Source organism: Oncorhynchus mykiss, chromosome 25 (assembly GCF_057628025.1).
Source record: "Oncorhynchus mykiss isolate SJ-2025 chromosome 25, ASM5762802v1, whole genome shotgun sequence".
Taxonomy (NCBI): domain Eukaryota; kingdom Metazoa; phylum Chordata; class Actinopteri; order Salmoniformes; family Salmonidae; genus Oncorhynchus; species Oncorhynchus mykiss.
Genome location: NC_143046.1, coordinates 28,912,724 through 29,056,902, shown reverse-complemented (window position 1 = coordinate 29,056,902; position 144,179 = coordinate 28,912,724). Strand labels below are relative to the sequence as shown.

At 45.2% G+C, this 144,179-nt stretch overlaps 2 protein-coding genes and 1 long non-coding RNA gene across 4 annotated transcripts; 2 read left to right on the top strand and 1 right to left on the bottom strand.

The window, feature by feature from the left end:
• The first annotated feature begins 1,125 nt into the window (after window positions 1-1,125).
• LOC100305219 (TAF7 RNA polymerase II, TATA box binding protein (TBP)-associated factor) lies at window positions 1,126-15,168 on the top strand. Its single transcript, NM_001165123.2, is given in 12 exon segments — window positions 1,126-1,244; window positions 1,429-1,505; window positions 1,810-1,888; window positions 2,346-2,479; window positions 2,832-2,952; window positions 3,099-3,157; window positions 3,608-3,680; window positions 4,217-4,330; window positions 7,614-7,814; window positions 13,516-13,628; window positions 14,295-14,354; window positions 14,848-15,168. Coding segments are annotated over 12 exon segments (1,116 nt in total). The 5' UTR covers window positions 1,126-1,204; the 3' UTR covers window positions 14,893-15,168.
• A 368-nt stretch (window positions 15,169-15,536) lies between these two features.
• On the top strand, window positions 15,537-17,498 carry LOC149971607 (uncharacterized). Its single transcript, XR_016491528.1, has 2 exons — window positions 15,537-15,806; window positions 16,608-17,498. It is a non-coding gene; the product is annotated as an uncharacterized LOC149971607 (long non-coding RNA).
• Window positions 17,499-40,923: 23,425 nt separating this feature from the next.
• Window positions 40,924-139,006, bottom strand: LOC110504439 (dystrophin-related protein 2). Of its 2 annotated transcripts, none has more exons than XM_090219597.1 (24): window positions 138,410-139,006; window positions 131,247-131,424; window positions 104,080-104,236; window positions 97,670-97,790; window positions 94,612-94,723; window positions 94,151-94,307; window positions 87,827-87,973; window positions 84,719-84,797; window positions 83,564-83,624; window positions 81,700-81,761; window positions 81,164-81,238; window positions 80,081-80,285; window positions 72,262-72,347; window positions 64,015-64,172; window positions 61,520-61,686; window positions 61,243-61,357; window positions 59,000-59,136; window positions 57,724-57,789; window positions 53,437-53,502; window positions 51,823-51,972; window positions 47,181-47,430; window positions 46,107-46,224; window positions 45,748-45,831; window positions 40,924-45,504 (listed from the first exon to the last, which is right to left on the bottom strand). In XM_090219597.1, the coding sequence occupies exons 2-24, from the start codon at window positions 131,291-131,293 to the stop codon at window positions 45,485-45,487; spliced, it is 2,640 nt and encodes an 879-aa protein (XP_090075723.1). In that variant the 5' UTR covers window positions 131,294-131,424; window positions 138,410-139,006; the 3' UTR covers window positions 40,924-45,484. The 2 variants fall into 2 exon arrangements, with proteins under 2 accessions (XP_090075723.1, XP_090075722.1); XM_090219596.1 differs by having other exon boundaries at window positions 43,561-45,504; window positions 45,748-45,900; window positions 138,410-138,842.
• Between the last annotated feature and the right edge of the window lie 5,173 nt (window positions 139,007-144,179).

The following is a 144,179-nucleotide window of genomic DNA, read 5'->3' as shown; positions in this document are numbered from 1 at the left end:
ACCTTATGCCTAACCCTAAACTTAAATTAAGATTAAAAAAAAGCTTATTTTTGTTGTTATGAATTTTTGTCTCACCCTCTTCACAACTGTTTTGGTATTTTTGGACCATGATAGGACCTCAGTGAAAGGTCCAGAGGAACTTGAACCTTATGACCGTCTCCACTACAGCCCCATCGATGTGAATGCGGGCGTGTTTGGCCCTCTGTTTCTTGTAGTTTCAGGTCCTTTATCTTGCTGACGTTGAAGGAGAGGTTGTTGTCCTGGCACCACACTGCCAGGTCTCTGACCTCCTCCCTGTAGGCTGTCTCATCATCGTCGGTGATCAGGCCTACCACCATCATGTCAACAGCAAACTTAATGATGGTGTTGGAGTCATGTGCTGCCACACAGTCGTGGGTCAACAGGGAGTAGAGGAGGGGGCTAAGCACGCAGCCCTGAGGGGCCCCTGTGTTGCGGGTCAGCGTGGCAGATGTGTTGTTGCCTAGCCTTACCACCCGAGAGCGGCCTGTCAAAAAGTCCAGTATCCATTTGCAGAGGGAGGTGTTTAATCCTAGGGTATGTTGAAAGCTGAGGTGTAGTCAATGAACAGCATTCTCACGTAGGCATTCCTTTTGTCCAGGTGGGAAAGGGCAGTGTGGAGTGCAATAGAGATTGTCATCTTTTTATTTTTTTATTTCACCTTTATTTAACCAGGTAGGCTAGTTGAGAACAAGTTCTGTGGATCTGTTGGGGCTGTATGTGAATTAGAACGGGTCTAGGCTAACGCAAAATGGTACACAGCATTATCTGGATATGTGTGCAACAAAAGTTCAACATTCACCTTCTGCTACCATTTCTGTCAAACCATTCACACATACAGTTTGACTCATATGTTCCATAAATCCAACGTATGCAGCACACAGAACGCACTACAACTGCCTCTGCAACCCAATGCTGAATGGAAAACGCAGCGTTCAATCGGAAATGAATGTACCTCGGTGTCCCTGTCACTGTCATTGTGATCGAGGCGTTATTCTGCACTGACTGCAATATTTTCCCGAAAGGGATATTACTACCGTCCTGCTCCCATTCTGACCAGTAGGTGGCGGAATAGTCCATTGAATTAGGTCAAACGTAATCAAAGAAGAGTCTTCCGGTTTGCTGTGTTGTTTCTAGCTGTGTGTGCATCGACAAGGCTCTTTATTTTTCATTTCAAGTAGTCACCATGCAGAACAAAAAGACCAAATCGACCTCCAAAATAAAAGGTACGTTTTGTTAACATGTGGAATAGGAGATCGTCCGTCTTCGGTGAAGCTAGCGTAACGTTAACGTGAATAGAAACTCAACCAGACAGCTAACTAGCCAGCTAGCTAACTAACCAGCTAACTAGCTAGATAATCAAACCTACAAAATATGACTATTAATATGTTATTATGCACTGATTTGCAGTGGGGAAGGTCGGTTCGAAAAACAAAGATGATGCACCCCATGAGCTGGAGAGTCAATTTGTCCTGCGGCTGCCTACGGTAAGGAAACATATGGAATACAATGGGATGAGAGCATTTTTGGTTTTGTGTATTTAAAAAAAAAAATAGCCATGTATCTCAAATTCAAAATGATGCTATTTTTTAACCAACTTAGCTACAGAATGAATGTCACCATGATTGATTAATAATTGCCAACCATAATTGAACCTGAGACTCAAACACTCGTTTGCCTGTATTGTACCTTTCTGTGCACCCATATCTTGAAATAAAGGAAATCATACTTGACATGGCATAAACTGTTTCGAGATTGATGTATATCTTGACTGCATGATCTCTGTCAAAGGAATATGCCTCAACAGTGAGATGTATTGCCCAGTCTAGCAGCATGAACCTCAAAGACAGACTCACCATTGAACTGCACGGTAGGTATTGAGCCTTCATGTCTTGTTAGTTCAAGTGTACCTTGTTGTTTTCATGGAATGGTCCTAACTGTTCACTCACAATATTACCATCTGCCGCAAAGGACGTTGGTCACACTCTGTAATGTAGAACGTTAGGCTTTGTCATTTGCATAATTCAAATCAAGGATAAGGTAAATTGGCCTCATTAATCATGCTAATGAAGCAACTTGAAATTAAAGTAGAGAGAGAACCTTGTTTAACCCTGGTGCTCATTTAACATTTTTTGGTTCAGAAGCAGTTATACCAGCATCACATTACAGAATGGCCATTCCTTCCCAAGAAAGCACCTATTGCCAACATAAGGATGAAATCATAGAAGTAGGATAATAACAACGGACATTCAAGTAAACCTGTGATAGGTGACCAGTAGTCAAATTATTTTTCTATGTGTGAAATGACATCATATGATGTTCTGCAGCTGATGGTCGTCATGGCATCGTGAGAGTGGATCGTGTACCTTTGGCGTGTAAACTGGTGGATCTGCCCTGCATCCTGGAGTCTCTGAAAACAGTGGACAAGAAGACCTTCTATAAGACTGCTGACGTCTGTCAGGTAGGACAGGAAGGATGCTCTCATACAAGCATCATATAGGAGTAGAATGGTGTATGAAGTCTCCAGACCAGTTGTCTTTGGCTGCAGTGTCTGCTCTAAGGTTTAGAATGCCCTGTTCCTGTATGACATTTCAGTCATTTAACAGACGCTCTTATCCAGAGCAACTTACAGGAGCAATAAGGGTTCAGTGCCTTGCTCAAGGGCACGCCGAGAGATTTTTCACCTAGTCGGCTCAGGGATTAGAACCAGGGATGATTGATAATGACCTCACATAATGTTGGTTTATATATTTTCAAGCATTCTATAAGGTCGATATATTCATTGCTCTTTGACCCTGTTCTGTGTGGGGTAGATGCTGGTGTGCACGTTGGATGGAGACCTCTATCCTCCCTTAGAGGAACCCACCGGTACTGTGGACCCCAAGAAGAAGAAGGACAAAGACAAGGACAAGAAGTTTGTGTGGAACCATGGCAGTAAGTAGAACTATATCCCCTCTGTATTGAAATATGCTGAGTAGCACTTTGCAGCCCGCAGAGACTTATCTTCAAGCCTCAGCCAATCTGCAAGTTTCCTTTCTGACGGTTCTGTTAACTTTAAATCATGATGTTTTGGTCTCCAGTCACCTGTCCTCTAAAGAACACAAGGAAGAGAAGATTCAGGAAGACGGCAAAAAAGAAGGTACTGACATCTTGTGTTTCCCCTAGAGCTCTCTTTCCCCCTCATCTTGTGAATATTTTCTTCAGATGATGTCGGGTTCTCGTCCCCGGCCCTTAATTCAAACAACACATTTACATTTCATAAAAGACGAACTGCAGCGGATGTAAAAACTAAGATTTACATAAAAAATAAAGGCCTTCCATCTTCATTTGCCCCAAAGGTTTGCAAGAGAGCAATCTAACTCTCTGCTTTGATCCAAGTGACAGAGAGCGAGTGAGAGGAAAGATTCCTACTTTGTCTTTTGAATAAATCTTCTTTAAGGTGCAACACCATATCGGTTTGGCTCGCTGTTCTTAATCGCTAATGTGTTTGCTGGCACATGGCCAGCCATTCGCTAGGGGTGTGTGTGGGTGTGGGGGTGGGTGGGTAGTCTGGAGGCATGAAGTAAGTCTAACCTGATTTCCTCTGCAGTACATCGAGTCTCCCGACGTGGAGAAGGAGGTGAAGAGATTACTGAGCACGGACGCAGAGGCCGTTAGTGTCCGTATCCTTTTAGCTCACTCACTGGGGCAAACGCACACACACACACACACACACACACTGTCTCTAACGCTGCACCAAACCGTCACCAGATATTGCGGTACCCTTTTATACATGCACTGTAAATGACACACAACACATCCAATAGCTGTTGACCAGCGGGGGCCCTACTCTGCTGGGCCTCACTTGAACTGACTCCTGCTAACGTGTTAATGTGAGACCTGCACACCAACACCTTCGTCAATAAGCACCGTGATGAAATGATAAAGCAGGAGGAACCATTCCCCAGGGCGTTGATGTAAATGAGAATGTGTTCTCGGTCAACTTACCTGGTGGGGGGGGGATGAGCACAGAACATGGGACAGCATTAACATCGGAGTGCATCTCCCTTAGTGTAGATTTCAATGGGCGGTGGTACATGTTAATATGTCCTTGTAGGCCCATAGGGAAGCCAGTTGTGAGTAGCTGGAACGTGACATAACTTAATGAAAGCAGTGAGGTAGTGTTTGGTGTACACCGTTTCCCTAACTTGGCGTTCAGGCTGGGAGGTGATAGCTGAGGATGAGACCAAGGAGGCAGACAACCACGGCTCTCTGGCCAACCTGGACTCATCACCTGGGACATCGGGACACAAGATGGGGCATGGTTCCTCAGGTAAGCACCATGGAAGTGGGCAAAATGTAGTAATACTATAATATGATCATTTAGCAGATGTGAAGGTTCCGTGCAGAGTGACTCTGTTAACTTAGTCCAGATATTGAATACATGTATTATGTTTGGAATGAGAGCCATAACTGATATTACAGGCTCCTACCACCTTAGGGCCATCACACCCACACAGAAGTTAGAACATACAGTATGCCACATAGCCTTTCACTGCTCCAACGCAGTACAGTAGTACAGTAGGCCCTAGTGCAGGGTTTCCCAGGGTTTCCCTGTTTTGGCCCACAACCCTATTTAGGTATCACATTTTTTTGCGACCCCCCCCCCCCCCCACACCATGTAAAAAAAAAAAGCGATGTCATCAATGGCCAATGTTAACTTTTTTAATTGGGGCTATGACAATATTACAAATCAGTCAGAGTACTTTTGACAGTAGTTTAATTTATTTTTATTTAACCTTCATTTAATCTGAAGGAAGTATGGTTTGAAGTGACTGAAATGCATCAGAAAGGTCTTGGGATGTTCAGAAGATCATCAGACAATCATTTTGTTTGATCTTGATGTTCTTTTCCCCCCAGTCTGATTTAGTGCCTGGTCTTGTCCACTCTGTTCTAATGAGGCTTGTTGGGTTTTGTAAAGAGTAACAGAAGACACATACGTGTTCCTGAGAGTCTAACCTTTCAGTGATGGGGTCATAATATGTAGTTTAAACCAATCAAAAGATGGTGTCACATTTGTAGGGAGAAAACAGAAACCGCTCTGTTTATCACAGTCACATCTAGCGGCTACCGGAGGTTACTGACATAACCACGGTTTTATGAACCAAACAAGATTATGATTAATTTTTTACGTTTCTCTCGCGACCCCTAGTTTGGGAAACGCTGCTATAGCTTGTTCTCCATCTTTTTAAATAGTGAGCCAACATGTTTTCAGCACTTATTTCCCTGACTGATTCAAACTTGTTTTACTTGCGCTCTCGTCTCTGCAACAGACATACAGTTCCCTCAGAAAGTATTCACACCCTTGACTTTTTCCATTTTTATTTTTTTGTCACAGCCTGAATTTAAAATGGATTCAATTTACAATTTTGTGTCACTGGCCTACACACAATACCCCATAATGTCAAAGTGGAATAATTATTTGACATTTTTGAAACAAATTAATAAAAAAGGGAAAGCTGAAATGTCTTGAGTCAATATTTTGTAGCTTAAAGCCGTGTCGTGTCTTTACTATCATTAAATTGAAGACATCGTTTCATCAAAGATTCTCTGTAATTACTATTACACGATTAGACTGATTAATCATGTAATCGTAATTAACTAGGAAGTCGGGGCACCAAGGAAAATATTCAGATTACAAAGTTATCATTTCCTAAAATAACTTTTCAGATATTTTACATCTGAACAAATAGTCTTCTGATTAATGAATTATTTACTTTACCTCACGTTAGTCTCATTCCAAACGTCGTAAATTGTTGGTTATCTGCACGAACCCAGTCTTCACTATGAGTCATCCATACATCAATTGTCTTAAATCATTTATTTACTAACTAAGTAATTCACAGAAATATATATAAATTAACAAACAAAGTAAAAATGGTAACAAGAAATGACAGGGGAATGTGCCCTAGTGGGCTGAACCGGAATGGCGGCTTGTTGTACAAAAGGGGAGTCAGCTGAGAAGTCACTACAGAGTGATAATTATAAAAATTGAAATGTTAATCCATGAACGCTCACTCATTCGGGAACAATTGCAATCAATATATATATTTACGCTCAGTGTGTCGTCTTGATCTCTGTTGAAAAGTTTTCTTTTGTAGAATTGTCCGTCTCTCTCTCTCTCTGTCGTGGTTAAAGTGGGTAGTTCAGAGTGACATTTATTCATGTTGTTGTAGAATGGATGTATCGGCGGTTGTCGTTCTTCACGTTCAATGATACCAAATTCCTAGCTGCAGACTAGTAATCAATATCAAAGACTTGTTCTTATTCTGTCAGTATCGATAGTCTAAGAGTTTAACCACGTGGTATAGATTCAGCAATGGTCTACAACCTTTGTACACCTGTGATTGAGAGAAACATGGTCTGGTGATAATTTCTCAAAGTTGGGTTTTATTCGGAATTGCAGAAAAGGGCTGTCCCAGGATGCCTGACCCTAACTGGGCTCAGGGGCGGTCCTCCGATTTAGTTCAATTCAAAAGGGAATTGGAGTTTCCTTCATTAAACAGTCCAAAATCACATCACACAATTTTACAAACAGTATCATACTCACTCATTCATCTTATACAACAATTAGATGTAAACCTCATATCTGAGGCTATTATATAAACAGCGTTATGGCAATGTGGCCACACCGTCTGCCATGAGCCTCATGGGAACATAAATGTTGTTCGGACCTCAAGTTCTGAGAGGTGGAAGAAATTCCTTTGTTCTCTATGAAAATTCACTCAGTCTCTTATACTGTGTGTCCATGAGGCAGGGTCTTCTCAGGAATTTATGACCTCTCTCTGACCACAGCAGCCTAGTTGAAGGAGGCAGGGAGAGGGGGATGGGTTTGCTGTACCCAAAGAGCGCAACGTCATGACAGCGGCAATCAGCAGTTGAAACGATAGTGTGCTCTGGAGTAATGAACCACTCTCAAATTCATAGACATAGGTATGGTTGCAAAGACTGGCCATCTGTGATATCAAAATGATAGCTTGATCATGTTGTGAGTGTTTGTTTACATTTACTTTGTTTACAGGCATTGGTGTTAAACAAGCTTGTATTTTGGTTTCTCATGGAGTATGACAGTTGCGCTAATGAGGCATTTATAAGTTATATTCTTCAAGAATCATTGTGTACATATCATTCATTCATTTATAGGTCTAAAATGTATGTACAGTAGCTACTGCGTATTGCTCCTTTAAACCATTTAAAAGATAGAGACATATTTGTAGGTAGAAAACAGAATACTCTGTTTATTACAGCCACATCTAGCAGCTTACCGGAGGTTACTGACGTTTTCCCGGTTTTATGAACCAAGTGCGAATTTATCTATTTTGAATTTTTTGATTTTTTTTTTTTGCCGCAGTCCCATTTTCAAATTAGGTGACCACACATGGGGTCCAGACCCCTAGTTTGGGAAAAGCTGCCTTGGTGTTTCTAAAACTGTCCTAAAGGGAGGACTGTGTTTTGTTGGTGAGGAGTGGTCACAGTAAGAAGACTGAATTATTATTATTATTATTATTTGTTTAGATATTTTATTTGACAATGTGAAAATCAATGTTTTCTTCCAGCCCAACGTGACGAGCTGAGGGAGATCTTCAACGACATCAGCAGCAGCAGCGATGATGAGGAGGACGAGGGGGACCTTCGTCATGAGGACGAGGACCTGAACATCATGGACATGGAGGAAGACCTGGTTAGACAGCTCCAAGACAAACTCAACGAGTCATCAGACGGTGCTCGGGACGAGGCAGACAGGAACAACCAGATAGGTGAGGCCGGAGGGAGAAGAGGGGTGGTGGAAAGAGAAAGAAGGGCAACGGAGAGTGGGCGAGTTTGTTTTTCATCGCCGGGGCGATTGGGGGGTTGAAGTCATAGATATTAAGAGATTGGCACACCGTCCCCATGTTGGCACAACATGTTCCTTTGCAATAACATTGTTATTTCTATTTATTATAAGTGAAGTGTGATTGTTTTGTAATTGGTATAAACATGGCGCTTGTCTACAGTATTGGAATAGCAGCCAATGTGGGGAGAGGAGGAGCGGGGAGATGTGGCTGTAATAGCAGAACAGAAGCACAGAGTACGGACAGACAATAAGAGGGCCTCAAATCACATGAAACACTCTCATTGTCCCCATGTCAAAACGGACGAAGGCGAAGTGAGCTTGAGTTGGAATGAAGCTGAGTTTTCTAGGTCAGAGAGACATCTCCCTCCCTCCCCCATATCCCTTCATCTCCAGTTATATCCCCATTCAGAAGACGGACAGGTACTCGCTCTCTCCTCCTGGGGCTGGTTCAGCCACTGTGCTTTCTCTGACAGCTCACTGGCTTACATGGAACCGTCTGTCACACAGCCAACACTGCACCCCCGTCCTGCAGCTCTCCCGACAGACTCTTGTAGGGCTGCATCTTTCAAAGTCTGGCTGTGGCCGTCGACACGTAGTGCTTGTAATGAGGACCATGGCATCTGAAAAAGGGTTTTCAATCCATACTGACTGTGTGGGATGATGTTAGCTAAGACGGTGGCTCATTGTGCATTAGGTTTTGATTGAATTGAATGGAAGCCACATGACCACTGTTCCTTAGTAATACGAGCCCCTGTGGACCAGAGAATGAGAGCAGTCTGTTCTATTCCTTCTATTTCTATCGAGCAGACAGCTAACATTCACCACAGTCACTTAGCCTGGTCTTATATTCACTTTAAATTGGCCTATTGCACACTTTAAAACCCAAAGATCAAATCAGGGTCTGTAGTGACGCCTCTAGCACTGAGATGCAGTGCCTTATACCACCTTAGACCACTGTGCCATCTCAATAGTCTCACAACGTTTCATCTTTTTTTTAATATCCTGAACAAAAATCTAAACGCAACATGTAAAGTTTTGGTCCCATATTTTATGAGCTGAAATAAAATATCCCAGAAATGTTCCACATGCACAAAAATCGTATTTCTAAAAAAATCTTCCTGTTAGTGAGAATTTCTCCTTTGCCAAGATAATCCATCCAACTGACAAGTGTGGTATATCAAGAAGCTGATTAAACAGCATGATCATTACACAAGTAACTTTGTGCTAGGAACAAAAAAAATGGCATTTCTAAAATGTGCCGTTTTGTCACACAACACAATGCCATCTGTATGTAGGCGAGCAGATTGCTGATGTCAACGTTGTGAACAGAGTGCCCCGTGGTGGTGGGGTTTTGGTATGGGCAGGCAGGCGTAAGCTACGCACAACAAACACGATTGCATTTTATTGACTACAATTTGAATGCACCGAGATACCGTGACGAGATCATGAGGCCCAAGGTATCTGTGACCAACATATATGCATATATGTCATGTGAAAATCCATAGATTAGGGCCTAATGAATTTATTTCAATTGACTGATTTCCTCATGAACTATAACAAGTATTTGGTCACCTACAAACAAGCAAGATTTCTGGCTCTCACAGACCTGTAACTTCTTCTTTAAGAGGCTCCTCTGTCCTCCACTCGTTATCTGTATTAATGACACCTGTTTGAACTTGTTATCAGTATAAAAGACAAACAGTCACACTCCAAACTCCACTATGGCCAAGACCAAAGAGCTGTCAAAGGACACCAGAAACTAAATTGTAGACCTGCACCAGGCTGGGAAGACTGAATCTGCAATAGGTAAGCAGCTTGGTTTGAAGAAATCAACTGTGGGAGCAATTATTAGGAAATGGAAGACATACAAGACCACTGATAATCTCCCTCGATCTGGGGCTCCAAACAAGATCTCACCCCGAGGGGGCAAAATGATCACAAGAACGGTGAGCAAAAATCCCAGAACCACACGGGGGGACCTAGTGAATGACCTGCAGAGAGCTGGGACCAAAGTAACAAAGCCTACCATCAGTAACACACTACGCCGCCAGGGACTCAAATCCTGCAGTGCCAGACGTGTCCCCCTGCTTAAGCCAGTACATGTCCAGGCCCGTCTGAAGTTTGCTAGAGAGCATTTGGATGATCCAGAAGAAGATTGGGAGAATGTCATATGGTCAGATGAAACCAAAATATAACTTTTTGGTAAAAACTCAACTCGTCGTGTTTGGAGGACAAAGAATGCTGAGTTGCATCCAAAGAACACCATACCTACTGTGAAGCATGGGGGTGGAAACATCATGCTTTGGGGCTGTTTTTCTGCAAAGGGACCAGGACGACTGATCCTTCTAAAGGAAAGAATGAATGGGGCCATGTATCGTGAGATTTTGAGTGAAAACCTCCTTCCATCAGCAAGGGCATTGAAGTTGAAACGTGGCTGGGTCTTTCAGCATGACAATGATCCCAAACACACCACCCGGGCAACGAAGGAGTGGCTTCGTAAGAAGCATTTCAAGGTCCAGGAGTGGCCTAGCCAGTCTCCAGATCTCAACCCCATAGAAAATCTTTGGAGGGAGTTGAAAGTCTGTGTTGCCCAGCAACAGCCCCAAAACATCACTGCTCTAGAGGAGATCTGCATGGATGAATGGGCCAAAATACCAGCAACAGTGTGTGAAAACCTTGTGAAGACTTACAGAAAACGTTTAACCTCTGTCATTGCCAACAAAGGGTATATAACAAAGTATTGAGATAAACTTTTGTTATTGACCAAATACTTATTTTCCACCATCATTTGCAAATAAATTCATTAAAAATCCTACAATGTGATTTTCTGGATTTTCTTTTCTCATTTTGTTTGTCATAGTTGAAGTGTACATATGATGAAAATTACAGGCCTCTCTCATCTTTTTAAGTGGGAGAACTTGCACAATTGGTGGATGACTAAATACTTTTTTGCCCCACTGTATATATTGTATACAAAACATCCACATACAGAGGCACGCCAACATCCACTCTATCATCCAGGCCCACAGCCCAGTCTCCAGCGCCCGTATCACTCTCCGCCACATGGCCTCAAACTGCACCATCTTGTTCCTCTCTGTTGCCCACGCACTTAACATTTAAATAATAAAGCATTTGGACGATGGAGGATTGGTTGATTTCCAATTAAGCATACGCTTTTTTCAAGATGATATGAGAAAAGTATTGTCTAAGTCAGCAGGTTTCTCACTACACCCCCATATGCCATGTCTTGAAATATGTAGACAGACGGATTAAAAGTTAATGTACATTGTAATACTACTGACAGCCAACGTTCTAACTCCGCCCATAACTTTTGGATTTTATAGTATTCCCAGAAGGCATCCATTATTTAGTCATGGTTCATTTTACACTTAAGTCATGACTCTGCCTTTGTGCTGTAGAATTGGTGATTTCTGTCTCTTGTATAATCAATTCTATACATTAGTTTGTGCTGGATTGAGCGTAGATTTTCATTACCTGGAATTTCGTTAGTTCCAACATTCCCTCCATCCTGTGCAAATATCAGTTATTATTTAAGTCTTGGTTCCAATAGTTTATATTTTTTTTTATATCTTAACTCATGAATATCATTTTCTTACTCAGATAGGGTTTCTTCAAAATTACCCTGATGTCCAACAGATTTCAAATGGACATTTCTTGATATGAAACATTTAAGTTGCATGTTTGAAAATATTTACACTATCGTTCAACAGTTTGGGGTCACTTAGAAATGTCCTTGTTTAAATAATAATAATAATAATAATAATAATAATTGTCCTTGATCAGAAATACAGTGTAGACACTGTTAATGTTGTAAATGACTATTGTAGCTGGAAATGGCTGACAAGTCCTCAACTGGCAGCTTCATTAAATAGTACCCACAAAACACCAGTTTCAACGTCAACAGTGAAGAGGTGACTCCAGGATCCTGTCCTTCTAGGCAGAGTTCCTCTGTCCAATGTCTGTTTTATCTGCATAGAAGGCCAGCATTCCGGAGTCGCCTCTTCACTGTTGACGTTGAGACTGGTGTTTTGTGGGTACTATTTAATGAAGCTGCCAGTTGAGGACTTGTGAGGCATCCATTTCTCAAACTAGACACTCTAATGTACTTGTCCTCTTGCTCAGTTGTGCACCAGGGCCTCCCACTCCTCTTTCTATTCTGGTTAGAGCCAGTTTGCTCTGTGCTGTGAAGGGAGTATTACACAGCGTTGTATGAAATCTTCAGTTTCTTGGCAATTTCTCGCATGGAATAGCCTTCGTTTCTCAGACCAAGAATAGACTGACGAGTTTCAGAAGAAAGTTCTTAGTTTCTGGCCATTTTGAGCCTGTAATCGAACCCACAAATGCTGATGCTCCAGATACTCAACTAGTCTAAAGAAGGTCAGTTTTATTGCTTCTTTAATCAGAACAACAGTTTTCAGCTGTGCTAACATAATTGCAAAAGGGTTTTCTAATGATCAATTGGCATTTTAAAGTGATAATCTTGGATTAGCTAACACAACGTGTCATTGGAACACAGGAGTGATGGTTTCTGATAATGGGCCTTTGTACACCTATGTAGATATTCCGTTCAAAAACAGCCGTTTCAACCTACAATAGTCATTTACAACATGAACAATGTCTACACTCTATTTCTGAACAATTTGATGTTATTTGAATGGGCAAAAAATGTGTTTTTTTTCCAAAAACAAGGACATTTCGAAGGGACCCCAAACTTCTGAACGGTGGTGTACATTGGTCACTCCACTTTTTTAATTCTGTAATGGAAATAAATCAATTTCCTATGACCAAGTGTTTTAGGGAGTGTTATTGGTTCTTGTGGAATAAGTAACATTTTCTTCCATATCGTTGTAGTGTTCATAACTATGAAGTTGTTCATGTGCTTAGCTTTATCCTTAGAAAATAGACACGTCAAAATATTCTGGGGATGAGCATGCTAATCTTCAATATGTTGTTTTAGTGCGTTTAACGATGACGCAAGTAAAAGCCCTGGGTGGCCGCTTCTCAATGTCTCCTTTTCCATCATTCACACTCAAATTAAGGAGTTGGAAGAAGGAAGCTTGTCTTCTGTGTATTCTGATCAGTGCAGGTCAAAGAGAGGAAGCCCTGTTTTTTTTTTTTTTTTTTTCATTTGGGCCTGTAGCAAATGGCTGGTCTTGGCTGTGTGTGGAAGAGTCAGTTGGTTGAATCTCCATACGAGTTGCCTCCTTTCAGGTTTTCCTTTCCCTGCTTCCTATGTATCTTAAATTGACGCATGTCTTGTGGTAGGCGTCCAGCGTATTGTTTTCACTCTAATGTAGGTTAAAGGAAGAGCTATCTTTCTGTGTTTTTTCTACTTCTTCATTAGTCCACTATTGATACGGTCCCGACATGTTTTGCATGTCAGCAATCAAGTTCAAGATATAGGACTTTCAAAATGCAAATTGTAACTTGAACATTTTGGGACGAATGAAGAACATTCAAAAAAGCTCTCCTTTTTAGTGTGGGTTATTCCTTTTTAAAGAGTGGCGACGAGCAGAGGAATACACTTGATACTATGGAGATATTAAGTAGACTGTGTGTTTTGTGACAGAAGATGGGAATGGTTCCTCTGTCTGTTCCTGTAGTGATGGAGTACCAGATGCAGATAGACGGTGTGAAGGCCAAGCTGAAGGAGACGCGCGCCCGCAAGAAACAACAGGAGGACCTCATCATGAAGGTGGAGAACCAGGCCCTGAAGGTGAATTATAGACACACACAACTTTTGACATTACGTTTGATTCATTCAGCAGACTGAGACGACCACAAAGGCCGATTCATAAATAAGGCCTTCAAAAACAAGTCTTAGTAGCAGGCTCATATTCACACTTTCACTCAAACACACACACACCGACACACACTCTCTCACTCTCACACACACAGACACACCGAGGCAACCTTGGAGGGAGAAGTCTTTATGTGGAATATAACCCCTCTAAGCGACTGAGTGTAAAACTTCCCAAACTCAGACCGCATAAAGAAGGCATAAATATTACATTTCCACCATCAGCCCTTTGGGGAGGGGGGGGAGCATTAAAAAATCATTGTTCCGCCAACTGCTCTTCGGGGACAGATTTACAACGTGTGGGACACGGGTGGGGACAGATTTATTTTTTTACCATGTCGTTTCAGCTCTTTGCTCGGCTGGCCGGGCCTGGCTGTGATCTATCTTTCACCGTTATTATCACAGCCACAGGAAAAGGTCACGGTTGTCTGACTGGCATTCCAAATGGCCTTTCTGTCAGATGGAAGAGACGCTCGCTAGGAAATGGCAGCACACTGAAATTTCAAACATCAAAACAAGCGAAGGGAACTGTCTAATGACTGAACCCTTATTTTGTTTTTCCTCCCCCTCTTCTTTCTGCAGAACCGCTTTCAGGCTCTGCTTAATGAAATTATCCACCAGGAGGAGAGAGAGATGGAGCAGGTAACGTTGTCTGAGGAAGACGGGAAAGGATATTTTAAAACTGCATCAGTTTATGACCTCTTGTTTGGTTATGAGTTATAAATGTAATGAATTATTGTCTTTGGTATCAAGCAGCATTTGCTGTAAAGGTGCAACTACGCTGCTTGAATAAGAGCGACAAACTAACCGAAACATGTTTGTTTGTAAGAACTGCTATTGTTTTCCTCTAGTGACTGAACATCCCTACACATCCCACTTTTAGAAGTATACGGGTGGTCTTTATAGCCAACATCCAAGCCAATTGGTTTATTCAATCTTAATTTGGATTGTCAAGAACTCCTAACACCAATCTGAGTATCTGATTCAACTTGTCTGTCTTCACATCAGCTTGGTTTGCTGTTTGTATTGACAAATTAATAATGTTGGAAGATGTGTTAATCATCCACTTAGCCTACCAATTACAGCCTGGCATTCGGCATCAACCGATCTCTGCTCCGTTTCTCTGTTCCAACAGCTGGCCTCGCTTCAGGAGCAGCTGGACTCGCTGATCGAAAAGTGACCCAAGTGACCAGCAGGGGGCAGCCAAGTGTCAAATAGGCGCAGTGAGAACCATGGGGGAAGAGCGAAGAAGCATCTGCCACCTCTGACAGCCCTCCTCAGTGACATGCTGTGTCATTACATTATACATTTTCCCTTTAGCCTCCAGACATCATGATTCATTTTTATTTTCTATTGTTCCTATTTTAATTCTGGGATGTTGTCATGTTAGTAGGATTATAGAATGAGGGTTGTCTGTCTGCTACTCTGTATGAATAAACACTTTGTTTTACCATTCAATCGTGTGTCTGTGTTTGACATTTTCTAGTGTCTTACTTCATCTGAGTGACCATACCTATTACATACTAAGTCATCAACCCTGTTGACTGGACAGTCGTCTCCTATATCCTCTCTGATTACCCTTCTAACTTCTAGAAAGATTTTCTTCCACTCCACAGTCTTCCACATCTCTCTCTACCTCACCCTCACATGTTCCTCTGGTCACCCGCCTCTGGCTTCTTACAGGGGATTATTTTGAGGATTGGGGGGGGGGGGGGGGGGGGGGATTAGCACACTCAGATTAAAATGGCCATCTCCAAAACTCTGGTAATCCAGCCATCTGTCAGAGAGCAGGAGGGATGCCCCGGGCTGCAGCAGGACGCCAACACAAACAATCCCGCCTCACTAGGCTAATTAGGGAGAGCAGGAGAGTGAGAGGAGAAAGACACACACTGGGAAGTGGCACACGCTCCACTGCCTTTCTCCCAGAGCCTGCAGTGTAGCCCCATGGTATGAAATACACCTTTATACCTTCTGACAGTTTACAGAAAAGGAGGTTTGGTCCCGAAATGGAGGAGATGTACCTACTGAACAGCCAAGAAGAACGTTCTGGCTGGAGGGACTGGCCACATGCCATGCTTAACGCCGGGGACCAAGGTAACACCCTGCATTTGTGAATGCATCGATTCCTTATAGGGCAATACTTTTGATTAGGGCCAGCATATAGTGCTCTGGTCAACAGTAGCATCGTATATACCGTACGGAATCGGTTGCCATTTCAGAAAACGCTGAACCCTAGTTATGCCTAGGGTTTAATGTGTGGAGGAAACGATGCAATGTATAATTAGCATTGTGTAGTAATTAATACTTCACAGACTGATTCATATTTTTAGAGAGCATTGTATCTCTCTGCCTACCTCAATTAGACTCTGTTGAATAATTCATGCAAGCAATTAAAATATTCTGTATCTGAGCATAACACACCACAAACATTTGGTCAACAAAATTGCTACACAGCGTATTGGCATCTGTGGGGTTTGAACAGTCGCGGACCAGTGTGTTCGTGCACGGGCTTTGTGGTACTGATCTATGGCTGATGACGTCCCTAACCACACACAGACACCTCACCACATCCAGCCATATGGCCCCGGGCCTGAAGTCCAAGGATGACAAAGATTTTCCGGGACAATGCCAACATGAATATCTGGCCCGTTCCCCAATTGTGTTCTGTGCTGCTCCCATTCTGTCGAGGAGCCTCCCACTCGGTTCCACACAGTTCAAACTCAACAGAATTGAGTTGAGGGTCAGCCAGAGTCCATAAACACACCCCAAATGACACTGTGTGTGCATGTGTGTGTGTTGACAGTGGAACGTTCTGGAACATATGACAACAGCCTCCTCTCCTCTGCTCTGTTCTACCACCTAATCCCCACTCTCTATCCCCCCCCCTCCCTCTAGACGCTGTGGGACAACTTTGAGCGCAGGGTGATTGACGACAGTCATAAAACCAAAGTGCCGGCACTAGATTTTTGTGGGGAAGATGTTCAAGATGGAGGTGTGGGAGAAGCTGCTGACCTCCATGAGGATCGGAGAGGTGGCCGAGTTCTGGTGTGATGCCGTTGTGAGTCCAGCGTCCGTTCAATCAAATACTCACACACAACGTACCTTGACTGGCACAGACACACACACAACGTACCTTGACTGGCACAGACACACACACAACGTACCTTGACTGGCACAGACACACACACAACGTACCTTGACTGGCACAGACACACACACAACGTACCTTGACTGGCACAGACACACACACAACGTACCTTGACTGGCACAGACACACACACACAACGTACCTTGACTGGCACAGACACACACACTTTCCCCGACCCGAGGTGAAACAGAGGTCAGAGTCAGAAGACTCAGGGACTTTCAATTTTCTGGTAATTAGTGTTCACTGGGATGGGGGAGGAATCTGCTCCTCTCCTCATTCTCATGCAGATGAAGCAGCCTCCGGTGGCCACCTACATGCTCTTGTTAAAAACTGAAACAAATAAATATTTTTTGTGAGCCTCAATTTCTCTATTTCTCTCTCCATCTGGAGAAACAAAGAGTAGGAAGCGTTTGCAAGTCAAATGGGGCTATTGATTGTGTTTTATTAGTTTAGGGCCGCTGCTTCAGCAACCAGCAATGGCAAGGTGTTCCAGTCTCAAGTCAACTCACATTTTATTTGCCACGCGCTTCGTAAACAACAGGTGTAGACTAACAGTGAAATGCTTAATTACGGGTCCTTTTCCAACAATGCAGAGTTAAAGACTAAGAGGAATAAATAGACAGAGAATAACAAATAAATAGTCAAAATAACATGGCTACAGTATAAACAGGAAATAGCAGTACTGAGTCTGTGGAGGGGTACGAGGTAATAACATGGCTACAGTATAAACAGGAAGTAGCAGTACTGAGTCTGTGGAGGGGTACGAGGTAATAACATGGCTACAGTATAAACAGGAAGTAGCAGTACTGAGTCTGTGGAGGGGTACGAGGTAATAACATGACTAGAGTATAAACAGGGAGTAGCAGTACTGAGTCGATGTGGAGGGGTACGAGGTAATAACATGACTAGAGTATAAACAGGGAGTAGCAGTACTGAGTCTGTGGAGGGGTACGAGGTAATAACATGGCTAGAGTATAAACAGGGAGTAGCAGTACTGAGTCTGTGGAGGGGTACGAGGTAATAACATGACTACAGTATAAACAGGGAGTAGCAGTACTGAGTCTGTGGAGGGGTACGAGGTAATAACATGACTAGAGTATAAACAGGGAGTAGCAGTACTGAGTCGATGTGGAGGGGTACGAGGTAATAACATGGCTACAGTATAAACAGGGAGTAGCAGTACTGATTCTGTGGAGGGGTACGAGGTAATAACATGGCTACAGTATAAACAGGGAGTAGCAGTACTGAGTCTGTGGAGGGGTACGAGGTAATAACATGGCTACAGTATAAACAGGGAGTAGCAGTACTGAGTCGATGTGGATGGGTACGAAGTAATAACATGTCTAGAGTATAAACAGGGAGTAGCAGTACTGAGTCTGTGGATGGGTACGAGGTAAAAACATGGCTACAGTATAAACAGGGAGTCGTAGTACTGAGTCGATGTGGAGGGGTACGAGGTAATAACATGGCTAGAGTATAAACAGGGAGTAGCAGTACGGAGTCGATGTGGAGGGGTACGAGGTAATAACATGGCTAGAGTATAAACAGGGAGTAGCAGTACGGAGTCTGTGGAGGGGTACGAGGTAATAACATGACTACAGTATAAACAGGGAGTAGCAGTACTGAGTCTGTGGAGGGGTACGAGGTAATAACATGACTAGAGTATAAACAGGGAGTAGCAGTACTGAGTCGATGTGGAGGGGTACGAGGTAATAACATGGCTACAGTATAAACAGGGAGTAGCAGTACTGATTCTGTGGAGGGGTACGAGGTAATAACATGACTAGAGTATAAACAGGGAGTAGCAGTACTGAGTCTGTGGAGGGGTACGAGGTAATAACATGACTACAGTATAAACAGGGAGTAGCAGTACTGAGTCTGTGGAGGGGTACGAGGTAATAACATGACTAGAGTATAAACAGGGAGTAGCAGTACTGAGTCGATGTGGAGGGGTACGAGGTAATAACATGGCTACAGTATAAACAGGGAGTAGCAGTACTGATTCTGTGGAGGGGTACGAGGTAATAACATGGCTACAGTATAAACAGGGAGTAGCAGTACTGAGTCTGTGGAGGGGTACGAGGTAATAACATGGCTACAGTATAAACAGGGAGTAGCAGTACTGAGTCGATGTGGATGGGTACGAGGTAATAACATGGCTAGAGTATAAACAGGGAGTAGCAGTACTGAGTCGATGTGGAGGGGTACGAGGTAATAACATGGCTACAGTATAAACAGGGAGTAGCAGTACTGAGTCTGTGGAGGGGTACGAGGTAATAACATGGCTGGAGTATAAACAGGGAGTAGCAGTACTGAGTCTGTGGAGGGGTACGAGGTAATAACATGGCTAGAGTATAAACAGGGAGTAGCAGTACTGAGTCTGTGGAGGGGTACGAGGTAATAACATGGCTAGAGTATAAACAGGGAGTAGCAGTACTGAGTTGATGTGGATGGGTACGAGGTAATAACATGGCTAGAGTATAAACAGGGAGTAGCAGTACTGAGTCGATGTGGGGTGGTACGAGGTAATAACATGGCTGGAGTATAAACAGGGAGTAGCAGTACTGAGTCTGTGGAGGGGTATGAGGTAATAACATGGCTAGAGTATAAACAGGGAGTAGCAGTACTGAGTCTGTGGAGGGGTACGAGGTAATAACATGGCTACAGTATAAACAGGGAGTAGCAGTACTGAGTCGATGTGGATGGGTACGAAGTAATAACATGTCTAGAGTATAAACAGGGAGTAGCAGTACTGAGTCTGTGGATGGGTACGAGGTAATAACATGGCTAGAGTATAAACAGGGAGTAGCAGTACTGAGTCGATGTGGAGGGGTACGAGGTAATAACATGGCTAGAGTATAAACAGGGAGTAGCAGTACTGAGTCGATGTGGAGGGGTACGAGGTAATAACATGGCTAGAGTATAAACACGGAGTAGCAGTACTGAGTCTGTGGAGGGGTACGAGGTAATAACATGGCTAGAGTATAAACAGGGAGTAGCAGTACTGAGTCTGTGGAGGGGTACGAGGTAATAACATGACTAGAGTATAAACACGGAGTAGCAGTACTGAGTCTGTGGAGGGGTACGAGGTAATAACATGACTAGAGTATAAACAGGGAGTAGCAGTACTGAGTCGATGTGGAGGGGTACGAGGTAATAACATGGCTACAGTATAAACAGGGAGTACCAGTACTGAGTCGATGTGGAGGGGTACAAGGTAATAACATGGCTAGAGTATAAACAGGGAGTAGCAGTACTGAGTCTGTGGAGGGGTACGAGGTAATAACATGGCTAGAGTATAAACAGGGAGTAGCAGTACTGAGTCGATGTGGATGGGTATGAGGTAATAACATGGCTAGAGTATAAACAGGGAGTAGCAGTACTGAGTCGATGTGGAGGGGTACGAGGTAATAACATGGCTACAGTATAAACAGGGAGTACCATTACTGAGTCGATGTGGAGGGGTACGAGGTAATAACATGGCTAGAGTATAAACAGGGAGTAGCAGTACTGAGTCTGTGGAGGGGTACGAGGTAATAGCATGGCTAGAGTATAAACAGGGAGTAGCAGTACTGAGTCGATGTGGATGGGTACGAGGTAATAACATGGCTAGAGTATAAACAGGGAGTAGCAGTACTGAGTCTGTGGAGGGGTATGAGGTAATAACATGGCTAGTGTATAAACAGGGAGTAGCAGTACTGAGTCGATGTGGAGGGGTACGAGGTAATAACATGGCTAGAGTATAAACAGGGAGTAGCAGTACTGAGTCTGTGGAGGGGTACGAGGTAATAACATGGCTAGAGTATAAACAGGGAGTAGCAGTACTGAGTTGATGTGGATGGGTACGAGGTAATAACATGGCTAGAGTATAAACAGGGAGTAGCAGTACTGAGTCGATGTGGGGTGGTACGAGGTAATAACATGGCTGGAGTATAAACAGGGAGTAGCAGTACTGAGTCTGTGGAGGGGTATGAGGTAATAACATGGCTAGAGTATAAACAGGGAGTAGCAGTACTGAGTCTGTGGAGGGGTACGAGGTAATAACATGGCTACAGTATAAACAGGGAGTAGCAGTACTGAGTCGATGTGGATGGGTACGAAGTAATAACATGTCTAGAGTATAAACAGGGAGTAGCAGTACTGAGTCTGTGGATGGGTACGAGGTAATAACATGGCTAGAGTATAAACAGGGAGTAGCAGTACTGAGTCGATGTGGAGGGGTACGAGGTAATAACATGGCTAGAGTATAAACAGGGAGTAGCAGTACTGAGTCGATGTGGAGGGGTACGAGGTAATAACATGGCTAGAGTATAAACACGGAGTAGCAGTACTGAGTCTGTGGAGGGGTACGAGGTAATAACATGGCTAGAGTATAAACAGGGAGTAGCAGTACTGAGTCTGTGGAGGGGTACGAGGTAATAACATGACTAGAGTATAAACACGGAGTAGCAGTACTGAGTCTGTGGAGGGGTACGAGGTAATAACATGACTAGAGTATAAACAGGGAGTAGCAGTACTGAGTCGATGTGGAGGGGTACGAGGTAATAACATGGCTACAGTATAAACAGGGAGTACCAGTACTGAGTCGATGTGGAGGGGTACAAGGTAATAACATGGCTAGAGTATAAACAGGGAGTAGCAGTACTGAGTCTGTGGAGGGGTACGAGGTAATAACATGGCTAGAGTATAAACAGGGAGTAGCAGTACTGAGTCGATGTGGATGGGTATGAGGTAATAACATGGCTAGAGTATAAACAGGGAGTAGCAGTACTGAGTCGATGTGGAGGGGTACGAGGTAATAACATGGCTACAGTATAAACAGGGAGTACCATTACTGAGTCGATGTGGAGGGGTACGAGGTAATAACATGGCTAGAGTATAAACAGGGAGTAGCAGTACTGAGTCTGTGGAGGGGTACGAGGTAATAGCATGGCTAGAGTATAAACAGGGAGTAGCAGTACTGAGTCGATGTGGATGGGTACGAGGTAATAACATGGCTAGAGTATAAACAGGGAGTAGCAGTACTGAGTCTGTGGAGGGGTATGAGGTAATAACATGGCTAGTGTATAAACAGGGAGTAGCAGTACTGAGTCGATGTGGAGGGGTACGAGGTAATAACATGGCTAGAGTATAAACAGGGAGTAGCAGAGCTGAGTCGATGTGGAGGGGTACGAGGTAATAACATGGCTAGAGTATAAACAGGGTGTAGCAGTACTGAGTCTGTGGAGGGGTACGAGGTAATAACATGGCTAGAGTATAAACACGGAGTAGCAGTACTGAGTCTGTGGAGGGGTACGAGGTAATAACATGGCTAGAGTATAAACAGGGAGTAGCAGAGCTGAGTCGATGTGGAGGGGTACGAGGTAATAACATGGCTAGAGTATAAACAGGGAGTAGCAGTGCTGAGTCGATGTGGAGCGGTACGAGGTAATAACATGGCTAGAGTATAAACAGGGAGTAGCAGTACTGAGTCGATGTGGAGGGGTACGAGGTAATAACATGGCTAGAGTATAAACGGAGTAGCAGTACTGAGTCAATGTGGAGGGGTACGAGGTAATAACATGGCTAGAGTATAAACAGGGAGTAGCAGTACTGAGTCGATGTGGAGGTGTACGAGGTAATAACATGACTAGAGTATAAACAGGGAGTAGCAGTACTGAGTCGATGTGGAGGGGTACGAGGTAATAACATGACTAGAGTATAAACAGGGAGTACCAGTACTGAGTCGATGTGGAGGGGTACGAGGTAATTTAGGTAGTTATGTACATATAGGTAGGGGTAAAGTGACTAGGCAACTAGATAGATAATAGACAGCAGCAGCAGCTTATGTGGTGAAAGTGTGTGGTGTCAGTATGCATCTGTGCGCGTGTTATGTGTGTGTGGGCGTATGTAGTGTGTGTGTGTATGTGTGTGTTTTAGTCTCAGTGTAAGCATGTATGAGTATGTAGGTTGAATCCAGTGTGTCAATTCAGAAACTATCAAGCGCTATGATGAAACTGGCTCTCAAGAGGACCGCTACAGGAAAGGAAGACCCAGAGTTACCTCTGCTGCAGAGGATATGTTCATTAGAGTTACCAGCTTCAGAAATTGCAACCCAAATAAATTTCACAGAGTTCAAGTAACAGACACATCTTAACATCAACAGTTCAGAGGAGACTGTGTGAATCAGGCCTTCATGGTTGAATTGCTGCAAAGAAACAACTACTAATGGACACCAATAAGAAGAAGAGACTTGCTTGCGCCAAGAAGCATGAGCTATGGACGTTAGACCGGTGGAAATCTGTCCTTTGGTCTGATGAGTCCAAATTTGCGATTTTTGGTTCCAACCGCCATGTCTTTGTGAGACGCAGAGTAGGTGAACGGATGATCTCCGCATGTGTGGTTCCCACCGTGAAGCATGGAGGAGGAGGTGTGATGGGGTGGGGGTGATTTCTGGTCACACTGTCAGTGACTTATTTAGAATTCAAGGCACACTTAACCTGCATGGCTACTTCAGCACTCTGTAGTGATACGCCATCCTATCTGGTTTGCACTTAGTGGGAATTTCAATTGTTTTTCAACAGTACAATGACCCAACACACCTCCAGGCTGTGTAAGGGCTATTTGACCAAGAAGGAAAGTGATGGAGTGCTACATCAGATGACCTGGCCTCCACAATCACCCGACCTCAACCCAATTGAGATGGTTTGAGATGAGTTGGACCGCAGAGTGAAGGAAAAGCAGCCAGCAATTGCTCAGAATATGTGGGACCTCCTTCAAGACTGTTGGAAAAGCATTCCAGGTCAAACTGGTTGAGAGAATGCCAAGAGTGTGCAAAGCTGTCATCAAGGCAAAGGTTGGCTCCTTTGAAGAATCTCAAATCTGAATATACATGTATATTTTGATTTGTTTAACACTTTTTTTGGTTACTACATAATTCCATGTGTTATTTCATAGTTTTGATGTCTTCACTATTAGTCTACAATGTAGAAAATAGTAATATGAAGAAAAACACTTGAATGAGTAGGTGTGTCCAAACTTTTGACTGGTACTGTATATATAGGGGTAAGGTGACTAGGCATCAGGATATATGATAAACAGAGAAGCTGCAGCGTAAATGATGATAGTATGTGAGTGTGTGTAGAGTCAGTATAAAGATCTGTGGGTGTTATGTATGTGTTGGAATGTCAGTGTGTGCGAGTGTGTAGAGTTCTGTGAGTGTGCATAAAGACACAAATTAAAATAAAATACAAGGGTCAACTCAGACTGGTACCGCTTGCCATGCAGAAGCATAGATAACTGTTTATGGCTTGGTGGCTGGAGTCTTTAATCATTTTCTGGGCTTTCCTTCCACACCACCTGGTATAGAGGTCCTGGATGGCAGGGAGCTCGGCCCCAGTGATGTACTGCGCTGTCCGCACCCCCCTCTGTAGCAACATGCAATTGAGGGCGGTGCTGTTGCCATACCAAGCAGTGACACAGCCAGTCAAGATGCTCTCAATGGTGCAGCTGTAGAACTTTTTGAGGATTTGAGGGCCCTTGCCAAACCTTTTCACCTTTCTAAGGTTGGAAAAGGCGTTGTTATGCCTTCTTCACGACTGTGCAAGTGTGAGTGGACCATTGTAAGTCCTGATTTGGACACAGAGGAACTCGAAGCTCTACTGCTGCCCCGTCGATGTGGATGGGAACATTCTCGCCCACCCCCCCCTCCCTTATCATTCAGGTAACATTCTGAATATACACTGAGGGTACAAAACATTAGGAACACCTTCCCAATATTGAGTTGAACCCCCCCTTTTGGGGCATGGACTCTACAAGGTGTCGAAAGCGTTCCACAGGGATGCTGCCACATGTTGAGCAGGTGTTCTTAATGTTTGTCCACTAAGTGTTCAGCTATGGTTTGGGGAAGGGTTAAAGGGAGAAGAGAAAAAAGGGCTTGAATGCATTACACACAACACACAGGTTTAACAGGTCGTACACACACACACCAGTGATAATACACACAACACATACACACACACACCAGTGATAATTGGCACATCCCATTAGCGGTACACCACCCACTGTTTACTGAAACATATCTAAACACATGCAGCAACACACCTACACACACAGACACACACACACACACACAGACAGACACACAGACAGACTCACACACACACACACACACACACACACACACCACTGCCGATCACACACATCTGTCCAAACAAACACATCTTGGCGCCCACAAATACAGTTACATTACAAGTCAACTCCAAACACAGCCTGCTCTCTCTGTCTCCAACAAACAACATCACATCCTGCCTCAACCACTCAGCTCACAAACAAAACGGGTTATGCAACCAGCCACTAACCACCAGGGGTACAGGCGGAGGCAGTAACAACAACCTGGATCCTTGGGATGTCATTACCCCGTTTAAAATGATTAAGGTAAGGGTTAAGTGTAGGGACGTCCTAAGGATCTCCAATACCACTAACCAACATTAACTCCTCAGCCAAGTGGAGCTGGGTCATGTTCATTTGGCACCAAATGAAGAAAACTAGGAGGGACAAAAAGGTATTGTCCAATAAGAAATGCTAATTTTCATTTTCAGTGGCAAAACGTTGTGCTACCGTGTGCGTTATTAAACCCTGGATGATTTTTTCATTTGCTCTGCCTGTCGCCCCTGCTCTCCCCAGATGGGAGACCCCTTCTCCTACAAGCGGGATTTGTGGATATTGGACAAGGATGAGAAGATGAAGGAATTTTCCACATTTCCAGGGATTAGCACTGTGCTGCCTTCTATGATTGTCTCCATAATCCTCAAGGAGTCTGACATACAATATATAGCTCAGTACCCTATGAATCATACTGAACCCTGAGACACTGTCCTTTCTTGGCCTCTCTCTCTCTCTCTCTCTCTCCCTCCCTCCCTCCCTCCCCGAGAGTGAGAGAGTACATCGTGGAATCCCTCCCAGCTCCAGTAGGACTCAACAGTCATATTGAGGCTTATGGGAATGGCCTGCCTGCTGGTTCCTAGTACCTTCCTTCTTCTCATCTACGAGAGCACCTTTCCTCAATCTCCTCCTTTCCCATTTGCCATCTCTCACTCTCTTCCCTCCCCTTGTCGTGTCATATTATCTTCTAGTCTCCATCACTTCCTATCTGCCATCCCCTCCTTCAATCCTTCCCTCCATCTGGGGAGACATCTTCTTTCTGAGAGGGACTCTGAGTCGGCAGAGGCTCTCCGTGGAGCTCTGTTATTGCCAGAGGCTATGAAGAAATCTATTTAAATGTTGGCAGAATGAAAGATTTAGAGGGAAGTGGGGATGAAATAGAGCGGAAAAGAGAGGAGAGCCATCAATGGGGATCTAAACCGGGCATTCCAGCCCACTCCTCAGAGAGACAGGATTAGGTGGCGTTTCTGAGACAGGGGGCCTGAGTCAGAAGGACACTCTCTGTTTCTTTCTCAGTCTCTCTCTTTTATATTTCTCTCTTTTTTCGTTCTCTCTCTCTCTCTCACTCCTCAGCTCTCTCACACGCAAACGCTCTATGTCTCTCCCTCTGTCTCTCTCTCACACACGCCATCTCATGCACACACACACACACACACACACACACACATTAAATCCCTCAGTAGGTTTGACGTGTTCTGCGCTGATAAGAAAACACAGTAATTGGCGATGTACCATATTCAAGCATGCACAGGCCTATATGAATAAAAATGACTATCACAGCTATTTCATATTGGTTAATGACACTACACTGGTGAATCCATTCTAATCAAGCCTCAATTTCAAAGATAGTAGTGAATATTGATTAATATTTCCATCGTATACCTTAATATAGTCTCTGTCTCTCTCTCTCGTTCTCTCTCTCCAGCTTCCATTAATAACATCTCTCTCTCTCCCCTTCTCTCTCCATGCTTCCATTAATAACATCTATCTCTCTCCCCCCTTCTCTCTCCATGCTTCCATCTCCCCCTCCCCCTGTCCTACTATAAGAGGCCTAAGAGGAATTGTATGGTCAATCCGCCTTCTGCATTGTGGCAATGCCGCATTTACGGTGATACGGCCTCTGCAGAAGTCAGGGCATTCATACTACTTGTGCTTTGTATAGCAGACCAGAGCTGTTGTGAAGGACGTTGTCAAGGAAGTTAGTTTGTGTTTATACAGGACCTCCCACCCCACCTACCTTCAACCACACTGTTACAAAATTTGGTAGGCGCACTGATATGCGGTTCAGAGCTCGATTTGGCCTCTGCATGCGTACGGAGACTCCGCGATTGCGTCACACCCTTCATAAGGAGCCTACGGCCACAAATTTCTGATCAAGCATTTCAATTGGCTTTAAGGCCTATCCTCAGAGCTGCCAATTGACGGCATTGGTCGTGAGACACATACATTTGACACGCTTCTCACGCCACACCTCTTATATCTCACCCATTGGAACGTACTGCTTTTATTATTTGTATTTGTCCATTGTATAGTGCGTATACAATTTTTACTTTTCAACTGTGCTCCAAATCGTTTTGAAATCGAAGCATCTGCGACCGCAATTTAATATCACGCGCGGTACCTCTATCATTGTCGCGTATTGCCATAGCGCACATTGAAGCATATGATTGGTTTAGTTATGTAAGGGATCAAACGGGATTGGATGCGAGTTGTAAAGAAACGCCCATCAAGATTAGAGTGGAGCTGAATGGAGAGAGAACGTTCTCCACTCAGACGATGAAACTGTTTAAAGAGCAGCACTGTAGCGCAGTTTTATGTACAGTGTTGTCAACACAATTCGATTTCCGTTACTCCCGTCCCTATTCAGCCTTTTGACAGCATGTACTAAAATCGATTTAATCCACACTTGCATTAGTCCCCTCGTTTGGTGATTGGTATTTAGGCTGGGACAACGAAAAAGCAGCAGACAGACAGACAGACCTACAGCACGTTTTAAAAGGGAAGTTTGGTAGTGACCTGCTGAATGGTACATATCAAAATCATTTTGTCAACCCAAAAGTGTAAGTTTTGATTCTAGAGGGGGTACAATAAATATACTAATACCTGGGGGAAGATGGATGTAATCTTCTCTTCAGGAGATTTCGTTATCAATTGACTTTATTTAGTCTGACCAGCGGAACAATTCTCATTCTTACCAATGGCCCAAACTATAGGGTAATTACTGTGCTTGTCAGCAACAACACGACTGTTTTCCCCACACTACCAGACAGTAGTTCATTACTGCACGTCTTCCCCGTTTTGCCAGTGGAATCACAGATTTGAAATCTGACAGGCCTTCCTGTCTGGTTGAAAATGATTTATATGAGGCTTTGTATTTTTACAGCCTTTCATGGACAGTTTTGAATAAGTCATGCAAATAAGCATTGGATATTAATTTCTCCAGGCCTTGAACATGCATTTTTTTACATTTTAGTATAATGCGGATTCTAGTCAGAAATGGTAGGGGGGGACTTGCAACTCATAAACACATCCTATTTTGTCTATGTAAGATGATGGCAAGGATATTCAACTCGTTGGCATAAACCCTAGGATATTGATGTTTATTAGATTTCTCTTCAAGGTTGGGTGATTTTGAGAAATGAATTGTTATAACAAGAACATCTTCAAACACCAATCATTTGGGAAGCATAGATCAGGGAAGGACAATCCTCCTGGGGAGGAAGCCGGATTTTCTTCCAGACCTATTTTAAAGAGATAGTTCACCAAAATGACAAAATATAAAAGGTTTGTATCCTTACCTTGAAAGCAGTGTATGGACAAGAAGACAGCAATCTCTGATTTGGTGACCCACTGCCATTAGCACTATAATAGTATTTGATTTGCAGAGCATTCCCACTGACCTTCCCTCTGTCTCCCCCATGTCATTTCACTACTGTCTGAATAGGGTCAAGCCACCTAAGAAAAATGTTTAAAATAATATTTAATCCCCCGAAAATCTCAAAGTAACAAAGTCATCGAATTTTGAGTGTTCATTTAATGTTAAAGGTTTGTCTGAATACCCCTGACTTCTAAAATGGTCCTCCCCCAGACCCCGTCTAGGCAAAGTCTCAATCCAAGCTTTCTTCAAAAGATGGCAGTCCTGCCCATGCTGCCCAGTGTGGAACGAGAAGGAAGCCAATAAATGCTTTCACAGGGTGTCCAACCCGGACATACACTTGCCTCTCTGGTACACAAAGAGTGGAGGGCCTTCGCTGATAGAATGAGGGGGAAATACTGGGAGGAGAAGGAGAAATACTGGAGGAGAAGGAGAAATACTGGGAGGAGAAGGAGAAATACTGGGAGGAGAAGGAGAAATACTGTGAGGAGAAGGATAAATACTGGGAGGAGAAGGAGAAATACTGGGAGGAGAAGGAGAAATACTGGGAGGAGAAGGAGAAATACTGGAGGAGAAGGAGAAATACTGGGAGGAGAAGGAGAAATACTGGGAGGAGAAGGAGAAATACTGGGAGGAGAAGGAGAAATACTGGAGGAGAAGGAGAAATACTGGAGGAGAAGGAGAAATACTGGAGGAGAAGGAGAAATACTGGAGGAGAAGGAGAAATACTGGGAGGAGAAGGAGAAATACTGGAGGAGAAGGAGAAATACTGGGAGGAGAAGGAGAAATACTGGGAGGAGAAGGAGAAATACTGGGAGGAGAAGGAGAAATACTGGGAGGAGAAGGAGAAATACTGGGAGGAGAAGGAGAAATACTGTGAGGAGAAGGAGAAATACTGGAGGAGAAGGAGAAATACTGGGAGGAGAAGGAGAAATACTGGGAGGAGAAGGAGAAATACTGGAGGAGAAGGAGAAATACTGGAGGAGAAGGAGAAATACTGGAGGAGAAGGATAAATACTGGAGGAGAAGGAGAAATACTGGAGGAGAAAGAGGGGAATAAAGGGGAGGAAGAGGAAGAAGAGAAAGAGGATGCAGCGTAGGATGAGAGCAAGGAGATCGAAGTGAAGGAGGAGGATGAATGCAAAGATGAAAAACCATGGAACATGGTTGTAACGAAGGGTGAAACCGCCATCACTGTTAGAGTGAAAGATAAGGCTACAATGAAGGATGAAACAGCCAATAAGAAGGCAGAGAGCAGTCTGGAAACCCAGACCAATCAGAGGTCTCCGTCCGTGGGAGAGAGGATGAACTGGCAGCAGAAGTTAAGACATCACGTTCCTGCAGAAGGAGGGTAACGTCCTGCTAACAGAGCAATACAGCGAGGCCACAGGGAATTCCAAGGAGGCCCTGGAGCATGTGGACTTCATTCAGAACAAGGTGTGTTAGCTCATTCAGCGGTCAGTTTAGTGGTATTTTAATTCAGTGATGTGTTCCAACGGTGTGTCCATGAAGTGGAATGTTCATTCATTCATTGGTCTGTTCATTCAGGGTAAGGTTTTCATTCAGTGTGAAACAACAATCTAGTCACAGAACTGATAATACACTTGGAAATAAGTGTTTAGAGAGAAAACAACGCTTTATTAGAGTGGCAAGCTGAAAAACAGAATAAATGTGGTTATGAAATGGTTAGGAATGATGACGACAATCCATAAAGGCAATAGGACATTTGTTGGATAATGTTTGTGTTTTTGGATATTCTTTTGAACACAAGGTGACTCCTCTAAGAGACCTGATGCGTAAGAGCCATCGGTTCATGCCATCTCACAAGCTCTAATCATGTTCCATTGTTGCCACTCCACTGACGAGAGAAGAGCAAGGCTATAGGGTTGTAGGTACACTGGCAGAACAGAACCGGAACAGACAGAGGAGAGATGGAGCTAAAAATAACAGAGACCCTTGGAGATTTAGTGACAGCGCTCGCCCAGGCATCTCTTACTCTCTGTTACCCCCCTCCTCCCACTCTTTCTGTCTCTCCCCCTCGCTCTCTCTCTCAAGCCTTCTCCATTTTCTCTCTCTGTCTCCCTCTGTCTCTCTCCCCCACCCACTTTTTCCCTCACTCTATGAATTCCTCCCCACTCTATGTATTCCTCCCCTCTCTACATCCCCCTCCCTCCCGTCATCAATATATCTGCCTCTCCCTCCCTCTTTCCATCCCTATATTTCTCTCTCTGCCCCCCCCCCCCTTCTCCCACTCTTTCTGTCTCTCCCCCTCGCTCTCTCTCTCAAGCCTTCTCCATTTTCTCTCTCTGTCTCCCTCTGTCTCTCTCCCCCACCCACTTTTTCCCTCACTCTATGTATTCCTCCCCTCTCTACATCCCCCTCCCTCCCGTCATCAATATATCTGCCTCTCCCTCCCTCTTTCCATCCCTATATTTCTCTCTCTGCCCCCCCCCCCCCCCCCCCCTTCTCCCTCCTTTCCTCCCTCCCCATCCCTCTCTCATGGAGGTGGACTATAAAGGGAGGAGGGAGGACTGGGACTCTGGAGAAGGTGCGCGTGCCGAACACTCTCAACCTCAGCCCGTGTCTGCTGGAGCTCAGGGAATATCAGGAAGTTGTGGCGCTCAACACCAAGCTGCTCAAGAAACACACATGTACTTTTCTCACACACACTACCTCTCATTCTGTATGTTTTTCTCTTCCTTTGTTTCTTACCGGTCCTCGTCTCTGTCGGGTTCCCTCTCTTCTCCCTGTACCGGTCTCCTCTTCATCTGTTTCTCCCTTCATCACCCTCTCTCTCCCTGTACCGGTCTCCTCTTCGTCTGTTTCTCCCTTCATCACCCTCTCTCTCCCTGTACCGGTCTCCTCTTTGTCTGTTTCTCCCTTCATCACCCTCTCTCTCCCTGTACCTGTCTCCTCTTCATCTGTTTCTCTCTTCATCACTCTCTCTTCTCCCTGTACCTGTCTCCTCTTCGTCTGTTTCTCCCTTCATCACCCTCTCTCTCCCTATACCTGTCTCCTCTTCGTCTGTTTCTCTCTTCTTCACCCTCTCTTCCTGCACCTGTCTCCTCTTCGTCTGTTTTTCTCTTCATCACCCTCTCTTCCTGTACCTGTCTCCTCTTCACCTGTTTCTCCCTTCATCACCCTCTCTCTTCTCCCTGTACCTGTCTCCTCTTCGTCTGTTTCTCTCTTCATCACCCTCTCTCTCCCTGTACCTGTCTCCTCTTCGTCTGTTTCTCCCTTCATCACCCTCTCTCTTCTCCCTGTACCTGTCTCCTCTTCGTCTGTTTCTCTCTTCATCACCCTCTCTCTTCCTGTACCCGTCTCCTCTTCATCTGTTTCTCTCTTCATCACCCTCTCTCTTCCTGTACCGGTCTCCTCTTCGTCTGTTTCTCTCTTCATCACTCTCACTCTTCTCTCTGTACCTGTCTCCTCTTCGTCTGTTTCTCTCTTCATCACCCTCTCTCTTCTCCCTGTACCTGTCTCCTCTTCGTCTGTTTCTCTCTTCATCACCCTCTCTCTTCTCCCTGTACCTGTCTCCTCTCTCTGTTTCATTCTCTAGGTACTGTTTTCTAAAGACAACAGTCAAGAGTGATATTAATTTTCCTTTGTATCTGAATGATTTATCACAGAGTGGATGTGATATTGATTTACTGATCATATCCTTCTCCTTCACTCTTTCTGTTCTCTCACTCCCTTTGTATTTTTCTTCTCTCTCTTCCTCTCTTACCCACTTTCTGGGTCTGTCTCCTGTTCCCTCGCTCAATCTCTAACTACACATATTTTACTCTGTCTCCATCTCTCCCTGTCTCTTCCAATATCCCTCTCTCTTATTCCCTCTCTCTCATTTCTCCCTGCCTTTTCTCCTCTTGCTATGTCCCTACTTACTTCTTTCTGACTGTTCACTCTTCCATTTCCTTCCCTCTACAAATGTCTTCCTCTACTGTATTCTCTACCCCACCCTCCTCTACACCTCCTCTATCTATTCCTCCCTCCTCTATCTATTCCTGCCTCCTCTATCCCTCTTCTACTCCTGCCTCCTCTATCCCTCCCTCCTCTACCCCTCCCTCCTCTATCCCTCCTCTACCCCTGCCTCCTCTATCCTTACCTCCTCTACCCCTCCCTCCTCTATCCCTCCACTACCCTTCCCTCCTTCCTCTATCCCGCCCTCCTCTATCCATCCTCTACCCCTCCCTCCTCTATCCCTCCTCTACCCCTGCCTCCTCTATCCTTCCCTCCTCTACCCCTCCCTCCTCTATCCCTCCTCTACCCTTCCCTCCTCTATCCTTCCTCTACCCCTGCCTCATCTATCCCTCCTCTACCCCTGCCTCCTCTATCACTCCCTCCTCTATCCCTCCTCTACCCCTCCCTCCTCTATCCTTACCTACTCTACCCCTCCCTCCTCTATCCCGCCCTCCTCTATCATCCTCTACCCCTCCCCCCTCTATCCCTACTCTACCCCTGCCTTCTCTATCCTTCCCTCCTCTATCCCCCCTCCTCTACCCTTCCCTCCTCTATCCCACCCTCCTCTATCCATCCTCTACCCCTGCCTCCTCTATCCTTCCCTCCTCTATCCTTCCCTCCTCTACCCCTCCCTTCTCTATCCCTCCTCTACCCCTGCCTCCTCTACCCCTCTATCCCTCCCTCCTCTATCCCTCTTCTACCCCTGCCTCCTCTATCCCTCCTCTACCCCTGCCTCCTCTATCCCTCCTCTACCACTCCCTTCTCTATCCCTCCTCTAACCCTCCTCTATCCCTGCCTCCTCTATCCTTGCCTCCACCCCTGCCTCCTCTACTGCTCCTTTATCCCTCCTCTATCCCTCGCTCCTCTACCCCTCCATCCCTCTTCTACCCTCCCTCCTCCACCCCTCCCTCCTCTATCTCTCTTCTACCCCTGCCTCCTCTATCCTTCTCTCCTGAATCACTCCCTCCTCTATCCCTCTTCTATCCCTCCCTCCTCTATCCCTCCTCTACCCCTCCCTCCTCTACCCTTCCTCTATCCCTCCCTCCTCTACCCTTCCTCTATCCCTCCCTCCTCTATCCCTCCTCTACCGCTTCCTCCTCTATCCCTCCTCTACCCCTTCCTCCTCTATCCTTTCCTCCTCTATCTCTCTTCTATCCTTCCCTCCTCTATCCCTCCCTCCTCTACCCCTTCCTCTATCTCTCTTCTACCCCTCCCTCTACTATCCTTCTATCCTTCCCTCCTCTACCCCTCCCTCCTCTATCCCTCCTCTATCCCTCCCTCCTCTATCCTTCCTCTATCCCTCCCTCCTCTATCCTTCCTCTATCCCTCCCTCCTCTATCTTCCCTCCTCTATCCCTCCCTCCTCGCTCTCTTCTACACCCCTCTATCCTTCCCTCCTCTACCCCTCCTTTACCCCTTCCTCCCCTATCCTTCCTTCCTCTCTCTTTTACCCCCCCTCCTATCCTTCCCTCGTCTACCCCTACCTCCTCTACTCCTTCCTCCTCCTCCTTCCCTCCTCTATCCCTCCTCTACACCTCCCCTCCTCTATCCTTCCCTCCTATATCCTTAACTCCTCTTTCTCTGTAGATATCTTCAAGGCAGTGTACCAGCGGGCTAGGGCGCACTTGGCTCTGTGCAACGAGCAGGAGGCCAGGAAGCACTTCCGGATGTTGGAGCATTCGGAGCCCAGGTTCAAGCCCATCGTCAATCAGGAAAATAAGAGGATGGTTAAGAACCTCTGGAACAAGCACGTCAGCAATAAGAAGAACTACTGGGAAACTAGAGGAAAAGTGGGGCCCTGAGGAGGAGGAAGTAAAGAAGACCGGAGGGGAGTGTTAGGAAAGAAGGGGAAGCAGACCCGACTGTAAAAGAGGGAAGTAGTGACGGAGTGAGAGAGGAGAAGAATCAAGAGGTAAAGGGGTGGGGGGAGTGCGAAGACAGCAGCCAATGCTGAGAAAGAGGGAGGTGGTGGTGGAGTGGAAAAGGAGAAGGCTAGTGGGAAGAGAACAGAGAGTGTCGAGGTAGAGAGATGGACAGGCGGGGTAGATAACAGAGCAGGAGATAAAGAGACAGATATGGCAAGGAGATAATGTACAGTTGAAGTCGGAAGTTTACAAACACTTAGGTTGGAGTCATTAAAACTCATTTTTCAACCACTCCACAAATTTATTGTTAACAAACTATAGTTTTGGCAAGTCGGTTAGGACATCTACTTTGTGCATGACAAGTAATTTTGCCAACAATTGTTTACAGAGAGATTATTTCAATTTTAACTTACTGTTTCACAATTCCAGTGGGTCAGAAGTTTACATACACTAAGTTGACCTTCACACAGCTTGGAAAAATCCAGAAAATTATGTCATGGCTTTAGAAGCTTCTGATAGGATCATTTTATATAATTTGAGTCAATTGGAGGTGTACCTGTGGATGTATTTCAAGGTCTACCTTCAAACTCTGTGCCTCTTTGCTTGACATCATTGGAAAATCAAAAGATATCAGCCAAGACTTCAGAAAATAAATTGTAGACCTCCACAAGTCTGGTTCATCCTTGGGAGCAATTTCCAAACGCCTGAAGGTACCACGTTCATCTGTACAAACAATAGTACACAAGTATAAACACCATGGGACCACGCAGCCATCATACCGCTCAGGAAGGAGACACGTTCTGTCTCCTAGAGATGAACGTACTTTGGTGCGAAACGTGCAAATCAATCCCAGAACAACAGCAAAGTACCTTGTGAAGATGCTGGAGGAAACAGGTACAAAAGTATCTATATCCACAGTAAAACGAGTCCTATATCGACGTACAGTGCCTTGCGAAAGTATTCGGCCCCCTTGAACTTTGGGACCTTTTGCCACATTTCAGGCTTCAAACATAAAGATATAAAACTGTATTTTTTTGTGAAGAATCAACAACAAGTGGGACACAATCATGAAGTGGAACGACATTTATTGGATATTTCAAACTTTTTTAACAAATCAAAAACTGAAAAATTGGGCGTGCAAAATTATTCAGCCCCTTTACTTTCAGTGCAGCAAACTCTCTCCAGAAGTTCAGTGAGGATCTCTGAATGATCCAATGTTGACCTAAATGACTAATGATGATAAATACAATCCACCTGTGTGTAATCAAGTCTCCGTATAAATGCACCTGCATTGTGATAGTCTCAGAGGTCCGTTAAAAGCGCAGAGAGCATCATGAAGAACAAGGAACACACCAGGCAGGTCCGAGATACTGTTGTGAAGAAGTTTAAAGCCGGATTTGGATACAAAAAGATTTCCCAAGATTTAAACATCCCAAGGAGCACTGTGCAAGCGATAATATTGAAATGGAAGGAGTATCAGACCACTGCAAATCTACCAAGACCTGGCCGTCCCTCTAAACTTTCAGCTCATACAAGGAGAAGACTGATCAGAGATGCAGCCAAGAGGCCCGTGATCACTCTGGATGAACTGCAGAGATCTACAGCTGAGGTGGGAGACTCTGTCCATAGGACATATTGCACAAATCTGGCCTTTATGGAAGAGTGGCAAGAAGAAAGCCATTTCTTAAAGATATCCATAAAAAGTGTATTTTAAAGTTTGCCACAAGCCACCTGGGAGACACACCAAACATGTGGAAGAAGGTGCTCTGGTCAGATGAAACCAAAATTGAACTTTTTGGCAACAATGCAAAACGTTATGTTTGGCGTAAAAGCAACACAGCTGAACACACCATCCCCACTGTCAAACATGGTGGTGGCAGCATCATGGTTTGGGCCTGCTTTTCTTCTGCAGGGACAGGGAAGATGGTTCAAATTGATGGGAAGATGGATGGAGCCAAATACAGGACCATTCTGGAAGAAAACCTGATGGAGTCTGCAAAAGACCTGAGACTGGGACGGAGATTTGTCTTCCAACAAGACAATGATCCAAAACATAAAGCAAAATCTACAATGGAATGGTTCAAAAATAAACATATCCAGGTGTTAGAATGGCCAAGTCAAAGTCCAGACCTGAATCCAATCGAGAATCTGTGGAAAGAACTGAAAACTGCTGTTCACAAATGCTCTCCATCCAACCTCACTGAGCTCGAGCTGTTTTGCAAGGAGGAATGGGAAAAAATGTATCTCGATGTGCAAAACTGATAGAGACATACCCCAAGCGACTTACAGCTGTAATCGCAGCAAAAGGTGGCGCTACAAAGTATTAACTTAAGGGGGCTGAATAATTTTGCCCGACCAATTTTTCAGTTTTTGATTTGTTAAAAAAGTTTTAAATATCCAATAAATGTTGTTCCACTTCATGATTGTGTCCCACTTGTTGTTGATTCTTCACAAAAAAATACAGTTTTATATCTTTATGTTTGAAGCCTGAAATGTGGCAAAAGGTCGCAAAGTTCAAGGGGGCCGAATACTTTCGCAAGGCACTGTAACCTGAAAGGCCGCTCAGCAAGGAAGAAGCCACTGCTACAAAATCGCTATAAAATAGTCAGACTACGGTTTGCAACTGCACATGGGGACAAAGACCATACTTTTTTGAGAAATGTCCTCTTTTCTGATGAAACAAAAATACAACTGTTTGGCCATAATGACCATCGTTATGTTTGGAGGAAAAAGGGGGAGGATTGCAAGCCGAAGAACACCTTCCCAACCGTGAGGCACGGGTGTGGCAGCATCATGTTGTGGGGGTGCTTTGCTGCAGGAGGGACTGGTGCACTTCACAAAATAGATGGCATCACGAGGGTGGAAAATTCTGTGGATATATTGAAGCAACATCTCAAGACATCAGTCAGGAAGTTAAAGCTTGGTAGCAAATGGGTCTTTCAACTGGACAATGACTAAAAGCATACTTCCAAAGTTGTGGCAAAATGGCTTAAGGACGACAAAGTCAAGGTATTGGAGTGGCCTCAATCCTACAGAAAATTTGTGGGAAGAACTGAAAAAGCGTGCGTGAGCAAGGAGGCCTACAAACCTGACTCAGTTACACCAGCTCTGTCAGCAGGAATGGGCCAAAATTCACCCAACATATTGGGGGAAGCTTGTGGAAGGCTACCCGAAAGGTTTGACCCAAGTTAAACAATTTAAAGGCAATGCTACCAAATACTAATTGAGTGTATGTAAACTTCTGACACACTGGGAATGTGATGAAAGAAAGAAAAACTGAAATAAATCATTCGCTCAACTATTATTCTGACATTTCACATTCTTAAAATAAAGTGGTGATCCTAGCTGACCTAAGACAGGGAATTATTACTCTGATTATTAAATGTCAGGAATTGTGAAAAACTGAGTTTAAATGTATTTGGCTCAGATATCAGGGAAGGCTGTTATAAAGGCTAAATGTCAATCAACTGCCCCCCAGGAAGTAAACAATGGTTGCACAAGGAACAAAGGCACCAATGAGACAATATGCAGTACCATTCAATCCGAATCAACCAATAGAAGTCCATTAGCCACCGCTGACCTTCCTAACCGGCAGGTCACAGAGGTACTTTCAGAGGTAGCTGAGGTGAGTCAGGTTAGACACATAGATGGACAGACCTAACAAAGGAGAGAGTCAGGTTAGACACATAGATGGACAGACCTAACAAAGGAGAGAGTCAGGTTAGACACAGATGGACAGACCTAACAAAGGAGAAAGTCAGGTTAGACACACAGATGGACAGTCCTAACAAAGGAGATAGTCAGGTTAGACACACAGATGGACAGACCTAACAAAGGAGAGAGTCAGGTTAGACACACAGATGGACAGACCTAACAAAGGAGAGAGTCAGGTTAGACACACAGATGGACAGACCTAACAAAGGAGAGGCAGCATGGATTAAAGGAGGAAAACAGAGGGAAAGAGTTCTGATGAACAGCCGTGTCCATCAGAGGGGGAAAGCAACACCAAGCGTGGGGTCTTAACTGGAAATATCCATCCCTCCACCAAGTCCAAAAGTAAACACAAGAAAAAAAGGTAAAACATACACAGGCATTGATATGATTCATGACATTGATGTGATCAAGACATTGATGTGATCAAGACATTAATGTGATTCATGACATTGATGTGATTCAGATGTGATTCATGACATTAATATGATTCAAGACATTGATGTGATTCATGACATTAATATGATTCAAGACATTGATGTGATTCATGGCATTGATGTGATCAAGACATTAATGTGATCAAGACAGATGTGATTCATGACATTAATGTGATTCAGATATGATTCATGACATTGATATGATTCAAGACATTGATGTGATCAAGACATTGATGTGATCCAAGACATTGATGTGATCCAAGACATTGATGTGATCCAAGACATTGATGTGAATCAAGACATTGATGTGAATCAAGACATTGATGTGAATCAAGACATTGATGTGATCCAAGACATTGATGTGATCCAAGACATTGATGTGATCCAAGACATTGATGTGAATCAAGACATTGATGTGAATCAAGACATTGATGTGATCCAAGACATTGATGTGATCCAAGACATTGATGTGATCCAAGACATTGATGTGATCCAAGACATTGATGTGATCCAAGACATTGATGTGAATCAAGACATTGATGTGAATCAAGACATTGATGTGATCAAGACATTGATGTGATCAAGACATTGATGTGATCAAGACATTGATGTGATCAAGACATTGATATGATTCAAGGCATTGATGTGATCAAGACATTGATGTGATCAAGACATTGATGTGATTAAGACATTGATGTGATTCAATACATTAATGTGATTCATGACATTGATGTGATTCTTGACATTGATGTGATTCTTGACATTGATGTGATTCTTGACATTGATGTGATTCTTGACATTGATGTGATTAAGACATTGATGTGATTAAGACATTGATGTGATTCAAGACATTGATGTGAATCAAGACATTAATGTGATTCAGATGTGATTCATGACATAATATGATTCAAGACATTGATGTGATTCATGACATTAATATGATTCAAGACATTGATGTGATCAAGACATTAATGTGATTCATAACATTGATGTGATCCAAGACATTGATGTGATCCAATACATTGATGTGAATCAAGACATTGATGTGAATCAAGACATTGATGTGATCAAGACATTGATGTGATCCAAGACATTGATGTGAATCTTGACATTGATGTGATTCTTGACATTGATGTGATTCTTGACATTGATGTGATTAAGACATTGATGTGATTAAGACATTGATGTGAATCAAGACATTAATGTGATTCAGATGTGATTCATGACATTAATATGATTCAAGACATTGATATGATTCATGACATTGATATGATTCAAGACATTGATGTGATCAAGACATTGATGTGATCCAAGACATTGATGTGATCCAAGAGATTGATGTGATCCAAGACATTGATGTGATCCAATACATTGATGTGAATCAAGACATTGATGTGAATCAAGACATTGATGTGATCCAAGACATTGATGTGATCCAAGACATTGATGTGATCCAAGACATTGATGTGAATCAAGACATTGATGTGAATCAAGACATTGATGTGAATCAAGACATTGATGTGATCCAAGACATTGATGTGATCCAAGACATTGATGTGATCCAAGACATTGATGTGAATCAAGACATTGATGTGAATCAAGACATTGATGTGAATCAAGACATTGATGTGATCCAAGACATTGATGTGCTCCAATACATTGATGTGATCCAAGACATTGATGTGAATCAAGACATTGATGTGAATCAAGACATTGATGTGAATCAAGACATTGATGTGATCAAGACATTGATGTGATCCAAGACATTGATGTGATCCAAGACATTGATGTGAATCAAGACATTGATGTGAATCAAGACATTGGTGTGATCAAGACATTGATGTGATTCAAGACATTGATGTGATCAAGACATTGATATGATTCAAGACATTGATGTGATCAAGACATTGATGTGATCAAGACATTGATGTGATCAAGACATTGATATGATTCAAGACATTGATGTGATCAAGACATTGATATGATTCAAGACATTGATGTGATTAAGACATTGATGTGATCAAGACATTGATATGATTCAAGACATTGATGTGATCAAGACATTGATGTGATCAAGACATTGATGTGATCAAGACATTGATATGATTCAAGACATTGATGTGATCAAGACATTGATATGATTCAAGACATTGATGTGATTAAGACATTGATGTGATTAAGACATTGATGTGAATCAAGACATTGATGTGATCATGACATATCATGTGGTGATTACCATAATTCAATTCAAGGTCATACTTGGTGGCATACACAAAAGACAAGCAGACGTTGTGTATAACAAATACAAATTGTATTTATTCTTTGTACACAAAGAGTAGAAAGCAGCCAGTAACCCACTCGTTATTAAAAGCCTTTCTTTTTCAATCATTTTATACAGATTAAAAACCGATGGGGAGGACAACAACAGGGAGGAATGTCAGTACAGTACACATTTAAATAAACAAATAAGTAAATGACAGACACATTAGTCATTAACAAATGGAAGTAATGAGGCGTAGTAACGTTGCTTTAAAAAAGCCAGTAGAATAGAAAAGATGAGTCTGTGTTTTGCGGAGGCGGGGCGTCGCTGTGTGGTAAAATATGTGTATGTCGTCGTAGCTCTGATTCCCATAAGAGGTTAAGTAATTCATAACCCTGCCGTGTTTGAGAACACCAACAACCCTCCCTGTGTCTCGTAACGCTGCCAAGGTGCCCAGAACTCAGCATGCACAGAAGGTCTCGCCATTAGGAACAATGAGCGGGGCTCTATAACGCGTTGACCAACTATATATAGCAGGGACACAGCCATACCCGTTGGCCATGTCCTCTAAACTGTCTCTGTCTCCGGCGGCTAGGGCTTCTCCTCAATCACGCCGAAAATGATCGGACTGGTATCCAGCGTGAGGTGGCGCTACGGGGAGCCCGGGACACTACTTGTAGAGCTCCAATATGGTTTGAGCTACACAGTGGTTTTATCTCGAACATGAGACTCCTCAGATGGATAATCACATGACTACAGAGAGACGTGATGTGGGGCAGTATAACGTAGTGTTCTTACAGAGGCTTTGATTCGATGGGCTGTAACACAATGCCTCTACAAAGACAGTATGGACTTCTGGGAGTAAAAGTAAGAGGGACACAGTGAAGAGCTACAGTGTTTTGCTCCTCTGTTCCATGTATCGTTATATCAGTCTGCCAAACTACCTGCTACAGCGGTGTAATCATTCATTCCACCTACTCTCTCCTACCTCCAGTATTGTCCAAAACACACAAAACATTTACAGAGCCTTCAGAAAGTATTCATACCCCTTGACTTATTCCACATTTTGTTGTTACAGCCTGTATAAGAAATACACACTTTCCCCCCCCTGACCCATCTACTCACAATACCTCAATGACAAAGTGACAAAGTGAACTAAATGTTTTTAGAAATGTTAGCAAATGTATTGAAAGTGAAATACTAAAATATCTCATTTAAGTATTCACACCGCTGAGTCAATGTTAGAATTGCCTTTGGCAGCGATTACAGTCTTTCTGGGTAAGTCTCTAAGAGCCTTGCACACCTGGATAGGATTTTGCCTGAACATAGCTCTATTCCGTTTCTTTTTCTAATAACAAAAAGGTCCCTGAGTCAATGCTTGCCATTGACAAGCATTCCCATAACATGATGCAGCCACCACCATGCTTGAAAATATGAAGAGTGGGAGTCAGTGATGTGTTGTGTTGGATTTGCCCCAAACATAACACTTTGTATTCAGGACATAAAGTTGATTTCTTTACCACATTTTATGCAGTTTTACTTTATTGCCTTATTACAAACAGGACACATCTTTTGGAATATTTTTTATTCTGTAAAGGCTTCCTTTCTGTACTGTCATTTAGGTTAGTATTGTGGAGTAAACATTTCCCCCCAAATAATTCCACTTTGACATTATGGGGTTTTGTGTGTATAGGCCAGTGACACAACATCTAAATGTAATGGATTTTGAATTCAGGCTGTAACTCAACAAAATGTTGAAAAGGGCAAGGGTGAACAGTTTCTGAAGGCATATAGGTCTACATGACATATGGTTTTTAGGCCTAATCACTGTAGTTCATAATTGCACACACAGAGAGCGAGAGCGAGTTGTGATGCATTCACAGCTTCGCATATTCAGAGCCAAAACTATGTTCAGGGGGCTCATCAATGTGTAATGAGACGTGTGTTTACAAAAAACAAAAACAAAAACACATTAAAAGAGGTTTCCAAAGAGTAAACATTATTTGCGTTGCGTGTTTTTTCTCTCTCACTTGAAGCAATTCTTTGTTCCTGGATCCTGTAAAGAAGGATGCCGGTGCCCTTGGCAAAGGTAGAACAGATGTCAATGATAATGACTTTCTATGCCAGTTAAACACTGAACAGTGGCAGGCATTGTTCAGCGGGGGTGGTTAAGGAGTGATCGGCGGACAAGGCGGTTAAGGTGCACCCTCTCTTCCCCATATGGTTATTATCATTTCCATTATGAACGGCGCCCCACCTTGCCGACTCTCAACCTGTACAGTGTACAGTTCCCTAGCAACAGCAGCAAAACAAACAGACAGCCACGACGGAGCTCGACGATGTCAAATGTGAACGCTGGCGCCTGGAGGGGATAAAGTCTAACGAATACTGGGATGGGATTCAAACTGTTCTTGGCAATAAGGTCAGAACGTTCTCTGAATGAATACAAAACTATTCACATCATGGCTCCCTGCGACTGTGGGTGTAAGGACTTTATGGAAGTGGTACCTCGTAAAAAACAGAGCATCTGTCCTCTTTTTTTTTCTAGCAAACCGCTCGCCTACTGTCTGCGTCCGTCTCTTGGAGATTTGCTGTGGCAAGCACATCAAAGTGGATGGCTCCTCTCCACTCAGCCCAGGAGCACTAAACAGACTATTTTCTTCCCCTTTCCTTTGGTCTCTCAGATCTCTCCTACTCCGAGTCTCCCTTCCACTTCGCTATCACATTCCCACCATCCTCCCTCCCTCCACCACGCCAAAGCCCTATTTGACCCCAGCCTTTTAATTAGTCTCTCAGGTGCTAGGCCACTCTAGCGCTGGCAATTCCCACTGTCTTCCCTGTCCTTACTCATAAAGGCTCTCTGATGCCTCTAATGCAAAATGCCACAGAACCCAGACCCCTAAACAGAACTAGCATCTGACATTGAATGACATTCACATCCACCCACTACACCCAACTGATGCAATTTCCTCCCCTGATTGTGAAAACACTGAATGGCAAAAAAGGCATATGTGAGCCAGTACTTTAACATCTGATACACAAATGGATGAGTCACAAGCATAAAAAGAGAAAAGAAGAGAGGGAGAGGGGGAGGAGAGAGAGAGACAGACAGAGAGAGAGAGCGCCAGGGCGAACTCCATTTAATAATGTTTGAGGCAGCAACATAAAACACATGTATTGGTCCATGCTGGGCTCTGTCTGGGTTTAAGGCAAATAGAGTGTGCTCTGTCTGGAGTGTCACATGATCCTGGTGTGATGGTAGCCCAACCCCCCCGCCAGCCTTGAGCGCCTACTATCCTAGGCATTTGTGTACATGGGGCACTGGGGGCACCATGCCTTCTCTGCTGTGCACACAGCAGGAGCCAGAGGAGGGCCCAGCGTTTAAAGCTAGACTCTTTCTCAGCTAAACACATATCGGCGTTGTCTCGAGACTCTCCTCCTGAACAGAGAGACGCAAAATCACAGCCCTTCTTTCGTCACTGATTTCTTTTCACAAAAGTTTGCGGCTGTGAGTGTAAGCGTATGTGCGTCTCTACGTGTTTATAGGTGTGTATTCCTACTGTGTGCGATATGAACATCCATATGAATCCGAGTATGAGCACGTGCGTTAATACAGCATGAGAGTTCATCTGAAACAACGTGTGTCTGCGCGTGTGTGATATGTGCACTCACTGTGACAGAGAGAGCGGGGAGCCATGCGAGAGAGAGACGACAGGCATCCCCGTTTGGGAAGATTAGAGGAGCTGTGTGCACAGAGGCAGCGCTGCATGCGCTGGCGGGCACTTTGGCTGTCTTAAATAAATCATAGGGTTTTACTGATGATGTGTCAGTCCCACAGAGTCAATAAGCTTGTTGTGGGTCCCGCTGGCTCCCCGGCAATCTGCTCTGCTTTGCTCTGGGTACGCCTGCCCCAGCCGCCTGATCACAGCCGCATGAAACGCAGCCAGCCTGGCCCAAATTGAGTCAACGGTGGTGCGCATGAACGCCTCGTAAAAAAAATAAGAAAAGAGACGTTTGAAACGCATTAGAAAACAGGAAAAACACAAACGCACGCAGTTACTGGATAGAACAAACATGATGGAAATCCTCACGCATTTTTGCATTGTGTAAAAGTCCTTTTTGTGGAAGGTCCTTGTGCTGTATGGATATAAAGCGTCACACATTCGGACGACTACGCGGACGCTGGTTAGCACAGTGTCATGGCTGGGATGCTAGCGTTAGCCAGTCGTGGATTAGCTAGCTAAAACTGTTTCTGCCTGGTTGGGCTGCTAACGTTAGCCGTTATCTTCCTTAGCCTTCTTAGCTGGTTAACACAGTGTCTGGCTGCACCGCTTAGCCATAGCATAACATTAGCCATAGCTTGTTAGCATAGTGCTTGGCCCGGCCTGGACGTTAGCATTAGCTGTTAGCCTTTGGCTCCCACAGGGGTGGTTAGTGCACAGAGGTCCAGGGGGAGGGAGAGGTCAGCTCTGGGTGAGCTGCTGTATGGGTCAAGGACCTGGTGCACTCTCTGTCCCTCTGACGGCAGCTATATGGGGCACGGGCCATCAGGCATCCCACCAGGCATCACTCTGCACTCCAAGCGTCGCCCTGGGTTAGATGAGGGACGTGGTTCCTGGAAGAGGAGAGAGGGGGAAAAGTGGCAATTAAGGGTCAAAATTCATTTTTAGAACACAAGCAGAATGGCCAGTACTCAATGTGGGTCTTCAGCAGGCTAATGGGTTTTTGATCGGGCTAGTAAACTTTACATACCCTGCTTCTTCTATCTGCTGGAAGAAGACTCACTACCTTGATGTGCACAAGTAAATGGTTGTATCTGTGGCGTGTCTGTCTCAGGTCTGTAGGGTCAGAGACTCACCAGGTTCTGAAGGGAAGACGTTTCTCAGCTGCTCTATGACCTCCTGCAGTTGCTGCACTGTGTCATGATCCTCATCTCCATCTCCTGTCACACACAGCATCACACGGAGAGAGATGAGGGACAACAGACTCATTCCAATGTTGTTATGGCCCACTAAATGAACAAATAAATATTTTAAAGTCAATAATCCAGCAGGAATCGCTTGGAACTTGCAACCCACCAGTGGGACCGAGCCTGATTGCTGTCTCTGTTCATTTGGCAAATTACAGGAATGGCACGGAGTGGAATGTTAGCTAAAAGGACTGGTACCCAGACTAGACAGGACCTAATATTCGGGAACATTTGCCTTAGTAGCTCACCTGCTGCCTCTGTGTCTGTGGTCTCTCTACTGGGTCCGTCCCCCTGACGGCCTCCCCCTGACACCGGAGATGACAAGGACGAAGGTTCCGACCCATTGGCCTCCGAATCGTCTTTGGGCTGGTGGAAAGTAAATAGTGTCATCAATCACCACAAAATTCCCATCGACAGCTACTTCGGAAAAACACAAACGTTATTGGAATGTGTTGGTTGGGGTTGAAGGACACAGTAAACATGTAGACGCACTAAATAAGTCAAAGTGTTCCAGGGAAACTGAAGGCTGCGTTGGCTGGGGATTCAGACCTAGTTGTACAACGAACAAAGGAAAATCTACTTTCTACGGAGATGAAAACAGAACGGTTGACACTGACAGTTGACTGCCCACACCCACTCCACCACTTCATATTGGAACAATAGACTGAAGGAAATAAAGAATCTACGCGCATGAACATTTCTTAAGAAGGGATTGAAAGGCATTATATGATATGAGAGGTTCATGGAAGTGTTGAGAAAGTTCAAATCTACAGCTTTAGAATTCTTGGTACTCAGTCCCGCTGTTCCCAATCCCATTCCCCTCTTTCCACTAAATGAACCATCTCTCCAGTCTCTCTTTCATTCTCCTCTCTCTATCCCCAATTTCCAAGTCTTTTCACCTGAGGAAAGGCCTTTCTGTCACTCTCTCTTTCTCGCTCTCCCTCTACTGCAGCAGTACAAATGATCTTTCCATTCCTTCCTCCCCCTCTCTCTATTCCCCATTCACACATTCATATTCTCCTACAGCAGTGTCCTATTTTCTCTCAGTCCAGCCATTCTCTTTGTTCCCCTTTTTTGCCTTTTATCGTCCTGCTTCTTAATCCCTCTTGAGTCTATCCCCCTCTTTCTTTCTCTCCTTACCGTAGGTATTTCCCTCAGTCTCTCATCAGCTCCCCTCCCTTTCTGTCTCTGTACCTGCAGTTTTAAGCCCTTATAGTTGTTCTCTACCTCACCCCCCTCGCCTCTTTTCTAAGCCATATTTTTTATTTCTTTCTTTCCCTTCTCTTTCTTTCCACTTTCCTTTCCCCTTCCTCCCTCCCTACCTGCAGCAGTAACTCTCGTAGCCTGTGCAGCTGGGACTCCAGTTGTTTGTTGTGGTCCTCCAGGATCTGCATGCGTGTCTCCAGGCGAGTCTTGTGCTGCCGGAGGACCCTTGCCTCAGCCAGGAGCTCCTCGTCCTGCTGGCCCTCCGTGGGAGATCCCGGAACACCCTCACCTCCCTCCGTCAGCTGGGGCGCCGCCGCCGCCTCCTCATGCCTCCACTTCAGCCGCCGCCACTCCCCCTGCAGCACCCTGGGGAATGGGAGAGAGGACAGAGACATAAGCAGACAGCATTTTAAAGAGCTGGGAGTTTTCACTGACACACACACTGTCCACAATAGGCTATGATAGTAAATGGTGTGAGCGCCGTAGTGCGTATAACTCAATGACTTTATTTCCACTGTATAGCACATTTCTAAAAGATCATTAATTTCAAAGTGGTTTACAAATATAATTATAAAAGGAACGAAAGATAACACAAAACGTTTTCTATACAAATATACATTTAAGATAGACGAGAATCTTTTTTTTGAGACAAATTCAAAAAGTAAAACAGTAAAATAACAGTGGACATGAGAATACAGCGAAAAACGTATAAATAAATGAAGATGGCACTATGGCTAAGACAAGCTAAAGCACCGTAGTTAAAAGTGCAGCTAAAAAAGTATGTTTTCACCTTTTTCTTAATATTGTCTACCATTTCTGAGGCCCTCAGATCCTCTGGCAGGCTGTTCCAAAGGCCAGCATCACAGTGACTAAAGGCAGGGCCGGTTCCTGGCATGCAGTGCATTCGGAAAGTATTCAGACCCCTTGACTTTTTTCACATTTTGTTACGTTACAGCCTTATTCAAAAATTTAGTAAGTACATTTTTTTCTCATCAATCTACACACAATACCCCATAATGGCAAAGCAAAGACAGGTTTTTAGCAATGTTTGCAAATGTATAAATGAAAAAAATACAGAAATATCACATTTACATGAGTATTCAGACCCTTTACTCAGTACTTTGTTGAAGCACCTTTGGCAGTGATTACAGCCTCGAGTCTTCTTTGGTATGGCACTACAAGCTTGGCACACCTGTATTTGGGGAGTTTCTCCCATTCTTCTCGGCAGATCCTCTAAATCTCTGTCAGGTTGGATGGGGAGTGTCCCTGCACAGCTATCGGGTTCAAGTCTTGTCTCTGGCTGGGCCACTCAAGGACTCAGAGACTTGTCCCGAAGCCACTCCTGCGTTGTCTTGGCTGTGTGCTTAGGGTTGTTGTCCTGTTGGAAGGTGAACCTTCGCCCCAGTCTGAGGTCCTGAGTGCTCTGGAGCAGGCTTTCATCAAGGATTTCTCTGTACTTTGCTCCGTTCATCTTTCCCTCAATCCTAACTTCTCTCAGTTCCTGCCGCTGAAAAACAGCAGGATGCTGCCAAAACAGCAGGATGCTGCCACCACCATGCTTCACCGTAGGGATGGTGCCAGGTTTCCTCCAGATGTGACGCTTGGCATTCAGGCCAAATAATTCAATCTTGGTTTCATCAGACCAGAGAATGTTGTGTCTCATGTCTGAGAGTCCTTTAAATGCCTTTTGGCAAACTTCAAGTGGGCTGTCATGTGCCTTTTACTGATGAGTGGCTTCCGTCTGGCCACTCTACCATAAAGGCCTGATTGGTGGAGTGCTGCAGAGCTGGTTGTCCTTCTGGAAGGTTTCCCATCTCCACAGAGGAACTCTGGAGCTCTGTCAGAGTGACCATCAGGTTCTTGGTCACATCTTTGACCAAGGCCCTTCTCCCCCCATTTCTCAGTTTGGCTGGGTAGCCAGCTCTAGGAAGAGTCTTGGTGGTTCCAAACTCAGATCATATTAACATGGCATAAGTCAATACAACATGTGTCGAACTGCAGGAAATTAGCTTTAAAACTGCAAAAATGTTTTGTTACAAACTTACAAAGTTCTTGCTGCCCCATGGCAAAATGTGTAGAATTGCAGGAAATGAACTTTAAAACAAAGCATTTTATTTCCACTGTCAAGAGGAGGCCATTAAAACATTTTGCAGCGAGGTGGCAAACTATTAAGTGCACTACTTTTGACCAGAGTACTTTTTTATTTTGATTTCGCCTTTATTTAGCCAGGTAGGCTAGTTGAGAACAAGTTCTCATTTACAACTGCGACCTGGCCAAGATAAAGCATAGCAGTGTGAACAGACAACAACACAGAGTTGCACATGGAGTAAACAATAAACAAGTCAATAACACAGTAGAAAAAAAGAAAAGAAAGAGTCTATATACATTGTGTGCAAAAGGCATGAGGAGGTAGGTGAATAATTACAATGGGTGGCAGGTAGTCTAGCGCTTAAGACTGTTGGGCTAGTAACCGAAAGGTTGCTGGTTGAAATCCCTGAGCCCCCTAAGTGAACAATCTTGAGCAAGGCTCTTAACCCTATTTGCTCCTGTATATCTGCTAAATGACTGAGGGTCCCACCAACCAAAACTAACTCAGGGCTCACTAAAGGCCTCGTCAAACACCGGTGCCAGAGGATCTAAGGGACCGACCGGGCACATATCCTAAATGCATATGATACATGTGTTCAGGTGCAAAAGACCACATAGTGCTTTAAAAAATATATAAAGCAACAGTAAAACTAACAGGCAAACAATGAAGGGACTTTAAAATAGGTGTTATGTGTGTAGTCTTAGTTAGCACAGGTGCTGCTGCATTCTCAATTAATAGGCTGTTGGCCAATGTTTTTCTTGGTAAGACCAGACATGAGACCATCGTAGTAACCAAGCCTGGTAGTAATAAAAACCTGCATTAGTCTCTCAGTGTTGGCCTGGCAGAGAAACTGACGCACTTTGGCAATATTAGGTAGATGATCAAATCTAAGTTTATTGGTCGCTTACACAATTCTGATAAGAAAACTGATTTGGTCACATTTCGGAGTCTAAAATCACACCTAGGTGTTTAGCCAGGTGGGTTTTATATCTAATGTTCACTGTCTGTGTGCTGATCATGCGAACTGACTAGTGACATAGTCAGGAAAAATGATCACTCTGAACATATGAAAACAGAAACGTAATCGAGTTGAACCGTTGATCAGGATTAACTTGTGTTTTACATAAAGACGAGTCCTGTGCATGCATCGTTTACCACAGCTCATCATTCATTTCTGTCTGTACGGAAACAGAATTCCTATGTCTCTATAACATTTGTGACGACCCTTCCACTCTGTCTGCCGAATTCTTTCTCTTTGCTCTTGTTCTCCTTATTAGGATGTCGGTGGGCGGCACGGGAGGGTCGTCAGCGAAATGGGACACACCTGGGCCCGGGTGTGTCCTGGAGATAAATTCCCCCATTCATTGGGGAGACTCTCTCCACGCAGACACACTGCTGAATTTTGGTTGTGGCATTTTTTTGTGTGGCTGTTTTGTTTGTTTGCATTATCACATCTGCGAACGCAACCACTCACTTACACTACTGACTACACACACCATTGTTACTTGTTTACAGTTTACTTTAGTTAATACATATATTTGTGTTATTCCATGATCTCCACGTTGTTTCCCTTTCTGTTGCGAGCTACGAGTCGGTTCGCGACACATTTCGCACAGACAATAAAGATCACTTTGCTGAGCACTGAAATTGTGCGCGGGAATCTTTTTTATTCTTATTTTCCTGACAATTTTCACAGAGGAAAGAAGGTTGAGGCATGGGATGACGGTACTAATTCTACCACATATTCATGAGCTACACACTCATGACTTCCACAATGAGTCTGATTTTGGTCGTCAGGCCCAGATTCTGACATATCACATGGGGTCCTATAAGCCAATCAGAATAAAGGAAGACAGCTGCAGTGCTAACTGAGGAGTACACAGGATATACCTCATCATAACAATACAGAAATAATACCAAACTAGGTTAAAGTTTCAGACATCAGCTGTGTGTATATATGTTACTAATCTAGCTTTATTAACCTATTATTCATCGGTGACAAACGGAGATTAAACAAATGTGTGTGTGTGTGTGTGTGTGTGTGTGTGTGTGTGTTGGCCCGAAGGTCAGGGGCACGTAGAAAAGACAAAATAGAATAAATCCGATGAATCATACCTTTTAAAGTTGCCTCTGGTATCAAATGAAGTGTATGGGAAAAGCATTATTCTCTCTCATTTCAACTTTTACTTCAAGGTCTTACGGGTACTGAAGTAACACAGAATCCTATTTGGCCACGAGGATCCAATTGATGTGTTCCAAAGCCATTTCTTTCCCATCACACTCATGCATCATACAGTAGTAGTATACTCTGTTCACTATACAATCACCCTAACGATGGTGTAGTTCTCACATTGGGTGTATGAAGCATGGATAATTGATTAGGATGGCCATGGTAGTGACCCTGTAGGGTTGTAAGAGCTAAAGTTTGGAAGTCCTACAGGTACTAAGACAAAACAGTTCTACACCTTAATGGTTCTAAGACCAAAAGGTTCTATGTTCTAAAAGTTAAGACAAAAATGTTCTACACATTAAAGGTTCTAAGACCAAACGGTTCTATGTTCTAAAAGTTAAGACAAAAAGGTTCTATACCTTAAAGGTTCTAAGACCAATAGTTCTAAAGGTTCTAGGATAAAATATTTCTAAAACCAAAAAGGGCTCTATTTTCTCACCGGTTCTCGTTCTCCAGGCGGGCCAGCGTTCTCTGCAGCTCGTCCTTGTCCTGACAGTCCAGGTGGGCCAGCAGCATCTGCTGTCCGCTGGGGGAGTCCTGGTCCAGGGTACCGGGGCTGGAGTGACGCAGGAGGTACTGATCTTCATCCCTGAGTCCCCCACATGACACAGCACAGGAGACACTCAGCACACTGAGCCACAACCCTGCCACCAGCAGCACAGCACAGCAAATAGCCACAGCACAGGACAGGACAGTGTACAGCCACAAACAAGACAGCACAGGACAGGACAGAGCAGCACATCAGCACAGACAGCACAGCAGAAGCAAAGTGCAACAGACACATTGGTATGGTGGAGCAGTACTGACACAAAATGACACAGACACACAGACAGCAACAGACACACGGACAGCAACAGCACCACAGGCAGGATAGACGCACATCAGCTCAAACACAGACAGTCTTAAATTCTGAGGACAAGTGGCCACATAGACAGACATGACATAGACAGACATGCAGAAATAAAGGACACTAATGACGCCAGAGCATAGCCAGATATACTGCAGCACTGGGCAGCAAGCTAACAGAGTGACATGAGAACGAGGGGACTCAGCACACACAAAGAGCAGCAGTAGAGGCAGGACACAGAGACAGAAGACAGGAGACAGAGCAGTAGCCCTACTGACAAGAACAAAGTACAGAAACACTTGGAACAAACATAGCCACAGTGTCACAGTGATAAACCAGACACACAGAGCAAATAGCTTGCAGACAAACAGCACACTGAACAACTATACAAACAGCCATGTTGACACATCAAATAGGCAGCTTCACAGACCATGTCAATGCCCTCCCTATCTCGCAAATACACACGTGCACATACAGACACACATACACAGGCATGAACGCACACACTGACACACACACACACACACACTCACACACACACACACACACACACACACAAATGCACCCACACATGTACACTGATATGAATACACACACTGACATGGACCTATGCACACACAATGCACATAAACACAAACACACCCTCGCTCTCTTTCTCTCGACACTAAAAACACACACAGTAAACCCTTTGATGGAGGCCACTACACCTTGGTGGTAAAATTCATTTTGTTATAGCAGTGCTCATAATGAAAACACCCACGCACGCACACACACACACACACACGCCTCACCCCCAAAACACTCTCTGTCTCAGCCAAAGCCTTTGATCAGGGCCAACACCTGTGTCCAGTCAGTTTATATGATTCCTTAGTGAGGGGCTCACCTTATTGACTCCACCATTCACATCAAAGCTACTCCCCCTCTCCCCTCCTTTTCGCTCTGCCAGCCTCTGGCTCTTAACATCATGTTCTGTAGTATTTCAATGGGCCTCCCTCTCTCCCGTGCAGCCGCCCTTTGTATTGGGTCTTTTATGATGAAGGGGGAGTGTGTGCACGGCCTCGGCTATGGGTCCTTTCATAAACTTGGTGATGATTTTATGTGACTGACCAGCCTTCCCTGAATGTGTGTGTGCACACTCGGGGTATACATAAACACTTGGCTGAAATGAAAGGGTTCAGTGTGTGGGGGAAGTGGGAGTGTACTCACAGACTCTCATCAGGCGACAGGCTATCTGTGAAGAAGGAACAATTCTGGTTCTCCATTTCCGCCAACCTGGACAACAGGAAAACACACACACACAGAGAGAGAGAGAGAAAATAGGTAGGTACTCTTATTTATTTATCCGTTATTTTACAAGGTAAGTTGACTGAGAACACATTCTCATTTGCAGCAACGACCTGGGGAATAGTTACAGGGGAGAGGAGGGGGATGAATGAGCCAATTGTAAACTGGGGATTATTAGGTGACCGTGATGGTTTGAGGGCCAGATTGGGAATTTAGCCAGGACACCGGGGTTAACACCCCTACTCTTACGATAAGTGCCATGGGATCTTTAATGACCTCAGAGAGTTAGGACACCTGTTTAACGTCCTATCCGAAAGACGGCACCCTACACAGGGCAATACCTCGGGGCATTGGGATATTTCTTTAGACCAGAGGAAAGAGTGCCTCCTACTGGCCCTCCAACACAACTTCCAGCAGCATCTGGTCTCCCATCCAGGAACTGACCAGGACCAACCCTGCTTAGCTTCAGAAGCAAGCCAGCAGTGGTATGCAGGGTAGTATGCTGCTGGCATACTCTAGTAAAAAGAGGTCAAGAGCAACAGATTGACAGATTGAATTTATTTTATAAAGAAGAGGGGGTTTCATTCCAAGAAGAGCTATTCAGTATAGTACTGTATTGTAGTGTTTCAGGACCAAGGACAGCGAGTCTAGGTTTTCAGCCCTGCTGCAGTGACTGTTGTTTTTCAGTGCCATGGACAGCTACCCCACTGCACTTCTCTTTCTACTGCCTTACAGTGTAGTTGAGAAGTTTGGCAGATAAGCACCATGGACAGCTACCACACTGCTACAGACTGTTATCAGAGACAGAAGAGGGAGCAAGACACCCCAATCGCTGTTTTTTTTCTTCGGGTTTAATGAAAGTCAATGAACTAAGTACACCAAACCCAGCTGCTATTCCATTTGTGTTTATGGGGGAGACACCCATTTAAGTAAACCAGAACTGACCATTTTTTTACAATGGTAAATGGCCAGAGCGAACTATCTTCATTTATCCACCATCTGTGCTGTTATACTCCTCCCCTATTACCAGAATCAGCTTAATTCACCAAATACATTTGCATGTACAGGAATTTGATCTGGCAGCTGACTAGGCAGAACTTAGCTTTTAGCGACACCTCACTCTCTCAGCAGTGGGAACGGCCTTCTGAGGGAGCTGCCAGGATACTGTGTTGGAACCACCAGCCATGTACAACCTCTGCCAGAGACACTAATGAAATGTGTCTCATGCTACTCAGGCTCCAGGCCCCCCACAACACCTGGCCCTTTATCCATCCACTCTGACCGTGGCCAGACCTGGCCCTTTATCCATCCACTCTGACCGTGGCCAGACCTGGCCCTTCATCCATCCACTCTGACCGTGGCCAGACCTGGCCCTTCATCCATCCACTCTGACCGTGGCCAGACCTGGCCCTTCATCCATCCACTCTGACCGTGGCCAGACCTGGCCCTTCATCCATCCACTCTGACCGTGGCCAGACCTGGCCCTTCATCCATCCACTCTGACCGTGGCCAGACCTGGCCCTTCATCCATCCACTCTAACCGTGGCCAGACCTGGCCCTTTATCCATCCACTCTAACCGTGGCCAGACCTGGCCCTTTATCCATCCACTCTAACCGTGTCCAGACCTGGCCCTTTATCCATCCACTCTGACCGTGGCCAGACCTGGCCCTTCATCCATCCACTCTGACCGTGGCCAGACCTGGCCCTTCATCCATCCACTCTGACTGTGGCCAGACCTGGCCCTTTATCCATCCACTCTGACCGTGGCCAGACCACGCCCTTCATCCATCCACTCTGACCGTGGCCAGACCTGGCCCTTTATCCATCCACTCTGACCGTGGCAAGACCTGGCCCTTTATCCATCCACTCTGACCGTGGCCAGACCTTGGTCCTATGGCTAACAGACATTCATTTAACCACTCTCACTGTGGCCAGATCTGTCCCCTTAATTCAATCAGTTAGGCCATTAATCAAATGGTTGTTACAGGACCGGAAGGCAGGGTAGAGAGGAGAGGGAGCCTCACCCCAGTATTCTATGTGAGAACTGTAGACTTGGCCCCAGTCCTCAAGACAGTATTGATGATGTGGGAATTTGAGAGTTAATTCCTATGAGTCCCACACTCTTAGAAAAAAAAGGTTACTTTTGGTTCCAGGTACAACCCTTTTTGGCTCCAGGTATAATCCTTTTTGGTTCTAAGTACAACCCTTTTTGGTTCCAGGTATAACCCCTTACAACAAACACACACACACAAGGGTTCTACATGGAACCCAAAAGGGTTCTACTTGGAACCAAAAGGGTTCTACTTGGAACCAAAAAGGGTTCTACTTGGAACCAAAAGGGTTCTACTTGGAACCAAAAGGGTTCTACCTGGAACCAAAAAGGGATCTTCAAAGGGTTATGTTATGAGGACAGCAGAATAACCCTTTTAGGTTCTAGATAGCACCTTGAGCTAGCTTCCTCCCTCCCTCCCTCCCTCCGAGTCTGTACTAATGACAAAAGGAGAGCTCTCCACTAGCACCTTGGTGTGTGACACACCAGCAAATCTGGATCCAACCCAAAACATCAAATACCCACAATCCTCCTCTGGGACATCATATTCTTACACTGGATTAACATGTACACCCCCTCATATGACTGAGTAGAGACAGACACTCTGTTCTTCTGCTGTGATGTCAGCCTCAGGGACCTTTTAATGTACGTAGTTGCCTGGCATGGTTCTGACAGCCAGGCGTTTGCAGTACTATGGGAATAAATATATATAGTCCCTCATTTGAAGTGTTTTTCAAGAGGGAGAGAGCGAGAGCAAGCGAGAGAGAGAGAGAGAGAGAGAGAGAGAGAGAGAGAGAGAGAGCAAGAGAGTGTGTGTACTGGAGCCAATTTTGCATGAAGCAAAGTACAGATTGAATGGCATCTGTGCAATGTACATTATTAAAATAATCAGCTTTTTCTCATTTAGCGAGCTCTCAGATCATGTTGGAATATAGTTCAAGTTAAACTGTCCTCTGTTAGGCTTTCAGAATCCAGTTCAGAGTCCTCTATGGTTGATAGAATTGTGAGGAGCTCAAGATGTTTAAGAACTGTAAAATGGCACACTACATCCAAAGTACATAAAAAGAGATAGAAACTGTAAAGCCAGCATAAAGCTACAAAGATACAACATCATCTCTGTCTTAACAGCAACTTCAGGAACACTGAGACTTCTTTGGCAAATCTGCAAGCCAACAAATTAAGACATATAGGCATATCTCACTTAAGCAAATTGCACTGCTCCCTGCCCATTTCTCAATTTCTGTTTACCTATCAGTGAAGTTTTGTGGGTCTTCAGCTTGAGCCAAGGAGTTGTGCCAACTAAATGATTCTAATTGGCAGGAGAAGACTAATAAACGTGAGGGGACTTTGGAACAGAAGCAATTAATACAAGTCTATGGAAATAATGAATTTGAACGAGTGGGAGAGAAAAGAGTGACAACAATGACTTAAATAAACAGTGAAAAAGACTGAAAGGGAACAAATTTGGAGAGAGAGAATAGAAGATATCCTGTGTGTGTCTCCTCTGTCTTGAATAGTGGCAAGGTGTGGAGCAATGCTGCCTCAGGTAAGGAGCACTCTCACATACAACACACACACACAAGAAGGTGATCTGTGTCCTGTCTCTCTCTCGCTCTCTGCAGTGATCTATGTCCTGCTCTGCTGTGGGCATGACTGCCCTGGGCGAGGGACCCCTCTGCCATGCCCTGGCTGTGCCCTCTCCGTAACCCTGTCAGACAGACTGCTGATCCGCCTCCGCATCCTCCAGGTGACCAATGGACCCAGCGGAGTGCCACACTGCCCTACCATGCCGCCGGGCATCCACAACCAGGAGACCCCTGCTCACCCCAGACCAAACACACGGCACTCATGCCCTTTTCAGTGTGTGTGAGTGAATGAGCGAGAGCTAGAGTGAGAGAAAGAAAGAAAGAAAGAAACGAAGAAAGGAAGAAAGAAAGAAGGAAAGGGAGAGAGAGGATACCCGGAAGGCACAACAGTCTCAACTCAGGTCGAAGGTCAGACCAAGATGGATATCTCAATCAACTTGTGGAGAGAGAACTGGGGAGTGCCAGGAGAAAGAAAGGAGGGAAGATCTGGAGTAAGCAGAGTTAGGTAAGGAAAGACGGGGGGGGGTCATTATTTTTGGTGTGTGTGTGTGTGTGTGTATATAACACCCTACCTGCTAGCAAAGTGCTCGATTCTGCTGTGTGTGTCTGCATGGGGTAGCTTGGGAGAGGAGCACGGCCTGGTCAAACACAGAAAAACATCATTAATACCTCTATTACTGGTACTCCCTAGTGTGTGTGTGTGTGTGACTTGCAAGCCAGATGTGGCCTTTAAACCAGGAGTTTCAAACCAATGTATTGAGGTAAAATTACTCAGCCCTCAAAATAAGGTCTTATGAAATATGTATTGTATTGTCTTAAAGAATTGAATTATTTAATCTAATTGAATGATAACATATTTGCTTAGATCGCACTTGGTGAAGACCACATGACTGAAAATGAATTAATGCAACCATGTCTGGTATGATGGTACAAGCTTGGTACACCTGTGTTTGGGGAGTTTCTCCCATTCTTCTCCGCAGATCCCCTCAAGCTCTGTCAGGTTAGATGGGGAGCGTCGCTGCACAGCTATTTTCAGGTGTCTCCAGAGATGTTCGATCGGGTTCAAGTCCACATACACACATAGACACATTCTCCACTCAAGGACATTCAGAGACTTGTCCTGAAGCCACTCCTGCGTTGTCTTGGCTGTGTGTTTAGGGTCGTTGTCCTGTTGGATGGTGAACCTTGGTCCTGAGCGCTCTGGATCAGGTTTTCATCAAGGTCCTCTCTGTACTTTGCTCCGTTCATCGTTCCCTTGATCTTGACTAGTCTCCCAGTCCCTGTCTCTGAAAAACTTTCCCACAGCATGATGCTACCACCACCATGCTTCACTGTAGGGATGGTGCCAGGTTTCCTCCAGACGTGACACTTGGAATTCAGGCCAAAGAGTTCAATCTTGGTTTTATCAGACCAGAGAATCTTGTTTCTCATGGTCTGAGAGTCCGTTATATGCCTTTTGGAAAACTCCAAGCGGGCTGTAATGTGCCCGCTTGGAGTTTTGGCTTCTGTTTGGGCACTCTGCCATAAAGGCCTGATTGGTGGAGTGCTGCAGAGATGGTTGTCCTTCTGGAAGGTTCTCCACAGATTGAACCCTTCAGTCCTGATTCAGTGTTGATTCAACACTGTGTGTGTATACTTTTTACAAACTTCTTAAATCCACATCATGTACAACCAACTACCCTCCATGTCCCAAGTCTTCTCTCCCCTCAACATCTTTTAATATAACACTTCATACACAAGCAATCTCCCTCTCAACAAATAAAGTCAATGGCTATTTTTACAAGCTATTTTCCTGTCTTCTCGGTGCCAGTCTATCTAGCCGTCTGTGTCTATAGGGGTATGACTCACGTGTCAGAGCTCTCGGCCTCCAGCACCGACTGGACAGGCAGGTAGCCCCGCTGAGGGTGCTTACTGAAGTACTGCTTCGACCGGAACTTGTTCTTCAGCGTCTTGGCAAAGTCCCGCATCTTCTCTCCTGAGGTGGTCTGACACATGGTTTACATGAAGGGACCGGGATGGAGGAGAGGAGAAGGGGATGGGGGGGGGGGGGGGGGTGGAGGAGAAGAGAGAAGAGGAGGATGGATGAGAGGAGAAGGGGATGAGGGGTAGGGGTGGAGGAGAGGAGAAGAGAGGAGAGGAGAGGAGAGGAGAGGAGAGGAGAGGAGAGGAGAGGAGAGGAGAGGAGAGGAGAGGAGAGGAGAGGAGAGGAGAGGAGAGGAGAGGAGAGGAGAGGAGAGGAGAGGGGGATGAGGGGTGGGGGTTGAGGAGAGGAGAGGGGGATGAGGGGGGGTGGAGGAGAGGGGGATGGAGGAGAGGAGAGAAGAGAAGAGGATGGAGGAGAGGAGAAGGGGATGAGGGGTAGGGGTGGAGGAGAGGGGGATGAAGGAGAGGACAGGGGGATGAGGGGGGAATGGAAGAGATGGGGATGGGGATGGGGATGGGGAGAGGGGGATGGGGGGATAGAGGAGAGGCAGATGGGGGGATGGAGGAGAGGGGGATGAGGGGATGGAGGAGAGGGGGATGAGGGGGTGAAGGAGAGGGGGATGAGGGGGTGGAGGAGAGGGGGATGGGGAGGTTAGGGGCAGTGGGAGGACAGGAAGACAAAGTGAACCACTTTAGAATTCTCCATACTGCACATGCATGCACATTCGCGTGCACGCAGGGACGCACACACACACACTTGTGCACACATGGATCCACACACACACACATGCACACACAGACACACATAGACACACACGCGCACCCGCGCACACACACGCACCTTGTGTTGAACTAAACTTTGTGATAGGTGCCCTGCGGCTAATGCAGTACTCTGTCTCCCTCGGACCTGACTACACGCATCCACTCCATCATACAACCCAGCAGTATAGGAGTCAAAACTCAGGTGAAAAGCTCCAGCTCAGCTCCACTTCAACCTTCCCCTGGTTGACATACTGCCCTGGGAGAAATTATTTGGATGTCTCTCTGCCATATCTCCCAGCCTCCATTGACTGGAGCTGAAGTAGTGTGCGAGTGTGGCCTCCTCTTTGTGTACTCTCTTAAAGGGGCAATCTACAATTGCTATATCCATTTTTGGACTGTTAAATGAATTATATATGCCCATTGAATTTTGAAGCCTTATGGGCTTAGTTCAGCTGTCTAACCCTATCAGAACCCACATTATAAACATGTCTTACTTCACTGTTCGTAAACAATGTCATTATATGCCAACGATGTATAGCCTCAAAACGTGGTTAAAGAGATAGTACACCCAAATGACTAAATGACATATGGGTTTCTTCACCCTGTAAGCAGTCAAGGTATGACAGCAATCAATGATTTGGTTCAGTCCCCTTGGAACTGTTTCCACATGCTAATGTACTAGCATTTGTGGCACAAATCCCATTCAAGACATGGGACCGATATAAACATTTTTCACGCATCATGTTCAAAACATCTATAAGTGACTTTGTTGAGGTTCACAATCAATTTGAGATACTTTCGTATGATTTGGATATGTGTGAAAAATGCTAATATCGGTCCCATGACTTGAATACTTACAGGGTAAGGAAACCAGTGTGTCGTTTTAAAACGATCATTTTGATATCACGGACGGTCAGTTCTTGCATCCATAGCTCTGTCTATGCATTTGAGAGTGGTTACATATCTCCAGCCACAACCCTCAGCTGTCGACCGAAACAGTGGAGGGGTGGCCACTTTGTTATTGTTTAAACTGCAGATTGCCTCTTTAAGAGAAAAGTGTAGGTTATAGTGCGGGTTGTGTCTGAAATGGCACCCTATTCCCTACATAGTGCACTACTTTTGACCTTTAATAGGGTGACATGCAGGAGGCAGCCTGGGTGCAGTACTCTTTCTTACTGGGGTGTAGTACTTTTTCTTACTGGGGTGTAGTACTCTTTCTTATTGGGGTGTAGTACTCTTCCTTACTGGGGTGTAGTACTCTTTCTTACTGGGGTGCAGTATTCTTTCTTACTGGGGTGTAGTACTCTTTCTTACTGGGGTGTAGTACTCTTTCTTACTGGGGTGTAGTACTCTTTCTTACTGGGGTGTAGTACTCTTTCTTACTGGGGTGTAGTACTCTTTCTTACTGGGGTGTAGTACTCCATGATGGGATATTGAAGCTGCTTCTTTCCCTTGGTGGTGCGTCCCGTGAGGAAGCACGTCTGGCAGATGTCCACGTTGAATTGTTTCAGACTGCGGTACCTGTCAGGACAGATCGGTAGAATGGACGATCATATCACAGTCAGTAACATTAGAGAAGCCACATGAATTGCTCTATCCTGTGTGTGCGTGTGTGTGTGTGTATGTGTGTGTGTGTCACACATCCACCTTTCCTCATCTCTGATAGAGGTACAATAGACCTGCCTGAATCCCTTGATGGGGCACTGTTTACAGATGTAACACTTGGCCTGGTGCTTGGCGGACTCGGCCACTGCCACACGCTGTAGAACAGCCAGCCACACTACAGACTGGGGCTCCAGGCTCATCCACTCCAGGAAATGAGATACCTCGATGGCTGGCTTCCCTGGGGCCTACGGGAGGAAGAACATAGGAAACATTTTACCTGAGTATCTTGTACTTGTTCTGTCTCCTGCTTGATTGTCTGTAAAATGCTACTATCCATTACAGTTATGCAGAACAATGTACCAAACAGTACCACTTCATCAAACTACCTGCAGTTCCATAGGGCACGTATTACTAGGTAATTACATATTCCATTAAAATTCCCCTGGAAGAACTCTGTTAAAAGCACAAATACATAAACAGGAGGTTGATAGCGGCCAGAGAGAGGGGTGACTTGCGTGAGGGCCGTGAGTACCTGTTAATTTTCTAACGTTCCAAAGCAATTCCTGTGTTAGAGAGACAGCCGATAAACGGGATAACAGGAAGTCAGGTGAATAAAGGACAGCCTCGCCAAGCGCAGAAAATCCATAATGTGCTAAATTCTCATTAAGTGTGCATCAAAGATGCATTAAAAGGTTGATTTCCCTGGAGCCTCGTCTCGGCTTTGCCAAAGCAGGGTAATTAACGTATGTGTGTGTACGTGTTATGGAGTGAGGTCTCTAGGGGAACAAGGCTCCTCGGCTCTCTGCTCTTTTCTCTGCCCTGCTCTCCTCAACTCTCCTCAACTCCCCTCAACTCCCCTCAACTCTCTCCTCTCCTCTCCTCAACCCTCTCCTCAACTCTCTCCTCTCCTCTCCTCTCCTCAACTCTCTCCTCTACTCAACTCTCTCCTCTCCTCAACTCTCTCCTCTCCTCAACCCTCTCCTCTCCTCAACCCTCTCCTCTCCTCAACCCTCTCCTCTCCTCAACCCTCTCCTCAACCCTCTCTTCAACCCTCTCTTCAACCCTCCTCTCCTCAACCCTCCTCTCCATGAGACTATTCCAGCTAGTAGAACTGGACCCACTGACTACACCAAGCAACAACAACCAAAACACACACAACGTACACTCTCCATGGCCTCAGAGTACAACAGACTGGGTTCTCTATACATACAGACCACGGAGGGCCACAGCACAGAATGTCTACTATAGTGTAACTCCCTCCCTCAGATCCTGCCATCCTCTATGTAGAGCCAAACCCATCTGCCCCTCTGTCATGAATGACTCCCCTACACCTCTACGCTACACCCTACAACCTACACCCACAGAACGTGCTAGCGCGTGTCATCCCCTCACTTTGACTTCACTGCCATGCCAACGTGATAAATTGTTTATCTGGGCACTTCTGATTGGAACTACACTGATAATAAAATCTGCTCATAAAAGACATGACATACAGCAAATAGAGTTGACAGACAGGGTGTTAATCACCTGTGGCTGATATCAGGAGCATGGACGGGAATCGAGCGACATTTAATTACGGGTCGGCTGTAAAAAAGTGATTTTTTTTTTATTTTTTAGAAAGGTTTGAAAAAGCCACCGCCCAAAAACCTACTACCTACTCGTTCCAACTCTACCATTAAAGGGACTGCTTTAAAAATGCATTTCTCTACTGAGCTAAATGCCATGAGGCGGGATTTCAAAAAAGCTGATCCCCCATGTATGAGAGTGGAAATGACAATGCCCTCAGTTCTTCCATGTCTCCATCTGCAACACTTTGAAACGATGTTATGCCCATAGATTCCATTGTTCCAACAACAGTATGTTAAACCAGATTGGTCTCACCCAAAAAGTTTAATCATTGACCACATTGGTTCACACAGGATTTCACTCAGAATAAACTATTTTTATCAGTAACACCTACGATCAATGACCCCAACATAGTGCATTGTAAGCACATTCGTGATGCTTAAAGGCCAAGTGGCGTCAAAAACTAGACTTGACTGTGTTTTATATATATTTCCATATATACTGTGGAAAGTCAGTTAAGAATACATTTTAATTTACGATGAAGGCCAACCCTACCGCGGCCAAACCCCACCCAGACGACGCTGGGCCAAATGTGCCCCTCAAAAGGGACTCCCACGACCGGTTGTGATACAGCCTGGAATCGTACCAGGGTCTGTAGTGACACATCTAGCACTGGGATACAGTGTCTTAGACCGCTGCGCCACTCAGGAGCCCAAAACACTGTGAAATTGTGAAAATTATGATAATGCCTTTTTAAGATCTGTTTGAAAAGACTGCCTGATATTTCAGCCTGTTTTGGTGGGATGGAGTTTTGGCCTGCCTGATGACATCACCATAAAAAAGATAATTTAAAACCTCTCTGCCAAAAACAGCTCACTCAGACCACTCCCAGACAGTCCTAGCAAAATTCTTGCTTGAGAAATTGCGTGCGTGCGTGTGTGTATGTGTTTGCGGCCTGCGCGCGTCTGTGTGTGTCTGTGTGTGTCTGTGTGTATGGGTGATCTCACCATACGGAAGCAGCTGCGTACACTGGGCTCCACATTGCTCCCCCCGAAGGCGGCCACCTCTCCCAGCTGTCGCGGGATCTGGATGGCTTCATAGAGCAGCATAGTGAGGTAACGCTGGTCTGTCAGACCCCCTGGACCAGACACCTGCCTGAACAGGTCTGACAAAACATACAGGGTTAATAAAATATGTGTGTGTGTATGTGTGTGTGTGAGAGAGACACTATGTTCACCCATGTGTAATGTGTAGTATCTAAGCCTGTGTGTAATGTGTAGTATCTAAGCCTGTGTGTAATGTGTAGTATCTAAGCCTGTGTGTAATGTGTAGTATCTAAGCCTGTGTGTAATGTGTAGTATCTGAGCCTGTGTGTAATGTGTAGTATCTAAGCCTGTGTGTAATGTGTAGTATCTAAGCCTGTGTGTAATGTGTAGTATCTGAGCCTGTGTGTAATGTGTAGTATCTAAGCCTGTGTGTAATGTGTAGTATCTAAGCCTGTGTGTAATGTGTAGTATCTGAGCCTGTGTGTGTATACAATATGTCTGCTTCTGTGAACGAGAGTATATTTAAGCAATAAGGCACGAGGAGGGGGTGATATATGGCCAATATACCACGACTAAGGGCTGTTCTTGTGCACAACACAACGCGGAGTGCCTGGATAAAGACCTTAGCCATGGTATATTGGCCATATACCACAAACCCCTGAGGTGCTTCATTGGCATTATAAACTAGTTACAAAATGTAATTAGTCATACCCGTGGTATATGGTCTGATATACCACGGCAGTCAGCCAATCAGCATTCAGTGCTTAAACCCCCAGTTTATAATAGTACTATTCACACCTCTACATACAGTACATTGGAAAAGTATTCATACCCCTTGACTTTTTCAATATCACTCGGACAGAGCTCCAGAGAACTTTCCAGGAGGACAACCATCTCTGCAGCACTCCACCAATCAAGCCTTTATGGTAGAGTGGCCAGACCGAAGCCACTCCTCAATAAAAGGCACGTGACAGCCTGCTCGGAGTTTGCCAAAAGGCACCTTAAGGACACTCAGACCATGAGAAACAAGATTCTCTGGTCTGATGAAACCAAGATTGAACTCTTTGGCCTGAATGTCAAGCATCACGTCTGGAGGAAACCTGGCACCATCCCTACGGTGAAGCATGGTGGTGGCAGCATCATGCTGTGGGGATGTTGTTCAGTGTCAGGGACTGGGAAACTAGTCAGATCGAGGGAAAGATGAACGAAGCAAAGTACAGAGAGTTCCTTGATGCTCTGGAGCGCTCGGGTCCTCTGACCGGGGTGAAGGTTCACCTTCCAACAGGACAACAACACTAAGCACACAGCCAAGACAACGTAGTAGTGGCTTCGGGACAAGTCTCTGAATGTCCTTGAGTGGCCCAGCCAAAGTCCGGACTTGAACCCAATCGAACATCTGTGGAAAGACCTGAAAATAGATGTGCAGAGACGCTCCCCATCCAACCTGAAAGAGCTTGAGAGGATCTGCAGAGAAGAATGGGAGAAACTCCCCAAATACAGGTGTGCCAAGCTTGCAGGGTAATACCCAAGAAGACTCGAGGATGTAATCGCTGCCAGTTTTGTTTTATGTGCAAAAATAAAAAAGTTTGGGGTATTGTGTGTAGATTGACAAAATGTTGAAAAAGTCCAGGGGTCTGAATACTTTACGAATGCACTGTATGTACCCACATCTCTGTATTTCTCTATGTGTGTGGGCGATATTTCCCTCTGCCTGTATCTAGGTATGTTGGGGGGGGAGAAAGAGAGAGAGAGAGAGAGAGAGAGAGAGAGAGAGAGAAAGAGAGAGGTACAGTAGAGGAAGAGAGAGAGACAGAGAGAGACAGTAGAGGAAGAGAAAGAGAGAGGTACAGTAGAGAGAGAGAGAGAGAGAGAGAGAGAGAGAGAGAGAGAGAAGAGGCAACCGTGCTGATCTAATTGTAGACAAAGAGCTGCATTAGCACTCGCTGCCTCGTCAGGCTCTGAAAGGGGCCTTCGTCTGCGAGTCGTGACTCTGCATGTCACTGAGGAGATGGATACTGACAGCTGTGTGAAGTGCCATTATAAATAGCACCAGCCCCTGCCTGCCTGCCTCTCCCCTGCACATGACTCAGGGGGGAGTAGAACACACTGACACCTGCATGTTAAACAGTAGTCTGATAATGTCAGCCTCTACCACACACACACACAAGTTGTCAGCCTCTCTACCCTAGTAATGTGGAGCCCTGGCACACACACTCATACACACACACACACACACACACACACACAGTATGTCTGCCATACTGCTATGCTGCCACGTTCACTCATTCACCAGATGTGCCCCTTGTTTACTAGCATAATCAGGGATCATCTCTCCTCTGAGCTGAGGAGACAAAATGTGTGATCAATCACTGGGACAAACTGGCATGGCTGACATCACTGCCCCCCTCTATCCTCACAAGCCTCCAGCGGCATGCCGTTCCTGCTTTGTCGGGCCATTAAAAAAAACACTCAAAATCTGTCATTCAATTTTTTCGAGCAGTCACAGATGGTGTGTCAGCCGACAGTGGGCCTGGCCTGACCTGCTGGGGCTGTCTAAAATCTTGTATCCCGTGACTTCCTGTTCCAGGTCTCACAATATGGATGACACCCCACATTCTCTCTCCTCTCCCCCCTTCTTCACATATTTAAAAGGCTGTGTCATAAAATGAAGCTGTAAAATGTTTTTACTTCCCCTGAGCTGGGCATAAAGAGCATAATTGAACATCAGAAAGGGAAGCCAGGGGGGCCAGAGAGAGCTGAGTGTGGTGAGAGTGTGTCTTCTCTCTGCTTAAAAGTCCTATGTACTTTGGAGAGAGACTCGTACATTTCCTCAGTGAAAACCGTGTACTGAGCAAATGTCAAATTGGCTTTTTACCAAATTGCCATATTACAGACCACGTATTCACCCTGCACACCCTAATTGACAAACAAACAAACCAAAACAAACCAAGCAAAGTCCTCTCATGCTTTGTTGATTTCAAAAAAGCTGTTGACTCAATTTGGCTTGAGGGTCTGCTATACAAATTGATGGAAAGTGGTGTTGGGGGAAAAACATAAAACATAATAAAATCCATGTACACAAACAACAAGTGCGTGGTTAAAATGGGCAAAAAACACATTTCTTTCCACAGGGCCATGGGGTGAGACAGGGATGCAGCTTAAGCCCCACCCTCTTTAACATGTATATCAACGAATTGGGGCACTAGAACAGTCTGCCGCACCGGGCCTCACCCTACTAGAATCTGAAGTCAAATATCTACTGTTTGCTGATGATCTGGTGCTTCTGTCACCAACCAAGGAGGGCCTACTTCACCACCTAGATCTTCTGCACAGATTCTGTCAGACCTGGGCCCTGACAGTACATCCCAGTAAGACACAAATAATGGTGTTCCAAAAAAGGCCTAGTTGTCAGGAACACAAATACAAATTCCATCTACACCGTTGCCCTAGAGCACACAAAAAAATATACATACCTCGGCCTAAACATTAGCGCAACAGGTAACTCCACAAAGCTGTGAACGAGCTGAGATACAAGGCTAGAAGGGCCTTCTATGCCATCAAAAGGAACATCAAATTTGACACACCAATTAGGATCTGGCTAAAAATACTTGAATGAGTTATAGAACCCATTGCCCTTTACAGATGTGCTCACCAACCAAGAATTCACAAAATGGGACAAACAAGCAAATTGAGACTGCATGCAAAATTCTGCAAAAATATTCTCAGTGTACAACATAAAACACCAAATAATGCATGCAGAAACGAATTAGGCCGATACCCGCTAATGATCAAAATCCATAAAAGAGCCGTTCAATTCTACAACCACATAAAAGAAGAGATTCCCAAACCTTCCATAACAAAGCCATCACCTACAGAGAGATGAACCTGGAAAAGAGTCCCCTAAGCAAGCTGGTCCTGGGGCTCTGTTCACAAACACAAACAGACTACACAGAGCCACAGGACAGCAAAATAACTAGACTCAACCAAATCATGACAAAACAAAAAGATAATTACTTGACACGTTGGAAAGAAAAAAGACTGAGCACGCTAGAATGCTATTTGGCACTAAAAAGAGTACATACACAGTGGCAGAATACCTGACCACCGTTACTGACCCAAACTTAAGGAAAACTTTGACTATGTACAGACTTAGTGAGCATAGCCTTGCTGTTGAGAAAGGCCGCCGTAGGCAGACCTGGCTCTCAAGAGAAGACAGGCTATGTGCACACTGCCCACAAAATGAGGAGGAAACTGAGCTGCACTTCCTAACCTCCTGGCAAATGTATGACCATACTAGAGACATATGTATATTTCCCTCAGATTACACAGATCCACAAAGAATTCGAAAACAAACCCGATTTTGATAAACTCCCATATCTACTGGGTGAAATACCAGTGTGCCATCACAGCAACAAGATCTATGACCTGTTGCCATGAGAAAAAGGGCAAACAGCGAAGAACAAACACGATTGTACATACAGCCCATAGTTATGTTTCTTTATTTTCCCTTTTGTACTTGAGCTATTTGCACATCGTTACAACACTGTTACAACACCAGGATGTGTACTCAAAGCATGTTCAGACCAACTGGCAAATGTCTTCACTGACATTTTCAACATCTCACTGACTGAGTTTGTAATACCTACAGTTGAAGTCGGAAGTTTACATACACTTAGGTTGGAGTCATTAAAACTCATTTTTCAACCACTCCACAAATTTCTTGTTAACAAACTATAGTTTTGGCAAGTTGGTTAGGACATCTACTTTGTGCATGACACAAGTAATTTTCCAACAATTGTTTACAGACAAATTATTTCACTTATAATTCACTGTTTCACAATTCCAGTGGGTCAGAAGTTTACATACACTAAGTTGACTGTGCCTTTAATCAGCTTGGAAAATTCCAGAAAATTATGTCATGGCTTTAGAAGCTTCTGATAGGCTAATTGACATCATTTGAGTCAATTGGTGTACCTGTGGATGTATTTCAAGGCCTATCTTCAAAGTCAGTGCCTCTTTGCTTGACATCATGGGAAAATCAAAAGAAATCAGCCAAGACCTCAGAAAAAACATTGTAGACCTCCACAAGTCTGGTTCATCCTTGGGAGCAATTTCCAAACGCCGGAAGGTACCACGCTCATCTGTACAAACAATAGTATGCAAGTATAAACACCATGGGACCACGCAGTCGTCATACCGCTCAGGAAGGAGACACGTTCTGTCTCCTAGAGATGAACATACTTTGGTTAGAAAAGTGCAAATCAATCCCAGAACAACAGCAAAGGACCTTGTGAAGATGCTAGAGGAAACAGGTACAAAAGTATCTATATCCACAGTAAAACGAGTCCTATATCGACTTAACCTGAAAGGCCGCTCAGCAAGGATGAAGCCACTGCTCCAAAACCGCTATAAAAAAGTCAGACTACGGTTTGCAACTGCACATGGGGACAGAGATCGTACTTTTTGGAGAAATGTCCTCTGGTCTGATGAAACAAAAATAGAACTATTTGGCAATAATGACCATTGTTATGTTTGGAGTAAAAATGGGGAGGCTAGCAAGCCGAAGCACACCATCCCAACCGTGAAGCACGGGGGTGGCAGCATCATTTTGTGGGGGTGCTTTGCTGCAGGAGGGACTTGAGCACTTCACAAAATAGATGGCATCATGAGGGAGAAAATAATGTGGATATATTGAAGCAACATCTCAAGACATCAGTCAGGAAGTTAAAGCTTGGTCGCAAATGGGTCTTCCAAATGGACAATGACCCCCAGCATACTTCCAAAGTTGTGGCAAAATGGCTTAAGGACAACAAAGTCAAGGTATTGGAGTGGCCATCACAAAGCCCTGACCTCAATTCTATAGAAAATGTGTGGGCAGAATTGAAAAAGCGTGTGAGAGCAAGGAGGCCTACAAACTTGACTCAGTTACACCAGCTCTGTCAGGAGGAATGGGACAAAATTCACCCAACTTATTGTGTGAAGCTTGTGGAAGGCTACCCGAAACGTTTGACCCAAGTTAAACAATTTAAAGGCAATGATACTAAAAACTAATTGAGTGTATGTAAACTTCTGACCCACTGGGAATGTAAAAGCTGATATAGTAAAAGCTGATATAAATCATTCTCTCTACAATTATTCTGACAATTATTCTGGTGATCCTAACTGACATAAATCAGGGAATTTTTACTAGGATTAAATGTCAGGAATTGTGAAAAACTGAGTTTAAATGTATTTGGCTAAGGTGTATGCTAACTTCCGACTTCAACTGTACATTTTTCAAGCAGACCACCATAGTCCCTGTGCCCAAGGAAGCAAAAGTTACCCGCCTAAATGATTACCGCCCCGTAGCACTCACGTCGGTAGCCATGAAGTGCTATGAAAGCTGGTCATGGCTCACATCAACAGCACTCTCCCGCACATACCCTAGACCCAATCCTATTCGCATTACACCCCAACAGATCCACAGATGACGCAATCTCAATCGCACTCCATACATGGTCTTTCCCACCTGGACAAAAATAACACCTATGTGAGAATGCTGTTCATTGACTCAGCTCAGCGTTCAACACCATAGTGCCCACGAAGCTCATCACTAAGCTAAGGACTAAACACCTCCCTCCGCAACTGGATCTTGGACTTCCTGGGGTAGGCACCAACACGTCTGCCACATTGATCCTCAACACTGGGGCCCCTCAGGGGTGTGTACTTAGTCCCCTCCTGTACTCCCTGTTCACCCACACTGGGTAGCCAAACACGACTCCAACACCATCATTAAGTTTGCCTATGACACAACAGTGCTAGGCCTGATCACTGACAACGATGAGACAGCCTATAGGGAGGAGCTCAGAGAACTGTCAGTGTGGTGCCAGGACAACAACCTCCCCCTCAATGTGAGCAAGACAAAGGAGATGATCGTGGACTACAGGAAAATGAGGTCCGAACAGCCCCCCATTAACATCAACAGGGCTGTAGTGGAGCGGGTCGAGAGTTTCAAGTTCCTTGTTGTCCACATCACCAACGATCTATCATGGTCCAAACATTCCAAGACAGTTGTGAAGAGGGCACGACAAAACCTTTTCCCCATCAGGAGACTGAAAAGATTTGGCATGGTTCCCCAGATCCTCAAAAAGTTCTACAGCTGCACCATCGAGAGCATCCTGACCAGTTGCATCACCGCCTGGTATGGCAACTGCTCGGCATCTGACCGTAAGGCGCTACAGAGGGTAGTGCGTATGGCCCAGTACATCACTGGGGCCAAGCTTCCTGCAATCCAGGACCTATATAATAGGCGGTGTCAGAGGAAAGTCCATAAAACTGTCAAGAGGCTCCAGTCACCCAGTCAGACTGTTTTCTCCGCTACCGCACGGCAAGCAGTACCGGAGCGCCATATCTAGGACCAAAAGGCTCCTTAACAGCTTCTACCCCCAAGCCATACCATAAGGCTGCTGAACAATTAATCGAATGGCCACCAGACTATTACATTGACCCCCCACCCCATTTGTTTTGTACACTGCTGCTGCTTGCTGTTTATTATCTATGCATAGTCACTTCACCCCTACCTACATGTACAAATGACCTCTAACCTGTACCCCTGCACACTGACTTGGTACTGGTACCCCCTGTATATAGCCTCGTTATTGTTATGTTATTGTGTTACTTTTTATAATTTTTTACTTTAGTTTATTTGGTAAATATTTTATTAACTCTTCTTGAACTGCACTGTTGGTTAAGGGCTTGTAAGTAAACATTTCATGGTAAGGCCTACACTTGTTGTATTCGGCACAGTGTATTCGGCGCGGTGACAAATACAGTTTGATTTAATTTGATTTGTATATAGACATCCTATGACATTTGAAATGTCTTTATTCTTTTGGAACTTCTGTGAGTGTAATGTTTACTGTTAATTGTTATTGTTTATTTCGCTTTTGTTTATTATCTACTTCATTTGCTTTGGCAATGTATGTTTCCCATGCCAATAAAGCCGTTGAATTGGATTGAATTGAGAGAGAGAGACAGAGACAGAGAGAGACAGAGAGGGACAGAGAGAGAGAGAGAGAGACAGACAGAGCGAGAGAGCGAGTAATTCCCTTCATTAGCCTAAGTGGTTGTCTTCCTATAATGCTTGCAATCAGGCTGTTTTTTTAATTTTCTTCCTTTGTCAGGGGGCTGCAGGGCTGTGGTGTCTACATGAACGGGACTCATACTTACATTTATACTTCTCCTGAACATCCGCATTGCACAGGCTCACCAGTCCTGTCTTGAAGGAGAGGACGCGCATCTTCCCATTGCGACCACTTGGGAGAAAGGAAGAGGGCAAGTCAGAGAGAGAGAGATACATTTTTGTATATATACAGTGCATTCAGAAAGTATTCAGACCCTTGACTTTTTCCACATTTTGTTAAATTACATTTTTATTCCAAAATTGATTAAATATATGTTGTTTTTTTCATCAATCTACACATAATACCCCATAACAACAAAGCGAAAATAAGTTCAGAAATGTTTGTAAATGTATTAAAGATAAAAACAGAAATACCTTATTTACATAATAGTATTCAGACCTTTTGGTATGAGGCTCGAAATTGAGCTCAGGTGCATTCTGTTTCCATTGATCATCCTTGAGATGACAACTTCATTGGACATGGACATGATTTGGAAAGGCACACGCCTGTCTATATAAAGGTCCCACAGTTGACAGTGCATGTCAGAGCAAAAACTAAACCATGAGGTCGAAGGAATTGTCCATAGAGCTTTGAGACAGGATTCTGTCGAGGTACAGATTTGGGGAAGGGTACCAAAACATCTCTGCAGCACTCCACCAATCAGGCCTTTATGATAGAGTGGCCAGCCAGAAGCCACTCCTCAGTAAAATGCACGACAGCCCGCTGAGAGTTTGCCAAAAGGCACCTAAAGGACTCTCAGACCATGATAAACAAGATTCTCTGGTCTGATGAAACCAAGATTGAACTCTTTGCATCATGCTGTGGGGATGTTGTTCAGTGTCAGGGACTGGGAGACTAGTCAGGATCGAGGGAAAGATGAACGAAGCAAAGTACAGAGAGTTCCTTGATGCTCTGGAGCGCTTAGGTCCTCTGACCGGGGTGAAGGTTCACCTTCCAACAACCCTAAACACACAGCCAAGGACAAGACTGATCCCACAGCTTAGACATTTAAAGGTTAATTAATAAAAAATATTAAGAACATTCCACCCATAAGGCCACTCGGTCATTTGACTGCAAGAAAGGTCTACTGACAGTGTGGAAGACCAGGAAAAAAGAGCTGCAGGGGGGGTCGAGACCCTAGAGCTGTGCTGCTGCGGGCTCAAGTCACACTGGAGCATGTACACTGAGAATACAAAAACATTAAGAACACCTGCTCTTTCCATGACATAGACTGACCAAGTGAATCCAGGTGAAAGATATGATCCCTTATTGATGTCACTTGTTAATTCCACTTCAATCAGTGTAGATGAAGGAGAGGAGACAGGTTAAAGAAGGATTTTTAAGCTTTGAGACAATTGAGACATGGATTGTGTATGTGAGCCATTCAGAGAGTGAATGGGCAAGACAAAAAAATGTAAGTGCCTTTGAACAGGGTATGGTAGTAAGTGCCAGGCGCACTGGTTTGCGTCAAGAACTGCAATGCTGCTGGGTTTTTCACACACAACCGTTTCCCGGGTATATCAATAAAGGACATCCAGCCAAATTTGACACAACTGTGGGAAGCATTGGCGTCAACATGGGCCAGCATCCCTGTGGAACGCTTTCGACACCTTGTAGAGTCCATGCCTCGACAAATTGAGGCTGTCCCGAAGGCTAAAGGAGCGATAACTCAACGCTCCCCATCCAACCTGAAAGAGCTTGAGAGGATCTGCAGAGAAGAAAGGACGAAACTCCCCAAACACAGGTGTGCCAAGCTTGTAGTGTCATGCCCAAGAAGACGAGGCTGTAATCACTGCCAAAGGTGCTTCAACAAAGTACTGAGTAATGGGTCTGAATACTTATGTAAATGTAATATTTCAGTTATTAATAAAACTATAAAAAATGCAATCATGTCTAAAAACCTGATTTTGCTTTGTGTTTATGGAGTATTGTGTGTAGATTGATGAGGGAAAAAAACAATTTAATCCATTTGAATAAGACCCACTCCAAAAGGCTTTCGGAGCCATCATCGACTCAGTGGGTTTTGTCCAACATGTCTCTGGACCCACTCACTGTCACAGTCATACTCTGGACCTAGTTTTGTCCCATGGAATAAATGTTGTGGATCTTAAATGTTTTTCCTCATAATCCTGGACTATCGGACCACCATTTTATTACGTTTGCAATTGCAACAAATAATCTGCTCAGACCCCAACCAAGGAACATCCAAAGTCGTGCTATAAATTCACAGACAACACAAAGATTCCTTGATGTCCTTCCAGATTCCCTCTGTCTACCCAAGGATGCCAGAGGACAAAAATCAGTTAACCACCTAACTGAGGAACTCAATTTAACCTTGTGCAATAGCCTAGATGCAGTTGCACCCCTAAAAACTAAAAACATTTCTCATAAGAAACTAGCTCCCTGGTACACAGAAAATACCCGAGCTCTGAAGCAAGCTTCCAGAAAATTGGAACGGAAATGGCGCCACACCAAACTGGAAGTCTTCCGACTAGCTTGGAAAGACAATACCGTGCAGTACCGAAGAGCCCTTACTGCTGCTCGATCATCTTATTTTTCTAACTTAATTGAGGAAAATAAGAACAATCCGAAATTCCTTTTTGATACTGTCGCAAAGCTAACTAAAAAGCAGCATTCCCCAAGAGAGGATGGCTTTCACTTTAGCAGTGATAAATTCATGAACTTCTTTGAGGAAAATATTATGATTATTAGAAAGCAAATTACGGACTCCTCTTTAAATCTGCGTATTCCTTCAAAGCTCAGTTGTCCTGAGTCTGCACAACTCTGCCAGGACCTAGGATCAAGAGAGCCGCTAAAGTGTTTTAGTACTATATCTCTTGACACAATGATGAAAATAATCATGGCCTCTAAACCTTCAAGCTGCATACTGGACCCTATTCCAACTAAACTACTGAAAGAGCTGCTTCCTGTGCTCGGCCCTCCTATGTTGAACATAATAAACGGCTCTCTATCCACCAGATGTGTACCAAACTCACTAAAAGTGGCAGTAATAAAGCCTCTCTTGAAAAAGCCAAACCTTGACGCAGAAAATATAAAAAACTATCATAGGTGAGGCAGGGGGAGACAAAGGAGAGGCAGGGGGAGACATAGTAGAGGCAGGGGAGACATAGTAGAGGCAGGGGAGACATAGTAGAGGCAGGGGAGACATAGGAGAGGCAGGGGAGACATAGGAGAGGCAGGGGAGACATAGGAGAGGCAGGGGGAGACATAGGAGAGGCAGGGGGAGACAAAGGAGAGGCAGGGGAGACATAGGAGAGGCAGGGGAGACATAGTAGAGGCAGGGGAGACATAGTAGAGGCAGGGGAGACATAGGAGAGGCAGGGGAGACATAGGAGAGGCAGGGGAGACATAGGAGAGGCAGGGGAGACATAGTAGAGGCAGGGGAGACATAGGAGAGGCAGGGGGAGACATAGTAGAGGCAGGGGAGACATAGTAGAGGCAGGGGAGACATAGGAGAGGCAGGGGAGACATAGTAGAGGCAGGGGAGACATAGTAGAGGCAGGGGAGACATAGGAGAGGCAGGGGAGACATAGGAGAGGCAGGGGAGACATAGGAGAGGCAGGGGAGACATAGGAGAGGCAGGGGGAGACATAGTAGAGGCAGGGGGAGACATAGGAGAGGCAGGGGGAGACATAGTAGAGGCAGGGAGAGACATAGTAGAGGCAGGGGGAGACATAGTAGAGGCAGGGAGAGACATAGTAGAGGCAGGGAGAGACATAGTAGAGGCAGGGAGAGACATAGGAGAGGCAGGGAGAGACATAGTAGAGGCAGGGGGAGACATAGGAGAGGCAGGGAGAGACATAGTAGAGGCAGGGGGAGACCTAGTAGAGGCAGGGAGAGACATAGTAGAGGCAGGGAGAGACCTAGTAGAGGCAGGGGGAGACATAGTAGAGGCAGGGGGAGACATAGTAGAGGCAGGGAGAGACAAAGGAGAGGCAGGGGAGACATAGTAGAGGCAGGGGGAGACATAGTAGAGGCAGGGGAGACATAGTAGAGGCAGGGGAGACATAGTAGAGGCAGGGAGAGACATAGTAGAGGCAGGGGGAGACATAGTAGAGGCAGGGGAGACATAGTAGAGGCAGGGAGAGACATAGTAGAGGCAGGGGGAGACATAGTAGAGGCAGGGAGAGACCTAGGAGAGGCAGGGAGAGACATAGTAGAGGCAGGGAGAGACAAAGGAGAGGCAGGGGAGACATAGGAGAGGCAGGGGGAGACAAAGGAGAGGCAGGGAGAGACATAGTAGAGGCAGGGGGAGACATAGTAGAGGCAGGGGAGACCTAGGAGAGGCAGGGGGAGACATAGTAGAGGCAGGGAGAGACATAGGAGAGGCAGGGGGAGACATAGGTGAGGCAGGGGGAGACCTAGGAGAGGCAGGGGGAGACAAAGGAGAGGCAGGGAGAGACATAGTAGAGGCAGGGAGAGACATAGTAGAGGCAGGGGGAGACATAGTAGAGGCAGGGGAGACCTAGGAGAGGCAGGGGGAGACATAGTAGAGGCAGGGAGAGACAAAGGAGAGGCAGGGGAGACATAGGAGAGGCAGGGGGAGACATAGTAGAGGCAGGGAGAGACAAAGGAGAGGCAGGGGAGACATAGTAGAGGCAGGGAGAGACAAAGGAGAGGCAGGGGAGACATAGGAGAGGCAGGGGGAGACATAGTAGAGGCAGGGGAGACCTAGGAGAGGCAGGGGGAGACAAAGGAGAGGCAGGGGAGACATAGGAGAGGCAGGGGGAGACATAGTAGAGGCAGGGGAGACCTAGGAGAGGCAGGGGGAGACAAAGGAGAGGCAGGGAGACATAGGAGAGGCAGGGGGAGACATAGTAGAGGCAGGGGAGACCTAGGAGAGGCAGGGGGAGACATAGGTGAGGCAGGGGGAGACATAGGAGAGGCAGGGGGAGACATAGGTGAGGCAGGGGGAGACAAAGGAGAGGCAGGGGAGACCTAGGAGAGGCAGGGGGAGACATAGGTGAGGCAGGGGGAGACATAGGAGAGGCAGGGGGAGACATATGAGAGGCAGGGAGAGACATATGAGAGCCAGGGAGAGACATAGGAGAGACAGGGAGAGACATTGGTGAGGCAGGGGGAGACAAAGGAGAGGCAGGGGAGACATAGGAGAGGCAGGGGGAGACATAGGTGAGGCAGGGGGAGACATAGGAGAGGCAGGGGGAGACATATGAGAGGCAGGGAGAGACATATGAGAGCCAGGGAGAGACATATGAGAGGCAGGGGGAGACATAGGAGAGGCAGGGGGAGACAAAGGAGAGGCAGGGGAGACATAGGAGAGGCAGGGGGAGACATAGTAGAGGCAGGGGAGACCTAGGAGAGGCAGGGGGAGACAAAGGAGAGGCAGGGGAGACATAGGAGAGGCAGGGGGAGACATAGTAGAGGCAGGGGAGACCTAGGAGAGGCAGGGGGAGACATAGGTGAGGCAGGGGGAGACGTAGGAGAGGCAGGGGGAGACATAGGTGAGGCAGGGGGAGACAAAGGAGAGGCAGGGGAGACCTAGGAGAGGCAGGGGGAGACATAGGTGAGGCAGGGGGAGACATAGGAGAGGCAGGGGGAGACATATGAGAGGCAGGGAGAGACATATGAGAGCCAGGGAGAGACATATGAGAGACAGGGAGAGACATTGGTGAGGCAGAGAAGACATAGGAGAGAGACATATGAGAGGCAGGGAGAGACATAGGGGAGGCAGGGGAGACATAGTAGAGGCAGGGAGAGACATAGGAGAGGCAGGGAGAGACATAGGAGCGGCAGGGGAGACATAGGAGAGAGACATAGGAGAGGCAGGGAGAGACATAGGAGAGAGACATAGGGGAGGCAGGGGAGACATAGTAGAGGCAGGGAGAGACATAGGAGAGGCAGGGAGAGACATAGGAGAGGCAGGGGAGACATAGGAGAGAGACATAGGAGAGGCAGGGAGAGACATAGGAGAGAGACATAGGAGAGGCAGGGGGAGACATAGGAGAGGCAGGGGGAGACATAGAAGAGAGACATAGGAGAGGCAGGGGGAGACATAGGAGAGCAGAGGGAGAAATAGGAGAAGCAGGAGGAGACATTAGAGAAGCAGGGGGAGACATAGGAGAGCAGAGGGAGAAATAGGAGAAGCAGGAGGAGACATTAGAGAAGCAGGGGGAGACATAGGAGAGCAGAGGGAGAAATAAGAGAGGCAGGAGGAGACATTAGAGAAGCAGGGGGAGACATAGGAGAGCAGAGGGAGAAATAAGAGAGGCAGGAGGAGACATTAGAGAAGCAGGGGGAGACATAGGAGAGGCAGGAGGAGACATTAGAGAAGCAGGGGGAGACATAGGAGAGGCAGGAGGAGACATTAGAGTAGCAGGGGGAGACATAGGAGAGGCAGGAGGAGACATTAGAGTAGCAGGGGGAGACATAGGAGAGGCAGGAGGAGACATTAGAGTAGCAGGGGGAGACATAGGAGAGGCAGGAGGAGACATTAGAGTAGCAGGGGGAGACATAGGAGAGGCAGGAGGAGACATTAGAGTAGCAGGGGGAGACGGGGAGGTAAGGAAGCGAGGGCATGTCAGCACATGTCTGCTGTGTGTCATCTTCAATATGCGCCCCCAGCTCCTCACCACGTGGGACGTGTTACTCCCTGCACACCCAAAGAGTGTGACATGCCCTCAGAGGAGCTCAGGACACACACGCACACACGCACACACACACACACACACACACACACACACACACACGTCTCCTGAATCAAAAGCGCTCTGACAAACCCACTCTCCAAAATAACCATAGAAAAGAGAGGGAAAAAACTGCATTGGTTGTCTCTTTAGTGAGGACACCTCATGATGAATACCGCTCACACTGCAAACACACACACACACTGCAAACACACACACACACACTGCAAACACACTGCAAACACACACACACACTGCAAACACACACACAGCATGTGACAAGTAACATTTCATTCAATTTGATTTGACGCTGCTCGCACAGCTCATTCACACCTAGACTTTATCGGAAAACAAAAAAGCAATTACAGGAAATATATGTGGAGGATAAACTAGCTGATTTCCACTCGTTATCAGCAGGTAGTTAAGGGCTGCAAAATACATTCATGGCGTTTATTTAAAAAATGGGGCTGTTTCTTTTCTCTCTCTTTTTTTCCATGTTCGCCAGGAATTGCGCCTCTCAGATTCTGTGGAGGGCTTGGCAGTTGACAGAGAGAGACAGGCAATCAGAATCAAACAGTTTATGCTTCTGCTGGGTCTCAGTTGCCCTGATTGGACGCCTGCCAGATTGATTGAGCTACAGCCTCTCTGTAATCTTACTCACGACGAAGCCTCCCAGCCACACAGCCTACTTCACCAACGAGACGCCCCGCTGAGAGGACTCTCGACCAATCAGAGCACTGGAATAGCAGAGCGTGATGGTCCTTGATTGTGGGAAAAGGTTTTTATACTTGCGAGGTGGAGACAGGGTGAATTTAGCCAAGGATATGTGAGAGGTGTATTGGCAGTAATGTCAATGGCAGAGTGTCCCAGACAAAACAGAGATGCTTATGAAACAGAACTGACAAAAACAGAGTTATTTGGTTCATTAGCTTAGAGTGGCACTTACAAGTAGCTAACAACACAACTGGCATGAACCGTCACTAATTAGGTGAAGATGAAACTTTATGTCTGAACCCAAAACCCCTCAAAGATAATACGAGGTGAGGTAATGTGTTGCTATGTGCTATCAGTGACGTTCAAGAGACATTGACACATTGAGCAGCCAGTTAAAAAACATGACCTGGTTTTGTTGAGGCCATGTAAGGTACAGGGTCAGGGGGCAAGGGGTCAAGGTGAAAGGTCAGCAGTGGTCAATTGTACCTGTCGTAGACGTTGAGCAGCCAGTTGAGACACATGTCCACACAGAGAGGGATGTTGACCACGATGGCCCTCCTCTCCTCCTCCAGTCTCTCATACAGGCCAGTCAGGGCATGGATCATCTCCACCACATCCATCACATGTTCCCCATGCTGCAGATCCTGCTCCCTGAACACGTCCACCACACTCACCAGCCTCAGCAGGTCCACTGAATGGACACACACACACACACACACACACACACACACAAACCACCAGGGGACAGGAGAGTGAAGGAGAGAGTGCTTAGCCACCTTTTTCCCCCCACTTAAGCGCTGACAGATGTTGCGAGAGCGCCAAACCAAATTAGATTTGCTCCTCTAAACTAATTTGAATGGCCATCCCAGCCTGGGCAGAGGACTGGAGATAAGAGGGTGTCCTCTAATGACAGATGTGATTGGATAGCGGAGATAAGGAGATGGCAGGAGTGGGTTAGGGTTGGGAGAGGAGTCACTTCTAGGCATTTTAGATGGACTTTTATAGAGCTCAATCCATACTTAGAAAGAGGAAGGGAGAGAGAGAGAGAGAGAGGGAGAGAGAGAGGGAGAGGGAGAGAGGGAGAGGGACTTGGTAGTTACTATGGCAGCCTGGCAATATATTATCCTAATGACACGGACTAGCAGACCAGAACAGGATGAGGAGGAGAGAGAGAGAAAGGTAGCAGGAGCGTATAGCGTTTTCAGCAGTGCGTTCATGCTGTGCTTTCACAGGCCATTTCCCTGTGTCGGAGGGTCGAAGAGGGGTAGAGAGTTGAATGGAGAGAAAGCGAGAGTGTGAATGGAGAGAGCATGAAAAAGGATGTGAGCAGCCCCCTGTGGTAAAGCGTGGCCAGGGGAGCCAGAGCGTGGGGAAGGGAGGGATGGAGGGAAGAGAGGAGGAGACGTCTGGACTGTGGAAGATAAAGCTACTCCGCTTGGTCCTGTAGGGGGCACACACGCATTTATCCCTCACTCATCCACATGACCTTGACTAATTACCTCCCCTCACGTAACTCAATTGGGCCAATTAATTAATTGAATTATCCTGCATGACAAACACAGTACGTACATCTCAGAGCCTTCTGCACCCGCCGCAGCTTCATGGCCGTCCGGTACGCTGAGAACTTGATGTTGTTCAGATCCGCTGATGAAGAAAGGAGAGAGGGGGAGAGAGAGAGAGAGAAAAAATCTAAAGTTAAATGATGGCAAGGACATCCTACTCGTCTGCTCTCATCCTCCCTGTGTTTATCAGCCCATCAGTGAGTCATTAGCAGGGGCCATGTTGCTACATAATGCCACTCCCTCAATGCCTCATAGCAAGTCTGTCTGTCGGTGTGTGGACAACACCCCCCCCCCCCCACCCCCCCACCCCCACCAGATCACATTAATAACAATTGATTAAAATGAAATGTAGGAAAAAGCAATCACAGAGCCGTCAAATTGTTCCCGCAGGTTAATGAGAATGGTGCCGTCGGTGTTGGGGGGTGTCTGAAATATGGGCCCTTAATGAGGTACGGGGTGATGGTGGCAGGTGCTCTCTGGGCCTCTGGAGGCCCTGCGGAGGTGCACGGTAAGGGCCTAACTCTTTCATTGTCTTTATCTTACCCAGCACCTGGTACAGCTCCGTCATTTTTGGATGGTCCCAGCACGTCGTCTGGGCCTGATGGCTGAGGGAGTGTAGGAATGGAGAGAGTAGGAAGGGAGAGAGGAGAGGGGAGAGAGGGAGAGGGGGAGAGGGGGAGGAGAGAGCGAAGGAGGACAGAGTTAGACAAGAGTAAAGGGGGTTACAAGGGAGAAAGGAAGGAAGGTGAAGAATTTCATTCCAAAACGCTATATATTCATTTTCTGAAATGTTCATAAATGAGCTTTTATTGTTTAAAGAAATTATGAAAGATTGGTGTGTTTTTTCACTATATAATCACGGCACGAGGATGTTCAATGACAGGCATGCATTAGTTTAAAATCTATCACTTGATGGTTTCATTTCAGAGAGACAAATAATCATGTATTGTTCTGCTAAATGGGATATATCTGTCTCACTCTCAGAGAAATAAGTAGAACTGCTAGGTTCGGTCAAATGTAACAAATTACATTTTTATAAAGACATTTACGAATTATACATTTGTGACATCAATATTTAATAATAATTTAAAAAATGATATGTGTGTAAAACATTTATGTTTGACATTTGAGTCATTTATCAGATGCACTTATTCAGAGTGACTCACAGTAAGTGCATTCATCTAAAGATAGCTACTGTAGGTGAGACAACCACATATCACATCAAATACACCGGATATGAACATTCCCTTCCAGCTAAACAACGGATGTATATCGGCTTTCAACAACAACAAAAAATAAAAAATTCACACACATCTAAAATCTATGAGTAGCAATCTGAGAACATGAATATTTTACACACACATGAAGGTACCTATAAAGAATCATGTCTGATGAAAACACAACTGTGAAAAATTGGTGTATGTAGTTTCCATCTATGGACCTGTAAAGGTCAGACACACAGCAGCAACAAGATAGTAGGGCCAATGTTCCACGACGGCCACTCCTCACCCTTCACTGTGCACCGGCGATAGCTCTACTGCTCTGACGGGGATAAGTAAATGTGATATTTCAGATTTGTATTTTTTATACATTTGCAAAGATTTCTACAAACCTCTTTTTGCTTTGTCATTATGTGTAGATTGATGAGGGGGGAAAAAAAACATTTAATCAATTTTAGAATAAGTCTGTAATGTAACAAAATGTGAAAAAAGTGAAGGGGTCTGAATCCTTTTACAGATGCACTGTATGGCGGACATGCAAGAGGTTTCACATAGAGAGTTGCTACTGTCTCTACACGTCATTAAACAGACAACCTACCCTCTACCTTCCCATCCCATAGTACCAGGAAAAAGGGAAAATGTACCAAGGGAAAAAACGATAGCCAATAAATAATTGACGCGCTCAGCTAAATAAATGAGCGAGCCCCAAGCAGGAAGTTTGTCAGGACCCGGGGGCAACTCCAACGCCCGTCACTACCTGTATGAGGCTGTTGGATTGATTAGGTGCCCAACAGAGTGCCCGTCAGATATTCCCCTCCAGTGGCACAGTTACACAGCCCATAAGAATTAATAGTCAGGCAGCAGGTGGGGGCAGGGGGTGGGCTAACAGCAGTGATTAAGAAAATAAACCCCCCTGTTTGTAAAAGAGATACACCGACACTCACACACAGTACACATACTGTACATACACGCGCATGGATGCACACATACACACATACACAAGCAGACACCTCAGAGCTGAAAGATAAACACAGCCCAGACAGGGACAATGGAGCATTGATGAAGTAAATAGATAAGTGGTCAGGAGGGAATTAGCTCGATACTGTTTTTCTAGGGATACCTTATGAATGTGTCTTCTGGTAACTCAATACTGCCATCTGAACAGTGACTCAATACTTTAGACTTACTTGATGTAGTAGGGCACTTTGTTTGGCGAGACGGCACGTTCCCAGGGTATCTGCACTGAACCTGTAACGGAAAATCAATCGCTAAGGCAAGCATGAAAAGCCATTTGCACATAACCAGTGACCATGTTCACCTCCCCAATGGCACCCTATTCCCTACTTAGGTCCTATTCCCGATAAGGCTCTGGTCAAGAGTGGTGCACTATAAAGGGAATAGGGTGCCATTTGGGATGTGGGCCACGTGGATCCAGACAGTCGGTGACCATTCAGAGGGACAGCAGCAGTACATAATAGATGGACTGAAGCTGAAACGGTAAACGCAGCCTTTTGTGTCTAGTCCCAGAGAGCATTATTGTTGGTAAAGGCTAACGGAAAATGGGAGGTGAAGGAGTCCCACACCCGGTCAATGTAACATTTTAGCTGTAAGCTTAGCTAGAGGGGCAAAGCTAGCTGGGACTGGATCAGGCTAGACTGGATGAATGGGAGATAAAGGGAGACACTCACACACGTGGACACAAGAACACTGTCACGATAGACATAGTACTCGGTGAGGCAGCTACAGACCTTTACACACAAACACACACATGCGGGGAGAACCAGCTCAGCCCCAGTAGCATGACAGTCTTTACACAGCGTGACTGTGGCAGAGCTGGGGGGGACTGAGGACAGCAGGAGTTCCCTTTTAATATTATACCACCATCACACACACACACACACACACACAAAAACATACACACACACACACAAAATCAAACCAATCAAACACACACACACACACACACAGCATGGGCAAAATCAAACCAATCAAACACAACACTCACACAGCATGGGCAAAATCAAACCAATCAAAGAGAACGACGGAAGCGTCACTATCTCACTACTGCTGCTGTGACTCAGTGGGGGATTAAGGCGCAAAGCCTGCCCCCTCTACGCCCAACCCAGACATCACAACCTCACACATCCTCATACACAACCTCACACTGTGACCAACCATGTTGTAACCCCCTTCCCTCGAACCCCCCCCCCACACACACACACACACCACCCATCCTAATTTTCAGCCTCCTACCCCCTCCTCCCCCCAGCCCCTATACAGGGATGGTACAGCGTGGCACGGCACCCAGTGCCAACTTTAAATGAAGGGAGAGGAGCCCTTACTGGACAGGAAGTGCTGGGATCCAGGGCCAAAGTCTCTGTGAGCATCTTGCAGCTGCTTCAGACGCTCTTCAATGGAGGCCTGCGAGGAGACACACACATTGACATTACATTGCACTTACACACACACACACACACACGTGCACACACACACACACACACGTGCACACACACACGCACACGTGCACACACATACGCACACGTGCACACACACACGCACACGTGCACACACACACACACACACACGCACACACACAGAGCACGGGAGAAATCCAAGAGCATCATGGAACCATCTCCACCTCGTCTCATTCCCCCTACACCCCCCCCCCCCCTCCTCATTCTTCATTTGGCAATTAAATAGTGCTACGGAAAAAAGGAAACATAGACGCACCTCCCCTGCCACCTTGCCTTAGCACTTTGAAGAGCGTCAGGTAGGGACAGACGACACGGAATCTACTCTGCTCTGTTCAGCTCTGTTCAAATGAGGACAGTCATTTCACAGTAAGCTCTGTGTGCGGGAATAGAGGTGTGGGGGCGGAGGAACGGGGAAGGTGGACCCATACACACGTCAACAAGCCAGAGGGATTTGAGTTGATGAAAATAAGTTGTGCCATTCATTGTCTCTGTGTGTTGTGTTTTGTCGATGTGGCTGTCCCAAAAGGGATTTGTTGAGGACTAATCCTGGTTTATTTACAAGGTATTCGATTGAGTGTATAAATCATTGTCAGAGGATGTCGAAACGTCTCCACCAACAAAGGGCACTAAATCCACTCACACACACAGAGCGAGAGCGAGTGAGTGAGTGAGTGAGTGAGTGAGTGAGTGAGTGAGTGAGTGAGTGAGTGAGTGAGTGAGTGAGTGAGTGAGTGAGTGAGTGAGTGAGTGAGTGAGTGAGTGAGTGAGAGAGAGAGAGAGAGAGAGAGAGAGAGAGAGAGAGAAAGAGAGAGATTGAGGCACAGTTATCCCCAGGTACAAGCCCAACGAGCTGTAATGAGAAGTTAGCGTTATGGAGAGGAGAACATTACCACCGCTCAGCATACACACGGCTGAGCAGGATGCACTCAAGTCGTACGCAGATTGCTTTGGACTAATTTGGATCAGTTTGAATGTGGCGTGGAGATGACTGTGCCAACACTGCAGCTGACCACCATCTATCGCTGCTACCGCTAGACTGCTAGGCTAACAGTTCTCTCTCAGCAGAAAGAGGTTCTCTCACAGCAGAAAGACTATTAGAGAATCAGCCTTGAAAATGCATTACATCTGTGTCACTGGAGACAGAAGAGCAGTAACAGATGCTACTCAAATTACATGGATTTAGCATTTAGCATCATATTATTCAACAGGAGAATGACGGAAGGAAGAGAGAGAGGGAGAGAGAGAGGGAAAGGGAGAGGGAGGGGGGCATTCAATATGTTGAAGTGTTCTTTCTTTGGCAACAGACTAATCACTGAATTTAATTATTGAATTGATAGAAAGAGAGAGTGAGAGAAAGAGAGAGACAAAGAGAGAGTGAGACAAAGAGAGTGAGAGAAAGAGACAAAGAGAGAGAGAGAAAGAGAGAGTGAGAGAAAGAGAGAGACAAAGAGGGAGTGAGACAAAGAGAGTGAGAGAAAGAGAGAGTGAGAGAAAGATTGTACAGTTCCTGAATATGGTAACACCAGCAGCCACCACTCTTGAACCTTTGGAGGCTGTCTACCATAGTGCTCTTCGCTTTACTACAGGTGACAGTTTTAATACTCATCACTGCATCCTGTATCAGAAGGTTGGCCACACCTCACTGAAGTCCCGTAGATCACTTCCTTACTCCCTTCTTGTTTACAAAGCTCTGCTCCACAAGCGTCTAACAAAACTCACTTCCCTGTTGAAATACACAAATATGAGATACCCAATCCGTTCGCAGGGTTGGTCAACTCGAGGTCCCGCTTGTCACCATAAAATGTGGCAAATCCGCCTTTAGTTTTAACGTACCAGTTATGGAATACCTTACAAAACAAATTACACCTGGATTCCCTGGTGCCAATAGAACAGTTTAAATCTGTTGTTAAATGAGTTCACTGAAGTGTGCAGTTGTTTCAATTGATTATTATAACTTGTTGTAATGACCTGATGTAATGTATTTATAGCTGTCTTGTAGTTTTTATATTGTTGTTGTAGCTGTATTGATGTACTTTTTTGTCCTTTTTTGTCCTACATTATAAAGGAGACACTGGTCTCAGTTGGGGTACCCTGAATAAATAAAAGTTCATAAATACGAGAGCCCTGCCCCATTTGCTGACTCCTGGTGTAAAGGACATCATGCTGCTTGCTTAGCGAGTACCACTTCCTCCCGATTCGGCAATTACCTGGCGTGAACTCGGGACCTCACAAACACACGTGACCACACTCCTCAAGCGTCTTATCTGATCAAGCCACCTCAAAAGCTAGCTGATGAGCGGGCACAAGCAGGACACCTAAGGCTGAGGGGTGTCACACTACCCCATGTACTACACTGCCCTCCTCGCCACTTTCCCCTCAGAACAATCCAATAGCTTTCACTCAGGAGACAAAAGTCATAATTTGTGGCAACCAGTTTAAACTGATGCACAGAAGAGGGGCCAAGGCAAGGCTCCGGATACTCTTAAACCACACACAGTTGTATCTTCAACCCACACACAGTTGTATCTTCAACCCACACACAGTTGTAACTTCAACCCACACACAGTTGTATCTTCAACCCCCACACAGTTGTATTTTCAACCCCCACACAGTTGTATCTTCAACCCACACACAGTTGTAACTTCAACCCACACACAGTTGTATCTTCAACCCCCACACAGTTGTATTTTCAACCCTCACACAGTTGTATTTTCAACCCCCACACAGTTGTATCTTCAACCCACACACAGTTGTATCTTCAACCCACACACAGTTGTATCTTCAACCCACACACAGTTGTATCTTCAACCCACACACAGTTGTAACTTCAACCCCCACACAGTTGTATCTTCAACCCACACACAGTTGAAGGGAGAGTTGAAGGAAAGGTTGAGGGGATTCTGAGGCAATGTTGAGGTGAGGTTGTGGGAAGGTTGTATGGATGTTGTGGGAGGTGGTTGAGCGGTATCCAGTTACCTGCAGTAGTTTCCAGCGGCTGTTGAGGTGCTCCAGGGAGCGGGAGTTGTCCATGGACAAATGGACGTCAGAGATGGCCAGCTCATGAACCAGGTCATTGATGTGCTTCATGCCCTCTTTCACCTGCGTCAGCTCCTCCTTAAACAACTAGAGGAAAGAGGGAGGGAGGGAGAGAGGGAGGAGCAAAGAAGAGAAAGAGAAAAGAGGGGGAAGGAGAAAAGAGGGGCCGAGAGCAATAGAGAGAGAGGGAGAAAGAGAATGAATGGGAGCAGGGGAGGGAGGAAAGAGGGAATTAGAGGCTCATAGACACATAATACATGGTGCTGATATATAGACAGATACATGGTACTGGTATAGACAGACACATGGTGCTGGTATAGACAGACACATGGTAAATGGTGTTGGTATAGACAGGCACATGGTACATGGTGATGGTATAGACAGACACACGGTACATGGTGCTGGTATAGACAGACACATAGTACATGGTGCTGGTATAGACAGACACGTGGTACATGGTGCTGGTATAGAAATACACATGGTACATGGTGCTGGTATAGACATACACATGGTACATGGTGATGGTATAGACAGACACACGGTACATGGTGCTGGTATAGACAGACACATGGTACATGGTGCTGGTATAGACAGACACATAGTACATGGTGCTGGTATAGACAGACACATAATACATGGTGTTGGTATAGACAGACACATAGTACATGGTGCTGGTATAGACAGACACATAGTACATGGTGTTGGTATAGACAGACACATAGTACATGGTGCTGGTATAGACAGACACATAATACATGGTGTTGGTATAGACAGACACATAATACATGGTGCTGGTATAGACAGACACATAATACATGGTGCTGGTATAGACAGACACATAGTACATGGTGCTGGTATAGACAGACACATAGTACATGGTGCTGGTATAGACAGACACATAATACATGGTGTTGGTATAGACAGACACATAGTACATGGTGCTGGTATAGACAGACACATAGTACATGGTGCTGGTATAGACAGACACATAATACATGGTGTTGGTATAGACAGACACATAGTACATGGTGCTGGTATAGACAGACACATAGTACATGGTGTTGGTATAGACAGACACATAGTACATGGTGCTGGTATAGACAGACACATAGTACATGGTGCTGGTATAGACAGACACATAATACATGGTGCTGGTATAGACAGACACATAATACATGGTGCTGGTATAGACAGACACATGGTACATGGTGCTGGCACGGTTTGGGTCAACTCCATTTCAACTCAGTCGATTATGGAAATCAATTGACATTTGGTTCATAACGTTCATCAAAGAATGAGAAATTAACAAAGCATGCCCAATTCCTTTCCTCCGTTGACTGAGTTTATTGGCACTAGACTTACACTGCTATGGCTGTGTGGACTGTGGACCTAGCATTGGAGCAGCTGCCCGCACATACATCATCACCATGGGAGAGATACAACAAGGATCACTCATGGCTTATGCAACTTAAGAGTCAGATCAACCCAGAACAAACAGCGCTAATGATCTAAGGGATGTGTGTGTGTGTTTGTTCACACGCGTGCATGTGTGCTCATACTACAGACAGACAGAGCCTGCTGACATAGTAAAACAAGGAACATGTGCTGGCACTAACAGCAGGGTAAACATTTACATGATCATTGTGATCTCTCTCTCTCTACTGTACCTCTCTCTCTCTCGTACCTCTCTCTCTCTCCTGTACCTCTCTCTCTCTCTCTCTCCTGTACCTCTCTCTCTCTCCTGTACCTCTCTCTCTCTCCTGTACCTCTCTCTCTCTCTCTCTCTCTCTCTCTCTCTCTCTCTCTCTCTCTCTCTCTCTCTCTCTCTCTCTCTCTCTCTCTCTCTCTCTCTCTCTCTCTCTCTCTCTCTCTCTCTCTCTCTCTCTCTCTCTCTCTCTCTCTCTCTCTCTCTCTCTCTCTCTCTCTCTCTCTCTCCCTCCCTCCCTCCCTCCCTCTCTCTCGTACCTCTCTCTCTCCCTCTACTGTACCTCTCTCTCTCTCTCTCCTGTACCTCTCTCTCTCTCTCTCTCCTGTACCTCTCTCTCTCTCCCTCTACTGTACCTCTCTCTCTCGTACCTCTCTCTCTCTTCCTCTACCTCTCTCTCTCCCTCTACTGTACCTCTCTCTCTCTCTCTCTCCCTCTACTGTACCTCTCTCTCTCTCTCTCTCTCTCTCTCTCTCTCTCTCTCTCTCTACTGTACCTCTCTCTCTCTCTCTCTCTCGTACCTCTCTCTCTCTTCCTCTACCTCTCTCTCTCTCTCTCTCTCCCTCTACTGTACCTCTCTCTCTCTCTCTCTTCCTCTACTGTAACTCTCTCTCTCTCTCTTCCTCTACTGTACCTCTCTCTCTCTCTCTCTCCCCCTCTCTCTCTCTCTCTCTCTCTCTCTCTCTCTCTCTCTCTCTCTTCCTCTACTGTATCTCTCTCTCTCTCTCTCTCTCTCTTTCCCATGAAGAGCCATGTTAATTTAGCCCTGCCTACCACGGTCAAGACAGTGACAAAACGCTGTGTATTAATAAGTAAACAAATAACTGGCTGGGAATTCAACATCGGCCAATCAACTGAGAGGACTTAAACTCCCTTCTGTCATATCAACATGTCTCTGGGGTCGTCTGTCGTATTTCAGCAAGTCATGACACCCAACATCTCAGATTGTTCTGAAATCGTTTCTCTTTTTTAGAAACAGATAAGATGAGCATTCCGGAAGCATTCTTTTCTTGAAATATAATTTGATCTCTGAGAAATTAAGCGAATTGATTGCACCCAAATTGGCCATTCTAATTTATAGGATTCATATAATATTCAATAATTATAGTACCTGTTATGGGATTTTTATGAATAATGACTAAATGATGTATACGTTTAAAGTAGAACTATAACTAACAGAATTCTACCCTGTCTTTATATAATGATAAATAATGTTTGTTCATTAGGAAGGGGTTATGTAGCATAGACCTAGGAAGAAAGGAATGTATGTGTGTGTCGAAAGAGAACGAGGAGAGGCATTAACCTATGTTTGAACTGACCCGGCTGTAACTGGGGAGATAAGATAGGACAGGGAGAGCCCCTCCAGAGCTCTCGTATCTGGGGGAGACTGGAACTGTCAGCTGAGGGGTAATAAACTGTGGTGAGACTTCATGAGAAAATCCCAAGGTTGGTGTGTATGTATGTGTAGGTTAAGAGAATATTAGAAAAGGAACGTCTTTGTATATGCATGGCAGAGCTCTCTAAATAAACATTCATGACTTTGTAGCTGGGCCTCCGTCTGATTCATTCCAACTAGTTTCCTACAAATTCTGGGTTTCAGGCTGAGTAATCAATTCATGACAGTACCAGTACCTAACCTCGTGACAGTACCTAACATCCAATTTGGACCAATTTGGACCAATTTGGACCAGTTATGTTTGTATTCACGGATAGATGGATGTACTGTATGCATGTATGTATATGATACTTTATTTTGCAACTCTGACACTCGTCGGATGTGGCAGGGCTGGCAAACTATTACAGACTACAAAGGGAAGCACAGCCGCAAGCTGTCCAGTCACAAGAGCCTACCAGATGAGCTAAATTACTTTTATGCTCGGCTTCGAGGCAAATAACACTGAAGCATGCATGAGAGCATCAGCTGTTCCGGACGACTGTGTGATCTCACTCTCCGTAGCCGATGCGAATAAGACCTTTAAACAGGTCAACATTCACAAGGCCGCAGTGGCTGATGGATTACCAGGACAGCTTCTACCCCCAAGCCATAAGACTCCTGAACGTCTAATCAAAGAGCTACCCAGACCAATCTTTTATGCAGCTGCTACTCTCTGTTTATTATCTATGCATGGTCACTTTTACTCTACCTTCATGTACATATTACCTCAATTACCGGTACCCCCTGTATATAGCCTTGCTATTGTTATTTTACTGCTGCTGTTTAATTATTTGCTACTTTTATTTATTTTATACTTATCTATTTTTTACTTCACACTTTTTTTTCTTAAAACTTCTTAAAGCATGGTTGGTTAAGGGCTTGTAAGTAAGCATTTCAGTGTAAGGTGATCTGTTGTATTCGGGGCATGTGACAAATAACATTTGATTTGATTTGAGTGTCTTTTAAGTCCAAATGGGCAGGGCATCCTGAAGGTGCAGGACACTATAATAATAAAATAACTCAAAATCATATCGCACAGAAACACTCAACCCACATTCAGTCAATACTAACAGAGCTCCAATGATAACAGAAACAGGGCTAAGAGAGCAGATGGATGGAGATACAGATCCTCCATAATGATAGTGAAATTACAGCCATCTAGACAGCACAGTGGAGGAGCCTCTTTACAGCTGATAAATTAGTGAGTGTAGCTAGAGGGATCAATAACTTTGGAGCGTTGTCTCCATATCTAATCAATACAGCTGTCAATCTGTGTCCATTCCACCGCTGTTTCTTTTTTTTTACATTAAATCATTTCTGGGGGAAATGACATCTACAGATTTTGTCTGGTCCTGGTGGCGAGGCAGAGGGTAGACACAAACACACGCGTGACACACACAACCACGAAGACAGGCACGACACACACGCTCACATGAACACACACACACAGCTTACTATTTGAAGCACACACAGTTTGCTTAATATTTCGGGCACACCCACACAGGTACTGTACGTACAGTGGAAGTCAGAAGTTTACATACACCTTAGCCAAATACATTTAAACTCAGTTTTTCACAATAACTGACATTTATTCCTAGTAAAAATTCCCTGTCTTAGGTCATTTAGGATCACCACTTTATTTTAAGGATGTGAAATGTCAGAATAATAGTAGAGAGAATGATTTATTTCAGCTTTTATTTCTTTCATCACATTCCCAGTGGGTCAGAAGTTTGCATACACTCAATTAGTATTTGGTAGCATTGCCTTTAAATTGCTTAACTTGGGTCAAACGTTTCGGGTAGCCGAATAAGTTGGGTGAATTTTGGCCCATTCCTCCTGACAGAGCTGGTGTAACTGAGTCAGGTTTGTAGGCCTCCTTGCTCGCACATGCTTTTTCAGTTCTGCCCACACATTTTCTATAGGATTGAGGTTAGGGCTTTGTGATGACTACTCCAATACCTTGACTTTGTTGTCCTGTCCATTTTGCCACAACCTTAGAAGTATGTTTGGGTCATTGTCCATTTGGAAGACACATTTGCGACCAAGCTTTAACTTCCTGACTGATGTCTTGAGATGTTGCTTCAATACATCAACATAATTTTCCTCCCTAATGATGCCATCTATTTTGTGAAGTGCACCAGTCCCTCCTACAGCGAAGCACCCCCACAACATGATGCTGCCACCTCCGTGCTTCACGGTTGGGATGGTGTTCTACGGCTTGCAAGCATCCCCCTTTTTCCTCCAAACATAACAATGGTCATTAAGCCCAAACAGTTCTATTTTTGTTTCATCAGACCAGAGGTCTTTTCTCAAAAAAGTATGATCTTTGTCCCCATGTGTAGTTGCAAACCGTAGTCTGGCTTTTTTTATGGTGGTTTTGGAGCAGTGGCTTCTTCCTTCCTGAGCGGCCTTTCAGGTTAAGTCGATATAGGACTCGTTTTACTGTGGATATAGATACTTTTGTACCTGTTTCCTCCAGCATCTTCACAAGGTCCTTTGCTGTTGTTCTGGGATTGATTTGCACTTTTCACACCAAAGTACGTTCTTCTCTAGGAGAATGAACGCGTCTCCTTCCTGAGCGGTATGACGGCTGCGTGGTCCCTTGGTGTTTATACTTGCATACTATTATTTGTACAGATGAACGTGGTACATTCAGGCATTCGGAAATTGCTCCCAAGTATGAACCAGACTTGTAGAGATCTACAATTTATTTTCTGAGGTATTGGCTGATTTCTTTTGATTTTCCCATGATGTCAAGCAAAGAGGCACTGAGTTTGAAGGTAGGCCTTGAAAAACATCCACAGGTACACCTCTAATTGACTCAAATGATGTCTATCAGAAGCTTCTAAAGCCATGACATCATTTTCTGGAATTTTCCAAGCTGTTTAAAGGCACAGTTAACTTAGTGTATATAAACCTCTGACCCACTGCAATTGTGATATAGTGAATTATAAGTGAAATAATCTGTCTTTAAACAGTTGTTGGAAAAATGACTTGTGTCATGCACTTAACCTACTTCCCCAAAATATATTTAGTTAATTAACAAGACATTTGTGGAGTGGTTGAAAAATGAGTTTAAATGACTCCAACCTAAGTGTATGTAAACTTCCGACTTCAACTGTACCTTGGTGGCGTCAATGTGGTCCTGCAGGGAGTCGATGAAGAGGTCCCCTACAGGCTCCCATGCATCCCGGACGCCCTCAGCTTGCTCCAGGGCCATCGCCAGCTCCTCCATGGCTGCTTGCGTCTGCAGCAGTCGCTCCAGGGTCCGCTCCATGTGCCTGAGACACACACACAACTATTTAACTACAACAGTTATTTTCTACAACATACTTTTCAGTTTTAACCACTAACCCGTTAACTTCAACCCAATAAATCACCCTAATAACTGAGCATTAACCCCAAGTCCCTAACCTAACCTTATTTCAGTCATAGCTTTTTCCTTAAACTGCCAGATGGTGCACAATGCTGACAAAATATAGACCCAACGAAATTTGAGCATAGGCAGGGTAAAAACATATCTAGCCAATCAGAATTATGAGTAGGTTGTAGCCCAATGGAGTGGGCCTGTGTCGTATATATGACCTGTGTCGGTCCACGCAGCGGGCAGTCAGCTTCTCCCACAGGTCACTGGTTACATTGGCCTGCTTCCAAACCGAGCGACTCACGTTCAGGATCCGTTTCCTCGGAGATACTTCTGGAGGGGGATGAGATGGTGAAGAAGGGCACGGGGTGAGGGAACGGGCGGCCAGGCAGAGATAGTGTTAGACTCAATGTGTGCAAACATCAGTAGAAAGAAACAAGGGAGAAGGAGTGAGAAATAAGGGTGAGAGCCAGGGAGTTGTTGGAGGGTCAGAGAGGGAGTGTTGGGAGTGTTGGAGGGTCAGATAGGGAGTCTTGGAGGGTCTGAGAGGGAGTGTTGGAGGGTCTGAGAGGGATTATTGGGGGGTCTGAGAGGGAGTGTTGGGAGGTCTGAGAGGGAGTATTGGGGGGTCTGAGAGGGAGTGTTGGGAGTGTTGGAGGGTCTGAGAGGGAGTGTTGGAGGGTCTGAGAGGGAGTGTTGGGAGTGTTGGAGGGTCTGAGAGGGAGTGTTGGGAGTGTTGGAGGGTCAGATAGGGAGTGTTGGAGGGTCAGATAGGGAGTGTTGGAGGGTCTGAGAGGGAGTGTTGGGCGTGTTGGAGGGTCTGAGAGGGAGTGTTGGGAGTGTTGGAGGGTCAGATAGGGAGTGTTGGAGGGTCAGATAGGGAGTGTTGGAGGGTCTGAGAGGGAGTGTTGGGCGTGTTGGAGGGTCTGAGAGGGAGTGTTGGGAGTGTTGGAGGGTCTGAGAGGGAGTGTTGGGAGTGTTGGAGGGTCAGATAGGGAGTGTTGGAGGGTCAGATAGGGAGTGTTGGAGGGTCTGAGAGGGAGTGTTGGAGGGTCTGAGAGGGAGTGTTGGAGGGTCTGAGAGGGATTATTGGGGGGTCTGAGAGGGAGTGTTGGGAGGTCTGAGAGGGAGTATTGGGGGGTCTGAGAGGGAGTGTTGGGAGTGTTGGAGGGTCTGAGAGGGAGTGTTGGAGGGTCTGAGAGGGAGTGTTGGGCGTGTTGGAGGGTCTGAGAGGGAGTGTTGGGAGTGTTGGAGGGTCTGAGAGGGAGTGTTGGGAGTGTTGGAGGGTCAGATAGGGAGTGTTGGAGGGTCTGAGAGGGAGTGTCGGGAGTGTTGGAGGGTCTGAGAGGGAGTGTTGGAGGGTCTGAGAGGGAGTGTTGGAGGGTCTGAGAGGGATTATTGGGGGGTCTGAGAGGGAGTGTTGGGAGGTCTGAGAGGGAGTATTGGGGGGTCTGAGAGGGAGTGTTGGGAGTGTTGGAGGGTCTGAGAGGGAGTGTTGGAGGGTCTGAGAGGGAGTGTTGGGCGTGTTGGAGGGTCTGAGAGGGAGTGTTGGGAGTGTTGGAGGGTCTGAGAGGGAGTGTTGGGAGTGTTGGAGGGTCAGATAGGGAGTGTTGGAGGGTCTGAGAGGGAGTGTTGGGAGTGTTGGAGGGTCTGAGAGGGAGTGTTGGGAGTGTTGGAGGGTCTGAGAGGGAGTGTTGGGAGTGTTGGAGGGTCAGATAGGGAGTGTTGGAGGGTCTGAGAGGGAGTGTTGGAGGGTCAGATAGGCAGTGTTGGAGGGTCTGAGAGGGAGTGTTGGGAGTGTTGGAGGGTCTGAGAGGGAGTGTTAGAGGGTCTGAGAGGGAGTGTTGGGAGTGTTGGAGGGTCAGATAGGGAGTGTTGGAGGGTCAGATAGGGAGTGTTGGAGGGTCTGAGAGGGAGTGTTGGGAGTGTTGGAGGGTCAGATAGGCAGTGTTGGAGGGTCTGAGAGGGAGTGTCGGGAGTGTTGGAGGGTCTGAGAGGGAGTGTTGGAGGGTCTGAGAGGGAGTGTTGGAGGGTCTGAGAGGGATTATTGGGGGGTCTGAGAGGGAGTGTTGGGAGGTCTGAGAGGGAGTATTGGGGGGTCTGAGAGGGAGTGTTGGGAGTGTTGGAGGGTCTGAGAGGGAGTGTTGGAGGGTCTGAGAGGGAGTGTTGGGCGTGTTGGAGGGTCTGAGAGGGAGTGTTGGGAGTGTTGGAGGGTCTGAGAGGGAGTGTTGGGAGTGTTGGAGGGTCAGATAGGGAGTGTTGGAGGGTCAGATAGGGAGTGTTGGAGGGTCTGAGAGGGAGTGTTGGGCGTGTTGGAGGGTCTGAGAGGGAGTGTTGGGAGTGTTGGAGGGTCTGAGAGGGAGTGTTGGGAGTGTTGGAGGGTCAGATAGGGAGTGTTGGAGGGTCAGATAGGGAGTGTTGGAGGGTCTGAGAGGGAGTGTTGGAGGGTCAGATAGGCAGTGTTGGAGGGTCTGAGAGGGAGTGTTGGGAGTGTTGGAGGGTCTGAGAGGGAGTGTTAGAGGGTCTGAGAGGGAGTGTTGGGAGTGTTGGAGGGTCAGATAGGGAGTGTTGGAGGGTCTGAGAGGGAGTGTTGGAGGGTCTGAGAGGGAGTGTTGGAGAGTCTGAGAGGGAGTGTTGGAGGGTCAGATAGGCAGTGTTGGAGGGTCAGATAGGGAGTGTTGGAGGATCAGAGCGGGAGTGTTGGAGGGTCAGAGAGGGACTGATGGAGGGTCAGAGAGGGAGTGTTAGTGCTGATGCCTGCCAACACCAGCATTGGGGATAAAAGGAGGAGGGGGAAACCGTGAGAAACATTTTGTTGGGGGCAGAGAGAGAGTTCACCACCCGCCTTTTCCCCATGCCTGCCACAAGCAGTGGAGAGCAAAAGGATGCTTGCTGGGTGGGGGAGGGAGGGAGGAAGGAGGGAGGGAGGGGGGCAGAAAGCCTAGAATGCTGCATTATTGATTTGACCAGATGGTGTGAGCTGGATTAATTGGTCCCGACCCAACTGCTCTCCCCAAACATACATCCTCTGATCCACTCTGATACAGCAGGACAGGTAGCTACTAATCAGACCTAATGTGGATACACACCTGCTGGAGACCAACTTAATGAACTCCCTATTTCTCTCTGCTCTCACTACTCACATCTGATTTAGGTGTGTGGTGGGGTGGGGTGCGTGTGGTGGGGTGGGTGTGCGTGGTCAAGTGGGGTGTGTAGTGGGATGGGGTGAGTGTGGGTGTGTGTGTGTGTGGGGGGGGGGGGGGGGGGGGGGGGGCAGACCTTTTCCGTCGGGCAGCGTCTCCTCGGGCTCCTGGAAGGGGTGCTGTGTCAGAAACGCCTGGGCAGACTCCAGCACCGAGTAGATGAAGGGCCCCCGGGACTTGACATCCTCCATGAAGACCTGGAGACAGACAGGACAGACAGGGGCCCACAGAAAGATGAAAGCATAGTACAACCACAACATGAATGGGCTCATTATAATACATAAATGACGCATACACACATGTATACACTAATTTGAATACATAGACAAGAACAATCTTTACAGACATGCACATGTTGGCACACACACGCATAAAGACAGCAAGAAGCCACTGGCAGGACCCCGTAGGACTGCCTGTCTGTCTGTACTACTGTTTCAGGGCTGTGAGAGCCTATGGAAGAATAGAAGGCCAGGAGTACACAGAGTATTGGTCAGCTGGCCTCCTCACAAAGATCACCCAATTAGCTAGAGAGGCTGGCTCCTCCTGCCTCTTTACCTGCAACTCTGCTCATGTAAATCATGGAGACCTTAAACTGCCTGAGTACACGCACATTATCCAGATTTCTACTTCACGTTTAGAAACCAACACAATGGAATGAATGACTCCACGACGGCCCCTGAAATGGCACCCTATTCCCTACATAGTGCTCTACTTTTGACCATGAGGCCCATTGGGCTCTGAGAAACCTCTGGGTCCCACCGCCAGCGTCAACCAGCCTCTCCCTAATCTCCATTCACTACTCATCTACACTAGGTAAAAAGTTGAATCTTCATTCATTAATACAGTAGGAGAGTGACATATATTTCCTCCCTCCATGTCATTTATTTAGGAAAAGTCAGAGGCGCGATCCTCTTAGTATATGAAGAGATTACCATTTTTTTTATGTGAAATCTGCTAGACTACAAGCTTACTTTCCCCCGTGGTGAGCAGCGACTGTCTTTCAGTGCCTATTAAACCCCACAACCGCAGCCAGTCATTCCCTGATAACACCAGCCTCCCTCCTCTCTGACGGAAGTAATTACGAAACCCCGCTGAACTGACAAATACAACCGACGCTAAGCAAACGTGCAAAAAATCTGATCTGTGCAGGAGCTGTAGTTCTTGATACGATTTCCTGCTGAGGTTACTAAGGAAAGTAAGGACTTTAACTCGCTTTTCTCATTTTTCTCAGGGAACGGTTGCTACCCTAGGAGGAATGGGGGGGGGGGGGGGGTTGCTTCCCTCCCTCAGGCCTCCGCTGCGTTAAAACTTTAATTCCAGTTAAATTTCACACTGAGAGGTTCCATCATTAGCTGAAGGAACATTCAAAATAAAGACTTCAGCTCCGATTAGGCTGCATTATGCATGCTGGAAGAGACGGAGAAGTCTGAGGAAATGGTTTCATTACCCCCTCCAAACATGTTGACAGTCCCCCATTTATGTTTTGGGCCCTCAGAGACCCCATTACACTGAGCTTTCTCACAACACAGAAGACATATCCAGCTTTCATCATCTCTCTGTTCTGTAGATGATTTGATTCTGCACTACACACACACACACTTTTTTGAACGCTACACACACAAATACTTAGAGCGACCACACACTCACACGCATAAACACACACACACACACACACACAAACTGAAAGGGACACATCCCTACATACCAAAACACAGCAGAATAAATCTACTTAAGATCAATAATTCTCATTTCTTAAAACCCTTTAATTCTCCACAGAAAACTCAATGCAATTTCACTCTCCGCTTTGTCGGAAAGGTTTTAGAGCAACGGTGCGCTTGGGGAGTGGGAACATCTTAGATAGATTATAAAGGAATACTGCATTTAAAATGGGGACATAGAGAAAATAAAAGTGGTGGTGGAAGGAAACAGGGGGGGAAAGAGGGGGGGTGGAGAGAAGAGGAGGGGGAAGGAAACAGGGAACGAAAGAGGGGGGTAAAGAGAAGAGGAGGGGGAAGGAAACAGGGGAGGAAAGAGGGGTGGTGAGAAGAGGAGGGGGAAGGAAACAGGGGAGGAAAGAGGGGTGGTGAGAAGAGGAGGGGGAAGGAAACAGGGGAGGAAAGAGGGGGGTGGAGAGGAAAGGAGGGGGAAGGAAACAGGGGAGGAAAGAGGGGGGTAAAGAGAAGAGGAGGGGGAAGGAAACAGGGGAGGAAAGAGGGGTGGTGAGAAGAGGAGGGGGAAGGAAACAGGGGAGGAAAGAGGGGGGTGGAGAGGAAAGGAGGGGGAAGGAAACAGGGGAGGAAAGAGGGGGGTAAAGAGAAGAGGAGGGGGAAGGAAACAGGTGAGGAAAGAGGGGGGTGGAGAGGAGAGGAGGGGGAAGGAAACAGGTGGGGAAAGAGGGGGGTGGAGAGGAGAGGAGGGGGAAGGAAACAGGGGAGGAAAGAGGGGGGTGGAGAGGAGAGGAGGGGGAAGGAAACAGGGGAGGAAAGAGGGGGGTGAGAGAAGAGGAGGGGGAAGGAAACAGGGTAGGAAAGAGGGGGGTAAAGAGAAGAGGAGGGGGAAGGAAACAGGGAAGGAAAGAGGGGGGTGGAGAGAAGAGGAGGGGGAAGGAAACGGGGGGGGAAGAGGGGGGTGGAGAGAAGAGGAGGGGGAAGGAAACAGGAAAGGAAAGAGGGGGGTGGAGAGAAGAGGAGGGGGAAGGAAACAGGGGAGGAAAGAGGGGGGTGGAGAGAAGAGGAGGGGGAAGGAAACGGGGGGGGGGAAGAGGGGGGTGGAGAGAAGAGGAGGGGGAAGGAAACAGAGAGGAAAGAGGGGGGTGGAGAGAAGAGGAGGGGGAAGGAAAGGGGAGGAAAGAGGGGGGTGGAGAGGAGAGGAGGGGGAAGGAAACAGAGGAGGAAAGAGGGGGGTGGAGAGGAGAGGAGGGAGACATAGTTTTTGACACAGTTTTTTCATAGTAGATCATACTGGTTCTTACTGATTCGTACTGGTTCATATTGAGTAACAGAATCAGCAGGATGGCAAACAGAACATTAGAGAGGGAGACAGAGATCGAGATAGAGCAACAGTGTGCTTGAGAGAGAGAGATAGAGAGAAAGAGATGGTGTGTAACTGGATGGTTTGTGTACTGTTAATTGGGAAGCGGATTTCACAGTGCCAGTCGGTCGGGGTGGAGGGGTAGGAGAGGGGGAGGACCACTATCACTGTCAATACGACTCTCCCCCCTCAGAGACTCACTGCAAAAACTGACAGCACAGAAAATTGGAACAAAGGTGGAAAGAGCATTCTGCTGTAGTACATGACCAATTATGGTGTGTATCTGTCTCTCTCTGTGTGTGTGTGTGTGTGTGTGTGTGTGTGTGTGTATCTGTCTCTGTGTGTGTGTGTGTTTTTGTGTGTGTGTCTCTGTGTGTGTGTGTGTGTGTGTGTCTGTCTCTGTGTGTGTGTGTCTGTATCTGTCTCTGTGTGTGTGTGTGTGTGTGTGTGTGTGTGTGTGTGTGTGTGTGTGTGTGTGTGTGTGTGTGTGTATCTGTCTCTCTGTGTGTGTGTGTGTGTGTGTGTGTGTGTGTGTGTGTGTGTGTGTGTGTGTGTGTGTGTGTGTGTGTGTGTGTGTGTGTGTGTATCTGTCTCTGTGTGTGTGTGTGTGTGTGTGTGTGTGTGTGTGTGTGTGTGTGTGTGTGTATCTGCCTGCCTGTTTGTGTTCGGGGGAGATCTCACACCGAATGGAGGTGTTTTTCCTGGGAAATGGATAAACAACCCAGGAACCATTGCTAGGAAGGATTTTCTCAATGTTCTGCCACAGAATGAGGAGGAGTACAGAACAAGCCCCTGAATGTGAGAGACTATTTCTCCCCATCTTATATTCTGCACCCTTCATCTGCTTGGCTCCACTACTCTCAGCTTTCAGCCAGTTTTATTCCCCTCTCACATAGTAGCAAGGGCTTTTTAACATGTCAGTCAATTAAAAGGGTTTCAGCTGAGGCACTCTTCTTACTTAACGGCAGTTCAGGGTATCTTTACAGCTTCACCACTGGGTGGCTTTAACACACACCACAGACATCTTGTTGCCTCAGATCTCTCCTGAAGATAACAGCCAGAGTCTTAAATGCTGAAATAGAGTCGTTATTTTGATACATGGCCAAATTAAGAGAGCCTCAAATGAAAGGGGTTGCTAAATGACAGTAGGTAAATCGCTGAGAAGGGATTGAGGGATGGAGGGAGGGGCGGAGGGGTGGAGGGATGGAGGGATGGAGGGAGGGACGGAGGGGTGGAGGGATGGAGGGATGGAGGGATGGAGGGATGGAGGGAGGGACGGAGGGGTGGAGGGATGAGGTATGTACTCCTATCTAACTACTTACCCTCTGTCCTTAATGTTAATGGCTAACCAGACTAATAGGTTAAACTAAGGGTAGTGTCACAGCACTGAAACATAGTCTAGTGGTCCTATTCATTTCAAACAGGTAACTAAGGAGTTTCTAGGGAGAAACTGAAGGGTTAGGGTTAGGTGCCTTTGCATTCAACTGGATGGTAATTCTAACACACATTCTTGCTGCTCGGCATGAACGATGGGTTCCACTCAAGGAATTTCTAACTATAGCACACTCTGATTACTGTGTATCTGCCGATAGCACACTCATTCAGTCCTATAGAACTGAATGAGTTAGTGCCACATGGTCCTTAGTGTCACAAAATAAACTGAGAATAAAATAATGTTGGTTCGCCTTACAACAGAGTTCTCCAACCCTCTTCTTGGAAACCTACACAAGTGTTGAGGAACAAAGTTGGAGAGCTCTGCCTTACAAGAACATCCTGATTATATACAGTGCCTTGCGAAAGTATTCGGCCCCCTTGAACTTTGCAACCTTTTGCCACATTTCAGGCTTCAAACATAAAGATATAAAACTGTATTTTTTTGTGAAGAATCAACAACAAGTGGGACACAATCATGAAGTGGAACGACATTTATTGGATATTTCAAACTTTTTTAACAAATCAAAAACTGAAAAATTGGGCGTGCAAAATTATTCAGCCCCTTTACTTTCAGTGCAGCAAACTCTCTCCAGAAGTTCAGTGAGGATCTCTGAATGATCCAATGTTGACCTAAATGACTAATGATGATAAATACAATCCACCTGTGTGTAATCAAGTCTCCGTATAAATGCACCTGCACTGTGATAGTCTCAGAGGTCCGTTAAAAGCGCAGAGAGCATCATGAAGAACAAGGAACACACCAGGCAGGTCCGAGATACTGTTGTGAAGAAGTTTAAAGCCGGATTTGGATACAAAAAGATTTCCCAAGCTTTAAACATCCCAAGGAGCACTGTGCAAGCGATAATATTGAAATGGAAGGAGTATCAGACCACTGCACATCTACCAAGACCTGGCCGTCCCTCTAAACTTTCAGCTCATACAAGGAGAAGACTGATCAGAGATGCAGCCATGAGGCCCATGATCACTCTGGATGAAATGCAGAGATCTACAGCTGAGGTGGGAGACTCTGTCCATAGGACAACAATCAGTCGTATATTGCACAAATCTGGCCTTTATGGAAGAGTGGCAAGAAAGCAATTTCTTAAAGATATCCATAAAAAGTGTTGTTTAAAGTTTGCCACAAGCCACCTGGGAGACACACCAAACATGTGGAAGAAGGTGCTCTGGTCAGATGAAACCAAAATTGAACTTTTTGGCAACAATGCAAAACATTATGTTTTGCGTAAAAGCAACACAGCTGAACACACCATCCCCACTGTCAAACATGGTGGTGGCAGCATCATGGTTTGGGCCTGCTTTTCTTCAGCAGGGACAGGGAAGATGGTTAAAATTGATGGGAAGATGGATGGAGCCAAATACAGGACCATTCTGGAAGAAAACCTGATGGAGTCTGCAAAAGACCTGAGACTGGGACGGAGATTTGTCTTCCAACAAGACAATGATCCAAAACATAAAGCAAAATCTACAATGGAATGGTTCAAAAATAAACATATCCAGGTGTTAGAATGGCCAAGTCAAAGTCCAGACCTGAATCCAATCGAGAATCTGTGGAAAGAACTGAAAACTGCTGTTCACAAATGCTCTCCATCCAACCTCACTGAGCTCGAGCTGTTTTGCAAGGAGGAATGGGAAAAAATGTCAGTCTCTCGATGTGCAAAACTGATAGAGACATACCCCAAGCGACTTACAGCTGTAATCGCAGCAAAAGGTGGCGCTACAAAGTATTAACTTAAGGGGGCTGAATAATTTGCACGCCCAATTTTTCAGTTTTTGATTTGTTAAAAAAGTTTGAAATATCCAATAAATGTCGTTCCACTTCATGATTGTGTCCCACTTGTTGTTGATTCTTCACAAAAAAATACAGTTTTATATATTTATGTTTGAAGCCTGAAATGTGGCAAAAGGTCGCAAAGTTCAAGGGGGCCGAATACTTTCGCAAGGCACTGTACTAGTTTGGCGTGTTTGTGTGATGTCGTTGTTTAAAGGGGCCCAACACAGTACCTGGTGGAACTCCCTTTGGTGTTGGACGGCCCCCACATCGCCCCCTATGGGCAGCTGTTCCGACAGCTCCTCGTCCTTGGCCGTCAGCCAGTCTATGATCTCCTGCAGGGAGAGCTGCAGCTTCCCACTGTTGTCGGAGAACGCCTCTAGCCGCACCCTGCAGACAGGCAGACAGACAAACAGACAGAGCGAAACGACAGTCAGCCAATGGTTGCTCATGATACCCAACACATCTACCAATTGCGTGACATTGGTAAACTGCCATCACACAATCCCCCCTATGAAAAGAGCTGCAACAAATGCAACTTTAAATTCAATACAAAAAACAAAATGTATGAGATGGTGAAGGAACATATGAGGGGGGAGGGGCAGAGACAGAGCGAGAGGGAGGGGTGACAGAAAAGGGGAGAGAGGGGAGCAAGGAGAGAGAGAAATAGAGGGACAGAGAGAGAGAGAGAGAGAGAGAGAGAGAGAGAGAGAGAGAGAGAGAGAGAGAGAGAGAGAGAGAGAGGAGAGAAGCAGCAGTGCCCACCTTAGCCAGGACCCTAAAGGACATCGCCCCCAACCACAGCCCCAACACCATACACAGGAGCAACAGATCAACAGACACCCTGCCCAGACCAGCGAGACATTCTCCCAGACCCCCCCCCCCCCCCCCTCCTCCCACCCATGCCTTGAGGACCTATATCCAGACCACCAGCCACATCCACACACGCACCCCAACCAATCAATACCCCCCAAACCAACCATGACCACACCACATATAGGCCCCCTCAGTTCAGACCTGTGAAGAATGCAAAAACCCAAGAAAGACATTTAGAAACCTTTCCAACCAAAAACATAAGAGACCCAGAAAACCGGAGCCTACGCCTTCACTATGGTGAATCACTAAAACAAAACAGAAAAACACTATGGAAAAAGAAGGAACAGCACGTCAGAAATCAGCTCAATGTAATTGAAGAATCCATAGAATCGAACCACTTCTGGGAAAATTGGAACACACTAAACAATCATCAACACAAAGAGTTATCTATCCAAAACGGAGATGTAAGGATAAACCACTTTTTCAATCTTTTTGGACCTATAACAAAGAACAAAACAGCAAAAACATATACAGTACCAGTCAAGAGTTTGAACACACCTACTCATTCAAGGGTTTTTCTTTATTTCTTACAAACGTTCTACATTGTAGAATAATATTGAAGACATAACAACTATGAAATAATACATGGAATCATGAAGTACCCACAATAAATGGCAACCTCTTAAAATATATTTGAGATTCTTCAAAGGAGCCACCCTTTGCCTTGATGACAGCGTTGCACAATCTTGGCATTCTCTCAACCAGCTTCATGAGGTAGTCACCTGGAATATATTTCAATGACAGGCCCTGAGAGTAAATCTCAGTAAGACAATAATAATGGTGTTCCAAAAAAGGTCCAGTTGCCAGGACAAATACAGATTACATCTAGACACCATTGCCCTAGATTACACAAAAAACTATAGATACCTCGGCCTAAACATCAGCGCCACAAGTAACTTCCACAAAGCTGTGAACAATCTGAGAGACAAGGCAAGAAGGGACTTCTATGCCATCAAAAGGAACATAAAATTTCAAATAAAATTCGACCAACCAATTAGAATCTGGCTAAAAATATAGAACCCATTGCCCTTCGTGGTTGTGAGAAAATTCACAAAATGGGAGAAACATTAAATTGAGACTCTGCATGCAGAATTCTGCTAAAATATCCTCGTTGCACAACGTAAAACACCAAATAATTAATGCAGAGCAGAATTAGGCAGATACCCGCTAATTATCAAAATTCTCATATCTATTGGGTGAAACTCCACAGTGTGCAATAACAGCAGCAGGATTTATGAACTTGTAATGGGAATTTTAATGTTTGTGCTTTTTTTATTGCTAATTTCTTTGTTATATTTATGTGCTGTTCTAATAACCAATTTATTCATGCAAGTGACTGATTTAACAAACCCTCCGTAGCTGCTATTTAGCAGTACGCCCAGACCTTGTTTTCAGAACAAAAGATATCTCAGTTTCAAGGTCTCAGCTTAGAGAGAAGAAGTGAGGTATTGGTCTGTCACATGAATGAAACAAAATGGTAAATATTAATTAATTATGCTAAATCATGCAAATATAACTTCTCATTTTATAGCCGTAAATAAGACAACTGCTGGGCCTGCCCTTCTGTACTTTAACTATTTTCACATCGTTACAACACTGTATATAGACATACATTTACATTTGAAATGTCTTTAGTCTTTTGTGAGTGTAATTTTTACTGTAAATTTTTTATTGTTTATTTCACTTTTGTTTATCATTTATTTCACTTGCTTTGGCAAAGTAAGAATAAAGTTTAATATGCCAATAAAGCCATGTGAGATTAAATTGAATTGAGAGAGAGAGAGAATGTGTCCCACCTGCTACAGCTTTGACTGCCTCAAAGCTGCTGATACGTTTTGGGGCGGCAGGTAGCCAAGTGGTTAGAGCGTTGGGCCAGTAACCAAAAGGTTGCTAAATTGAATCCCCGAGCTGACAATGTAAAAATCTGTCGTTCTACCCCTGAACAAGGCAGTTAACCCACTGTTCCTAGACCGTCATTGTAAATAAGAATTTGTTCTCAACTGACTTGCCTTGCTTTTTAAATTGTTATATTTATTTAACTAGGCAAGTCAGTTAAGAACAAATTCTCAATTACAATTATTTCTTATTTAGTTGAAAATTTAAAATATATGTGAGCGAGCACTATGGAGCTAGTCATGGTGATGTAGTAGTGAACACTATGGAGCTAGTCACGGTGATGTGGTAGTGAACACTATGGAGCTAGTCATGGTGATGTAGTAGTGAACTCTATGGAGCTAGTCACGGTGATGTGGTAGTGAACACTATGGAGCTAGTCATGGTGATGTGGTAGTGAACACTATGGAGCTAGTCATGGTGATGTGGTAGTGGTAGTGAACACTATGGAGCTAGTCACGGTGATGTGGTAGTGAACACTATGGAGCTAGTCATGGTGATGTGGTAGTGAACACTATGGAGCTAGTCACGGTGATGTGTTGGTGAACACTATGGAGCTAGTCATGGTGATGTGGTAGTGGTAGTGAACACTATGGAGCTAGTCATGGTGATGTGGTAGTGGTAGTGAACACTATGGAGCTAGTCACGGTGATGTGGTAGTGAACACTATGGAGCTAGTCATGGTGATGTAGTAGTGAACACTATGGAGCTAGTCATGGTGATTTAGTAGTGAACACTATGGATCTAGTCATGGTGATGTAGTAGTGAACACTATGGAGCTAGTCATGGTGATGTAGTAGTGAACACTATGGATCTAGTCATGGTGATGTAGTAGTGAACACTATGGAGCTAGTCATGGTGATGTAGTAGTGAACACTATGGAGCTAGTCATGATGATGTAGTAGTGAACACTATGGAGCTAGTCATGGTGATGTGGTAGTGGTAGTGAACACTATGGAGCTAGTCATGGTGATGTGGTAGTGAACACTATGGAGCTAGTCACGGTGATGTGGTAGTGAACACTATGGAGCTAGTCATGGTGATGTAGTAGTGAACACTATGGAGCTAGTCATGGTGATGTAGTAGTGAACACTATGGAGCTAGTCATGGTGATGTAGTAGTGAACACTATGGAGCTAGTCATGGTGATGTGGTAGTGAACACTATGGAGCTAGTCATGGTGATGTGGTAGTGAACACTATGGAGCTAGTCACGGTGATGTGGTAGGGAACACTATGGAGCTAGTCACAGTGATGTGGTAGTGAACACTATGGAGCTAGTCATGGTGATGTAGTGGTGAACACTATGGAGCTAGTCATGGTGATGTAGTAGTGAACACTATGGAGCTAGTCATGGTGATGTAGTAGTGAACACTATGGAGCTAGTCATGGTGATGTGGTAGTGAACACTATGGAGCTAGTCATGGTGATGTGGTAGTGAAGACTATGGAGCTAGTCATGGTGATGTAGTAGTGAACACTATGGATCTAGTCATGGTGATGTAGTAGTGAACACTATGGATCTAGTCATGGTGATGTAGTAGTGAACACTATGGAGCTAGTCATGGTGATGTGGTAGTGAACACTATGGAGCTAGTCATGATGATGTAGTAGTGAACACTATGGAGCTAGTCATGGTGATGTGGTAGTGGTAGTGAACACTATGGAGCTAGTCATGGTGATGTGGTAGTGAACACTATGGAGCTAGTCACGGTGATGTGGTAGTGAACACTATGGAGCTAGTCATGGTGATGTAGTAGTGAACACTATGGAGCTAGTCATGGTAATGTAGTAGTGAACACTATGGATCTAGTCATGGTGATGTAGTAGTGAACACTATGGAGATAGTCATGGTGATGTTGTAGTGGTAGTGAACACTATGGAGCTAGTCATGGTGATGTAGTTGTGAACACTATGGAGCTAGTCACGGTGATGTGGTAGTGAACACTATGGAGCTAGTCATGGTGATGTAGTAGTGAACACTATGGAGCTAGTCAAGGTGATGTGGTAGTGAACACTATGGAGCTAGTCATGGTGATGTGGTAGTGAACACTATGGAGCTAGTCATGGTGATGTGGTAGTGAACACTATGGAGCTAGTCACGGTGATGTAGTAGTGAACACTATGGAGCTAGTCATGGTGATGCGGTAGTGAACACTATGGAGCTAGTCATGGTGATGTGGTAGTGGTAGTGAACACTATGGAGCTAGTCATGGTGATGTGGTAGTGAACACTATGGAGCTAGTCATGGTGATGTGGTAGTGAACACTATGGAGCTAGTCATGGTGATGTGGTAGTGAACACTATGGAGCTAGTCATGGTGATGTGGTAGTGGTTGTGAACACTATGGAGCTAGTCATGGTGATGTTGTAGTGAACACTATGGAGCTAGTCATGGTGATGTGGTAGTGAACACTATGGAGCTAGTCATGGTGATGTGGTGGTGAACACTATGGAGCTAGTCATGGTGATGTGGTAGTGAACACTATGGAGCTAGTCATGGTGATGTAGTAGTGAACACTATGGAGCTAGTTATGGTGATGTGGTAGTGAACACTATGGAGCTAGTCATGGTGATGTGGTAGTGAACACTATGGAGCTAGTCATGGTGATGTGGTGGTGAACACTATGGAGCTAGTCATGGTGATGTGGTAGTGAACACTATGGAGCTGGTCATGGTGATGTAGTAGTGAACACTATGGAGCTAGTCATGGTGATGTAGTAGTGAACACTATGGAGCTAGTTATGGTGATGTGGTAGTGAACACTATGGAGCTAGTCATGGTGATGTGGTAGTGAACACTATGGAGCTAGTCATGGTGATGTAGTAGTGAACACTATGGAGCTAGTCATGGTGATGTGGTAGTGAACACTATGGAGCTAGTCATGGTGATGTAGTAGTGAGCAGTACCAAGAGAGCTACTCTTACTGTTACTGGCAATATGTTGACCAGGTCAACAGGTGTGCAAAACACACAGACACAAATAAAAGGAGATCTATAGACAGCAGTCTAACATTGGATTAGTTGTTTCCTGCAGAGACAAAGGCACTTGTCAAAGAACACAACCTGGCTTGTCATTTCATGTGACATCTCCTAGACACGGATTAGTTGACAAAGAAGAGAGTTGAAGTGTCTCTTAAAAGCCCTCAAGGAAGTAAGTTTGTTCTTTTGTGGGATAACAAATGCCTGTACGGGTGCGTGTGTGCGTGTGCGTGTGCGTGTGTGTGTGTGTGCGTGTGCGTGTGTGTGTGTGTAAAAGAAAAATAGATACTAGAGAGGATCTGTATCAGTTTGTGTACGCCTCTACACTCTTAGAAAAAAGGGTTAATTGAGGATGTACAGTATATGGTTCTTCGGTCAAAATGTAAGAACCTTTTTCAGAAAAAAAAGTTCAATGCTCTACAATTCTATCACTCAAAAACAACTGCAATTTTTATCCATTATAACAACTCAAGACAGTTGGAAAGAGTGCCTAGAAATAAGCAAATGTTTTAGGGTTAGCAAAGTCGCTTTTTTAATTCAAACATATGAAGCCATAATCATGTGATAAACTATAAGCTAGATACAGTGGGGCAAAAAAGTATTTAGTCGGCCACCAATTGTGCAAGTTCTCCCACTTAAAAAGATGAGAGGCCTGTAATGTTCATCATAGGTACACTTCAACTATGAGAGACATAAGGAGAAGAAAAAAAATCCAGAAAAATCACATTGTAGGATTTTTTATAGATTTATTTGCAAATTATAGTTGAAAATAAGTATTTGGTCACCTACAAACAAGCAATATTTCTGGCTCTCACAGACCTGCAACTTCTTATTTAAGAGGCTCCTCTGTCCTCCACTCGTTACCTGTATTAATGGCACCTGTTTGAACTTGTTATCAGTATAAAAGACACTCCAAACTCCACTATGGCCAAGACCAAAGAGCTGTCAAAGGACACCAGAAACTAAATTGTAGACCTGCACCAGGCTGGGAAGACTGAATCTGCAATAGGTAAGCAGCTTGGTTTGAAGAAATCAACTGTGGGAGCAATTATTAGGAAATGGAAGACATACAAGACCACTGATAATCTACCTCGATCTGGGGCTCCACGCAAGATCTCACCCGTGGGGTCAAAATGATCACAAGGTGAGCAAAATGATCACACGGTGAGCAAAAATCCCAGAACCACACAGGGGGACCTAGTGAATGACCTGCAGAGAGCTGGGACCAAAGTAACAAAGCCTACCATCAGCAAGGGCAGTGAAGATGAAACGTGGCTGGGTCTTTCAGCATGACAATGATCACAAACACACCGCCCGGGCAACGAATGACTGGCTTCGTAAGAAGCATTTCAAGGTCCTGGAGTGGCCTAGCCAGTCTCCAGATCTCAACCCCATAGAAAGTCTTTGGAGGGAGTTGAAAGTCCGTGTTGCCCAGCAACAGCGCCAAAACATCACTGCTCTAGAGGAGATCTGCATGGAGGAATGGGCCAAAATACCAGCAACAGTGTGTGAAAACCTTGTGAAGACTAACAGAAAACAATGGACATCTGTCATTGCCATCAAAGGGTATATAACAAAGTATTGAGATAAACTTTTGTTATTGACCAAATACTTATTTTCCACCATAATTTGCAAATAAATTCATTACAAATCCTACAATGTGATTTTCTGGATTTTTTTTCTCATTTTGTCTGTCATAGTTGAAGTGTACCTATGATGAAAATTACAGGCCTCTCTCATCTTTTTAAGTGGGAGAACTTGCACAATTGGTGGCTGACTAAATACTTTTTTGCCCCACTGTAAATAAGGCTCTTTTAGAGTTCGAACTTTATAGGCCACCGTTTGTTTGGTAGCTAGCTGAGGAGAAAGCCACCTCTAATTAGCCACTTTACAAGCTGGCTAACTCATCTTACAAAGAAACTTCCATTTTAATTATTGAATATGCCAAATAGAACTACATACCCAGCCTGACATTGGCAATTAGCTCATTGTTGCTTTTATTTCAGTATTACAGTGTGGATTCAGAGGCAGATTCCTCTTTTGGCTGCTGATGACGACAACTGTAAGTTGGTCCTCAGCATGATAATAATGATATGTATGCATATTATTTTGTCTTCATTTTTGCAGATATACAATAGACTCATGTTTTGGCTCCTCATGTTCTTCTCAGGAACCAGCCAGGCGATACCGTATACTGTAGCTGTACCATGAATAAGGCAGAAACCCTCTGAAGGTTGCTACCAAAACTGAGGTGGGCCATTATTCAAATAAAGAGCCTCCCTGACCAACAGTGCATATTTCCAAACTATATTTGCATTACTGTACCTAAACTGTTAGTGTTTGAGTTTGACTGTAAGGACAATTCAATCTAAAAACTATGCTGGTATTTTTTTGTGCATAATTTCATGGCATTATTATTATCTTCTTAGCTAGTACTATTGAACTAGTAGTAGCCTAGCCATAAATCATACATGGTACTATACAGAGTTCTATATGGAACCAATTTGGTCCAGTGAAGAAGATCGCCTAGGGTTCTGATCAAAGAACCCCACAAAAGGGTTCTACTGAATACTGAACACAAATATCAGCGCAACATGCAAAGTGTTGGTCCCATGTTTCATGAGCTGAAATAAAAGATTCAAGAAATGTTCCATACGCTTCTTTCTCTCAAATTGTGTGCACAAATTTGTTTACATCCCTGTTAGTGAGCATTTCTCCAATGCCAAGATAATACAGCCACCTGACAGGTGTGGCATATCAAGAAGCTGATTAAACAGCATGATCGTTACACAGGTGCACCTTGTGCTGGGGAAAATGAAGGACATTCTAAAATGTGCAGTTTTGTCAGACAACACAACGCCAGATGTTTCAAGTTTTGAGGGCGTGTGCAATTGGCATGCTGACTGCAGGAATGTCCACCAGAGCTGTTGCCAGAGAACTGAATGTTAATTTCTAAACCATAACCAACGTGGTTTTGGAGAATTTGGCAGTACGTCCAACTGGCCTCACAACTGCAGACCACGTGTAACCACACCAGCCCAGGACCTCCATATCCGACTTCTTCACCTGCGGGATCGTCTGAGACCAGCCACCCGGACAGCTGATGAAACTGAGGCGTATTTCAAATAAAAACAAATCCAATTTTATTAGTCACATGAGCCGAATACAACAGGTGTTCACCTTACAGTGAAATGTTTACTTACGAGTCCCTAACTAACTTCGCAGTTTCAAAACATACAGATAAGAATAAGAGATAAAAGTAACAAGTAATTAAAGAGCAGCAGTAAAACACATATATAGTGAGACTATATACAGGGGGATACTGATACAGAGTCAATGTGTGGGGGAACCGGTTAGTGGGGAAAAACTCCTTCTAATTGGCTGGGCGTGGGTCCCCAATGGGTTCCCTTCCAGGCCCAGTCATGTGAAATCCATAGATTAGGGCCTAATTTATTTATTTCAATTTACTGATTTCCTTATATGAACTACGGTATGTATGTATGTATGTATGTATGTGTGTGTATGTGTGTGTGTGTGTGATGAGTGGTGAACAGCTTCACAGCTCTCTCAACCTCTGCCCAGAGAGCTGTCTCTATACAGTCACACTGAGAAACACACGCTGAGTGGGTCTTTACACAAACAAATGCGCACACACACACACACACACACACACACACACACACACACACACACACACACACACACACACACACACACTGAGTGTCTCCTCACACACATACACACACACACACACACACACTGAGTATCTCCTCACACACACACATGCTGAGTATCTCTTCACACACACACACTTATACTCACCACACAGTTTGAGTACCTGCAGACACACAGCACTCAGCATGGATGGGAAGCCGGGCTGATTGGGATCAAAGAGAGCCGGTCGTCTAATACCTTTAGTAAGGTTGTCCATCATCAGGAAGCACCCAGGGAAGCTTTACTGGGTGGCTTCAAACACCCACAAATCAAGCCTCAGGGCACGGCCTCTCCTCTCACAGACAACCATCACATCACCAACTTCCATTTCACAGTGAAGGTGAAACAAATTGAGTGCTGTGCTGCTGTATTAGAATCATTGCTACACACCGGGAGCTGCCTGCTTCAGCTCCAGACCAGACCAAGACTGGATTGGACTAGGCTAGAATGGGCTAGATTGGGCTAGGCTGGACTTCACTAGGCTGAGCTAAACTGGGCTGGGCTAGGTTGGACTTGATTAGGCTGGACTTGACTAGACTGGGCTAAGCTGGGCTCGGTTAGGCTGGGCTAGGCTGGGCTGGACTAGGCTGGACTCGACTAGGCTGGGCTAAGCTGGGCTAGGTTAGGCTGGGCTGGACTAGGCTGGACTTGACTAGGGTAGGATGGACTAGGCTGGACTTGACTAGGCTGAGCTAAACTGGGCTAGATTAGGCTGGGCTGGGCTGGACTCGACTGGGCTAGACTGGGCTAGGCTGGGCTCGACTGGGCTAGACTGGGTTAGGCTGGACTGGGCTAGGCTGGACTGGGCTAGGCTGGGCTGGGTTTGGCTGGACTGGAGGTATTTCCTGGAGTCCTGGAGGTATTTCATCCTCGGTGAGCACACCAGGATTAATTGAAAGGCTTTTTATGAGGACTTTCTGCTGCATTGAGATGCCAGATGCCAAGGAGGGAGAGAGGGGGAGAGCAGTGAACCCCTCCTGAAGCTGTCAGTCCCCGATACACTCGTGGGTGTGGCCACAGTGACAGCAGTCAGGGGCTGTCACAGTCATACATTGCACAAGAGTGTGTGTGTGTGATCATTTGACAGGATTGAAGGGAATCAATAAAAATGGCTGAATGGGATGTGTAGCTACTTGGCCATGAGGTAGACAGACAGGCTTGTGTAGCTACTTGACCATGAGGTAGACAGGCTTGTGTAGCTACTTGACCATGAGGTAGACAGATAGGCTTGTGTAGCTACTTGACCATGAGGTAGACAGACAGGCTTGTGTAGCTACTTGACCATGAGGTAGACAGGCTTGTGTAGCTACTTGGCCATGAGGTAGACAGATAGGCTTGTGTAGCTACTTGACCATGAGGTAGACAGGCTTGTGTAGCTACTTGACCATGAAGTAGATAGATAGGCGCGTGTAGCTACTTGGCCATGAGGTAGACAGACAGGCGCGTGTAGCAACTTAGCCATGAGGTAGACAGACAGGCTTGTGTAGTTACTTGCCATGAGGTAGCTTGACAGGCTTGTTTCCTCCACACTAGATAATAAAACCCAGGCCAACTCATCAGGAGCAAAAACAACAAATGATCACAAAAAGAGAGCAAAGAAAGGGGCTTGCTTATGCAACATGGGCTACAGAGGCAGACACTAAATGTAACATTTCTTCATTATCACCTCCAAAGGAGATAAAGCGGCATATAGAATTCTAACTCCTTAATCAGGTTGGGGGATTATCCTGAAGAGGTTGCTTCCTGGTTCAGTGATTCATTAATGCACAAGATATGAGTGGAGCGGTTTTTGTTTAGGAAGGAGGGCGAGAGGGAGGGAGGGAGAGTGAGGGAGGTAGAGAAAGAAAGAGCGTGCCTGCGGGGTGTCTCAGAAGCATTTTCTTTGAGGCTTGAGTCTTCCTCCTACACTCCCACCCTCCTTACCATTGCAGATATGTCATGCTGTAAGTGTGATGGCACTTGGAGGCTATTAACTAAACTAATTTTAAAAAAGAGACAGAGTTGGAATTACTATTTTTTAAATATATTTATTTTTAACCTTTATTAAATAGGCAAGTCAGTTAAGAAGAAATTCTTATTTACAATGACAGCCTACCAGGGAACAGTGGGTTAACTGCCATGTTCAGGGGCAGAATGACAGATTTTTAACTTGTCAGCTCGGGGATTCAATCCAGCAACCTCTCGGTTACTGGCCCAACGCTCTAACCTCGAGGCTACCTGCCACCCTTAAACGGGACTAGAGACTATAGGGAGGGGGGTGGGGACTACAGGGAGGGTGGTGGGGACTATAGGGAAGGGGGCTGGGGATATGAGGAGGGGGCTGGGGACTATAGGGAGGGAGAGCCCAAAGTCCAAAGTCTTAGGATATAATGACAGGCTAACTCTCCCCCATAGTGCTTCAGTGACTTACCTCACTCAGTAACCAACATTCACTGGCTCTCTGTGTGAATCACACACTTATTGAGTACACACAAACACTGCACACACACACACTGCACACACACACACTGTACACACACTTTATTTACATTTTAGTAATTTAGCAGTGGCTCGTATTCATCGTATCCCGAGTCAGTGCATTCATCTTAAGGTAGCTAGGTGAGACAACCACAGTCATGTAAGTACATTTTTCCTCAATTAATTAGCTATCAGCAAAGCCAGAGTTAGTAGGGGAAACAGAATCAAGTGTGAGTGTTAGTTCACTAAAGGTGAGGGGGATGGGGTTAGGCATGAGGAGGGGGTGCTGGGGGGTTATTTAAAATACAATTTTAAGTGGTAAGGTGTCAGATGTTTTCAGAAGATGAGCAGGGACTCTGCTGTCCTTGCTTAAGGGGGAAGCTGGTTCCACCATTGGGGTGTAAGGACAGAGAAGAGCTTGGACTGGGCTGAGTGGGAGCTGCCCTCACACAGGAGGGTCAAGACACCAGAGATGGCAGGACAGAGTGCTTGGGTAGGGGTGTAGGGTTTGAGGTTGTGGTTGTCTGTGTGGTGATGAGGGCGTTTGCATGTGTTACAGACGCCACTGTGCTTGCTTAGCGAGTCCCACTTCCTCCTGATTCAGCTCACACCTAGGTTCAAACCCAAGACCTCTGCTTCACTAGCACATGTGACCGCCCTCCTTGACAACGTTCCAACAGGTGGAGCCACCCAAAATGTACTAATTGGATTGCTCCGTCCGTGACATTTGAAGCTAGCTGTGAAGTGAGCTTACGGTACGTTCTGAACTCTGTTTCACGTGCGTGCGTGCGTGCATGTTTTCTTGCCTGTTTGTGTGTGTGTGTGTGTGTGTGTGTGTGTATGTGTGTGTGTGTGTGCGCGTGTGTCCATCAGTGGGCTTTCCTGTAAGAGAGGAAGAGAAGGGCAACACATAAGGGACGCCTCAGATCTGCCATATCTCATTGTTGGAGTGTTCCAATTCTGTATGTCTTCTCCCCTGAGGGACTGGGGAGCTTTTTATAAACCCCTGCTTCCTGGTACGTGCACATCTCTTACTGGCAATTCAAAGAGACACTGCGGTAGTCCAAAACCTAACTGCCTCCACATTGTTTCTAATCTCACCAGAGTGTGTGATTTGTTCTGCACCAGCTGACGGAGAAGCACAGTTCAGGGCTCCTCCACAGCTTTGTGCAGTTTAATACCTAGCTCAACACGGCGAACAGCAAGCAGCATGCTATTCTATTAAATAATTCATGACTCTCTAATTCCCTGTCGTGTGTTCCATCATTAGTGTGTCTGAAAGTTAGTTTGCCTGCCAGCCCTGGCAAAAACAAAACGTCACCCCGCTACGAGACTGTGGTGTCGTTCCCAAAAGATGTTGCAGCTGTGTCCCCTCCTTTACCACATCTTCATCTTCTGTCTCCTCCTCCACCCGTGTGACGCAACTGACACTTTCCCCAGTGCTAACAGGAATTATGTACAGTTACACACGCTTGTTTACCAGAGCCGCACTCGAACCGTGCCAGCCACATCAATTCCAAGCCACACCCGATACCTGACATTAAGACAGATTTTTCTCCGCAACCCAACTCACCCGCGTAGAATTGTTCAGAGAGTCGATTCATTACCCGCCAAATAACATGCATTTATTGTTTGTTTTTATGACTTCAGAGTAGTAGGCTATTGTTCCCCTTCCCTGAATGACTGAATTGGTCTGCATGTCTATTCAACATTTGGATAAAAGGAAACCACGTCATTAATTGAGAACAATAATTTTTTTTTCACAACGCAAAGCGGCACATGGAGAATCAAATCGCTTTGAAAAAAAGTGCCTTCTAATTAGCGTTCTTACCTAATGAAAGCCTATAGCCAACATAACAAAACCTTTACATTCAATACTGTTTAGATAAACAAGTTGTTTAATTGAAACTTAAACAATCAATTCTCGGAATCTAATATAGGCTGCAAAAATACATTTATTTAGGAGGCTAAACTCAAACTTTTACCAGCCTCGCCGGTTTAAACTTTATACGGCCTGTATTGATGTAGGCCTAATAATTAAATGATAGCTAACATCTACCTGTCTTTGTCCACAATGACTCCAAAATCCTTACAAACTGGGGATTTCAATCGCGCAGCACCTCTTTCCATAATGGTGTATTCACCCATCATAACCTCAATTTTATTTATCCGGTTACGTTAGCCATTTTCACGTGAGCCAGGCTAGCCAGGGAAAGTCAACTTGGCAATGTATTCTCACGTGGGGGTACGAAAATAAGCTCTGCACGTGGACAAATTAGATAGTTTCACCTAGGGCAACGTTAATGGAGTATTTGATTACTTGTGTAACAGTATAGACTTTACTTCCGTCCCCTCGCCCCACCCTGGGCGCGAACTAGGGACGCTCTGCACACATCAATAGTCACCCTCGAAGCATTGTTACCCATCGCTCAACAAAAGGGGAACCACTTGTGATGTTTATGGGACATATTGGAGTGCCAACAAAAGAAGCTCGTCAAAGGTAAGGAATTATACTTTTATTTCTGCGTTTTGTGTCGCGCCTGCAGGGTTGAAATATGGTTTCTCTCTTCGTTTACGGAGGTGCTATCCTCAGATAATAGCATCGTTTGCTTCCGCCGAAAAGCCTTTTTGAAATCTGACATGTTGGTTGGATTCACAACAAGAGTATCTTTAATCTTTAATTTGCTATCTTGCATGTGTGATTTAATGAAAGTATAGTAATTTATTTGAATTTGGCGCTCTGCATTTTCCCTGGCTTTTGGAGGGACGCTAGTTTCCCACATATCCCAGAGAGGTTAATCTACCCATCGTGTCCGATTTCAAAAAGGCTTTACAGCAAAAGCACACCATATGATCATGTTAGGTCAGCCTAGTCACAAAAAAACATACAGCCATTTTCCAGCCAAAGAGAGGAGTCACAAAAAGCAGAAGTAGAGATAAAATGAATCACTAACCTTTGAGGATCTTCATCAGATGGCACTCATAGGACTTCATGTTACACAATACATGTATGTTTTGTTCGATAAAGTTCATATTTATATCCAAAAATCTCGGTTTACATTGGCGCGTTATGTTCAGTTATGTCGTGCCTCGAAAACATCCGGCGAATTTACATAGAGCCACATCAATTTACAGAAATGCTCATCGTAAACTTTGATAAAAGATACAAGTGTCATGCAAAGAATTACAGATAAACCTCTCCTTACTGCAACCGCTGTGTCAGATTTCAAAAAAGCTTTACGGAAAAAGCACACCATGCAATAATCTGAGTACAGAGCTCAGACACAAAAACAAGCCATACAGATACCCGCCATGTTGTGGAGGCAGTAAAAGTCAGAAATAGCATTATAAATATTCACTTATCTTTGATGATCTTCATCAGAATGCACTCCCAGGAATCCCAGTTCAACAATAAATGTTTGTTTTGTTCGATAAAGTCCATAATTTATGTCCAAATACCTCCGTTTTGTTCGAAGGTTTAGTTCACAAATCCAAATTCAAGAGGCGCGGGCAAGTCCAGGCGAAAGTTCAGACGAAAAGTCCAAAAAGTTATATTACAGTTCGTAGAAACATGTCAAACGATGTATAGAATCAATCTTTAGGATGTTTTTATCATAAATCCTCAATAATATTCCAATCGGACAATTTCTTTGTATTTAGAAATGAAAAGGAACGCAGCTTGCTCTCATGGCCACGCGCATGATTTAGCTCATGGCATTCTGCCAGACCCCTGGTTCAAACAGCTCTTATTCGCTCCCCCTTCACAGTAGAAGCCTGAAACAAGGTTCTAAAGACGGTTGGCATCTAGTGGAAGCCTTAGGAAGTGCAACATGACCCCATTTACACTGTATCTTGAAAAGGCAATGAGTTGAAAAACTACAAACCTCAGATTTCCCACTTCCTGGTTGGATTTTTCTCAGGTTTTCACCTGCCATATAGGTTCTGTTATACTCACAGACATCATTCAAACAGTTTTATAAACTTCAGAGTGTTTTCCATCCAAATCTACTAATCATTTGCATATATTAGGTTTTGGGCCTGAGTAGCAGGCAGTTTACTCTTGGCATGCTTTTCATCCGAACGTGAAAATGCTGCCCCCTATCCCAAACAGGTTAATGCGTTTGAGCCAATCAGTTGTGTTGAGACATGGTAGGAGTGGTATACAGAAAATAGACCTATTTGGTAAAATAACAAGTCCATATTATGGCAAGAACAGCTCAAATAAGCAAAGAGAAACGACAGTCTATCATTACTTTAAGACATGAAGGTCAGTCAATCCGGAACATTTCAAGAACTTTGAACGTTTTTTCAAGTGCAGTCGCAAAAACCATCAAGCGCTATGATGAAACTGGATCTCGTGAGGACGGCCACAGGAAAGGAAGACCCAGTTTCCTCTGCTCCAGAGGACAAGTTCATTGGAATTACCAGCCTCAGAAATTGCAGCCCAAATAAATGCTTCACAAAGTTCAAGTAACAGACACATCAACTGTTCACAGGAGACTGCGTGAATCAGGCCTTCATAGTTGAATTGCTGCAAAGAAACCACTACTAAAGGACAACAATAATAAGAAGAGACTTGCTTGGGCCAAGAATTACGAGCAATGGACATTGGAAATTTGTCCTTTGGTCTGATGAGTCCAAATTTGAGATTTTATGTTCCAACCGCCATGTCTTTGTGAGATGCAGTGTAGGTGAATGGATGATCACTGCGTGTGTGATTGCCATTGTGAAGCATGGAGGAGGAGGTATGATGGTGTGGGGGTGCTTTGCTGGTGACACTGTCAGTGATCTATTTAGAATTCAAGGCACACTTAACCAGCATGGATACCACAGAATTCCGCAGCGATACGCCATCCCATCTGGTTTGCGCTTAGTGGGATTATCAATTGTTTTTCAACAGGACAATGAGACAACACAACTCCACGCTGTGTAAGATCTTTTTGACCAAGAAGTAGAGTGATTGAGTGCTGCATCAGATTACCTGTTCTCCGCAATCACCCAACCTCAACCCAATTGAGATGGTTTGGGATGAGTTGGACCGCAGAGTGAAGGGAAAGCAGCCAACAAGTGCTATGTCGGAACTAAAACTGTTGGAAAGCCTTCCAGGTGATGAAAGGTGATAGAATGCCAAGAGTGTCCAAAGCTGTCATCAAGGCAAAGGGTGGCTACTTTTAAGAATATTTTGATTTGTTGAGCACTTTTTTGGTTACTACATGATTCCATATGGGTTATTTCAAAGTTTTGATATCTTCACTATTATTCTACAATGTAGAAAATTGTTTAAAACAAAGAAAAACCCTTAAATGAGTATGTGTATTCAAACTTTTGACTGGTACTGTATATATTTTAAACAGGACAAATCTGGGCATGACATCTCTGCATGTGACATTGCGTCATACAAGTATATACCATGTCCATGACATTAGATTTGGGCAATCAAAGCACCACTACTGTCACAGGCCCCATATACTGTATAGCCTAGAAGGTGAAGTGGGATATTTCTGATCAATGCAAAAATGAAATAACAATTATGGAATTAAGTTACCTTAATGAGAAGGATAAGACAACAATGAGCAAGCAACAGGCTGTTGTTTAATCTGAATTGAGTTGTTGTAGACAAGTACTGGGAGCACAGCAAAACAGACTCAATTAACCTGGCTAGCTAGCGGCTAACTTAGCTGGCTAGCGTGGCTAGATTCTTTACATCGATGTGATGCAGTCAAGACAGGTACTACCAGGTGGAATGATATATCATCTACGGCAGATACAAGTTTGTCTTGCTAGCGCGAGTATAGCTACTTTCTCTCTCCCTCCCTTCCATCTCAGACAAACCAACCCCTGCCCTTCCCCGGCTTGCTGCAGCAGCAGCACCAGCAACATGCAGTCTCATGCAGTCGCGCAGCAAAGTGCCCAAGTTTTTAAAAGTTTCTTGTAAAAAATAAATAAAAGTAAGACTATCCGGATATTGCAAAAATGTACGATATTATTCAAAAAGTGACCCCTGTTGAGCTACACCCCTGACCCTTGTCCACACACTCTCAATGCACGTGTGGGTGGTAGCCTACTGTGTCTTCCTCACCACTCACAGAATGGAATTCACAACACAATGCAACACAACAAGAGCTTGGGTTTGTACAACACAAACTATCTTGATTTAAAGAAATTCTAACCAGCAATATACAGTGCATTTGTAAAATATTCAGAACCCTTGACTTTTTCTACATTTTGTTGTGTTACAGCCTTATTCTAAAAAGGATAATAAAAAATCCTCATGAATCTACACACAATAACCCATGATGACTAAGTGAAAACAGGTTTTTAGAAATGTTTGCAAATTTATAAAAAAAATATATAAAAAAAAAGAGTATTCAGACCCTGGCACTGCATCTCAGTGCTCGAGGTGTCAGTTCTCGAGGCACCTTAAGGACTCTCAGACCATGAGAAACAAGATTCTCTGGTCTGATCAAATCAAGATTGAACTATTTGACCTGACTGGCAAGTGTCACGTCTGGAGGAAACCTGGCACCGTCCCTACGGTGAAGCATGGTGGTGGCGGCATCATCCTGTGAGGATATTTTTCAGCGGCAGGGACTGCGAGACCAGTCGGGATCGAGGGAAAGATGAACGGAGCAAAGTACAGAGAGATCCTTGATGAAAACCTGCTTCAGAACGCTCAGCAAAGGTTCACCTTCCAACATGAAAATGACCCTAAGTACACAGCCAAGACAATACAGGAGTGGCTTCGGGACAAGTCTCTGAATGTCCTTGAATGGCCTAGGCAGAGTCCGGATTTGAACCCGATCAAACATCTCTAGAGACCTAAAATAGCTTTGCAGCGACACTCCCCATCCAACCTGACAGAGATTGAGAGGATCTGCAGAGAAGAATGGGAGAAACTCTCCAAATACAGGTGTGCCAAGCTTGTAGCGTCAAACCCAAGAAGACTTGAGGCTGTAATTCCTGCCAAAGGTGTTTCAACAAAGTACTGAGTAAATGGTCTGAATAATATTGTAAATGTGATATTTCAGTTCTTTATTTTTTACAAACATTTCTAAATGTTTAGTCATTATGTGGTAGATTGATGAGGATGAACATTTTTTTTTTTAGAATAAGGCTGTAATGTAACAAAATGTGGAAGAAGTCAAGGGGTCTGAATACTTTCCGAATGCACTGTAATTTTTTCTGAACCACGAGCCTGCCCTGCAGGTTGAAAGAATGTTTTCATTCCACCTGCCAGCTGATTTTCTTTGCAGGTCATCAACGGGGAACATGGGTATTGAACCCGATACAGGACTTTAAGGGGAAGGTCTGAACTGTTCATATAGAAGAGAGCTGCACAAAATCCAACTGTTCAAACCCCTAACATCAACAAACATGGTTAAGCGAGGCATCCCATCAGGGAACCAACAAGAAAACCTAAACACAACCCAGAGGCTACCAAAATCTCACTCTAACACTAAACAAACTACTGACAATATGTTCATATCTACTGACAATATCTTCATATCTACTGACAATGACATTCCAGCCACACCATCTGACTGGATGATTGATGTTGAAATGGTCCAATAATGTTTGAGTTATTCCCACCTCTACCATCCCACTGGCCTGAGGGCTCGTTTAACCCTTGACCCCTAGTAATGTTGGACAGAGAGTCTTTTCAGGTATCATTAATATTGTAGCTCAACAGGGCCTGTTGAGGAAGTGCTGCAGGGAAGAGCTGGTGAAAGATAATGTGGGGCGCAACACGGCCACTGTAGTTAACACCTACTGACTATAGGGGGCACTGCCAGGAGAGAAGGGGAGGAAGGGTGCCAAGGACAATGGAGGGAGGGAGAGAGGGAGAGAGATGGGGAGAAGGAGAGGGAGATAAAAAGACAGACGACAGTGGAAAGGGGAAACTGAAAAAGAGAGAGAACTACTGAGAGAGAGAGAGAGAAATAAAGAGAGCCCTGCCATTAACCAGACAGAACAGGGAGAACAGAGACAGGCTCAGAGTCTCTGGCCCTGCCCCCACACAGTATATCCAAGCGCAGGCGAGTTGCACTCTGAAACCATCCCAGCCATGCCATGTGTCCCTCCCTCCATGGGCACACACATTCCCATCGTGCCAGTCTGCCACCCACGTCACCCCCAGAGGGCATTCTCCATAGGCCACTGCACACAGCACGGCAGTGTTACACACACACCACCAGAACAATAGCCCACTGTTTCAAGGACATCACAAAGACTACCTCTATAAACTTTGGTATTATGATGATGATGATGATGATGATGAGAATTTAGGCAAAACAGAAAGGCAACAGATTATTCAGCCATCAATTATCTATGAATTGTATTGTTCACAGGTAGTATAATGGTCTTGTTCAACCAAGTAACCTTTTCCTAAAGATCTATGTACTCTACATTGTAAGGGTAAATTATTTTGTCTAAGACATTGTGGGAGAGGAGGGGTGCTAAACTGATATTTAGAATTGTTTTAAGATGTTCATACTATGGATCATTTAGCTAAAGTATTTGATTTAGAATTTTAGGACCGCTTTAGGTATAAAAAAAATATATCAAATATAGATTTTTGGGGGCCTCTCGAGTGGTGCAGTGGTCTAAGGCTCTGTCGCAGCCGGCCGCAACCGGGAGACCCATGGGGCGGAGCACAATTGGCCCAGCGTCGTCCGGGTTAGGGGAGGGTTTGGTCGGCAGGGATGTCCTCCACTCCTGTGATGTCTGGGCACAGTGCACACTGACACGGCCGCCAGTTGTACGGTGTTTCTTCCGACACATTGGTGCGGCTGGCGTCCGGCAGAGATGGCCGCCTCGCTTTGTGTTCCTAGGAAACTATGCAGTTTAAAAAAAAAAATGTTTACGTGTAATTTCTAACATTGGTACCCCAGGTAATCTTAGGTTTCATTACATACAGTAGGGAAGAACTACTGAATATAAGAGCAGCGTCAACTCACCATCAGTACGACCAGGAATATGACTTTCCCGAAGCGGATCCTGTGTTCTGCCTTCCACCCAGGACAACGGAATGGATCCCAGCCTGCGACCCAAAACAAAGACGTCGTAAAAGAGGGAAACGAAGCGGTCTTCTGGTCAGGCCTCGGAGACATGAACATCGTTCACCACTCCCTAGCATACTTCTCGCCAATGTCCAGTCTCTTGACAACAAGGTTGATGAAATCCGAGCAAGGGTAGCATTCCAGAGGGACATCAGAGACTGTAACGTTCTTTGCTTCACGGAAACATGGCTCACTCGAGAGACGCTAATGGGAATCGGTGCAGCCAGCTGGTTTCTTCACGCATCGCGCCGACAGAAACAAACATCTTTCTGGTAAGAAGAGGGGCGGTGGCGTATGCCTTATGGTTAACGAGACGTGGTGTGGTCACAACACCATACAGGAACTCAAGTCCTTCTGTTCACCTGATTTAGAATTCCTCACAATCAAATGTCGACCGCATTATCTACCAAGGGAATTCTCTTCGATTATAATCACAGCCGTATATACAGTATTCCCCCCAAGCAGACACATGATGGCTCTGAACGAACTTTATTTGACTCTTTGGAAACTGGAAACCACATATCCTGAGGCTGCATTCATTGTAGCTGGGGATTTTAACAAGGCTAATCTGAAAACAAGACTCCATAAATTGTATCAGCATATCGATTGCGCAACCAGGGCTGGTAAAACCTTGGATCATTGCTATTCTAACTTCTGCGACGCATATAAGGCCCTCCCCCGCCCTCCTTTCGGAAAAGCTGACCACGACTCCATTTTGTTGCTCCCTGCCTACAGACAGAAGCTAAAACAAGAAGCTCCCGTGCTCAGGTCTGTTCAATGCTGGTCCGACCAATCTGATTCCACGCTCCAAGACTGCTTCCATCACGTGGACTGGGATATGTTCCGCACTGCGTCCAACAACAACATTGACGAATACGCTGATTCGGTGAACGAGTTCATTAGAAAGTGCATTGAAGATGTCGTTCCCATAGCAACGATTAAAACATTCCCAAAACAGAAACCGTGGATTGATGGCAGCATTCGCGTGAAACTGAAAGCGTGAACCACTACTTTTAACTAGGGCAAGGTGACTGGAAACATGACCGAATACAAACAGTGTAGCTATTCCCTCCGCAAGGCAATCAAACAAGCTAAGTGTCAGTATAGAGACAAAGTAGAGTCGCAATTCAACAGCTCAGACACAAGAGGTATGTGGCAGGGTCTACAGTCAATCACGGATTACAAAAAGATAACCAGCCCCGTCACGGACCAGGATGTCTTGCTCCCAGGCAGACTAAATAACCTTTTTGCCCGCTTTGAGGACAATACAGTGCCACTGACACGGCCCGCAACCAAAACATGCGGACTCTCCTTCACTGCAGCCGACGTGAGTAAAACATTTAAACGCAAGGCTGCCAGCCCAGACGGCATCCCCAGCCGCGTCCTCAGAATATGCGCAGACCAGCTGGCTGGTGTGTTTACAGACATATTCAATCAATCCTTATCCCAGTCTGCTGTTCCCACATGCTTCAAGAGGGCCACCATTGTCCCTGTTCCCAAGAAAGCTAAGGTCACTGAGCTAAACAACTACCGCCCCGTAGCACTCACTTCCGTCATCATGAAGTGCTTTGAGAGACTAGTCAAGGACCATATCACCTCCACCCTCCCTGACACCCTAGACCCACTCCAATTTGCTTACCGCCCAAATAGGTTCCCAGACGATGCAATCTCAACCACACTGCACACTGCCCTAACCCATCTGGACAAGAGGAATACCTATGTGAGAATGCTGTTCATCGACTACAGCTCAGCATTTAACACCATAGTACCCTCCAAACTCGTCATCAAGCTCGAGACCCTGTGTCTCGACCCCGCCCTGTGCAACTGGGTACTGGACTTCCTCATGGGCCGCCCCCAGGTGGTGAGGGTAGGTAACAACATCTCCACCCCGCTGATCCTCAACACTGGGGCCCCACAAGGGTGTGTTCTGAGCCCTCTCCTGTACTCCCTGTTCACCCACGACTGCGTGGCCATGCACGCCTCCAACTCAATCATCAAGTTTGCAGACGACACTACAGTGGTAGGCTTGATTACCAACAACGATGAGACAGCCTACAGGGAGGAGGTGACGGCCCTCAACGTCAACAAAACTAAGGAGATGATTGTGGACTTCAGGAAACAGCAGAGGGAGCACCCCCCTATCCACATCGATGGAACAGTAGTGGAGAGGGTAGTAAGTTTTAAGTTCCTCGGCGTACACATCACAGACAAACTGAATTGGTCCACCCACACAGACAGCGTTGTGAAGAAGGCGCAGCAGCGCCTCAGGAGGCTGAAGAAATTTGGCTTGTCACCAAAAGCACTCACAAACTTCTACAGATGCACAATCGAGAGCATCCTGTCGGGCTGTATCACCGCCTGGTACGGCAACTGCTCCGCCCACAACCGTAAGGCTCTCCAGAGGGTAGCGAGGTCTGCACAACGCATCACTGGGGGCAAACTACCTGCCCTCCAGGACACCTACACCACCCGATGTCACAGGAAGGCCATAAAGATCATCAAGGACAACAACCACCCGAGCCACTGCCTGTTCACCCCGCTACAGGTGCATCAAAGCAGGGACCGAGAGACTGAAAAACTGCTTCTATCTCAAGGCCATCAGACTGTTAAACAGCCACCACTAACATTGAGTGGCTGCTGCCAACACACTGACTCAACTCCAGACACTTTAATAATGGGAATTGATGGAAATTGATGTAAAATATGTCACTAGCCACTTTAAACAATGCTACTTAATATAATGTTTACATACCCTACATTATTCATCTCATATGTATATGTATATACTGTACTCTATATCATCTACTGCATCTTTATGTAATACATGTATCACTAGCCACTTTAAACTATGCCACTTTGTTTACATACCCTACATTACTCATCTCATATGGATATACCGTACTCGATACCATCTACTGCATCTTGCCTATGCTGTTCTGTACCATCACTCATTCATATATCTTCATGTACATATTCTTTATCCCTTTACACTTGTATGTATAAGGTAGTAGTTTTGGAATTGTTAGGTTAGATTACTTGTTGGTTATTACTGCATTGTCGGAACTAGAAGTACAAGCATTAACATCTGCTAACCATGTGTATGTGACAAATACATTTGATTTGATTTGATTTAAGTGGGCATTGTGTCAAGAAGCAGTGCGGCTTGGTTGGGCTGTGTTTTGGAGGACGCACGGCTCTTGACATTCGCCATTCCCAAGTCCGTACGGGAGTTGCAGCAATGAGACAAAACTGTAACTACCAATTGGATTCCACGAAATGGGTTTTAAAAAAATAACAAATAAAAATGTAACAAATATTGATTTTGGCCTTTACTACTAAAGCCCATAGAAAAGCATTGAATAACACATTCATAAATGGCAAAAATATAGTCAAAAGATAAATCATAAGAAACAAGGTTTTGAAGTGTCAGTCCTAAATCTAGGAGGAAAACAAACTCAGGAAATATATATTTTTACACATATTTAACAAAACTACCTTCATACTTCTATTAGTTAAAAAAAATCCAGTACTGGTGTCACGTTCTGACCTTAGTTATTTTATTATGTCTTCTCTCCAGTCCATTCGGGACCCGTGGCTTGGGTCCCCAGTCCGAGGTCGGTGGCGAGTGTCGCCAAAGTTAAAGAGGCCACGGAGGCGGGTAAAGAGGCGGAGAAGGACTATGGTGGAGTGGGGTCCACGTCCCGCGCCAGAGCCACCACCGCGGGCAGGCACCCACCCAGACCCTCCCCTATAGGTTCAGGTTTTGCGGCCGGAATCCGCACCTTTGGGGGGGGGGGGGGGGGTACTGTCACGTTCTGACCATAGTTCTTTTATTATGTCTTTGTTTTAGTATGGTCAGTGCGTGAGTTGGGTGGGTTGTCAATGTTACTTTTTCTATGTTTTGGGATTTCTGTGTTTGGCCTGGTATGGTTCTCAATCAGAGGCAGCTGTTTATCGTTGTCCCTGATTGAGAACCATATTTAGGTAGCCTGGTTTCACTTTTGAGTTGTTTGTGATTATTTTCCTGTTTAGTGTTTTTTTGTCATTCACCTTACGGGACTGTTCGTTGGTAGTTTATTTTTTTGTTCAATTGTTCCATTACTCAATTAAATGATATGAACACTTATTACGCTGCGCATTGGTCCTCCAATCCTTCTTACTACTCCTCCTCGTCAGAGGAAGACAGCCGTTACAACTGGTTACCTTCAGACGGGTCCCGTGACGCTAGTTTGTAAGTCAAATCGTTCGGACACTACAGGCGTTTTTTGTGAAAAGATCGATTTTCTCATGGTCTGACAAACACCGCTCTAGCTCTGCCAGCTATTACCACAGATGAAGGAAGTAAGACACTGGCGGATGCGATGAACTGATACGCATCCAATGCAAAAAAACAGATATCTCGAGCCTAAACTGACGGATTTTGATGGGGATTGTTTTGTTGTGTAACTTAGATTGACTCTAAGGGGCTAATGTGTAGCAGTTCATCTGATCTAAACCTGTTTAATCAACGTGCCTGAGGATGTGAAGTGTTTTCCCATTCACATCCATAATCATTTAGAGTTCATTATGCCACATTATGCATACAGAATATTTATCATATGGAGCTGTGTCTTCACTGATTGGACTCTTAATCATGACACACCTCAAGCAAACAACCATCGCCTCGGTAACTGTATAATAAACACAACACCAATAACAGACTGTACTCCGTCTAGTCCTTAGACTCTCTTTTGTTGAAAAAATATATAATTACCTCTACTGGTGTGACACACTGAAAAAAAAAAATATATATATATATATATATATATTAATGTCGACCTTCAGATTCTATGAATTACCAGGCTTGGTGATGTTGGACTAAGGCTAAGGCTTATCAACGTGTTTCAATGCTTTGAGCATTCACAAGTAAGTGAGTAATAGCTTACACAGCTAGCCTATACAGGACCATGGTGCTAGGCAGTAGCAGTAGATTAGGGGTTGTAGTGTGGTTTCTATGGTGACAAGCAGGAGCAGGAGAAGCAAGAGAGGCCTTGGCCAGCCTTTAGCTCCTCCTCCTCCTCCTCCTACCTCTGCCATTGGAACAGAAGTTCCACCACAACATATCCATCAAAACCTGACAAGCCAATAGATAAACCAACCTCCAGTTGTCCAGGAGTTGGCACTCAGTCCTGTACACATCTCTCAGGGACATCTCTTAGCACTCGCTCTCCACTACTTTAAAGACATGACCGTAGTGATCTGTCTCTCTCTCTCACTCGCTCTCTCTCGCTGTGGGCCAAATGACGTCAGAAGGGGTTGAGTGTGTGTGTGTGTGTGTGTGTGTGTGTGGGTGCGTGCGTGTATGCCTGTATGCGTGCGTGCGTATGAGTGATCTCATTACAAAACGCTGCAGGGGGAACTGTCTTAACGAATATCCCCACATGTCCCTGCTGGAAGCACCAGGATGATGAGGGTCAAGTAAGTCATTAAAGAGGCCAATCCTGTAAATAGGATGCCAGCTGAATTAAAGTCATACCAATGACATGCCAAGCTTGGGCGCCTTCCAATTAGTCATCAAAGCAGTACTACAGTTGTTCCTAATTGTTTTGCAGATGCAGACCTCAGTATTAACCCACATATTATTAATAATGAATAGGCTCACTTGGAGATGTGTCTGCGAATATTTCATTACGTGACAGCACTTTATTGAGACAATGTTTTTCTAATTGTGGGAACAGCAGTGAACAAATCAGAGCAACAGCTTAGAAATGCTGGTACACAGAGGATAGTAGAAGTATCAACACTGCACAATTGTCGGAGCATGAAAGAGTGGCTGGAAGACGCTTGTTTGCACAGCATGTTTCAAACCCCGACATTGTGACAGCAGGGTTTTGAAACGTTGTGTGTTTTCTTGAAATTATTCTGTTGATACTCTCCCACTGCCTAAAGTAAATGGTATTTTAAACACATTGAGATGTAGTGTATATCACACTCCCATTGAAACCCAGTATACAGTATAACACATGCATACTATTCAAACCCAATTTAAAACACATCCTACCCTCATCGAAACCCAATTTAAAACACATCCTACCTCCATTGAAACCCAATTTAAAACACATCCTACCCTCATCGAAACCCAATTTAAAACACATCCTACCTCCATTGAAACCCAATTTAAAACACATCCTACCCTCATCGAAACCCAATTTAAAACACATCCTACCCTCATCGAAACCCAATTTAAAACACATCCTACCCTCATCGTAACCCAATTTAAAACACATCCTACCCTCATCGAAACCCAATTTAAAACACATCCTACCTCCATTGAAACCCAATGTAAAACACACTCCCATTGAAACACATGTATAAAACTCCCATTGAAACTCAATGTGAAGGAGAATCCTAACCCCATTGAACTCCATTGTAAGCAACGTCTTACCGGATGTTGTGGGACTTGCGTTTGATCTCGTTCCAGCAGAGATTCATGTCTCCAGATGTGTGGTGCCCTCCCAGCCTGCTACACTTCGTCCCCACCACTCCGTCCTCCTGCCCCTCAGCATCCACCGTGGACTGGCAGGGCACACAGTGGCATCCCGGCCACCCTGGTCGCCCCGCAGCTACACACAAACACACAGAACACACACATTAGCCTATTTAAATGTTTTATTTCACCTTTATTTAACCAGGTAGGCTAGTTGAGAACAAGTTCTCATTTACAACTGTGACATGGCCAAGAAAGCAAAGCAGTTCGACACATACAACAACACACAGCTACACATGGAATAGACAAACATACAGTCAATAATACAGTAGAAAAAAGTGTATACATATGTATGTATATACATAGGCAATAAAATAGCCCATAGTGGCGAGGTAATTACAATATAGCAATTAAACACTGGAATGGTAGATGCACATTCATCTTCTGCACAAGTAGAGATACTGGGGTGCAAAGGAGCTAAATTAAAAAATAAATACAGTATGGGAATGAGGTAGTTGGGTGGGCCATTTACAGATGGGCTATGTACAGGTGCAGTGATCTGTGAGCTGCTCTGACAGCTGGTGCTTGAAGTTAGTGAGGGAGATAAGAGTCTCCAGGTTCAGCAATTTTTGCAGTTTGTTCCAGTCATTGGTAGCAGAGAACTGGAAGGAGAGGCGGCCAAAGGATGAATTGGCTTTGGGGGTGACCAGTGAAATATACCTGTTGGAGCGCGTGCTGCGGGTGGGTGCTGCTATGGTGACCAGTGAGCTGAGATAAGGCTGGGCTTTCCCCAGCAAAGACTTGTAGATGACCTGGAGCCAGTGGGTTTGAAGATGAGTATGAAGCGAGGGCCAGCCAACAAGAGCGTACAGTGGTGGGTAGTATATGAGGCTTTGGTGACGAAACAGATGGCACTGTGATAGACTGCATCCAATTTGTTGAGGAGAGTGTTGGAGGCTATTTTGTAGATGACATCGCCGAAATCGAGGATCGGTAGGATGGTCAGTTTTACGAGGATATGTTTGGCAGCATGAGTAAATGATGCTTTGTTGCGAAATAGGAAGCCAATTCTAGATTTAATTTTGGATTGGAGATGCTTAGTGTTGGTCTGGAAGGAGAGTTTACAGTCTTACCAGAAACCTAGGTATTTGTAGTTGTCCACGTATTCTAGATTAGAACCGTCCAGAGTAGTGAAGCTGGACCTGGCAGGCAGGTGCGGGCAGCGATTGGTTGAAGAGCATGCAATTAGTTTTACTTCAATTTAAGAGCAATTGGAGGCCACGGAAGGAGTGTTGTATGGCATTGAAGCATGTCTGGAAGTTAGTTAGCACAGTGTCCAAAGAGGGACCAGAAGTATACAGAATGGTTTAGTCTGCATAGAGGTGGATCAGAGAATCACCAGCAGCAAGAGCGACATCATTGATGTATACAGAGAAGAGAGTCAGCCCGAGAATTGAACCCTGTGGCACCCCCATTGAGACTCCCAGAGGTCCGGACAACAGGCCCTCCAATTTGACACACTGAATTCTATCAGAGAAGTAGTTGGTGAACCAGTCGAGGCAGTCATTTGAGAAACCAAGGCTGTTGAGTCTGCCGATAAGAATGTGGTGATTGACAGAGTCGAAAGCCTTGGCCAGGTCGATGAATACGGCTACACAGTATTGTCTCTTATCAATGGCAGTTATGATATCGTTTAGGACCTTGAGTGTGGCTGAGGTGCATACATGACCAGCTCGGGAAGCCAGATTGCATAGCAGAGAAGGTACGGTGGGATTCTAAATGGTCAGTGATCTGTTTGTTAACTTGGCTTTCGAAGACCTTAGAAAGGCAGGGTAGGATAGATATAGGTCTGTAGCAGTTTGAAAAGGGGGATGACCGCGGAAGCTTTCCAATCTTTGGGGATCTCAGACGATACGAAAGAGAGGTTGAACAGGCTAGTAATAGGGGTTGCAACAATTTCGGCAGATAATTGTAGAAAGAGAGGGTCCAGATTGTCTAGTCTGGCTGATTTGTAGGGGTCCAGATTTTGCAGCTCTTACAGAATATCAGCTATCTGGATTTGGGTGATGGATAAATGGGGGAAGCTTGGGCGAGTTGCTGTGGGGGTGCAGGGCAGTTGACAGGGGTAGGGGTAGCCAGGTGGAAAGCATGGCCAGCAGTAGAAAAATTACTATTGAAATTCTCCATTATCGTGGATTTATTGGTGGTGACAGTGTTTCTATAACTTCTATAGCTTCTACAGCTTCTATAACATTGCATCGTAACATATAATCACATCGTATTATATCATATGCAGGGTTGGGGACAATTCCATTTAAATTCCAGTCAACTCCAAAAGTTGACTGGAATTTTCCTAATTGAAAATCATGAAGAAAATTGGAATTGAAATGTTTGTGTACTTCCTTAATTGACTGGAATTTAAATTAAATCGACTCCAACCCTGATCATATGTGCATTCATAAATGGGGCACTGCGTTTTATCTGAACATTGTGACCTAACCAAGAGAAATTCAAAGCCCTACTCTTAGACACGTCTACACTTGGATGTGTGAACCAATACACGTGGATACATCCAAACCTTTGTCAGGTTTGTGATGGCATCAGTTTAGGCAAGTGATAAGACAGTGTTTGTAGGGTCGTGACATCTCTTCTGTCTGGCCACTGAGCTGTCAGGGAGCTTTCTCTTCATCTCCAATCAAGTCTAATCATCTTCCCCTCTAGGAGGTCACCGCCTATACCTTCACTACATTACTATTGCCCCGTAGCACTCACATCTGTAGCCATGAAATGCTTTGAAAGGCTGGTCATGGCTCACATCATCGCCATCATCCTAGACACCCTGGACCCACTCCAATGCACCCACTCCAATTCGCATACCGCCCCAACAGATCCACAGATGATGCAATCTCTACTAAACTCAACAGTACCCTTTCCCACTTGGACAAGAGGAACACCTATGTGAGAATGCTGTTCATTGATTACAGCACAGCATTCAACAACATAGTGGCCTCTAAGCTCATCCCTAAACTAAGGGCCCTGCGATTAAACACCTCCCTCTGCAACTGGATCCTTGATTTCCTAACGGGCTGCCCCAAGGTGGTAAGGGTAGGCAACAACACATCCGCAATGCTGACCCTCAACACGGAGGCCCCTCAAGGGTGCATGCTTAGTCCCCTCCTGTACTCACAGTTCACCCACGACTGTGTGGCCATCATTAAGTTTGCAGACCACACAACGGTGGTAGGCCTGATCACCGACAATGATGAGACAGCCTACATGGAGGAGATCAGAGAGTTGGCAGTGTAGTGCCAGGACAACAACCTCTCCCTCAACGTCAGAAGGGCTAAGGAGCTGATCATGGACTACAGGAAATGGGCTGTTGTGGAACCTGTTGAGAGCTTCAAGTTCCTCAGTCTCCACATCCCTAAGGAACTATCATGGTCCACACATTAAGACAGTTGTGAAGAGCGCACAACAACGCCTCTTTCCCCGCAGGAGAAAATAGTTATACATGGAACTGAAAGGGGTTCTACTGGTACTAAAAAGGTTCTCCAATGGGGACAGACAAACATCCCGTTTGGAACCCTATTTTCTAAGAGTTTAAGCATATATCACCCTCACCATCTCTCCCTCCCCTCTTTCTCCTCTCTCTACCCTTTCTCTCTCTCTCTCTCTCCTCTCTCTCCTTTCTCTCCCCTCTCTTCTCCTTTCCTTTCTCTCTCTCTCCTCTCTCTCTCCTTTCTCTCTCTCCCCTCTCACCTCTCTCTCCTTTCTCTCTTCTCTCCCCTCTCTCGCTCCTTTCTCTCCTCTTTCTCTCTCTCCTCTCTTACCTTCCCTCCTTTCTCTCCTCTCTCTCCTCTCTCTTCCATCTCTCTCTCCTTCCTTCTTTCTCTCCCCCTCTCTCTCTCTCCTCTATCTGCTTGCCTCTCATTATTGAGACAGCCCTCTGTTTGTTCAAGGGCAATTTCTCAATTTTGTATGAATCAGCATCTCTCTCTCCCTCCTCCTCTGTATAATCCACTGGCTGGATGATTAATCCTCTCTGTTCATGGTTCTTCAGTTATGTGGATAGGAGCTCAGATACTGTTAATACCTACAAGCCACACAGGCTCACTGGAACTCCAGCTATTAAACATATTAAAATCACCAGCAGCAATGAGCAGCCAACAGGACCTTTTCCCCATCTTAGCCTAATATCGCTGAGCAATTATGACTGCACAGACGGACCGTAATAACACACAACACAGCGATATGAAGCGGAGTGACCATGTTTTGTTTGTTTACTTGATGGCAAATTGAGCTGAATCAACAGAAAGGCCATCAACGACAGCAGTAGCGGTGGAACTGCGCCCCTGTTTATAGCTTTGACTGAGGAAGGCGTTTTTTCCAACCATACGAAGGGGAGCTTTGTGTTCGGGATGCCAGAACACTGGGCAGGCCTGGGCTATCTCCCTTCCTCTCCTCTCTGTGTCCAGTCCGGAGACAAGCACTGGCATCAGTACTGGCAACTGCGTCAGGCAGGACCACCAGCATCGGACCAGCATACTCATGCATACACAAGAGTGATGCACACATACACACAAACCATTGAAAATCATGGACACACACACAAACTACATTCCCCAACGCACACACACACAAACAACATTCTCCGACGCACTTCCCCAACACACAGAGTAATTCAACGACACATACCATCAACTCATGTTTCACAAATGGACACATGAGTTTCATACGCTGTACAGGTCCATCTCTGGACATGTATTATTGACGAGTGTGGTATCTGATAATCGCTGAAGCACTCTCCCATTTTCCCAAGAGGGCTGAGCCTGTGTGGGGAGCACTGGGGTTTACCGGTAAGCTCTTCACTTCGTGCTGCACCACTAGGCTGTATTTATTTAGTTTCTTTGGCAAGGATTCTCACCTAGACTGAATTGAATAAAAACACCAAGGTGTCCTCAAAACCTAGCTGATCAACGCAGTTCATTGTGAAATACAAATTACTTAATTACTTATTAGACATTTGTGACAGGGACCGTCATCTTTCGTGTGTATTACACAATTTTCTTCACAGCTCATTTTTGTGTGTATTAGACAATTTAATTTATTCATAACACATTAGTGTACTGTACATTACACAATTGTATATTTGTTGTGGTTAATGTTAGCTAGGTGGGGATTAAGGTTATGGTTAGGTTTAAGGGTTAAGGGTTAGGTAACAAGCTAGTTAAAGTAACATGCTAGCTAAATGGTTAGGGTTAGGATTAGGGTTAGCTAACATGCTACCAAAGTAGTTAAAAAGTAATAAGTTGTTGTAAAGTTGCTAATTAGCAAAAATCCTAGCTGAAATCCTAAAGTTGTATGGCGCAGTGGTTAAGGGTGCTGTACTGCAGCGCCAGCTGTGCCATCAGAGTCCCTGGGTTCGCGCCCAGGCTCTGTCATAACCGGCCGCGACCGGGAGGTCCGTGGGGCGACGCACAATTGGCCTAGCGTCGCCTGGGTTAGGGAGGACTTGGTCGGTAGTGGTGTCCTTGTCTCATCGCGCACCAGCGACTCCTGTGGCGGGCTGGGCGCAGTGTGCGCTAACCAAGGTGGCCAGGTGCACGGTGTTTCCTCCGGCGCATTGGTGCGGCTGGCTTCCGGGTTGGATGCGTGCTGTGTTAAGAAGCAGTGCGGCTTGGTTGGGTTGTGTATCGGAGGACGCATGACTTTCAACCTTCGTCTCTCCCGAGCCCGTACGGGAGTTGTAGCGATGAGACAAGATAGTAGCTACTACAACAATTGGATACCATGAAATTGGGGAGAAAAAGGGGTAAAATTTTAAAAAAAATTAAAAATCCTAAAGTTGTCCATGACGTGCTTCAAACACACAACAATTGGGTTACTAAACAGTCAAGTTATACGCACACCCATCCTCCCCAACCAACCACCCACCTCCTTTTGTCTTAAGTAACCTAATTATTGTACTTTAATATATTTGCACCAATTGACCATGTCTTTCTGAACTGAATACTCAAAAGCTTTCGAGTATTGTCATGGAAATTCAGTACTGAGAGATTGGGTCATTTCTTCAAACAATCATCTTTATTTAATATTGATGAATTATAATAATGAGGCTGGTCGACCCCCCACCCTTGAGTGTTGGACCGAGTAACCTAACCTTCACACAAATGCAGAGTACTTTATATAGCTGACACTAACAATGTTCAGCCATGGTTGATTCAACCCCCCTTATGCAGACCAAGGAGCATCATAAACCACTCTGGGTTCATCCTGTCGTTATTTTGTATTATTAGGGCAGCAGGTAGCCTAGTGATTAGAGTGTTGGGCCAGTACCCGAAAGGTTGCTAGATCGAATCCACGAATCCATTCCGCCCCTGAACAAGGCAGTTAACCCATTGTTCCTAGGGCATCATTGTAAATAAGAATTCGTTCTTAGCTGACTTGCCTAGTTAAATAAAGGTTAAAAAATGTGTATAATAATTGCAAGTGGGTTGTTCTCTTAACCCCTCCCTGGCTTAGATTTCCAGATGCAAGGATGATTTAGAGACAATTAGGAATTGTTCTAAACTCCTCCTGGCTATCTCGATCTCAGTTACACCCACCACATCTTGTTTATATAATGCAGTCTTTAACTCATTTGTCAGCTCAAGCCATCTCCAGTGACCATACACCCAGATTAGCTACAGGGAACTAGAGTGGAGCCCATGAAAACACAGAAGTAAACAGAACACAAATGCCCTATTTGCTAAGTATTAATTGCTAACTATTAATATCAAACAAACCAGGTAAATATGTCATTTTCCTATCACAGTATTTTCCCCAGATGAGAAATAAATCAGATCAATGACAATCCAAGATAAGATAAACAGCTTTACCTCATCTCCCAGAGAGACGACAACTGTTCAACTACGCAGATAAAACTGCCAGCTGATCAAAGAAGTGACAGTAGTTCTAACTTCCTTCTGTACGCGTACATACAACACCCTGATAATAATCTCCAGGTTTCAACACCACCACTTTTCTCAGATCAGTCTCTCTGACAAGCAGCAATACAGTATCTACACTACTTCACTCTCATTATGAAACCATAACAGAGAGTTGACAGTTACCGTGCTTACCTTGATATATTAGAATCCCAACCGAGAGAATCCCTCCAGGAGCTACAGCAGTGCTACGATAGTGTTCCTCTCACACTGAAGTTCCTGTGATTTTAAGAGGGGTTCCTCACTATTGCCAGAGTGACATTTGTCCTGTCTACAGGCTGCAGAGAATGGAGAGAATGCTGTGATGACTGGTGATGAGGGTGTGGTGGGGACACACAGAGAGACAGAGGCTCCCTCTCCGGTCAATGAACTTATTGTCACTGCACATTCCTCATCACACCAACCTGGTCCTCTACTCCTACCCACTGGCACTGGAAAAGGCCATCTGCCCAGGTTCCAGCCGGTCAATGCCCTTCAGTGACATACAGGCTACAGCAGTGGTTCCCAAAAGGTTTTGTTCTGTGGTCTATCAAAAGCTTTTAGGAATTTCCCTATGGCCCTTCAAGATGAACAGCGAAGGGAGCCTTGTGACATCACTGCCGAAACAACACACCCTCCTCTTTGGAGAAGAAACAATGGGCTGGAGCTCTCACATGGGTTCAACTGCATAGCTGCTTGAGATTGGGTATGTACTCTCCTCCTTCCTCTCCTTCCAGAACAGAGAAAGTGACTGGCAAAAGACTAATGCCATAATCCAATCTTAAACCAGTAGAAAGGGCTGTGAACCACCAATGGGTCCTGATCAACCATCTGGGAATAATGAAGAACTGACCACCATGCAACAACACACAGGGCTGAGCAACACACACAGTGACACCCAGCACAAATCTCCCTCGCACCACAGCCAGTTTCCACTGGGTAGTGGCTTAAGACTCTGTGGCTGCGGATTTGTGACACAGTTTAATAACACAACTTTGGCTAGGACAACTAAATGTCAGGCCAACACAGAGTTAGAGAATGGGCTTCCAGGGGGTACAGTTTGTGGGGGGGATCCAGTGTATGCGTGTGTGTGTCCACATGTCTGTAGCAGCTGCCTGATGGGGGTTAGCGGTGCCATTACCCCCTTCTCTACTGGCCTGTACCCCACATCCCACATCCCCCCCAACGGCCACCGGTTTAAGCTAACCGAGTCGTCAAGAGAAAACACAGCAGCCATAGAGCTTACTGAATCCACTGCTGCTCACACAGGACAGAGGAGAGAGGGGCGAGAGAGGAGAGAGAGAGAGACGCTCGCACATGCTAACACACGCACACACAAAAGTACACAAACATGCTCACACACGCACATAGGCACACGCACAAAGTAGACAGGCTGTCAAAGTGGAGATATTCCCCCTGAAAGTGACAGCAGCCCTCCCAGCTCTGACTGGTCCTTGGATGTGATTTGTGACGCGAGCCACCAAGAAGAGCAGTCAGGAGAGAGGATATGTTCCCCCACCCCCCTCCTACACCTCCACCTCCACTCTCCCACCGAAAGATTTTACCCTCCAGTCTCAATTGTGATCCTTCCAACACTATTTCAATGACAAGTTTATGGGCGCTCTGCCCTTGCTGCGTTGGTTACTGAAGAGCTCTGCATTTTGAAATTAGACCCCCATTAGCATTAGCAGTCATTATCCCCTATTTAAGGCTGTCTGACTGCCTGGCGGTGCAGAAGAGATGTTATTGGAGCACTTTCACCCAACACTCTTCTCAATGCGTCGTTAACATCAGGTGAACATGTTTTATTCATATACAGTATCTGTGTGCTAAGCTCTGTGAAGTGCTGGAGGGGCAGCAGTCAACCTTCAACTGACTATGTGATGACTGTGTGTGTGTGTGTGTGTGTGTGTGTGTGTGTGTGTGTGTCTGTGTGTATGTGTGACCTTTGCCCCTGCCCTCTCCCCACAGGTTCTCACTTCAGAGGTGACATTCAGTGGCCGGGTGGGGCTGGAGTGCCATTCATTTTGTTGGAGATCCACAAGGACCCACAGTGTGGATAGTCTCTCCAGCGAAGAGCCCCTCTGGCTTCACTCCTCCTCCACTCTTAGCCCCCTGGCATAGGGTAGCTGTACTGTAACTGTCACTAGTAAGTCCCAATGGAGATTCATTTGTGATCTATGCATTCGCTCTGTAAATATATCAAGGTCTATCTCATAACGACTCAACATCACCTTATGAACCTAATAGAGCTAAGTAAGCTCAATGATACATGACAGCGTTCATCACAATATCCTCATACACTGAGTGTACAAAACATTAGAAATATTGAGTTGCACCCCCATTTGCCCTCAGAACAGTCTCAATTTGCCAAGGCATGGACTGCACAAGGTGTCAAAAGTGTTCCACAGGGATCCTTCTTCAACCTGTCTCTTCCCGTTCATCTGTGTGTATGTATGTACAGTGGGGGGGGCAAAAAACTATTTAGTCAGCCACCACCATAATTTGCAAATAAATTCATATAAAATCCTACAATGTGATTTTCTGGATTTTTTTTTCTCATTTTGTCTGTCATAGTTGAAGTGTACCTATGATGAAAATTACAGGCCTCTCTCATATGTTTAAGTGGGAGAACTTGCACAATTGGTGGCTGACTAAATACTTTTTTGCCCCACTGTATGTATGTATGTATGTATGTATGTGTGTATATGTGTGTATGTGTGTGTGTGTCTGCCTGTGTGTGTGGGTGTATCTGCCTGCCTGTTTGTATTCGGGGGAGATCTCACACCGAATGGAGGTGTTTTTACCGGGAACTAGATAAATGTGTGTGTGTATGCCTTAGCCCATAACGTTATCGTCCGTGTGTGTTCCTGCATTCCACAGTGCTCATTTTCTAGTTGGAGATTGTAATTTATGGTGATGCCAGCCATACACTATGCAGTAAAACACTGGATGCTTATGCAACTGTCACAATGTGGGTCTGGGAAGATTCATGTTATCTTCTGTTTAATTATATTTATGACTAATGCTGTGAGCTGCTGTGAGTCTCTCTCCTGTCAAGCTGTGGAGATCTAAGCTACAAAAGGTTCTTAATAAGGTTGAGTCGTCGCCGCAATAAATGCACCAGTCGGATGAAAGCTTGTCGGTTAAGGATTGAGATGACAGCTAAAGTGATATATCAAAGACGAAAGGTACTGTACTCCTCCAGGATTTGTGTACGATTAAATGCACTTTCTCCTCCATATGTAAGATCCTTCCCTGAGAGTGAATTGGTGATGTGATTCTAGAATATATATTGTTTTTCCTTTATTTAACTAGGCAAGTTAGTTAAGAAAATTTTTTTTATTTTCAATGACAGCCTAGGAACAGTGGGTTAACTGCCTTGTTCAGGAGAAGAGTTTTACCTTGTCAGCTCAGGGATTCGATCTTGCAACCTTTCAGTTACTACTCCAACGCTCTAACCACTAGGCTACCTGCCACCCCAATATCAACATCAAATTAAAACACAGTGAAAACCCTCAGGCTTAAAGCATTGTGGAAGAAAAATCACAAAACAAAATGTTCGTATTTGTTAGCTCAAGTACAAGTGTAGAAGTAATTAATTTGGTGGATTAAAGTGCCTTTCTTAATTCAAAAGCAGATTGCTTCCTGAGTAAACGAGCTTTGGTGCACCTTGTGCACATTCAAATGATCACTGAGTGCAACACCGACCGTGGTGGAACTAAGTGGTGGAATCTGGGAGCAAAGGAAGGCAGAAAAGAAATCCAATTCCACTGAGGGTTCAATGAGTCACACACTGGGCAATATCCAATCTGCTAGGACTGAGAATTAGGTGCCCTGACAAAATCATTCTCCGAAGTGATATTTCTGTCAAAGGAAAACATGTTTTATCTATCAAAGTGCTATTAAGGTGCCGTGCAATACTCTCAGCCCTGCTGAAATGGCAGCACTGTGGATATAAAGTAGCGCGACAGGCAAAATAGTTTAATATGATTGGCAGCAATAGGATTAAAATAACATTTCAATCCATCTCTCAAACAGATTGTTACAGCCTCCCGCCTTGCCTTTCTAATAGAACCAGAACGCTTTTAGGGGATTAGTTGGAGGAATTAGACTATTCATCTCATTGGAGTTGACATGTGGGCCTAAGTCTCATTGTTGAAGTATTCAACATATTCATATTACATATTTCTTTTAAACATCAAAATGCATCAGACTAAAATAAGCTTTGAAGTGAGAAATATGGGTTCTCTGGGAAATTCAAAACTACTCTACAGTCACCCAGTAAAATCATGCACTCCTCTCATCTGAAATAACTGTTTTTCCACAACAAGTGTGCACTCTGTTTAGACTTAATTAAAACAAAATTAATACAAATAAAAACATGCACCTCAGCTGCGTGTAAGCAAGTCTGAAAAAAAACCTCTACCCTGCTGCTGCTACTTTCTAAGAGCCAGCCACGTGTGCTGAGGGAACACTTGATTCAGAAAATAGCTAATTTGCCAAACCCCAATTGAGATTATGGCTAATTAAGACGAGTTTGTCAACAAAGACTGTAAAGTGAAATGTTCCATCAACACCGTACAATGCAAGCGCTGCACATCACAAAGACTTCCATTTCACAGCCCCAGCCCACCACACTGACCTAGCACTCCTTCTGCTTTTCTATAGGAGGTCCCTGCAATGTTTAGGCAAACAGCATATCGTGGTAATGTACCTAAAGAACTGATCTGCACACCAACATTAAACTTGAAAGATGAATAAGGAAGAAGGAGGAGAAGAAAATGAAGAAGGAAGGAGAAGAAGACGAAGAAGGAAGGAGAAGAAGACGAAGAAGGAAGGAGAAGAAGACGGAAGGAGAAGAAGACGAAGAAGGAAGGAGAAGAAGACGAAGAAGGAAGGAGAATAAGAAGGAGGTAGGAGAAGAAGACGAAGGAGAAGAAGGTAGGAGAAGAAGGAGAAGAATAAGAAGGAGGTAGGAGAAGAAGAAGGAGAAGAAGAAGGAAGCAGAAGAAGGAGAAAAAGAAGAAGAAGAAGGAGAAAGGCGAAGAAGGAGGAAGGAGAAGAAGGAAGGAGAAGAAGGAGGAAGGAGAAGAAGACGAAGAAGGAAGGAGAAGAAGACGAAGAAGGAAGGAGAAGAAGACGAAGAAGGAAGGAGAATAAGAAGGAGGTAGGAGAAGAATAAGAAGGAGGTAGGAGAAGAATAAGAAGGAGGTAGGAGAAGAATAAGAAGGAGGTAGGAGAAGAAGAAGGAGAAGAAGAAGGAAGCAGAAGAAGGAGAAAAAGAAGAAGGAGAAAGGCGAAGAAGAAGGAAGGAGAAGAAGGAGGAAGGAGAAGAAGAAGAAGGAGAAGAAGGAGGAAGGAGAAGAAGGAGAAGAAGGAGGAAGGAGAAGAAGAAGGAGAAGAAGAAGGAAGCAGAAGAAGGAGGAAGGAGAAGAAGAAGGAGAAGAAGAAGGAAGCAGAAGAAGGAGAAAAAGAAGAAGGTGTTAAGGCTTAATATTGATGCCGTTGCAGCAGACTATTGAGTACACAATAATAGGTACCACATGTGCTAATGACGGATACCGTCACCCACAGAAATAAAAGTCACGGCCGCCAGCAGCTCTAATCAGTGAGAAAGTGATTTTAGTGGCTCACACACACAAGTTAGGTTCATTTGAAAGCTGGGAATCTCATTAAAGTGGAGACAAAGGACTTGTGACAGGGTCTGGTGTGACATTTGGCTCTCCACTCGCCGTCCACACTGGCAGGCCTGTCAGCCTTGTCACTTCCTATTTGCTGAGCCGGCCACAGAGATTGTGAGAGACAGGAAGGAGCCTGGTGACAGCTTGTTGTTAAGTAAAAAGCCAACCATGAATTATGAAAATGGGTGAGAATACTGCATTGAACTGCCCAGACCATCATTAACTGACAAACAGTTATAAAT

Coding starts and splice junctions, on each gene's coding strand:
- LOC110504439 (XM_090219596.1), bottom strand. CDS start 131,293: ATGAATCTCTGCTGGAACGAGATCAAACGCAAGTCCCACAACATCCG. Junction 47,431..51,822: donor CGCCTGGAGAACGAGAACCG/GTGAGAAAATAG, acceptor CCCATTCCCCAG/GGTGCTGCAGGGGGAGTGGC. Junction 45,901..46,106: donor CACAGACACAGAGGCAGCAG/GTGAGCTACTAA, acceptor TTGTTCATTTAG/TGGGCCATAACAACATTGGA.